The sequence below is a fragment of the Vigna unguiculata genome, chromosome 5 (genome assembly GCF_004118075.2).
Source record: "Vigna unguiculata cultivar IT97K-499-35 chromosome 5, ASM411807v1, whole genome shotgun sequence".
NCBI classification, from domain to species: Eukaryota; Viridiplantae; Streptophyta; class Magnoliopsida; order Fabales; family Fabaceae; genus Vigna; species Vigna unguiculata.
The window spans coordinates 34249308-34393486 of NC_040283.1; the positions used below are offsets into that span (position 1 = coordinate 34249308).

General features: G+C 31.3%; 5 protein-coding genes and 1 long non-coding RNA gene across 16 annotated transcripts in view; 2 read left to right on the forward strand and 4 right to left on the reverse strand.

Moving 5' to 3' along the window:
- Positions 1–13152: 13152 nt before the first annotated feature.
- Positions 13153–17883, reverse strand: LOC114182997. 4 transcript variants are annotated; one of them, XR_003604278.1, is made up of 6 exons: positions 17161–17883; positions 16581–16772; positions 16092–16263; positions 14764–14837; positions 14071–14582; positions 13153–13507 (listed from the first exon to the last, which is right to left on the reverse strand). It is a non-coding gene; the product is annotated as an uncharacterized LOC114182997 (long non-coding RNA). The 4 variants fall into 4 exon arrangements; XR_003604281.1 differs by having other exon boundaries at positions 13153–14113; positions 14278–14582; positions 17161–17881; XR_003604280.1 differs by having other exon boundaries at positions 13153–14175; positions 14278–14582; positions 17161–17881.
- Positions 17884–31959: 14076 nt separating this feature from the next.
- On the forward strand, positions 31960–34663 carry LOC114183155 (hexokinase-1-like). Of its 4 annotated transcripts, none has more exons than XM_028070066.1 (6): positions 31960–32216; positions 32379–32478; positions 32614–33077; positions 33606–33756; positions 33834–34016; positions 34356–34663. In XM_028070066.1, exons 3-6 carry the CDS (start codon positions 32887–32889, stop codon positions 34413–34415), a joined length of 585 nt encoding a protein of 194 aa, XP_027925867.1. In that variant the 5' UTR covers positions 31960–32216; positions 32379–32478; positions 32614–32886; the 3' UTR covers positions 34416–34663. The 4 variants fall into 4 exon arrangements, with proteins under 4 accessions (XP_027925867.1, XP_027925868.1, XP_027925869.1 ...); XM_028070067.1 differs by having other exon boundaries at positions 31971–32216; positions 32408–32478; XM_028070068.1 differs by lacking the exon at positions 32379–32478 and having other exon boundaries at positions 31971–32216.
- A 5385-nt stretch (positions 34664–40048) lies between these two features.
- On the forward strand, positions 40049–47358 carry LOC114185268 (protein TIC 20-IV, chloroplastic-like). 3 transcript variants are annotated; one of them, XM_028072897.1, is made up of 4 exons: positions 40049–40140; positions 41501–41601; positions 46202–46272; positions 46566–47358. In XM_028072897.1, exons 2-4 carry the CDS (start codon positions 41525–41527, stop codon positions 47222–47224), a joined length of 807 nt encoding a protein of 268 aa, XP_027928698.1. In that variant the 5' UTR covers positions 40049–40140; positions 41501–41524; the 3' UTR covers positions 47225–47358. The 3 variants fall into 3 exon arrangements, with proteins under 3 accessions (XP_027928698.1, XP_027928697.1, XP_027928699.1); XM_028072896.1 differs by having other exon boundaries at positions 40101–40187; XM_028072898.1 differs by lacking the exon at positions 40049–40140 and adding an exon at positions 40199–40642.
- Positions 47359–49727: 2369 nt separating this feature from the next.
- Positions 49728–65637, reverse strand: LOC114184253 (probable LRR receptor-like serine/threonine-protein kinase At1g53420). The gene is made up of 24 exons (XM_028071538.1): positions 65521–65637; positions 65290–65440; positions 58410–58481; positions 58238–58306; positions 57937–58008; positions 57791–57862; positions 57486–57557; positions 57311–57382; positions 57139–57210; positions 56835–56906; positions 56615–56686; positions 56023–56094; positions 54759–54824; positions 54040–54105; positions 53923–53955; positions 53764–53807; positions 53031–53419; positions 52521–52728; positions 52197–52442; positions 51811–51929; positions 51500–51710; positions 51163–51400; positions 50711–50861; positions 49728–50355 (listed from the first exon to the last, which is right to left on the reverse strand). Exons 1-24 carry the CDS (start codon positions 65618–65620, stop codon positions 49987–49989), a joined length of 3108 nt encoding a protein of 1035 aa, XP_027927339.1. The 5' UTR covers positions 65621–65637; the 3' UTR covers positions 49728–49986.
- Positions 65638–94088: 28451 nt separating this feature from the next.
- LOC114183962 (probable leucine-rich repeat receptor-like serine/threonine-protein kinase At3g14840) lies at positions 94089–103247 on the reverse strand. Its single transcript, XM_028071173.1, has 24 exons — positions 102957–103247; positions 102638–102812; positions 100592–100663; positions 100431–100502; positions 100084–100155; positions 99902–99973; positions 99717–99788; positions 99537–99608; positions 99355–99426; positions 99190–99261; positions 99021–99092; positions 98737–98808; positions 98265–98327; positions 97987–98049; positions 97873–97908; positions 97714–97754; positions 97075–97451; positions 96637–96832; positions 96393–96539; positions 96009–96127; positions 95694–95904; positions 95346–95583; positions 94870–95020; positions 94089–94666 (listed from the first exon to the last, which is right to left on the reverse strand). The coding sequence occupies exons 1-24, from the start codon at positions 103054–103056 to the stop codon at positions 94310–94312; spliced, it is 2994 nt and encodes a 997-aa protein (XP_027926974.1). The 5' UTR covers positions 103057–103247; the 3' UTR covers positions 94089–94309.
- A 26531-nt stretch (positions 103248–129778) lies between these two features.
- Positions 129779–144179, reverse strand: part of LOC114183963 (probable leucine-rich repeat receptor-like serine/threonine-protein kinase At3g14840) — a 37961-nt gene continuing 23560 nt past the window's right edge. For 2 of the 3 annotated variants that reach the window (XM_028071175.1, XM_028071174.1), the window contains 10 exons: positions 143651–143683; positions 143497–143537; positions 133184–133566; positions 132759–132954; positions 132545–132679; positions 131484–131602; positions 131188–131398; positions 130828–131065; positions 130448–130598; positions 129779–130334 (listed from right to left, as the gene is read on the reverse strand). In XM_028071175.1, the coding sequence (XP_027926976.1) occupies positions 129975–130334; positions 130448–130598; positions 130828–131065; positions 131188–131398; positions 131484–131602; positions 132545–132679; positions 132759–132954; positions 133184–133566; positions 143497–143537; positions 143651–143683 (1867 nt within the window). In that variant the 3' untranslated portion in view covers positions 129779–129974. The remainder of the gene's footprint in view (positions 130335–130447; positions 130599–130827; positions 131066–131187; positions 131399–131483; positions 131603–132544; positions 132680–132758; positions 132955–133183; positions 133567–143496; positions 143538–143650; positions 143684–144179) is intronic. The other variant, XM_028071176.1, reaches the window with a different exon arrangement.

Consider the following 144179-nt stretch of genomic DNA (forward strand, 5'->3'; position numbering starts at 1 on the left):
TTGTTTATCAAACTCTTATTTATGTAGCTAAAGTTATTTTAGGCTTTGAAGTTGTGTAAGAGAGAGCAAGATTAGTACTCTACTATAAGGTAAGGGAAGCTAATCATTTATTAGTTTTCTTAAAATATTAAGTTTTACTTTTAAGATTTAATTTGAGATATTCATAATTTTTTCTTTTTGTAAATAGGTGAGAGGTGACAAATTTATATTAGAAAAATTATGGCAAAGAGTAAAAGAATTTATTCTTTTTTTAAGAGGAAGACTTGTGATGAAGATGAAAACAAATGCATCTACGTCATCTAAAATTGAGAAATTTGATGAGAATCCAAAAATTGAAGAAAACGAAAAATAACTCTCTAAGGTTCCTAAAGTTACATAAAAAGAATTTGAAAATGCTTTAGAACGTGGCCAGGGAAAGCGTCTTCAAATAAGTAATACATATAAGGTAACTATTTTTTAATATATTATTGTTGATGATAAACTTTATGTTACTCTTTCATATATATATATATATATATATATATATATATATATATATATATATATATATATATATATATATATATATATATATATTTATTGTCATATTGTTTAAATTCTATTGCATGAGTGTTTGTTTTGAATAAAAAAATATCTAAAAAATTGAAAATTTTTAATTAAATAAAATAATTTATATATAACAAATATAATTTGGCCCCCCTAAAATTTGTGTTCAAGTTCCGCCACTGCCCTTCTAGTGGTTATAGCATAAGATGGGAGAAACAACATATTCCCCATTGCTTTTGCTATAGTAGAGGGTGAAACAACAAAAATATGGTTTTTTTTTCCTAAAAAGGAGGCATGTTACGCCTCAAGAAAATTTGTGGTTAATGTCAGACCACCACAACTCTATTAGTGCAACATTCAATAAACCCACATGAGGTTGGACTGAAGGAAATTGCGTGCATGTGTATTGCTTTTGACACATTGCACAAAATTTCATGAAAAAAGATTGAAGAATACAACCCTGAAAAAGGACCTTGTCAACATGGGTAAGTTCTTACATGTATATAATTGTATTCCTTATTATTTGATCTTCCTTATTCATCCTCATTATTAATAAGTAATTTTTTTAAAATTTAATTTGTAGCATACGCAATGGTTGAGCCACGATCCAACTATTACTACAACATAACAAGGGAAGACAATCCAGAAGCAACAACATGGATTAACCAGATTTCCAAAGAGCAGTGGATGCTTACGTGCGTATGATCAAGGCAAAAGATGGGGTCACTTAACAACAAATTTAGCATAAGCAATCAACGTTGTCCTGAAGAAGACAAGGAATTTACCTATCTCTTCCACCAACATTGAATATGTGACAAAAGTCCTACAAGATGCTGACTCAAAATCAAACACTCATAAGGTGGTTGAATTTGATTGAAATACAACAAGATTCATAGTGGAGGAGATGGTAAACTCGAGAGAAGTACTTCCTCCAGGAAAATTTACTGTTAGATTAGATGAACGGTGGTGTGATTGTTGGAAGTTCCAAAAAATCCATCTACCTGCTCTCATGTCTTAGCAGCTTGCAAGCATGCACATCGCGACTTCAACATGTACATCAGTCCCCATTATAGGCTTGATGTCGTGAGGAAAGTATATGACCATTTGTTTGGCGACTTAAGGCATGAAGAATATTTGCCACCATACTAAGGGCCACAACTTTAGCCTCATCCGGCCACAAAAAGGAGCGAAAGAGGTCAACCTAAATAACCTAGAATAAGGACTGAGATGGATATCAGGGAAGGACGACAACAACGAAAGTGTTTATACTGCAGAATAGCAGGACACACAAGAAATCATTGTCCTAACAACCTTGGACTTTAAGGATCGACATCCACCACTAATTTTATCTTGTATCTTTAATTGTATTCAATGAATTTTAGCTTTCATTGTATTAAATCATACTTTCTCATATTAAATCTTTTAAGACTTTGGCAAGTGTACCAAGTTGCGCAAGTAGTAACTGGTAAGACCGGGATATCGTTTCCCAAGAGACTCATGTATACTAAATAATTGCATAATTAATAACTAATTTTGACTAAAGAATGAATCCATATTTTGAGTTTCATGTAAGAAATTAAATTTTGCATAAATGATTAAAATTGATCTTTGGAAGTTAAAGGCACTTAGTGAATGGAAAAGATTACAAATTATATGAATTGATATTGTCGGGGTTAGAATTCACCAACTATGCTCTCATGCAACTACAATTTTACATCCTTTACATTAATATGCTAATGTCAACCCACAATTCTACTCAAATCCTAATACCTTAATGGATTGAACCTAATTTCCTTATTAAGAGTCAATCCCTTGAACTCTTAATAGGCAAATTTGCTTTATGCATTAGGGTTTAAGACAACCAATGGGTCAAGCCCCATTTCTAGATACAAGCTCCATTGAGTTTTCTTGTTCCAAATCAAGGTTTCAAAAGATATTTCCACACCCAATGAACCAAATATCATGCAATGGATGGCCAAATCAATGCAAGCATTAAGTGAAGAAACAAGAATACTAGTAATTAATGAAAGAGGCATATATATAATCAAAACATTTGCATTTACACAAGAGTTTCGTGGCTACATCTAACACCAACAAAAATGGGTTTAGCTATCCATTATCATTGAGAGCTCAAGCTTATAAATGGAAGAAATAGAAGAGAAAGGAGATACAAAGAGGAAGAAGGAATCGTTCCCACAAACCTTAGCACACCTCCAAGCTCTCCAAAATGAGTTTTCTCACGCCTCCCACGTCCAAAGATACCTTCCCTTCGAGAGTAAAAAAGAAATAGGTTAAATTTTGCCACATCAGCACAGACGTCGCTTAGTGCAACCCCTGCACCGCTCAATGCCGACCAACTTACGAGCCAAACAACGCTTAGCGCAAGCCAACTAGTGCTTAGCGTCCAAAATTGTGAATCAAATGGCGCTTAGCGATGCCCAACTGGCGCTTAGCAATGACCAACTAGCGCTTAGCGCCCAAATTTGCGAACCAAATGGCGCTTAGCACCCAAAAATGCGAGAAGAATAGTTCTTAGCGTTGGCTTTTCTGACACTTAGCGCTTGCTGCATGGCTTTGAATCTTCCAAAATGGTTTTTCTTCTTTCTTCTATGGTTGAGAGCTTCTTTGGTCTGCGGCAAAAGCTTCATATCACTGAATTTCACAAAAAAAAAATGGGGATTAGTGGTATAATTAGATCAATGTAACCCAAAATGTAATTATTCACAAAAAAAAGTAAAAGTGAGGATTAAGTGGGTTAAAAGCTCAAGAGAAGTTGATTTTGTGAACAAAAGATAAGTAAGATAATGGTAAAAATCCACATTATCATAATCATACAACACTTTTCTCCTAACATATCACATTCTTTTATTTCACCTAAACCAAACACAAATAAATTATAATTAACTTTTAATATTAATAAATAAAACTACTTTTCTATTTTAATAATAAAACACTACTTATTTCTTAACACTTAAATTCTATTTTCATAATTTTTACTACCATTCTTTACTACATTTCATAATTCTTTTTTAAATTTCAATATTTTTATTTTTATCTTCTTTCATATTCAAATTTTATTAAATATATTTATACATTTTTTTATTTCTTTAATATTTCAATTCTATTAAATAAACTTATACATATCTTTTTTATTTCTTTCATAATTAAATTCTATTGAATAAGACAATGATACTATGACCCCCATTTTTCGACTCTCATATTTTTACTAAAGGATGAGAGTCAAAATATAATTTTCCTATTGAATATACTTATGCATATCGTTTATTTCTTTCATATTTGAATTTTATTGAATATACTTATACATTTTCCATTTCTTTAATATTTCAATTCTATTAAATATATTTATACATATCATTTTTATTTCTTTTATATTTGAATTCTACTGAATAGGATAATGATACTATGACTCCCATTTTTTGACTCTCATCTTTTATTAAAGGATGAGAGTCAAAAAAATAGAAGTCAAAATATAATTTTCCGATTGAATATACTTGTATAATAATTTATTTCTTTCATATTTGAATTCTATTGAATATACTTATATATTTTTCATTTCTTTCATATTTGAATTCTACTGAATATACTTATACATTTTTCATTTATACTATTGTTTAATAAATCATGTGAATATTTTTTTCCTTTATTTGTAAAATAATATTGTATAACAAATTTTCAATCCATTATTTAATAAACTTTTTTTAATAATCTATATATTGCATATCAAATAATAAGATAATTTATTTATCTTAAAATATAATTGTAAATTGTTCAATATTTATTTGTTTCAAAAAATTACATCAATTAATGCATTGTCAATTACTACATTAACCATCACTAAATTAACTTTTATATATCTTGTATTTATTTTTTTAAACTTCTCTTATAAAAAACTCAAACTAAACAAATAAAAAAAACCAACTTTTTAATCTTTTCTTTCCTTCCATTCCAAAAAACAATGAATAACTAAAGAAATAAATAAATAAACCAAGATCAGAAATCGATTCCCAAGAAACCGAATTCCAATTTCTTTTCAGACCAACCATACCACAAACGCTGAATTCTGAACTAAACTTAATTTTTTCTTTCATTTCCCTAAAAAAACTAAAAACAAATGAAAACCCAGTTCAAAATTTGATTTTCGGAAATTGAATTCCGATTGATTTTCAAGACACCGTCAACATAAATGAAGGTCAGAATTCGAATTCGATTCGTCGAAAACTAAATTCTGACCTATTTTGTTGAAAATTGAATTCTGACCTATTTTGTTGAAAATTGAATTCTGACCTATTTTTTTAAAATCATGTTACTTTCGTATATATTATGAACAGCTATATGTGTAATTTTTTTTTTAAACCACGTTATAAGGAATTAATCGATTTGTTTTTCACTTTAGCACACTTTTCGAAAATTATTACAGAAATAGCATATTATAATTAAAAATTACGAATCTGTCACGATTTCTTTTTAAGGTCAAAATTATGAATCAAATATTTCCTCCGTCGACCTTGTGAAGGTAACTTATTACAATTCTTATATATCATTTTTTTTTTTTACTTCTCTTATAAACAAATGAAAATTAAACAAATAAAGAAACAAACTTTTTACTTTTTTTTTCTATTTTAAATACCAAAAAAGAAAAGTAAAAAAGCCAAATTAAACCAAAACTAAAAAAAAAAAATAGCAGCTTAGAATTCAATTATCAGAAAACCGAATTCCAACTGATTTGTACTCCATGATTAATTGAAATGGTATTCAGAATTCATATGTCTGGGAACCAAGTCCCCAACTTTGAAAAAAGTGTGTGTGTTATTCATATAATTAAAACACTCAAGTCCTCGACTTTGAAAAAATGTGTTATTCATATAATTAAAACCTATAGTGTGCGTAGAAGGATCCACATGTGAGTTAATTTTGATATTCCTAAATTTGGATTTAGATATTATCTTTCATATATATATATATATATATATATATATATATATATATATATATATATATATATATATATATATATATATATATATATATCATTTTTTAACTTTAGAAAAAAATTAATAAATATTGTTTGAAGTTTAATTAAGCATGATCTAAGTTTTAAACAATAATCTTATAATAAATTTTCAATCATGAAGTATGTAGTGATGAACATTGTTTATAGGTAATAATTTTAGACAATAATTTAGTCCATAATGTTTAGACAATACATTTATGTTACATAGTTTTTTTTTTAAAAATCATGTTATACATGATTTTGAACTATGACATCAACAAGAGCATCAGAGGATAGATCAAATCAAACTCATATTTAAAAAATTACAAAACAGAAATGACATAATAATAATAATAAGGGAGTTGAATATGAAAAAAATTATAGTCTAATAACCTGAGGAAGAGAATCAAATCATTGAAACTTGTGTCTTTTATCAATCCCCTAATTTACAAGTTTATTTGCACAAAGAATTTCCTTTGTAAAAAATGTGAATTATTTTAAACTCTTCATGCATTTTCACCATCTCTTTCGAAGTAGCCATGAAACAATTTAAGGAGATTGAAAAAGCTTAAATCAAAGTAGAATTACATTCTAATCACCCCTATAATAACCCCGTAATATTAGCATATAAAGCATTTTGAATACACAAATAAAAAGAGAAACTTTTAATAAATTCTACCATAAACGACCTTGACCAAGGTCTAATAATCCCATATGTATTAATTTTGATCCATCCTACAATAGACATCTTCTAAATAACTTGAAGAGTCCTAGTTTCTTTCCTATGTCTAGTTTGAATATCAAAGAACTTCAAAATTAGAAAAATTAATGGTAACAATATGCAAAGCCTTTTTAAAAGAGTTATCATATATCCTAGCATATTCCTTTATAGTTTTATGACCGACACCATATATATATATATATATATATATATATATATATATATTTATTGTTCCTACAAAAATAATAATAGATTATTGTGTGACTCAAATCTTATCTTACCCCAATATTTGAATCTCTTAGATGGTTACTCTTCGGCCTTATTCGATATGTCTTCGCATCTTGACGCTTGGTGGAACATATTGGACGTTACCTGTGAAAGGACTCCAACGATTAAGTCAGCTAAAGCTCTTAAGGTCAAATACTAATCTTTAAGGTCAAATCTTAATCTTTAGCACTAATGATTTGTGTACCTTTAATTGCTGAGGTCCACTCTTATGTATAGGCGTTAAATTATGTTGGTTTTAAGTTATGGGTTGAGTCTTGTGTTGGGCCTATGTGGGCTCATATGGCCTCCATTGGGCTCATATGGGCCCAAGCTTCAGGTTCCATGCTTGGCCCTAGAGTGCTCATTTTATTCAAAGTTAGAGTTGATGGGTACTTATGAATTTGTCGTATAGTATTTGTTTTAATTTCGACAAGTACTCAGATGACGATTTTCTTCTAAGTTAGCAGTCTAATCCGGGTACTTATGAGATAACAGCTAGTTCAGTCATTGGTTCATGACGGCCAATACATACATACATACATATATATATATATATATATATATATATATATTAAAACTAGAATAACTTCTCATTGCAACATCCATATAGATTAAATATAGATTAAGTAATTGCAACCAAACTACCATGAACTTTAATAAACAATATAAAATCAATAGGAGAACAAAAATGTGTACCACAAAAAAACTTGTTGCATCTAAGCCCAAATATACCATGTAGTATGACATTAAAAAAAAATGTAAAATGTGTTCTCTTCTTATTGCTTATATAGAGTACACAAAGAACACAGAGAAACCTCTATATTGAATCTCGTTATCAGAAGACGTTTTATTATGTAATGATTTCCAAAAGAAACCAAAGTTTTGGCATAAGGGATGAAATTTACCCAAATCAACTACCCTCGGTTAATAGAAAGAATAAAGTAATAAAGAAATTCCTAGAAACATTTTGAATCAATAGGTCATAATCATCTAAGGACTAATTAAGGATATCAAGCAATTCAGTAAAAATGAATTCTTTTAGATTTTATAGGTCAAGTATGATATGATCCTTTCTAACAAAGAGTATGATCTTTCTGAATTTGATTCTTCTATACGCACAAACAAAGACAATCAGAGAAGAACACAAAATAAGATAGAAATTATAGAGTCATAATCTAACAAATTGATAAGTCAAATGAAGATTCGTAAAAAAGATGTTAATATGATCCATTGAATTGTAAGATATTACTACTAACACAATTTGTTAGTTCCAAAAATTAATTCAAAAGTTCAATCAAGATTATCTAATATAATATCATGTCAGTCATTAATGTCCGGCCAAACAGAAGATGACTAGTACAAAACAATCTTCTTAAATATAGGTTTAAAAAATTTACCTCATCAAGAAAGCCCAAGACATAATTAAAAAAAAAAAAAAAAAAAAAAACTCCCAACCCAACCTAAGCAAATAAACCTTATTTTCAACTTGAATATTCAAAATTTGGAGACCCCTTTTAAAGTTATCAATACGAAATTGACTCCACTTAACAATAACTAAAATATTCAAAATATGTATTTTTATTCCCATCTAACAATTCATGCTAACTTTCTCTTTCTAGCACATTGCTTGAAAATACAATGCATTATTAAGATCCTCCAAAACTTGTATTACCTTGTTGAAAAAAAAAATCCCTTTTTCCTTCAAATCATAAACCTCCAACCATTAATGTATCAAATTCAAAATTTGTTACCTTTCAACAATCAAAACTTTACACCTAAGAAGATTGGGAATCAGAGGGATAGCAGAGGGTTTGACATATAGAGAAATGAAACAATTTTTAGCTTAGGGAAGCTTCAGAAATGTTTTGCAATTTGAAAATAAAATTTGAAAAGTCTGTCATGTTGTCTCAACTACGCTACAGTGTTCACACTTATTAATTTGTAAAGAGAAATGTCGAAAAACAATATATGTTGAATTCTTCGAAGAGTAAAGTGAAGGATAAGATAATAAATTAACTAAAGAAAGCTTAAATGACAAAAAAACCAAATCTCAAGCTTTTACAACGAGGGTATTAACAGAAAATGAAATTGTGAAATGATGAAAAATAAAAGACAATTGTCAAAGATTTAGATATGGGTATTTGACTAATATCTTTAGTAGTTTGGTTTTTTTAGTTTTACAAATAATTTGATTTTATAATTTTATTATGATTGTGATTTGATGCGAGAGCACGTGAAATTATAAATAGTAAAAGTAAACCAAGTAAATAGATTTTTAAGGAATATATATATATATATATATATATATATATATATATATATATATAATAAGTTTATAATATTTTTAAATTATTATGAACATTTTATGTTTATACTAACTTAATGTTTTTGGGATATTATAAGATACATTTTATTTTTTAATATTCATTGAACTATATGTTTGATTTAAACATTAATCCATTTTATATATAAGCTAGATTTTGATCATACGCACGAGTCTTTGTTTTTTATAATTATAATTATTTAATTATAAATAAGTAGTATCCTTTTAATATTGTTAGTTTAAATTAAATGAAATATATGTTGTAGATCATATATTTTGGAATGAAATAGATGTTGTAGATCATATATTTTGGATTGACCTTGGCAGTCATTTACAATATTTTTTGATTTATTTGTGATTTGATGAAAACATGACATTGATTGAAGGGTAGAATTTAAAGTATTAAGATATTTTAGTTGTTTATAATATTTAGTTAGTTATTTTTGTGTGGTGAAGGTATTTTTTATTTTTAATTTGTATTAAAAATATTAATGTAATTATATTATAATTAAATAAGTAATTTAATTATATAATTATATTTAAGTATTATAATTATAAATATAGTATTTTAAAAAATTGGTAGTAAAAAATTATAATAATTTTCTTATAAAAAATAATTAAAAAATAAATAATATTATTTTTAATATTTATTTTCTAGTATATATATATATATATATATATATATATATATATATATATATATATATATATATATATATATATATATATATATATATTGCATGATTGTGTCACATGCAATCCTCAATAAGTAAGTTAGAATAACATAAAATGCGTATAATTATTGACAAAATAAGATGTAAGAATATTATGCATTATAAATATCGTACAAAATAATAATATTTTTAATAATAAAAATAATAATGCAAAATAATAATAATAGTAACATAACTGCAATAATAATAATAATAATAATAATAATAATAATAAATATTCATTAATACTAATAATATAAACAATAATAATAATTTAAATAACAATAATGAAGAATAATAATACAACTAATAATAACTTTATTAATAATAATATTAATATTAATAATAATAATAATAATAATAATAAGTAGTGGTAATAGTAGAATTGTGTATATATATTAATAATAATAATAATCTACCTATAACTTAACTATATATAAAGAGTATTCCCTCTTTTGTGTTCATATTTCATAATTCCAATTTTACTTTTTACAGTATAATTATTTTTTAAAAATAACATTTACTGTTACCGTTTTCACTATATTTGTTTATCTTCTCTTATTCTTTTTTTCCTATTGATTAACGATTATTTTTTCCATTCATTTCACTTTATATTTAGTAAATATAAATTTATTTTGCATATCTATAACTATATATAGAGAATTCCCTCTTTTGTGTTCACATTTAATAATTCCAATTTTTCTCTTTACAATATAATTATTTGTTAAATCACTACAAAAATATTTTATTATAGTAGGGGTTTATTAGTTGAGGTTGTAATAACCTCTAGTAAATAGTAGAGATATGAGGTTTTATAAACCCTGGTTAAGTGGTAGGGTTTTTTTAAGAACCCTCGTAAAATTTGGACAAACTTTCACATTTTCCCTATTTTTTATTATTTTTAAAATTCTTAATTAGATTGACTTTCTATCTCTTTTTGGTCGTGAGTGTGTTTACCCTAGCTTCCAATTTTGATTTTGTCATTATTCTTCTTGTTCTCTTTTGTGCCTCCATTGTGTTCTCAAGTAACAAAGACCTTTTCCCACTTCCAATTTCATCTCCCTCCTTTCATCGGTCTTTCTCTTTCGATTTCATCTCTTTACTTTCGATTTCGATTTTATTTCCTTGTATCACTGCATTCGATTTCATTTCACTACGTCACTGATTTCGATTTCGTTTCCTTCTTTCAATTTTGTTTACTCTTACCCTAACTCACTTCTTATTTTGTCATCGTCAAGTAACAACACTAATCGTGCCATCACAATCAAAGTGTGATTCCTACATGTGATTCCTACTTCTATTTAGGTGCTCCTCTTTGCAACTTCATCTCAAATTTTCTGCTTTTAAATTTGTTCATCTCGACTCACATAGTTTGCCTTATTTTTCCTTTTCCATCTTTATTTGCTGAAATCGGAATTTTATAAGTCACACATAAGTTTTTGAATGGTGGTCTCTTCAAATATTAGAAACAGATTTTGCATAGTAAAATTTTGGAATTATGAATGCAAAGTTGAGTTTGAGATTCTTTGAATTATTGAACAATAATAATATGGTTGGATATGATTTATCTTGATCACAAATAACATGATTTGCTATTTATTTATTTTATTTAACAAGTTAGAAGTCTTCCATAATTTTTTATTAAATGGATTAATACCACCTTTGTTACATCTCATATGTCGTGCATTGTGTTTAAAATTTCATAGAATTTGCAAAACATATGTTTCTGGTTTAAAATTTGTAATTTATGAAAAACAAATTATTCATAAAGTTAACGGTTTACAAAGAGTAGTGTTAATCATGATCCATTCAATGACTCAAGCATCCAATTGTTCCTAAATTAAAACTACTTGTACTAGGAATTCATTTTCTATATTTTCCAGAAAAATGACACGAGTCACAAACCCACTAGTATTAGTAATGGGTGAATAGAAGTTGCATCCTAATGCTACTTGAGTGAGATGTTGGTTCAATTGACAGTTAGATTTGAAGTTGAAAAAAATTCTTGCATATCATTGTAGATTCCTTTGTTTTCCCTATATTATATGATAGTAAGAGTTATTTTGTTTTCATAGTATCCTTATATTTAGATTTTCAAAGATTTGAAATCTTGGCTCTTATATGTGTTAGGCTACAAAAAAATGCCATCCAAGATGCTATTTTTATTTCTTCTGGCATTTATGTTGTTAAAATTACTCATTTTCATGTTATTGATTCATCTTTATTTTCATGATCTTGGAATTGTTTTTTATACATGCCTATTTTTGGTTAATTGGAAGAGAAAACTATACATAGATACATTAATCATGCTAATTTTTTAAATAAATGAAATTAGAAAACAATAATTGTGCTACGACATGCATACAATAGGATAACAATGCAGATACATTAAGCTATTCACAAAGCTTACTAGTTATCTTTGATTATATTTTCTCATTACATCATTGTTTTATTTTCCTTTTTTGTGTACCCTATGTTGAATTGGAAACATTGGTATTGATGTTCTCCCCTCTTCTTCTTTTTTTCTTTTTTGGTTGAAGTCATATGCTTGATATTTTGAAAACTGTTGCTCACAACAAGGATCATCTAAACCTATAAAGTTATTATTTCTAGTTTTTCCTTTGCGTGTTTGATGTTTTTATCATAAATCTTTACAACCATATTTTCCTTTTTTTGATTTAGTTATATATTTTAAACTCTACATATTATTTTCTATTGTAAATTATTGTCCAAATCATTGTTATTTTGACATTGCTACCATTCCAGAGATGATAACATTGAGCATGCCCTATTAATGTGAATGTATTTAGAGAAATTAATCAAACTAATAAATTATATTAGTATACTTGAATTGAAGCTTTGTCTAATTGTACCTTCTACAATTAAATTGGTGATTAACAAATATGGATTACAAATGTGGTGCATTTTAGGTGATGATAAATTCTTTGCCCTGACAACACAACACAATTAGAATTTTTTTCTTTATATATATATATATATATATATATATATATATATATATATATATATATATATAAAATACAAGATGGTACAGTATGACATATATACAAATTATTGTTAAAATAAAATATAGACATATTATACATTACATGTACAAACACTACAAAAATAATTATTTTTAGTGGGGGTTATATTTGACATTTATGGAAGTTTTAACCCCCACCAATGGCTTTACCATGGGTTTGCAATTCTCCTAGAAGAACCAACGTGACTAACAGATTATCAGGGATTTTTAACAACCCCTGGAAAAGTTCAACTTACTTGGGGTTTTCAAAACCACAACTACTGTCTGGGGTTTTCAAAACCCCCGCTACTGCCTTAGATTTTTTAAAACCTTTGCTATTGCCTAGTAGGGTTTTTAAAAACATCTACTACTGCATATTTGTTTGCTTTGCATTTTCTAATAATACATAAATCTTGAAATAAAAGAAAAATTATAAAAGGCAAAAGTTTTAGATTTTTTATATTTATTTGTAAATATAATGTTTATAAAAGGAACAAAGAACAAATTCTAAAATTTTAATATCAAACAAGTTCAAAATTGTCCTGATATTTTTTTCTTTTTTCTACAATATTCTTTGCACATAGTATGCATATTGGCTCGTTGTTTTGGATAAGGCACACAATGTTATTGTACACCAAATATTTGTACACTAACCTAAATAATTGAAACCAAGTGACAAGTAGTAAAAAACATGAAAGGAAATTATACATTATAGTCATCTGTTAGTTTACATTAAGAACCAAACAAAATGTTTTAACAAATTTATGATGCAACCATCACTGATTTGAATTTGTGCTTCTAACCCTGTTAAATACTTGTATTGGTGCTTCTAACCTTGTTAAATCGAGGAACACATGGAAATCCTGCTTGGTATGGTCTATTACTTCTTCCAATGAGAATCCTTCAAACAACAACATAAAAGGCCATCATATCAAATATATTAATCCACTAGCTCTACTGCACACGAAGGAAACCAATCTTAATTTTGAAAGTAATCACTCAATATTTTTATGTCTCATTCTTTACAGCATCCAATTAGATTAAATTATTATAAATCAAATTTAAAATATTCAATAAAAGTAGATCATGATCATGCTATATGTCGTGCTTTCGTGACACCACTCTCGATACACATAACACATAATTATATCACAGAAAGATACTTTGCCAGAGTTTTCTTCGTTTCCAAAAACAGGTTGACAAGCTATCCATATTCAAGTTTCTGTTCAAAATGACTAAAGCTTAGAATTAGAAAATCTTAATTGAGAGTTCAGGCAAGACAAAATAAAAAAAAATGGTCTTGAACCATATATTCATTATGTTCAGGCAAGACGACAAAATTCCAATTCAAACCTTCTCATCATTGAATAGGAAGCTTTTATCAGTACTACTGATTATATTCAAGTATTTCTGTAGTAAAAATCAAGATGCTTTAAAGTAAATTAGCAGCTGGCGCGATCTTACCCTTATTTTGAGTATCATGCAAATGGCTGCTGAGTGAACCCTTCTGAGCATATTTATAAATAAGGAAAAATCATCATGACTAGCCGCATAGCTAATCAATTAATTCTACCTTGACAAAATTAATAAGAAATTGGACTCAAGCTCTTGAATTACTGCAAGGAATTTATTCTGAAAACTAATCTATTGCGAATAATAAGAAAGCATTACCATATTAGCATGATGAACCTTGCACAAAACTTTTATCTCTGGCATAAATTCTTTAGTTTTAGCAGCTGTAATTCTTTTAATAGCAACTTCCTTATGGTGAAGCACTTGCTTTTTTCTACAACACAACTAAAAGTGTACGACCCCAAACCTGGTCACAATGGAGAGCATACTAAACAGAACCATGTGCTTTGTGCCCAAGTAGAGCCCAAGTAGATTTGAATCAGGGAAACCATTGGTTGAGGCAAAAATCTCTTCGCATGAAAAAACTACAGGTTTATCCAAGTCCAACATGTGAGGTATTAGGGCTGCAATATCAAATTTTAATAAACTTTAATCTAAAATTGTCACGTAGAGATGAGTGTAAGAGCGTGTGTGTGTGTGTGTGTAAGTACAAAGAATCAATACAAATTTGAGGTCAATTAACATGTGCAGACTTAAAAAAAATGTGTATGTTAGAGAGTCCAATCCAATTAGCAGGGTGATTACACGATGCTTTGGTTGTTACGGTAATTTGGTGGTTGTTGGATTCACCATTAGTTTGCTTTTGGTCCACCGGTTTGCTACATCCACAAAACAAATTTGGATTACCAAAAACATAAAACTTATTATCACAGTGGAATTATAACCAACTAATCAACCTCCTTTTGTATTATTCTTCTAATCATCCAAAGGGAGAAAAACCTCTAAATGATATTCTAAACATACAAAATACAATAAAAATAATTGTGAAGCCCTTTACTGAGAGCATCTAATCGGACATCAGTTTTACTATTATTTCTTTGCACTTTTCTTTAATTTAAACAAGAAAAATCATCAACGCTTCATCATAGTATAGACCCAAAGAAGTTCAAATTAATGTTTTATATATTATAAATGCTTCCCTTTTACCATGACCATCTGAACAAGATAAAAAGAGGTTAAGATATACCATCGTTAATGTTGCCTAATGGAAAAAATGATTCTCTAATAGAGCTCTTTGGAAAAGCAGAAAAACAACTCTTAAAAAATATAACAAGTCCACCAATTGTATATTCCAATATCAATTCATGAAAGGTAAACGAGAGAAAGAGATATTTATTCTAAGATAAACCCAAATATATCTGCAGACCTGCGCAAACATGTGGTAAGGGGGAAGTGCTATCAATTTAAGATTAGATGGATTCCAAGCTGAAAGAATCATCCATCGATCATTAGTTATCTTGTTAATAACGTCCAGAAGCTACTTAAATTCTTGTTGTGAAAGTTTACAAACAAGAAAAGCAAGGCAATGGCAACCACATTGAAAGATTGTATATTGACAAAGAATAAACTATTTAGAGTTTCATTTCTGTTCAATCTGAGTTTGAATATATATATATATATATATATATATATATATATATATACATTTAATTAAATTGGTACAAAAAGAGGGATCTTTATGTTCATCATTCAATAGGTTATAATCACATCATATATCCAATCTCAAATAAGTACATTAAATACTTTCTAGGAACTTCTCCCTTACTGATTGGCTTGCCAAAAAAAATCTAGTGTACTTTTACCAACTAATACATATTTAATAGTGGAATCACTCAAATTTATTGTTATTGGGAAAGAACTCCTTTGACACCATAAAACAATAAATTTACTCATTTCCCCCTTACTCAAACAAAACAACGCGTCCCTTTCGTTTCCTCCCCTTTTTAGATAAACCAGACTCAGAAAATGCGTTTGGAATAGTTTATTAACATTTAATTGTACTTTTAAGTATTAATGTAGTAAGAGAATATAGCCACAAAATAGAAGTGAAAAACTTATATTTCAGCACTTACAGGGCTACTAGGCTCTGAATCCATAAAAACAACCTGTAAAATCTGCTCCACTGTTACTTGATCTTTCAGTTCACCAAACTGTTTAGACTGTACAATGATATGCTTCTTCATGAAGGATTAGATTGTTTTAATTCAATCCCGATCCAATAAAAGCAATGATGTCATCTTAAACCTGAATATGCAAATTTGATATCACTGTCAATCTAGCTTCAACAATGCTATATTTTGAAAACTATAGCAAAAGGTTTTAAGTATAAAAATAAACAAAAACAAAATATTATCAAAATATTAAAGTATGAAATACTAATTTCTTCTATGTAAAAAGGTCCACTCATTAGCAGACATGTTTTATATCTCAATAGCTTGTATGATTGTGTAATGAGCTAGGCACCATTAAATTAACTTATTTAGATTGCAGATTTACTATTTGTTCATTTGACATAAACCAAGAATAAAAACAAAGTAGAAAACATGAAATAAGGAACATACATATAAGGTGTATCCCCACCAAACTTCTTTTGATTAACAAATCCATATAGAAGTTTGATGTAACCTCCACCACACTCAATCTCCTTTTCAAATTTTATAGAATGTTGGAGGACCACTATTTTGTTCTTGTTGGTGAATTCAGGTATTTTAGCAGAGATGGAAAAGTGTTTGCATCACTGGATGTTTGAATACCTACAATATTCCAGAAAATTGCAACAAGTTACAAGGCAAACCAAATTCCTGTTACTATACACATTAAGAAAGAAAACAATAGAAGTTCATCAAAATGTAAAGTGTCTCAACTAATTGAAATTTTGTGGTAGTAAATTACTCTCCCTTGACTTGTACTCTACATTTTCTGCCCAAAGCAAGTAGGCTTACCTCAAGAATATGCTAAAAAACTAATCGAAACTGTGACTACTATGTAGTGCATATCTTACTTCACACCAAATTTGAAGCATGCCATGGCTCATCATTGTTATAATACCACATTACTCTAGTTCTTGCTTTCAAGTTCTTTAATTCTTTAAAAAGAAAATCAAATTCTATTGAGAAAAGCAACATATATCAGATGACATACCTACTATTATAACTTCCATAGGTTCAGCGAAGCCAATAAGTGATGCTAATTCAACCTATTATCGTTCCTTTTTCTTCCCTTATACATGAGATTGCAAATCGAAATGCAGAGAAAACTGGAGTTTGTCCTTATTAGATCCATTTACAAAAGAAATAGGTTAGAAAGGGTGAGGAATTGGCGATTTGAGGAAGATGGGAAATGGAACCTTGGCGATGTAGGTGAGGCTCTCTAGTTCCAGTTGTCCTCGCACTTGATCATGCTTCCATGGTAGAGTTCGCCACTCTTGAGCTCAATCGTCACCATGTGACCTGATGCCTCATGGAGCAATTGGTATTCCCAAACTTCTACTTATCCTCCGCCAAAACCCTACTTTCCTTCTTCTTTTTTCCTTTTCTCAAGCCAAACTAAGCAACTCTTTCGATTGGGATGATGAGTTGAACCAATTACATCGACTCTGAGTGAAACAGATCCATTGGAGGACAACATATGCGCACTACCTCCTGCATTCTCACACTCTCTCTGCTGCAAAATCAAAGAGGCAATGATCGATACGCACCAACGCAAGACTGATGAATGATGTGTTGAGCAGAAGACCTAAATGAAAAGATATTGTGGTGAGAGGGGAACGAAAATAACAAAGGGAGGGCATTTTGTGTTGAGTGTGTTCAGAAATCTAGTCTATTTGAAAACGAGTAAGGAGGGATTGTGCAAAAGAAGAAAGGAAATGAATTTTACTGTATGGTTTTCAACACTTACCAGAGGTACAATAAAAATTCTGACCATTAATAGGGTTTCTAAAATAACCCTAGACATTTACAAGAGGTTTTATAAACCTCTACTACGTGTAGTTATTATTGGAGGTTAACGTAAGCTCTAGTAATAAACTCTCGTTAAAATTAACATTTCTTGTAGTAAAAATAACAAAAATAACAACAATAAAATAATAAAAATAAAAATAGTAATAATAATAATAATATTACTATTATAAATAATAATAATAATTCAAAATAATACCAATAATAATAATAATAGCGGAATAACAATAATAATAGTAATATTAAAAATAATAATAATAAAACTAAATAATATAATAATGTAGACAATGAACTATGATCTCTACATAACAATATTAATAATAATAATAATAATAATAATAATAATAATAGATTAATAATGAAAGTGTTTAAATATATATAATTATTTATAAATGTTTATTATGATATTATTACTATTAATATAAATAATAAAATTTGATTACATTAATGTTACTGTTATATATATATATATATATATATATATATATATATATATATATATATTATAAATTGATTTTATTAATTTTATAATATTTTTATATTGAATTCTTCAAATATCGTAATTGTTTATAATTAATATTATATTTAAATCTCTTATACTCTTTTGTCTAAATTTGTTTTAAAGAAATTAGTATACTTATTATTATATTTAAATGAATAATTTATTTAAATAATTATATTTAAGTGTTATAATTATATATAATTATATATATATATATATAATATTTAAATAAATAATTTGATAATATAAAAATTAAATAATTAATTACATTATTTTTTAAAAAATTAAATAAAAATAAATTGTACAAAACTAAAATAATACACATAACTTCTATAAGTGGTAATGCAACCCATTAAATAAATTTTAATCTTGATCATTATTTTTTTTATAAAGTCATCATTCATTCTTTTGGAAAAATATAACGTGTCAATAAAAATATACAACATTAAAAACATGTATAGACTGTCAGTTAATCAAGATTACATAGAGAAAAGGAAGATCTTCCTGCAACAGTTCTTGCTTTCATACTTCTGGTTGATCTAGTCATGAAATACCCTAATTGTCATTTGATGCTTGCCTAAATATCTCTTGAACTTGATTCAGTTCCTTCTCTAATATCAAGAACACACACAAAGTATTAGATAGACTCATATCTTCTTAAGACATCCTAAAGTCCAAAGCACATTACAACTGCATTTTTCGCTGGAACAATAAGTGAATGCAGACTATAGATACCACCATCCTTCACTATACTAATGTATATATGAAAATTATAACTCATTTTGGCTATTAAATAGAAATTTACAAAGCTTAGAGTTCAGAAATAAAGATAAAATTAGGAAAACACCTTAAACTTCCAACTAGTTTCGAAGTTCTTGGCTATTGCATCCGAAAATGCAAAAACAATGTAAAAGCATTTACCATCATTTTTGTTACCTGTAAAATCGAAGCAAAAGATATGAGGACCCATAACTACAATTTCTTTGGTAAATGCTAAACAACACACTATGATATGAGTGAACAAAAGAATAAAGATTGGTTTAACTTGTTGATAAGGTGTTAGCATAAAAATTACAATTTTCATCAAGGAAAAAATAATGTGTTAGACTTCAAAGATTAGGAAATTGCTGCATATTTGTTCACACAAATTGTAACATATGTACATGAAATGTAGAAACCAAGTTTTCTAGTTTAAGATTAGTGATGCTCTCTAGACTCATAAGTTAGAAAGGGATTTCAATGTTTTTGTTTCACTCAGATATGTTTTGGAAAGTGGTGCATGGGTCATTCCAAAATTTGATGAGTTAATACTTTTTTCTTCTAAAGAATCTAAGTGAGTTTTATGAAAAATTATTAACAAACTAAGTTTATAGCTACTATTTCACCATCATATGAAGTGTTTGAATGGTCTTGGTTCAAGCGTCTTACATATGATAAAATCTTTCAAGCGTCTTACATTTTATAATTTTAAAGGTTTCAAAGAAACTCCTCTACTTCTTCCTCCAGCCACATGTTAATTCGTAGGAATCATGTATTCTTTGAAACATGTATAAGAATACTTACAAGTATGCAATATTGCTAGGTGCATGATATAATGCAATGTCAGGTGCAGGACGTATTGCAAAGCTTTAATGCAATTTGATAAATTACCAAAAGCTTATATCACCACAAGTGTAACATCCCGGTCGAATATTACTAATTTTAAATAGTATAAAATAAAAGAAATCATAAAGTCACATTTATTTAAATGTCTTTCCCAAAACACGAGAAATTAAAAACATTTATTAAACTCATCCAACTAAACCATAGTGTTCCAATAATCCATAATCTAGTTCATATTCTAGTAAAAAATGCGATTTACAAAAAATCTGAAATTAAAATGATAGTAAACTTCCATAAAAAGCTTTCCCATGCTAGCCCCTCTGTAAGACACAGGAAATTCATATAAATAATAATCAATAAAGTATAAGTAATGGTGAGTTGGAAATACCCTAAAGGAGTTCCTTGATAATGCTTAGACAAGGAATAGTGCTAGCTCAAGTAGTTGAGAGTACTTAGTTATATGGAGAGGGCTTGGGTTTGAGTCATGTGTGTGTTGTGGTATGTCTATTTAATTATGTTTTCTTTTACAAATATATTTTGAATGCGAAAGTAAGACTTAACATGGTATGTATGTGTGAATTAAATGTGAATTATATGATAGCTTGATGGTTATACTTATGTATAATGAGTGTTGGGATGTGAGTTCCAACCTTGGTTGGTGAGAGTTGCTCTTTTTAACATTTTGGTATTTTTTATATATAAAAGGAAAATATAGAAACTCTAGAGATTCTCTGGGGAAACCAGAATGGCAACTTGGGATCAGTTCAAGGCAGTAAAAACACTATTTAAATGGCCATTGATGCTTATAGTGTTAATTAATTTCGTTTAATGATTTTTTATTAATTTGAACTAGAGAATTTTGGGAAAAGGAGAGATTGAGTGGAACACAAAGGTGCGTGAGTGTGGTAGCAAGAGAGAGAGAAACAAAATTTCAAATTAAGGAGAGAAAGAGAGTGCTGGAAAAGAGTGTTAGAGTGGGAACAAGTGTTGAAGCGTAGGGGACGAGAAAGGATCATTGAGAGTGCACTAAGAGCAAGGAAACCAGGTAAGGGGAGTTGAATCTAGTTATTTATTTTTGTTACTCTTGATTTTGGTTGTTTAAAATATAAAACTAGATAAGTGTGGTTACGTTTTGTTGTTGGTTTATTTGATCTGTGAACTGCCATTATCATTGAATGCCATACCTTTTATATGCCTTGTGTGATGATGACAATATCGTGTTATACGTGATTTTTTGTTGCTTTGTGTAGTCCTTTTGGGACTCATTTTCTCGTTCTCGTTACTAGTGTAAAAACATGTAAAATTTCAAGAGAATGAGGGGTGGTTTACGTTTAGATGAATTTGTTGTGGTATGGTGCAGGGGTTTTTTTGATTTGGACTTTCATTCAAAATGTTGAATTCTCCAAAAGAAGAAAAAGGAATTGATGGATGTTGTTTTAGGGTGGGGCCGTGTGGTTTTTTTTTCTCCTTCTATTAGAAAATTCATAAAATATTCCATATGGGTCCAAGAGAGAAAACTTTGCTTTTTCTTTCCTCTTTCACGTTACTGCAATGGTTGGTGGTGAAGAATTGGCCTTTGACTTTTAATTGTTACATTTCTTAGGCTATTTAAGTGATGGCATAACCATGGGCCCACCTAGCAATTCTTTTTACTTACTTTAAGCTTTTGGTGGTTTGGTGTGTGAATCTTACGTAGGTGCATGGTATGGTTTCTTAAACCATGGGTCCCACTCCTTATTGGAGAATTGTTTATTTAGCTACGGGTCCCACTCCCTTTTAGAAGTAGTCTTCTTTGTTTTGGGACAAATCACATTACGTGATTTAGAGTGCAACCACTCCCTTTTTTGTAGTTTTTTTGGGATGGTTTTAAAAGTTGATTTGTTAATTTTATAATTATAGTTGGGTTATCTTTATATTAACACATATTTAACGTTATATTTTTGTCTCATAAATAGACATGTCAAAGTGAGCCAACCCGGCTCACACGGGTTGGCTCACCACGAGTCGGGTTGGAAATTGCTGAGCTCAACCCGGCTCACTTTCTGGTGAGTCAGAAATTTTCCAACCCGGCTCAACCCACCACGGGTTGGTGGGTTAAGTGGGTTGGCTCACTAACCCGTATAAAAATTAAAAAAAAAAAGATTTTTTTTTAAAAAAAAATCATATTTGTAATATTTTTTCTTCTCTTTTTTTATTATCTATTGCTGAATAATGCATATAAAAAAATTGGTGATTTATGAGATGGATGATATGCACCACAAACAAATATTAGTAAAAGCTTCTGCCATAAATATGCATCACTCTCACAGCATCATACCAATATCACAGAAACAGAATCATAGATATGAGACTAATAGTCTGCAAAACTCCCTTAGTAGAAACAGAATCATACATAATTACACATATAAATACAAGTTTAGAATGAATATTACAGTGGCCAATTTAGATCTTTCTACAATTTAAAAACTTGAACACATTTACAGTGGTCACTAATGTTGCACAGGAGCAGAACATATTATCAGGATAGAAGAAAACAGAGAAAGGGAAATAAAGAAACCTGAAAGTGGCTAGGCACAGGAGCAGCACGAGCAAAAGAAGCGTCGGCTCGACCACCACCGAACGGTCGGTACCAACGTCGACCACCGCCGCCAAAGAACGACCGACGACCACCACCTCTGGGCACCACCGCCACGAACACGAGTGAGAGGGAAGGGAAATGCGAGTTGGTCGAAAATGAAAATGAGAAGAGGATTAGGCTAGGGATTGCGTTTTCTCTCGACACGACCACCACCGAACGACCGCAACCAACGTCGACCACCGCCGCCAAAGAACGACCGACGACCACCACCTGTGGGCACCACCGCGACGGACACGACTGAGAGGGAAGGGAACTGCGCTGTGTGGGTTGAAATTGAAAATGAGAAGAGGACTAGGTTGGTTGGGGATTGCATTTTTCCTCAGCTCGACCACCACCGAACGGCCGCCACCCAACGTCGACCACCGCCGCCAAAGAACCACCGACAACCACCACCTATGGCACCATCGCGACAGGGAAAGGGAAAGGAATAGAGAAAGGGAATTGCGCCTGCGTGAAAATGAAATGAATTAGGGATTGTCTAAATTTTGTTCAGATTGTGAAAAATATTAATTTTAAATAATTAATTTTATTAAATTAGGTTTTTTTAAATATAGGTGGGTTGGTGGGTCAGCTCACCATAACCCGACTCGAACCCGCATAACCCGTGGGTTAAGTGAGCTCAACCCATTTTGACCCATTATCACAAAAAAAAAAATTTCCAACCCAACCCGGCTCGAACCCGTGGTGAGCCGGGTTGGCTCACGGGTTCCGGCTCACATTGACATCTCTACTCATAAATATACAATTAAGGGGATTAATATGAAATTGTGGTTTTGATGTTTAGGATTAGTGTTTAGTAAATTTTTTATGTGGTAGCATAAGAAAATTTACAAAGGCATGTTTTATTAAGTATTTGTCACATGTAGTTGGGTATTTAGGTTTTTATTTTCTTGTGATGTTTTGATAATGGAATAATTTACATATTGAATTTATGTATATATGAGAAAAGTAAAATAATATAATTGGTAGTTAGGAGTGCTACCTTTTGATAAGAAGTGAGATTCACGTAATTGGATAAGTGAATATACTTTAAATTAAAATAAGATGTATGTGATAGTCATAAATCGCTGGGTTTGGAAGTGTCTGGTGCTTGGCGGCGCTTATACCGCGGCAAGTGATAGTGTAGAGGCAGAGGTCCATTGCAAATGGATTTTCATGGATGGGTTTGATGGCTTGATCAGGGATATGCTGGATTAGTTACGAGCAGGAAGGTTCGTAACGGAGATTTGAGATGCGTGATTGATACGGGCGGGGAGTTTTGTATCTGTTGTACTCTTGTGTGGGGATACGAGTGAGGAGGTTCGTATATTTCGTGCTCACACTTGAGGCTGCTATAAGCGGGGAGGTTCATAATAGGTGTTCACGCATGTTGGACTATAAGCAGGCAGGTTCGTAAAGTTGGTCTACTGACGGAGAGGTCTGTAGAGCTGGACCACAAATGGGTAGGTTCGTGGAAGCATGATAATCCCTAAGGACCAAGGTTGTGAATGGATCTTTCTCATAAAGGTTATGAGATTGGGGTATGATGTTATAATAGAGTTAATAAACTAAAATTGGATAAGATAGATTGGGTGAGGGTTAATTCTTATTATTTCATTGATTCTATTATTTTTCTTTCTCAACTCACCCTTTATGTTTGTTTTTGGCGATGATCACGTGACTTGTCACGTGGGAGCATATATGAATCCAGGTGAGCGTGCTGATGCATAGGGATTGAGCGGGGAAGACTAGGGGATGATTTACTTTATATTTTAATTTCAGACATTGTAATAAACTTTATGAAGCTTTTCTCGACTATGAGCTTATAATAATGATGTCACATCGTAATATAACTACAATGATAAAGTTTTAAATTTTCCCGCGTTTAGGAATCTTATTTACTATCTTGAATTTCAATAAAAAATTTATTTTATCAAGTAATATCCATCTAGGGTGTTACACCCTTTCCGGGTCTATGCCTCACCAACATCACCTGGAACGTCATATGCTCCCATGTGAAAAGTCACATGATCATCGCCACACACAGAAATGGTGAGCTCATAAATAGTTAACATATAAATTAATAAAATCAAGATACACCCAACTATTTTATTCTAGATAATTCTTTACCAAGACCTTATTACCCCAAGGTTTTTAAACTTGCAAGTCACACAAATAATTGACCATGGACTCAGGATATATGATGCTTCCACGAACCTGCCCGCTGATGGTCCTACCTCTACGAACCTCCTCGCTCGTAGTCCAACTCTACGGACCTTCCCGCTCGTAGTCCAACACACATGATCTACCAGCTACGAACCTCCTCGCTCGCAACAGCTCTCAAGTGTGAGCATGGAACATACGAACCTCCCCGCTCATATCCACACACGAGAGCATCAAGATATGAACCTCCCCGCTCATATCATCATGTGTTCACCACCAGCCATGAACCTACCCGCTTATGACATAATTAGTATCTCTTAGTCCAAGTCTCACATCATAATATCAAAACAAAAATTAAGAAAAGCACACTGCACTATACAAGGTACATACTCAAGCTGGTCTTAGGGATTACAATGCTTCCACGAACCTACCCGCCCGTGGTCCAACTCTACGAACCTCCCCGCTCGTAGTCCAACTCTACGGACCTCCCCGCCCATAGTCGAACACACGTGATCCAACAGCTACGAACCTCTTCGCTTGCAACAACCCTCAAGTTTGACCACGGAACATACGAACCTCCTCGCTCGTATCCTTACACGAGAGCATCATAATATGAACCTCCCTGCTCATATTATCATGTGTTCATCATCAGTCATGAACCTACCCGCTCATCACAATATCAAGCATATCCCAAACTAGGACAAACACAATAAGCCATGCAAAACGTATCACAAACGCAAAACGTAAGCACTTAAGGAGTGCACTGCACCACTCTACAATGTACAAAAGTCCCATAAAAAAGGAAATATGTGCATCAAATAATATTAAAACAAGTTAAAGTGGATTGCTTGTTTGCATTATGAAACAAAAAGAAAAGAAATCAAAGCATGTCGTGGGTCCCTCTAATGTCCCAAGCCATGAGCAAAACCTAATTTCGAACAACACATTCATGTTATAATAAATTTCGCATTACTAAAATTCATCAATCACAGGCTTAATATCTAATAAAAAATCATCATACGAAATCACCATTACAATAGAAAATTCTGAAGCATAATATAAATATATCCTTTATTTCGTAATTAAATCCCACAAAACTTAAAAATTGGCCATTTTAAAAGATTAGACTAGTTAGCTCCCCTTACCTAGATTCCCTGCTCCAATGTGCTTTGAGGATTATTTCTTCAGCAAAGGAATTACCTTCACTTTGATCCTCTCCCGAAAAAACTCCCGCATGCTCTCTTAAAATTAATTAAAATGAGTTTAATTGTCATTCAAGAGCTATTACCATTACGTTTCCCAGCCCTTCCATCTGCTCCTCAAGGCGGCTAGGGTTTCTGACTCTTTTCATTCATGCTAAAAAGGAGTTAGGCAAAAAGAAACCTATTTTGCCTAAGTCAAGGTTCAAACACACAATTACCAAACAATTACACAAGCATTCAAGCAATTCATGTTCATACATAGGACTCACTAATGGCATACATAGGACTCGAACCCAATTCCTCTCAATACATTCAAGTATTTTCAACCACTTGAGCTAGTACTACTCCGTATCAGAATTCTTCGCATTAATTACTATAAAGATTCCTTTAATTGCGTTTAAATTAAATAAATATTTCTTTATTTATTTAATTTTCCCGAGTCTTACAACAAACACATATCATAAGAACACAACTTACTTTATTTTGTCATCCTACTTAGGAGGCATGACATGTATTACTAATATTATTAATATGTGTGAGATAAATCCCTGCAAAATTAGCTACAACATCCTTCAACAACTTATTATTAACATATTTGTCCTCTGCAAAATTCATGAATTTTGGTCTAACAATAAAATAAGCACAATTTTAATAAATTTCGTATTATTAATAAATAGAAAAAGACAATAAAAATAAATAACAAAGGGAAGATGAATTAGAGAAATTAATAATAAAGTAAACAAACATGATAGTTATGTACGTAAACCTAAATCTATTTTATCATTTGGTGCCTTAAAACGGGAAGGTATTTGCACAATTATATATAAATAGCTAAAGTTATACCAATGGAGGAAAAAGTTTGTTTTGTTGTCCTATGTGGAATAGAAAAGGCATAGTCATATTATCAGCCGTCAAAAGTTTAGCATAAGAACTCAGTGAGGTGTTTGTTAGACTTTTGTAGCAACATATGAATATACATTTTCTGATAGAAAACTACCATATTTTTGTCATCAAAAGGTAAACAGTTAGGATTGTTACTATTAAAATAAGGGATAAAAAGGGAATACATGTAAGTAATGTAGTAGTATACATATACATAATATCATTTCAAAGACAAGTGCAATATACATGCATTAAATAATAAGCATGAATGATGGGTCTCGTGCATCCTCAACAGGGAAGAAGAATCTCATAAGCTAAATATGGTGAAACATGTTTCTATAAGCATTACTAACTAAATGACATGATAATCATATAACCCCATTGCAAAAATCAAGTATGTCATACCATACAATGGATAATAACATAGATCTCGGATTACTTGTTGCATATTTTATCCTAGCTTAAGTCAAACAATCACTACATTTTTTCTAAACTTGTGATTGTAAGAGTCTCATCAACACAATCAAAGTATTTAAAAACACAATTAACTTCTCATAGATAGTTAGAAAAAATAAATTAAGCAAAACAATTAAAGGACATATTATAATATTCAACCCATAATCATGTCAACATACAAAAAAATTATTATATCATGAAGGTTATCGATCTCTAAAACTTGAAATTAAATACAAGCTTTATCCCTTGTGCTTAGACATACCTAATAATAAAAAAGTTAAACATAAAATTTTAAAGAATCTAGAAACATTTAAGACAAATAAACAAAAAATATTGAAGACAAATGTTATCTTCATTAATGCTTAGAGGCACCTAAAAAAATCTAGAAACATTTAAGACAAATAAACAAAAATGCGTACAAATCTCAACTAAAATCTTAAAGAATTGATAATCATTTCATACACACACAAAAATACATAGTATTGCCATTTTCAACTCATAATATTTGTGGGTGAAATACAAATATCTTACCTTACAATGGAACACAATTCCCACGTCTTGTTATTGCTCAAAGATCCTTAGAGAAAACAAAAGTTAAAAAAAAAAAATAATCAAGAAACATAACAATATACCCAACAACTACAAATATAACAAAAATATAAATGACTACAACAAAAGTAATTTAAAAATGCAATTAACTCTCAAATACAATTTATGACTCAAAGGCAATTAGAAAAAACAAATTTAAACGAAAAACTTAAAAAAAAAAATCATAAACACATAAGAATATCCAATATGTAATATTGATTTTCGAAATGCAAACATCTTACCCTATATTTGTTGGTGAGATACACATATCTTACCTTACAATGGAACACAAATTCCACGTCTTGTTATTGCTCAAAGGTCCCTAGAGAAAACAAAAGTTAAAAAATAATGATAATAATAATCAAGAAACATAACAATATACCCAAAAACTATAAATATGTTATGAATTAATGATTGTCCATTGATTTGATACATTTACTCATATGATTCATTACTTTTTATATAAATATTTGTATTAACTAAGTTGATTTGTTTCCTTTATGGATTACATGTTGTATCTATAAATAGGACCATTCCTATCAATAATAATATACAGAAGAGTTGCTCCCTATTCTCTCATTGTTTATTCTTCCTTCTATTATATTTTCTTCTCTCCTTTATTATTAGCTTTATTTATAGCACGTTATCAACACGATGCTCCACCCAATTGAGGACTCTGAAGACTAGTGAAAGTTTTTTCTCTCTAACGATAATGTTCTACGTGTCTCAATCCAGGCTTCTTCTAATCCTTTTTCTTCTGATAAGAATTGTTTGACTTTATCAATTCTCATATCCGTCTTATTATTTTTATTTATTATGACAGTGATTATTATTATTTGTTTATGATGATTATTACTAGTATTATTACTAATTTTAAACATGTCAAAACTTACAAATTTTGAATTTGTCATCTTGATATTACAAGGAAGAATTCCTTATATTGGATTTTAAATGTTGAAATACATTTAGATGCAATGGATCTTAGGATACCATTAAAGAAAGAAATAAAACATCTAAGAAACTAATTTGGTCATGCAACAAAAATATTGTGAAAAGAGATTTCACAAATATTATGAATTTATTTCATGCCTATATATGGCTGGATAGACAAAGCAATAAAACTTTTGATGAAAAATCATGAGATTCGCCTAATTTGCTCCATTCCTATGAAGTGAATGCAACAATAAATATTATGAATTTATTTCATGCCTTTGTATGGCTAAACAAAGCAATGAGCTTTTGATAGAAAATCATGAACCTGTCCAATTGGTTCTGCTCCATTCCCAAAAGTGAATGCAACAACATTTGATATATATTTTCATGATCGTGATCGTGATATTGATTATGGACATGGTTATAAAATAAATTTCAAAGACACATTTTGTCACCAGAAGTGGCACAATAATGTGAAAAAGGGAAAAGGAAAATGTGAAAATATTGACAAAAAGATGAAAGTATATATTATCATTACAGTGGTAAAGGCCATTTGAGTTGTACTTATTGTACACCAAAGCATCTTACAAATAATGAGAATAACATAGAAACACATTTTGCTTATGAAGATGGTGATTCTGATTATGGTCATATGGATGCTACTCATCTTGATATTATTATTTTCTTTGTTAAAGCAAATGGAAGCATTGATCACCTCATTAGTTATGAGAGTGTTAAAAAAATCTCATATTGATATTTACGTTTATATGAAAAATGAAGGTTTGCACCAGTACCAAAGGATATGTGTCTTATTAATAGTGTAATAACTTATACAATTCTCAAGAGTAATAAAATTTTCTCTTGTTTGGTAATGCGAGACATCAATGTTAGTATTATTTATAGTACTACAAATATATTTGAAGGCTCTGGAAGAGCTATTATACTTCTACTAAGAAGTTGAATAGAAACTTATTAAGTTTCAAGGATATTTGTTTAAATGGATATTATATTGAGACAAACAATGAAAAAGATATGAAATATTTTTATATCTCTACGATTGAGTTGAAAAAAAAATGTATATTGGAGAAATTATCAACATTATCTTATGGTTTGTACTACACGTATATTAGTACAATTGAAATGCATGTCATGGTAAACCAGAAGTTTACGAATCAAAATGAATGTCTTGTTTGACATGATCAGTTGGATGATTTGTACTACGCATATATTAGTACAATTAAAATGCATGTCATGGTAAACCAGAAGTTTACGAATCAAAATGAATTCCTTGTTTGGTATGATCATTTGGGTCATCTTGGATCTATTATGATGCGAAAAAAAGGTTGAAAAACTCATGCTAACACCCACTTAAGAGTCAAGAAACTTCTTCAGACCAATGAGTTCTCATGTACTATATGTTCACAAAAGTTGATAATTAGACCATCACCAGAAAAATTAAAAATGAGTCAATCTCATTTTTAGAACGAATACATGGTGATATTTGTGGTCCAATACACCTACTATGTGGAACATTTATATATTTCATGGTTTTAATTGATGCATCAACTAGATGATCACATATTTGTTTATTATCAACTCGCAATCAAGTAATTGCAAAGTTATTAGTACAATTAAGAGCTCACTTCCTAAATCATCCGATTTAGAAAACTGTTTTGATAATACTTGTGAAATTACATCTCATGTTTTTCATGAATATTGTATATCAATTGGAATTGAAGTTGAGGATCCAATAGCACATGTTGATACTCAAAATAGACTTGATAAGTCATACTAAAACGTCTAAAATTGGTTGCAAGACCATTACTTACGAGAGCTAATCTTCCAATGGATACTTAGAGATATGCAATTTTGCATGTTGCATTATTGATTTGTATCAAGCCAATAAGTTATCACAAATACTCTATTATGCAGTTGGTTTTTGGTCATTGACCTAATATTCTCATGTAAGAATTTTTTAGTGTGGTGTATATGTTTCAATTTCTCCATAAAAAAGGACTTGGCGAGTCCTTAGAGACGATTGAGAATATATGTTGGATATACCAACAAGAGACTTATTTACAATTTGACTTTTTTACTATCACTTTGATGAATAAGTTTTTCCAACATTAGGGGGAGAAAGAAAACAATTGGAAAAGAATATTGGTTGGAATGAATTATCATTATCTAATCTTGATCCTCATACAAAAGAATGTGAACTAGAAGTTCAAAGGATAATTCATTTACAAAATTAGTTAATCAATTACCAAATATTCTTATTGATAGAAAGGGTAATCAAATCATATATATACCAATTGTTAATGCTTCGAGTATATTTGATATTAATTCATAACACACCTGAAACATAGTAGGTTTGTTAGTTCTAAAGACACGTTTGAAGCGTGGTAGGCCTATTGGTTCCAACGATAAAAACTCTTGAATGAGAAAGGAAGCTAAAATGCAAGATGACCTAGCCAAAAAGGTTGAAATCCCAAAAGAATCTTTTGACATAATTAATGATTCGGTTCCAGAAGAACCTCAAGTACCTGAAATTGTTGAAAATGATGAGATCTCAATAAATTATGTCATGAATCATATAATATGGAACCAAAATTAAGTCAACATTGATGAAACTTTTACATATAATATAGCGACGAATGATATGAATGACAATGGTGATCAATAAACAATGATCATTGAAGATTGTCGACAAAGACATGATTGGCCAAAATGAAAATATGCAAATAAGCATAATTAGTTTTGCTTGTTAAACAAAAGGTTTTTGGACCTATGGTTCGCACACCTAAAGGTGTGAAACCCATCGGGTACATATGGATTTTTGCACAAAAATCAAATAAAGAATGGTGAAATTGTTAAATACAAAATACCATTGGCACTACAAAAAAATCAGTTAATAGAGGAGGTTATTTAGCAGAGGTTTGTTGGACCTCCACGAATAAATTTAATTAAGGGAGGTTTTTCTAACTTTCATTAAGTTTTAAAGGTTTATTCTGAAAACATTTTAGACTTATTTCAAAATCTCTAAAATACTTTTTTATTTCCTTCAATTTTTTTCATTCATTCCTCTTCCCTTGTTCTGAACCCTAATTTTCGATACTCCACGGCCAATGCATCAGAACTCTCCACTATTGAATTTGGCCTCACCACCGTCATTTCTCACCCTAATTCTTCCGCAACTATACCGTAGGACACGCTTCAATCCCCTCATATTTTCATTTTTTTCTTCTTGTTCCTCGAATATGTATGATGCGAAGATCTCCACAGTTCAGATGCACCTGGTGAGTTTAATGCCTTGCACACTATTTTCGTTTCTGTTGGAATCGATGATAGGGAGAACGTTTTAGTGTCCCTCTTCGGCCTCGTTTGTGTGATGCAGATTTCTAGGGTTAAGGTTTATTCTATTCTCATTCTCCCGCTTCCACATTGATTTTTGTAATTAGTTTCACGGTATGACTTTTCTGAAACGAAGCTCTCAAGTGCGAGTGGGAGTAAGAGGAGGGAAGGGAAAACTCTGGAGGTGTTATGGTTTCGAAACAATGGGTGAGAATTTGTTCGCTCCCAGTGAAACATCTTGCTCCTTTCCCTCCATTTTTTTGCTCACTCTATCTCTCACACTCTTTTACTCCAACTTGTGTGGTGATGATGATGTGTTGTGTGGGGATTATTTATATGCAGTGAGTGTAAAGATGGATGATAAAAGAAAATCAGAAATTGAGGGTGAGTGGGGGTGGCTGGTGGGGCCTAATGATGTTGTGATTTCTTATCTTTTTGGCCGTCCAATCCTTTCAATTCATAATTGGTTTGAAGGAGACTTTGTTGGAAGACTATGATCAGAGCAACAGACAAATGTAGCGTCCTTGCTGGCACGCCTCTAACCACGCACTTGATGGCCCACTGTGTCATTTTTCCGGTGAGTTGCACCTTCATGAGTTGGTGGTGCGCCGCCGAATGAGGAGCTCCGGAAAGTGGGGTCTCGCGGTGGCCATGGTGAAGGAGTTTGAGAAGCAGTGTGGGACCCCAATTGCGAAGCTGAGACAGGTGGCTGATGCCATGGACGTTGAGATGCACGCGGGTCTTGCTTCTGAAGGTGGCAGCAAGCTCAAGATGTTGATTACCTTCGTCGATAATCTCCCTTCTGGGTTTGTTCTCTTCAATCCCACAACCCCTTTTCTCAGGATTTGACTTTTTCTGCTTTGATTACACTCTGTTTTCATGGCTGTTTTTTTGCTGTTGTTGTTCATGGTGGTGATGGCTTAGTGTGTTCTTGTTTGGTTTTTCATATTGTTTGGATAAACTTCTTCTGATTTAGCTCTTGTATGTATGAGAAGAAAATAATGAGGTGACATAAATTAAGGTAAAATTATCTCTCAGACATGCTAAATTGGAGTGCTTTTGTTGCTCTGATAAGATGAAATTCTCCCTAAACATTATATAGGAGAAGAAAATAAGGTAATTCTGTGACATTATGGGAGAAATTGGTTCCATTTTTCTTTTTGTGGTGTGTGTTCTAGGCATTCTAAAGGAAATATGGTAAAAGAGGGGGTTTGAATGACTGAGCTTTTCTGTGTTTTTTGATGGATGAAAAAGAATTTTGTCATATGAATTTGTAACTCTTGAAGGTTTCTTCCTTTTCTGATTCATTCTTTACTCTGTTGCATTGTTTACAGAGATGAGAAAGGACTCTTTTATGCGTTAGACCTTGGTGGCACAAACTTCAGAACACTTCGTGTGCAATTAGGTGGGAAAGAGAAAGGTGTTGTGAACCTAGAGTCTGAAGAAGTTTCCATTCCTCCTCATTTGATGACTAGTTCCTCACATGTAAGTCTGTTAAAAATTCTGTCAGAGTAATGAGCCTAACCACTCTCTCTAATATATTAATTATCATGGGATTGCAGGAACTGTTTGATTTCATCGCTGATAAACTTGCAAAGTTTGTTAGTTCTGAGCCTGAAGAGTTTCACCCTGCCCCTGGTAAACAAAGGGAACTGGGTTTTACCTTCTCTTTTCCAGTGAGACAAACATCAATTTCATCTGGGACTCTAATAAAGTGGACCAAGGGTTTCAATATTGAGGATGCGGTAATTCTCGTTACCTTGATTTTGTTATATTCAATTCTATCTTCCTTTTATTGCTATTCTTTCTTATTGTATCTCATTTGTTCTGAGCATGACTGTGGTGCATAATCCAGATACATTCATGAGTATTCTTCTCTGTCAGCATATACACTATTGCTTTTGCGTTATAGTGTTTTAACTTTGGAATTATTATGCTGACCTTTGATGGTTTCCAAATTTATCATACAAACTCTTTTCCAATGAAGAATCCCTTCGAGTTTTCTCTGCACCTCTCTGCTACTCTTTAATTGAGCAGGCTTCTGACAGTTACTATTGTATTGATTCTGTTTGTGATGTTTGTAGGTTGGAGAAGATGTGGTGGGTGAATTAACCAAAGCCTTCGAGAAAATGGAAGTTTACTAAATCTTATTTAGCTATTATCTGGTACAAGTTTACTTTGACATATATTAGTGACAAAGCAATATTCACAAGTCATGCAGAAATTTCAGTCTTGATTTTTATTGGCTGAGATAGACTATTGATTAGGCATTGAAAATGTTGAATCACGGTTACCAAAGTTTACTGCGACGCAAGCCAGGTTACTAATTTGGTTCATTTGACTTTATTGGCCTTTCTTTAGTCATTTTTGAATGTACGTGGGATTTATGGGATCATGAGAGTTAACTGTTATTTTTTTTTTCATAATGTGAATATTTAATTATGGTGCTAAATAAAAAATGGCCAATTGGGTTTGATCTCAAGACCTTAAGGAGTAAGCAAATGCTTTACCACTTAGTTAAACACTATATGTTTTTAAAAGGAATTTAAAAAAAAAAAATATATATATATATATATATATATATATATATATGATTTTTGTGTATATTTTTTTCATGAAGTATTTTCTTTTTTAATATTTATATTGTAATTGTTAACACTTTATCAAATCATCAATAAAATTAATTTTAGTTCATTTTTGTGTACTTTTCAAATTTATATATTTTATTTATTTTTTATTATAAAAATAATTTTATTAAATTAATAAATTATAAATGCATGTGTGTAATTGTAAATAAAGGAGGTTTCAAATCTCCACAAAAAAATAGTCACCAATAGAAGAGGTTAAAACAACAACCTCCACAATATAACTTGGAAATAGAAGAGGTTAAAACCCTCTACAAAACAACCTCTACAATATAACTCGGATACCAGGGGTCGTCCAAAACCTCCGCAAATAGTTTGTGACGACTCTAATTTTGGAGGTTTAGAAAACCTCCACAAATTAATTTGCAGAGGGTGAAAACCCCCACAGATTGAAAAAATAACCTCCATTAAATAATATTTTTTTTGTAGTGTGGTTGCTCAAGGTTTTTCACAAAACCTTATATTGATTTGTGAAAAGACATATTCTCTAGTATTGGATGCAACAACATTGCAATATTTGATTACCCTAGTTGTACAACAAAGTTTGCATTTACATCTAATGGATGATGTTACAACTTATTTGTAAGGTTCTCTTGAGAATCATATTTATATGAAAAATCTCTTAAGGATTTTATTTGCCCAACAAGGCAAATTCTAAAGAGGGTTATTCAATAAAATTGAACAAGCCCTTTTATTGATTAAAGCAATCAGGATGTGTGTGACATAAACCGTCTTATTGAGTACTTATTAAAAGAAGAATATAGAAATGATCATATGTGTTCTTGTATTTATATAAAGATCCAAAAATGAATTTTCCATAATTATTGTTTATGAAAATGACATAAACATCGTTAGAACTCCTAATGAGCTTACAAAGGCAATTGATTGCTTAAAAAAAGGATTTGAGATGAAGGATCTTGAAAAGACATTTTTTTTTGAGATTACAAATTGAGTATTTAAACAAAGATGTTTTTATACATCAAGAGGCTTATATAATTAAGGTGCGTAAAATGTTCTAAATGGACAAGTCACATTCTTTATGCACTCTAATAGTTTTGAGGTCGTTAGATGTTGATAAATGCTCTTCTTAGACCTCAAGAAAATGATGAAGATCTTCTTGGTCCAGAAACACCATATCTTAGTGTCATAGAAACACTAATGTATCTTGCTAATTATACTCAATATGATATTGCATTTGCTATAAATTTGTTAAGCAATATATAGTTCTTCAACTACAAGAAGAAAATGGTTTGGAGTAAAACATATATTTCGTTACCTTAAGGGTACTATGAATATGAGCTTATTCCATCCAAATGATTCAAAATCAGACCTAATGGGTTATGTATATGCATGTTATTTTACATATTCTCACAATGTCTCAATGGTTGATCACAAACAAGATGTTTGTTCACATGTGGTAGCGCAATGGTTTCATGATGTATATGAAACAAACCATAGTAGCAACATCGTCTAATCATATAGAATATTGAGGAAAGTTGTGAATATGTTTGGTTAAGGTCTATAATTCATCATGTGCAAGAAACTTGTGGTTATCCCCGACAAAGATGGAAATCAACAACCATATATGAAGACATAGTATATTGTTCAATTGAAAGGATAATATAGATATCCAAAAATTCATTCATGTGAAAATATGGCAGGTCTATTTATAAAGGTTTTGCCAAGAAGAACTTTTAAGCAAATGATTCACAAGTTTGGACTCTGTCACCTTAATTATGTAAATTTACATGAGAGGGAGAAATAGAATATGTGATGAACAATATTGTATTAAAGAATAAAAAATGTTGTACTCTTTTTCCTTCACTAGGTTTTTTTATCTCAAAGGGTTGTTCCTAGTAAGGTTTTAACGAGGCACATTCTCCTATCATTAATAATACATAGAAGAGTTGCTCCCTATTCTCTCATTGTTTATTCTTCCTTCTATTATATTTTATTCTCTCCTTTATTATCAGCTTTATTTTATAACAAAATATAATAAAAAGATAAGTGACTACAACAAAAGTAATTTAAAAATGCAATTAACTCTCAAACACAATTTATGACTCAAAGGTAATTAGAAAAAACAAATTTAAATGAAAAACTTAAAAAAATCATAAACGCATAAGAACATCCAATATGTAATATTAGTTTCAGAAATGCAAACATCTTACCCTATCTTGTAGGCTCCCTAGCTACTTAGAGGCACATAGAAAAAAAAAGTTAAATGGTAAACATAAAGAATGAAGAAACATAACAAATTACCTAAATATTATGAATATAATAAGAGAACAACAAACTAAAATAAAATGAAAAATGTGGTCAAAGGTAGTTAGAAAAAACAATTTAAACAAAAAAAAAAAACTTAAACAACCTGTAAACATATTACAATATCCAACTCGTAATAATAGTTTTCCAAATACAAAATGTTAACCATCTTTAAGGCTTGGTATGGAATACAAACTCTATTATTTTATATTTAGTAGATTATCAATATCCCCAAGTCATTGGAGTCTAATTATATTCTTGAATAATATGAATATGATTATACCCCTAAATAATAACAACCTTGTTATATCCCTTAATAATAGGAATATTATTATGTCTTTGAATGATATGAATTTAATTAATATAATGTCACCAAAAAAGTCATAATAAAGGTAACAATAACAACAATGTAACTATTTGATTTATTTCATTAACATATATTTAAAATAAAATAAACCTATTTTAAAAAGTCTAGAATCATCCAAATGCAAAATAGTGTAAGAATAAAAAGTTATAATAAAACACATATAGTTGATAATTAGAAAAAAATAAATAGACATATTTTTTAATGAAAAACTAAAACCAAATGATTCGTAAACAAGGAAAACAATTTCTCAATCAAAAATAGTTTAATGATGCATGGTTCTTGCCACAACTTAAAACAAAATTCCAGCAAATCCCAACAAATAATGACACAGTAGCAAACATAATAAAAAATTATCTAACTTGTTTTTGGTTTTCAATATTCAACTCATACCGTAAGAACCAATAAAAAAAACTTTCATCAAACATACAACCACTAAGCATAAATAATTGAAAGGTTAAAGAAATGATGTTAAGGAACATCTAACCTATTAATTTCAATTCTTCATCTCTAAACCCTTTAAAGTTAACATTAACAAACCCTAAACTATGAAATATATACCAAAAGACCACAAAACAAAAAATAGAGAAGCCCTACCTCGAATGTAACAAACCAAAATACAAAAAACTAACATTTATTTAGCATTTCAACCATAAATCACAACTAATCCAGAAACCATAATCGAAAAGCCATCAAAGCTTTCAAGATAAACAAAAAAAAAATAACAGAAATAAACAAAATAAGAACAAAATAAACATGGAAAATGTAAAAAGTAATTTTTTTTCTGTGCAGGATCGTGACAAACTCCAATTACAATCTGACACTCTGTCAACTTGGTTAAAACTTGCATACAAGTTTCAAACTTTCATCCACAAAATCCATACCAAGCACAAACCAAAGCTTTTTTGAACGAAATATAACAAACCCCTAAGTTCAGAACAAAAACATAAAATACATGATGATTAAATAAGTAAAACTATACAAATTGAACCAACCGTGACATTACAAATCCAAAAAAAAAATAACAAATATAACCCTTGATGCTTACCTGCACAGACACAAAAGAAACTCAACCCAAACAAAAACTAAGGATTGGTAAGGATAGGTATATGTTATAACAAAGAGGAAGAAACTCAATCCAAAAATTAAAAATACATAAAATCTAAAAATACATACACTAAACCAAAAACTAAGAACAACAAGACCGAGTATATCTCTAAACAAAGTAGAAGAAGAATTAATTTGGATGTTATTATTACACACATACAAAAGAAAAAATACTTCTTTCCATTAGAAGATATGAAAACCAAATCAAGAAAACCTAACCTTTGATGAAAAAGATGTAAAGGAAGAACCTTTGATGATGAAGAAGAATAATGCTTTGGATAAAGAAGAAGAAAAAAACCTAACCTTACAAATTAAGACAAAAAAGATTACAGAGAAATGAAACATGTTTTAGCTGAAGAAGCTTCAAAAATGTTTTTGTAATTTGGAATTGAAATTTGAAAAGTCTGTCACGTCATCTCAATTATGCTTATTAATTTGTAAAGAGAAAGACCAAAAAGTAAAAAAATGTTGAATTATTTGAAGAGTAAAAGGAGGGGTAAGATGGTAAATTAACTAAAGAAAGCTTAAATGATAGCAAAATCAAATCTGAATTTTTTACAATAAGGATATTAACGAAAAATAAAATTGTGAAATGACAAAAAAAAAACTGTCAAAGATTTAAATAGGAATATTTGAATAATATCCTTAGTAATTTTATTATGACTGTGATTTGGTGCAAGGAGCACGTGAAATTATAAATAGTAAAAATAAAGGAAGTAAATAGATTTTAAGGAATATATATATATATATAACAATTTTATAATATCTTTAAATAATTATGAACTATTTATATATACTAACTTAATGTTTTTCAGATATTATGTGATACATTTTATATTTTAATTCTTAAAAGTTAAACATCATATTTTTAGTCTTTATTCATGCTTTTATTGTTTGAAGCTATAATTTGTACAATACAAGCGTCTTGGAAAAAACTTCCAAAACACATTGCCAAGCAAGTAATAATTTACCTGGAGAAACTCTAACATTGACAGAGGTTTTAATCCTAGCAATGGAAAAATAAATCTCCATTAGAACGATTTTTTTTAGTATAAAGAGTAAGAGAAATTAAAATTTGTTTTTTAAGAATTAAAGCAGCAGTATACATAATAATTAAAATAAATGATTTCTAAATATAAAGATTTTTCAATCAGACTTAAAACTTCTTATTGATTATAGATGACGAACAAAACTATCTTGTATCATGGATTTGTTTGAAATTATATTCGAATGGAGAATTTTATTTAAAAAGAAATAAAGTATATCAAAAGTTGCAATTTTTAATGAAGAGATTTTATATTTTAGTGATAGATGTTTGTATAAAGAGAATATCATAATATGATTCTTAATTTTTTTTTAATAATCAGTTTAAAAATTAATTAATGCTGAAAATATATGAAAGTGTAACTCCAAATAAAAGATCGAAGATGAGGCACATAGGTAATAACGCAATAACTAGAAGTCTAAAGCAAAAGTAAATACAATAAGGTGCTCTCTCTCTCTTCCTCCCCCTCTCTCTCTCCCTTTCCTCGTTGGTAATTTTCTCTTCTATTTGCGGTTTTCAGAATTTGTTTTTGGTGTTTTATTCATTTTTACTTAAGTTCATTTTGTGGAGATGACTCCTTTTCATTCGTTGAGTCATTTTTTCTGTTATTGATCAGAGAATGTTTATCCTTTTGCTAATATAAGAATTTTCGACTAAGTATCGGAAAATTTTCCGTTATGTTGTTAGGGTTTTTTAAATTTCTCTAGTTAGTGTTTGATTCTGGTGTATTGATATTTGTGATTGTGTACTGTTCCCAATCACAATTTTTTTTCTTTTATTGTTATTGGTAAGCCTTATTCCGCTAGGTAAGGTTCAGAAAAGTTATTAAATGTGAAGTGCATAACTTTGCGTGCATAAAGTTTTCTCCTTGACGAGGATTTTGAATGGGGTGACGATAAAAGTTGATGTCAATTGCTACCTCTGGTTCTGCAATTTCTTATATTAGTACGTTTTTAATTTTTCAATTTGATGGCTAGTTTTGTGCTGTGGTGGTAAGTGATGATTGCGATGCTCAGTCTAAATTTTTGCGTGGATGTTAGCTGAAAAGAAACCATATTAATTATCATGTGCATGCTATGATTTCTCTTCAAATTTAATATCTGGAATGGAAACATATGATAGATTTTAACAGTCTCTGTTTTTTATTGTCTCTTAAAGTATGCGGGTAGGGCTTGAAAATTTTCAGGGGTTTAGTTTAGCATGCAGCACCTGCAAAGAAAAATTTTCTGGTGTTTAGTTTTGCTTGCAGCTGTGAAAAACCATTGCCGACGGATCTGGTTATTTTCACTGAAGTGCATGTCCTACATTAGTGATTCTCTCTATGTGGTGTTGATTGCCATAAAACCCTTGCAGCCAAGCCGTCTTTGTCTATAAAATTTACATAGTTAATCAGCTGGTATTCTAGCATTCTGATGTTTACAGGGGCGTGGTTTAATTTGCTGTGACCTCTTTCTCTGCCCCTTTTCTGAATCTTGGGGTGGTGATTATATTTTGCTTTTCTTTTTCTAAGTTTTTTATTAGAGAGGTGTTTCTTTTCTGTGTTTTTTGTATTTATTTGGTTTAAATTCTGTTTTTCTGCATTTTGGGGTCATACAGTTCATGATCTAAGCTGTGTAAAAATACTTTGATTCATTATAAGTGTCAGATTCAACTTGGGATATTTTCCTGAAATGTATTTGGTGTCTAAAGTATAATTCACACATATTAAACTGAAAGATATAGCTGTTAATCTTTTGGTGTTTTTATCATGTCATGCTGCAAGCATTGGTGTATGTCTATGACTTTGTTCTCTTCATTTGATAGTCCCTGTGACAAAGAAGAGAGAAGATGGCACCTCAATTGGCATTAACCCACTCTTCTCTTCCCCGTATTCCTCCCTCTGCTACATCTCTTGGTTTAGGAAGGTATTGTATCTCACCAATTACAATTCACTACATGATTTTTACTCATCTGAGGCATATGCTGTCATTATATATTTATATTTGCATTCATCATCATTATTAATTTATGGTTGTTATTGCTCTTAACTTATAAATCATTTTCTCTCCACAATGATTTCAAGTAAGTGGAGCCTTTCCTCGTCATGTTTTGCACATGTTTTATAATTTGTATGATGAGGAAACCCATGTTTGTAATTCTGTGGTTTAAGAAGACCTATATGTCATTAGTTTGATACTTTAACGGAATATAGTATCCTTGTATGCTGAGTGATGTAACACTAGTGGTTTTCATGTAATAGACAAGCAATTGAATTGAATTTGGCGATTGACCAATCCCCATCAGTTTTTTATGTAACCTTCTTTTCATTGTCAAAAATATTAAGGGTTATTGGAAATAGGTCTTCTAACAAGGGTTGATTTAAATTTCATAAAATTAAGTCTGGAAATCATGCTTATTAATCTTTCAAGTTAATGCAATTCAGCCCTTTGGTGAGTATGTTTGCAAATTGATATTGAGTGGACATATATGGGGTGCTAATCATATCATAGTGTAGCTTTTCCTTGATAAAATGTCTATACATCTCAATATGTTTATTGTCACAATATAACCTCATAGGTTCGTGTCCCACTTTATCTTCTGGTATTCCACTATAATTGTTAACCATAGAAGTTCACGTGTCCCTTTGGCCATTGCTCGAAATTCTGCTTTAGCACTTGACCTCACTACTATATTTTATGTTTTGATCCTTAAAGTCACTAGGTTTCCACCAAGGAAGGTGCAATATCCAACAGTTGATATCCTATCCACAACAGATCCCGCATAGTGTACATTCACTTACACTATTGTTTCGTTAAATCCCTTTTCTAGGAGTTTATTTCAAATACTGAACAATTCTAGGAGCAAAGCCTTCTGTGGTTGGTTTATAAATTGGCTTACAGGACCCACAACAAAAGCAATAAGTAAATAAGTTACAAACATGGTTTTGGTACATTTCTTTGTCCACTGCAATATCCTCTGCACTTGTCAAATTTATGTTTGGGTTAATTGGAGTATTAGCTCATATGTAGGTTGTTTCCCGTTTTTCTGTAAGTAAAAAACATGCTTTTGTTGAGATATGAAGATTCCTTTTTTGGAATGAGCCACCTCAATTTCATATTTAAATCCTCTGAATGTCTTAATCTCAAATTCTGTGACAAAGCATTGACTTAACATTTGCTGCTCCCTTTTGTCATCCCCAAATACTATAATTTCTATAATTCTGGAGGTTTAGGTGCAGGTTCAAATGTTATATTTGGAAACTTGAGGCACATCTTTCTCTCTTAACATTCTCCCCCTTTAAGATGAGGTTGTGTGAAGTATCTCTCTTGTTAATTGAAGGTGAAATCTCTTGACACAATATTCTGGGTGGTAGGTAATAGCATTAATTCCCTGTTGTGTGGTTGAGTATCCTAGAAAAACTCATTTGATAGCCCTAGGATTCAATTTTCAACTTCCATTACTATGAACATGCACAAAGGATACACACCCAAATATTCTAGGTTGGAGTTTATATGTAGAATCTATGTATGGATAGGACTTCCATGGGACTCTTTGGTCCTAAGATTTTAGAGGGCAATCTATTAATGAGATAAGTGGTAGCAAGAAGGATTTCCCCAAAATTTCTTAGGAACATGATATTAAAAAGTAGAGCTCTAGTTTGTTCTAGTAGTGCCCATTTTTCCTTTCAGCAATCTCATTCTGTTGAGGTGTGTTAACACAAAAAGACTCATTCAATTTTCTCATTCCATTACTATGAACATACACAAAGGATACACACCCAAATATTCTAGGTTGGAGTTTATTTGTTGAATCTATGTATGGATAGGACTTCCATGGGACTCTTTGATCCTAATTGACACAACTCACACACCAACTTGGACAACTTGGACAAGGCAGGGACAAGCTACTGCAATTTGGCAAGACTAGGATGATCTAACTCAGCATGAAGATGTGGAGACTCCATAACTACGCCAACATGGGAAGAACGACGAAGATGATAAAGACCATGGGACTCATATCCGGTGCCAATCACCTATCTCGAACTCTGGTTCTGTAAACAAATAGATGATTGGGTAAAGGAAATAACACAATCAAGAGAACGAATTAGACGACTAATGGATAAAAAGTTAAAAGGAGATCCAGGGACATAAACAACATTATCAATGGATAGAAAAGGAAAAAAATTGGCAATCCCAACACCATGAGCTACAGTAGACCTATTAGCCATTATAACAAAAGGTAAATTATTTGGAGAGGAAAAAGAGGAAAATAAAGATTTGTTACTAGTAAGGCGCCTGAGTCTAACACCCAAGGACCAATAGATGAAGATCTAGTCAGACCAGCAAAAGATGTACCTGTGTGGGCAACAAAAGTCGTGGAACTAGACAACTTACGATCCTCACTCCATTTAAGAAATTCATTGATGATAGTAGATTTGTCAGTGGCGGAAACAGATAAAGGAGGATCCGTAGTAGATGATTGTGATGGAGGATCAGTCTAAGCAACAACAATAGATCGAGGAAGGCAGCCATTTAAGGCGTAACACCGATCAATGTTGTGGTCGAGCTGACCACAATGCTCACACTTGTGACGCCATTTTTCTGGCTTGCGTGAGCGGTTGCGATCATCACATTGAGATGCCAAAACAGAAGAATCATTGGCAAAAACAAGTGTATCATTGGAAGGTTGACATGATCAGGAGCAACATCAGTCACTTTGAGAGTAAGATGATCAAGATACCCTTGATTCTCAAGCCAAAGTTTAACGTCAGACTCCCTCGTTGTATAATTCTTGCCATCTAACTTATCAATGGGCAAGTGTCAAACATATTGGAAGTAGAAGCGACAAAAGCGAAAGAAGCAGTAGCAGATGACGCCATGGAGGAGAGAGAGAAACCCTAAAAATTGAAAATGCTCCAATGGAAACACTAAGCCCATATATGGAAAGAGGAGGCTGAGGTGAGTGCAGCGGTGTTGATCGGTGCCGGAGATGATGGTGCACGTGCTGCCACGTGCTGCAGAATCGGACGACGGCTATGACGTTTGAACAGCGTGTGTGAATCGTTAGACCTTCGAAAATGGCGAAACCAACGGTGTTAGGTCGCCTAGTCGAGACGATCAGAACAGTGTGGTCACTGGCCAAAATTGGTGCTCCAATGACAGTGATGGCGGTGGCAGCTCCTGCGGCGGTGACGTAGGGTAATGTATTTATAGTAAAGGAAACATGGGCTAAGCTCGATATACAATACATAATAATAACAAGAAACTAAAAATAGAAGATAAGATATCTAATATATCTAACAAGATCTTATGAGTGTTTGTACAACAGTCACAATAGTGGGCAATTAAGGGACATGAAGGACACTTTTTGAGGTTCAGGATTGGCTTATTTGGACCTCTCCTTGTCCTTTTGTTATTAGACTCCCATTTGCTGAGGAAAATTTCTTGTTGTTAGGGCATGAAAAATATGTGAAAAAGTATTTGGGTAGTGGGTGATATGGTCAGTGGCTCGAGAATCTAGTATTTAATAGTGATAAAAAGGAGTATCTGAAGCATTATGACCCAAAGAAAATGGAAACTTGCTAGAATATGTTAGAGAGCTCGTACATGTGGGCTGAACATTCTGCAATTCTCTAGCTGTTTGGAATCTGTCTCTATTTTCCATTCTAGAATTCATGATCTCAGCCATATAGGTGAATTATGCAGCAATATAGTCAGCAATATGAATAAAGTAACGCAGCAACAAAGGTTGCAATATGTTCAAGAGGGTGCAGTAACGAAGGCTGCATTCCTATTAATACATTGATGACAAGCACTTCGCGTATACTCATCGGAATAGTGCTTTGAACGGTGGAAAATCCTCATTCAACCTCCAATCTTCTTCGGTGTGAATCGAAGAAAATGCAGCAGAAAACTCGAAACAAGAGTAAATGTAATACACCACCACTCCTAGTGGATGCAGCTTCGTGGACCACATTAGAAAGCATGGGCCAGAATACAAGCCCCAATGAACATTACCAAATACACCACCACTCCTATTATACATTTATTTATTATTTAAGAACATAGAAAGAAAAATGGGCCTGGTCAATGGCCATGCTGAAGCCTCTTAGGGTGATATTCATCATACATTAGCCCGCTGTGTATTTTAGGAAATATATAGAGCCTATTCTAAGGACTCAAATCACTGTAATTATGGGATTGTTATCCACAATCTTAATTTTAACAGCAAGACACACCTTTAATAAATAATAAAATTACAACAACGATAAAATAATAAACTTCCTAAAATACATAGTGAGTAGCATGGTTTTGAGAGCTTCTATAAATAAAGACCTTATAATAACGGGGAATTTGAAAATCAAGTTTTTGTGTAGTAAATGTTCATGTTGGAGTGACTTTTGTCAATGTATACTTGTTTGTCTCATGCCTCAACTGATGGGTTGTTAATGTTATATGATGTTTCCACTTGCTTATCTATTTGCATTTGAAACTCACCTTTTCTTTGTTATTGGTTTTAAACCAGGAATAAAGATTCGATTATAATCAACAGGACAAATAATCAAACCATGACAGCCTTTGCAGGCAATGCTCTTCGTAAGTTAGCATCTTGTTTCCCAATTTTTTTTTTTTTTTAATTTTCTATCTAATTTTTATACTTAAAAAGTTCATTAATTTGATTTTCATAAAACAATAGATCGCAAAATATTTGCTATAAGAATAATGAAATGATGGGATATTTGAGACTTGTATGTTGATTTAGCTAATCTCTTCACAACCTTTTGCTTAATGCTTATTAGTGCTGTACTTTTCTCAATTGGTATGTATTATTTGGTACCAGTGCTCACAGATTCTTTCTAGTTGTTTAATCCCTAAATTGTTTGTATCAGGTAATTCAGCTATCCAACTCATTACTGTTTCATCTCCTCTATCTTCTGATAAAGAAGCTAGCCTCTCACTCAAACCTCCTATGTCTCAAAGAGGCAATTCTAAGTTCTGTGGACAAGCATATATATATCATTCGTCTGGTTTCCGAATCCCAGAAAATGCTGAGAAGCCAGAATGGTGGTGGAGAGCTTTATCCTGTATTCCCTACCTAATAGCATTGCAGATGTCTGCAACTGGGTTTTATCTAGAACCTATCATTCAAAAATTTCCATTCTTTCAGAGTTTGATCTTCTATATCCCAGGAGGTGTCAACCGATTACCAATCTGGTTTCCCATGTTATACTGCTATCTGGCTATTGTAGGAGTGGTGAAAAACAGGGACTTGCCTCTTATCTTCAGATTCCATGTAATGACGGGAATGCTGCTGGAACTTGCTCTACAGATAGTGTACATTGCAAGCAACTTCATGCCACTTATACACTTCCCAGGGGGCACATTGGGGTCATATTACTGGGCTGGTATTGCATTGGCATTTATTTTTATAATGATAAAGTGCATAAGGTGTGCGCTTCTGGGAACATTTGTGAGCATCCCTTTGGTTAGTGAATCAGCTTTCATTCATTCTCTATTTGGTTTAGGAGGATTACAACGGCCTTTTTAGGAGGTTGTGATCAAGAGTAAATGTAATTTCAAGGTGGTTTTGCAGTTTAATCAACGGTTCTCTATATTTCTTGTAGTTGATTTTTATTGTTGCCTTGAGTAGAAGTAAATGATAATCTTTTTTTGTTTAAGATTCTTGCTGCTTGTCTTCTTTTCCTTTCGTCTTTCCTGTCCTAGATTAAACTTGAAAGGTTGGTATATGTCTGATAGTTGGGTTATTGGCTCTTGCTTCTAGATTTTACTAGGGTTCTAGGTTCCTTTGAGTTAAAATTACTTGTTAAAACTGTTTTTTTTTTTTCAAAAATTGAATGTAAAATGTTTTGCACAATGTTAATGTGTGAAAATATCATATAAGTAGTTGATAGTTGAAAAGCAAGATTTGTTTTTTATATATCATGTTGAAAAGTAAGCTGAAAATGAAAATAAAAAAGTACAACTTGAAGAATTAGTTAAAAACTCTGAAGTCATCTTATTATATTATTAATGTTTGGCAGAATTTTTAGAGGATCATGAATTAAAATTACGTGTTAAAAGTGTTTTTATTTTTACTAAAATTGAATGTAAAATGTTTTGCCCAATGTTGATGTATGAAAATATTATAAGTAGGTGCAAAGCAAGAATTTTTTTTAACCATGTTGAAAAGTAAGCTGAAGATAAGAAAAAAAAAATACAAGTTGAAGAATTAGTTAACAACTGTGAAGTCATCTTATTGTATTATTAATGTTTCGTAGAAATTATAGAATAGAAAATAGGATTATGTTTGTATCATACTTTTATATTTATTAAATTTAATTTAATAAAACATTGTGAAATAGTTGTGATTTTTTTTCTTATGTATCTTACTATTGAATTGAATTTGATAATACATTAAAGAAGAATTTTTAGCCAGGTTTAAAACAAAATGAACTAACATTCACACTAGTAAATGTATATTTTTATTATATTGATTTGTATGCTAATTAAAATTAAAATATTTTTAGATATATAATGTTAATAATAGGATAAATAAAACCCTGTTTGAATAAGATTTGTAATTAAAAATTAGGCTTTTAGTTCTTTAATTTGTTGTTTCGGTTCATTTTGATCTCTTTATAATATTGAGTTTAATTTAGTCCTCCAATTTTTTTAAAGGTTTAATTTGATTTGCTTATTATTTTTTATTCAATTTACTTCCTTTTTTTTTTGTTAACAATCAAATTTTGTCATCTTCCATTTGAGATTAAATTAATAATTAAGTTTAATTACAATTTGTAATGCATGTTAAAATAAGTTTTTAAAATATATACATCAAATCACTCCACTTAAATGTAAAATATTTGAATATTTAGGATGACCGTAAAAAATTAAATAATTTGAGTATTTAGATAGAATTAGAGATGTCAATGAGGCAGGTAGGGCATATCCTACCCATTAGATAAATATCTGTCTCGTATCCGTACCTATATATGTGCGCGTATCGTTACGTGGATACTCACAAATTTTTTTTAATATCCACGGGTACCCGCGGGTATTTACAAAAGAAAAATTTAATATCTAATAATATATTTTAATCATAAATTCAAACAAAAATACAATCCATAATATTTATAAATTTCAAACAAAATGCAAATAATTCATTTAAATAGTGTTGAATAACAATTTAAAAAGAAATTGAAGATTTTTTAAAACCAATTGATAAAAAATAACCCATTTAATTTTAATGTGTTAATGTTTTAGTGATGTTTTTTTATTTTTTTTTAATTTAAATTAAAATATAGCAGGTACGAATATTTACGGGTACAGATACTATGATACCCGCCACGTTAATATGCGGGTATAAAAAAATACTCGTACCCGTTATCCGCGGATATCCATTTATAATATTCATTTCTTACTTGTTGCGGGTTTTATCCGCAAATATTCACGAATACGAATTTTTTTGATATTCCTAGGTGGAATGATATAAAAAACCATTTTAATATGTATATATAAGTTGTAATTAAGTTTAATTACTAATTTGATCTCAAATTGAAAAGAAAAAAATTGGATCATTTAAAAAAAATGAGGACTGAATTGAATAAAAAATAATAAAGGAACCAAATTGAACTTTTTAGAAACATTGGAGGACTAAATTAAATCCAAAAATGGTAAAAGGTCCAAAATGAATCAAAATAACAAATTAGAAGACTAAATCACTAATTAAGCTTTTAAATCTTTTTATGTAAAAAAGAAAAAAAGAAGAAGAAAATTTACAAATAATAAAAAGGTGAAAGCACTTAAATTGTAAAAGCTAGACTAAGATAACGTTAAAAAACGAAACTATTACAAGATACTAAAGTTTATTAATTCTACTCTCTACATAATATCATCTTGCTTATTTCAATATTTATAGATACTATTTTTCTATCACATAAATTTGTAGATACTAAATGAGCTTAAAAAGAACATATATGTAAAAGTTAGAAAAGATAATCTATAAATATAAGAATCAAAAAGTAAATTTTGTTTAACTACAAAAAAACAAATGAATATAGTTAAACTTATCATGAAACACAGCACAATATCTATAATACATCAAGTCATACATCACTTCGGAATTGCATGGGGTTTTGTTAACCAAGATTGTGTCTACTTTTTCTTTAATCCTGCACTCAATCTAGTGTGTTCTGACTAGTAATGTTGGTTTTACCATGTCTTAAATCATTTGTTTTTGAACTATGATATGACCAACCATCTCAGCAAATCAAGCAAATGGATGCAATTCACATACTCTCTCAGTTTGTTTTAAGCATCAAGCTGAGTCAAATTAAGGTCTGTAGATGTTGAAGAAGAATCAGTCCATGGAACACCTTTTAAGCTCAAACTTCTTGTGTCACTTGTCTTATTTTCATCCATTTGACTGTAAAACTCTCTCATTACCTCCAGCTTCATCGCATCCATCACTTCACTACACTGTGAATCAAACTCTGGGACCATTGTTCTGCCTTCAAGCATGCTTAGCACTGAAGACATACAGGGTCTGTAGCTTGAATTAACATGGGTGCAATGGAGAGCCACTTTGACAATCAACCTTACCTCATCTTCATTGAAATCTAAATTTAACTTTGGATCAACTAGCTCTATTATGTTACCTCTCTCATTCAACAAACGTGCCTGAAGAAAAACAGAAAAAACGTTTTGATTTGAGAGTGTTATATTGTTGAAACACAACCTATGCTGAGTAGCAAGTATGTAACACTGTTTTAAGTGTGAAGATTCTGAATCACAGGATTTGGCCACTTTGATTGCATCTAGAATTTCACAAAAGATTATAATAGTGTCATTTGAATGACTTGAATTAGTAACATTTTAGTAAAATCATAGAAAGGTGAAATGCATGCAATATTTTTCTGCTAGAGTTGCACAACACGAAAATTGAATCATAGATTAACACACCACAGAAAGGTATATTTTTTTATGAATATTCAGAAAGATATCAACAATGGAGAATGTTGACAAAAGAAGTTACCCAATCCAGAAGATAGAAAGCTTCCCCTTTTGACTGCCGAATAGTGTTTCTCTTTCCACTTACAATTTCCGAGATAACAACTCCAAAACTAAAAATATCTGCTTTTTCAGTTAGATAACCATGCATTGCATACTCAGGAGCCATGTATCCCCTGCACAATTGAAATACGAATTCAAGCAACCTTTCTAGATTGGCTTTCATAAGGATTTTAAGTCTACAATCACCTTTGAAAAAATATCTAGATAAAAAGTTTGAGCCTAATGAACTTACACTATCAGTGTAAATTTTTTTATACTGTTAACCGATTAGAAATCATACTAAGTTCTAATGTAATGATCATCAAAGTCAACAAACTTGTCATGGTGATTTATGATTGAATGGCAGTGTAAAACCACTTTATACTAACAGTTAATATCCCATTTTTCTAAAAAAAATATAATATACTAACTCACCAAGTCCCTGCAATTCTGGTGCTTATGTGTGTATTTTCCCCCACACGAAGTCTAGCCAAACCAAAATCAGATATCTTCGGGTTTAGGTCTTCATCAAGCAACACATTAGAGGTCTTTAAGTCTCTATGAACAACTTTCAGTGTTGATTCTTCATGCAGGAAAGCTAAACCTCTAGCAATGCCAATACAAATTTTTTTTCTTGTTGCCCAATTCAATTTTAAATGGCTATCTTCTGAGTCTTTTGAGAGTGACAAAAATCAGACAGCAAATCATTTAGACGTGAATACTTTTTAAGATTGAAAGAACCAAACAAGAGCATATCAGAGCAAAGACTTACCAAATAAAGCACGTGCTAGGCTATTGTTTTCCATATATTCATACACTAACAACAATTGATCACCCTCAGCACAACAACCATAAAGTTTAACAAGATTAGGATGTTGCAGAGCAGAGATCATGCCAATCTCATTTATAAACTCTCGGGTTCCTTGGTCTGATTTAGAAGAAAGTTGCTTAACTGCTATTGGTTTTCCGTTTGGCAGAATGCCCTGAATCATGGTATACATTTTTGTGGAATTTCAACACAGATTTGGTCATTAATATCCATAAATAAAAATAAAATTACACAAAATTATATAATTGGAATACCTTATAAACAGGACCGAAGCCTCCTTCTCCAATCTTATTGCAAATATCAAAGTTCTTTGTTGCAACTTTGATTTCATGCAAGGTAAATACACCAGTTTGCAGTTCTATGTCCCTGAGATCTGCCAGTAAAAGAAAAAAAATACATATTAAGCTTTTGGAAGAAAAGACTAAGAAAATGAGGAAACATGTGGATATCATTGTTTTGATTAGATTGTCCATTCATTGTTCTTTATTTTTATTATTTAGAATTAGCAAGATAAGCAACTAGAATGAATGGTTAAATCTCGAATAAAAAATCAATGTGGTGCTTGATGATTCTCAAATGGTTCAAGTAAATATTTGAAGAATGGAAATCATGATAGCAAATGTAGTTACTTTGTGATTACCTTGCATCAATAAATGTTCATTTCCACCAAAATGACGTACGAAGCTTGAGTTTGTCCTTAACCCCTCCAGCAAAGAATGCCAACAAGAATCAGGATGACAACAACCACTAATGAAACCACTCCAACAAAGTACGCAAACTGTAACCAAGATGACAACAATCACCAATGCAACTGCAATTACAGCAATAACTCCTGCAGACATGCCACCTTCTGAGTCTTCTTTTGTTTTGGATCCACCTGTGGAATCTGTTTGGTTATTAGATACATAGAGCCATATGAATCAGATAATACCATAAAGGTGACCATATAAAAAATAACACTTACGTGAAAACCCACCATACGTGACAGAAATGGCAGATATAAGAGGACCATGTACTGATTTATATGGAATAGAGGTTGTCCCTTTGCCTCCCCAGTAGAAGCGGATCTCCAGGTCATTATCACTCACACGAGCAAGAAATTCTTTTATGAGTTCCTTTCCAACTCCTTCTGCTTCATTTGCAATGTTAAAATCTTTCAACACTCGCGTTCCCTATAACGTTTCAAATACAAGCCTAAATGAGTTTTGTTAATGAATTCTATTCAAAATTATTGTGGCAACTGATTCTGCTTATGAAGTCAATGAACTGATTGCACTAATGCTCTTCTGTTTGGTTAAACATATATAAAGATTTTTAGGAGAGAAAAATAAGAAGAAAGAATGAAATGAGTTTCTCCATAAGCTAAAATTAATTTATGCATAAACTAATTTTGTAAATGTTCTCATATAACTTCTCTAAACTTTTAAATGATGATCCTAACCAAACTAGTGACTATTTGGTTAAAATGCAGTACCTGAATGTATACATCAAATACACGCCTCCCTAAGTCCCTGAATGTGCTATTATCAGTGAACATTATCTCAGCAAAGTGAAGCTTTACTGTGTAAACTCCATTTGCTAAACAAAATCCATAATAAGTCAATGACATAGGAGAAACACGTGCATTCTTATATAATTCAGCATTAGTCATGTAAAGCCTAGTTTCATTTTTTGTGGTATAGGGTAGAAGCTGTCCTTGATGAGTATTATTATTGTCCATGAAGAGACCTGTGTTGCTCAATGCCCAATTGTTTCCACTTTGTCTATATACTGCTGGTCCAGCAGGATATATATCTTCATCATATGTTATACCTCCAATAGTAGTCTGGTTTCCACCACAATTTATATGTAGAGATTTAACTTCTGGAACAAGAAAAAGAGGGTCAATCATCAAAACCATTACAAAATAGTCAAGCACAAAATGAAAGTGATAAGGAAGGAAATTCATTCAAATTATAATATTTCATCACACTACTTTTATCTTTTCTTTTTCTGCTTTCCCTGGACATGAACATTACATTAACTTTATAGCCCCAGGGTGCCCTTTTCTTTTCTGTTGTTGATGGTGAAGAAGGTAAGGAATCAAATAGAATATAAGGAATCCATACAAGAAAGATAACTTATGTTGTTCCAGACGTTGGCAAAAGAGAATTACAATTTGAGTAAGACAATTTAGTTTACGGAAGTTACACATTTTGTTAACTTACTTTCAGTACAGGTTCTACTGCTGCTGTTACAAGACACTGGTCCTCTGAGGGGGCACAAAGTGGATAAAAATCACAACATAAATTACACAAGAGAAATAAAAAGTCAAAGAGCCTATATCTACATGTTATAAAAGTTAGCACATGAGATATAAAACTCACAAATTATTCCTTGAAAAGCTTGCAAACAAGTTCCTATGACATAGAAAGAGATGGTTAACACTCAGAAAACAAAAGAGCACAGAAAATAAAAGAGAACATCAATATAAATTTTCATACACATTTTGCTGGTAGCATGTTTTAGGCTCTTGGTTTCCAAAACTGAAGTTGTTATATGAAAGATCTCTGCACAATTTGAACAGGGTAATTCAGAAGCATAGAAGATGAAACAATCTCATTAGGTCAATAAAATTATTTTTGATATCAAATACTTCTTGCTTTGCTTTCCGAAGGAAATTTTCAACTTGAATGCTAGACCAAAAAAGTCATAAAATGATTTACAAGAGTAAATCATAAGTTTATTTTTGCTAACTATATAGAAATATTAATTATTTTTTGGAAATAATGCTAAATGAAACATTACACTAACATTTGATGATGAAACGAGAAATGATAAGCTACGATAACAATGATGTTTTGAAATATCGGTTAAACAAATCCATAATAGGAGATAAACATTGTGGAGGTCTTGGAAACTCAGATGGTAGAAGAGGTGATTCTGAAACTAAATTCCTGAGCATAACTTATTTGATTATCCTTGTTGATTTTCATGATTACATGGACATCTAAAATATTATTTATTGAATATAGCAGGATACTCTACTACGTCTTTCTAAATGCAGAATAATATACACAGATTAAATGTCTGTACGAGATACAAAATGTAAAAAGTAAATTTAAAGTTCCAAGTAAAAATATATGAAGTCTTGTCACTTGGCTTTGAGAAAAAGAAGGTAAGTGAATGTAAAAATATGTGTAATGTTCAAATTAGAACTCACAAACTTCTGTTATTGTCCATTGTCCACTCAGGCACCGATCCAGTGAAGAAGTTTCCTGTTAAATATCTAAAGAAAAATATTTTATCAATACTTAGAGTAAAATAAGATACAAGAACCAAAGCTGGGAGCACATCAGTTGCTGATCAAAAGATAAATAAGCTAGTCATCTGTACTGTAATGATTCCCGACCATGCATTCTTTTTCTTTCCTAAGTAGAATATGAATTTGAATTATTCCTCCCCCTAACATAACTTATTCTAGCACAATTGCACTCATTTTAATTTAGTTAGAGATGTTCACTCTAAAGATTTATGACATTAATTCACATTTGAAACCATGTATAACCTAAAACTTATTTTGTGCTTGGAGAGACACTATCATATGAATAGATCAGAACTTTTAAGAAGCTTAAAAACTTCGATGTGTATGCTCATTTCACATGATAAAAAAAAGTAACTTGTATTTATGAACCATATTTGTTTTTGTCACCTTTTCGTTTTCTCAATTATTGCTTAGGGATTAGTCCAATTCTTTTACATTAAGCCACTACTACCGCATAAATCTTTTACAAGCTCATTTTTATTAAGATTCCTGTCTAAAAAGGGTGATTCAACTAAAGAATGTTGTGTTTGAAAAAAGTTAAACATCAAATTTGAATCTTTAAAATGAGGAAGGATTAGAAAATAGAGTGATCAACAGAAAATAGATCGGATCCTCGTTTACTAATCTTCTGTTAACAACATACATGTATTCACAGATAATTTTCTCATTACTAGTTTTTGCAATTTATTTTCTAAATTGCAATGCGAACTTTATAAAGGATCCTCATCTAATAAAATACAGTATGATAAGAACCTGCTACATAGTCTTATCCATCTTCCAAAGGGTTCCCAAATGATTCATAGAAATGCCCCATTTTATCAGAGACTTTCCTTGGTTTACCTACACTTCCAAGATATCAATTTTACATGTGTCTGAGTTGAGCTTTCCCTTCAAGCACTCACTAGTTAATGAACAACTAATACTAAAAGGCAACCTAAATTTGTTATACAAATAGACATATGAAGATATGATAAAGAGGAAAAATGAGGGTATAATACTGAAACCAAATGATCATTTGATTATCTATAAATTGAAAGTAGCTTCTGCAAAGTATGCAGCAAAAGTACAATATCTAAATATCATCTTACTTTATTCAGCAACCAAAAGAATATATCTATTCCTGTTTTGGACTAAAATTAATAGGAAATGTAAAAATTCTTACATGTTGGCTGCTGCACTGAATTGTTGAAGGCTTCCTGGCACTTGTCCATTTAATTTGTTATAGCTTAGGTCTCTGAAAGAGAAATTTTATCCAGAGTATGTCAAAAAAAGTGCTGAGAATAAACATCAAAATATGTATTTTCTACATGTGAGGACCACAAGAAGCATGCTATGTTATATCCATCAGAGAGAATAAAATGCAGAGCCATGCAATTTGACACTGTTCAACATGCAGAAGACCTGAAACAAAAACATTTGTTGGATCTGTTTGGAGAATCCAAATGCACTGATTTGAGAGAAAAATAAGAATTTAAATAATATCAGTCCTCCACTTAGAATTAGTTTATGCACAAACTAATTTGAAAAAAATTATCAACTTTTTAAAAATCTGATTTTTACTCAAATTAATTAATTTTAGAGTAAAAAAAACTAATTTCATTTTTTATTTTTCTCTTCAGAAATTATTTGTGAAGAAGTTAACTCTAAACAAACCCAAGATTCTTATTAGTTGGTTTAGACTTTTCAAATTGTAAGGATCTTAGAAAATGATAAAAATCAACATATCTTTGGGAATAAAGTGAATTGGAACTCACAACATTTTCAATTTCGGCAGGTCTGCAAAATACTGAGGAAATGTGTCATTGATATTGCAACTCCTTAATATCCTGTCAAACAAGCAAATATATGAATTCTGCAACAAAAAGTTTCGATATCTCATTCTTTAGATTTAGTCGTTATCAAATCAGTACCTACAGTGAGGCTCTGACTTCAAGAAAAAAAATTAGAATAAAACAATTATAGTAATTCACTCACAAAATACTCAGATTTTTCATATTTTCAAGTGGTGGAAAAGTTGAATCAGGTCCATTCAAGTCACTAATCCTCCTGCATTATCATATTTAAAGGATGAAAAAACAACGGTTAGAGAGAAATTTAGTAAACTTGTGTACGGATTTTCCACCATTAGAAAATGTTGTCTGGTGTTAGTAGTAGAGGCCAAAAAAGAAAATTTTATGCATATGTAAAAACTTCACCCAAAAATTTTCTTAAATAGAGACTATAAAACTTACAAAAGTTAAATAAATAGTCTAACTTGATAGCAGAAGTTCATGCTTACAAGTCGTTTAAGTGTGGGAGTGAAATTCCAGGAGAAAAAATTGGTCCTTTCAAACCAGAGCCTTGCATATATCTTCAAAATTAGAATACATTTTTATTATATTTAAGGATCAACAGTTGAAATGAAATCAAACTTCAATAACAAAAAAAGAGAAAAAGAAAATGTTTTGTACAGTTTGCTAAGACTTGTCCAATTTCGAAGCCAATCAGGTATGTTGCCAGATAACTGGTTGTCACTAATTCGGCTGCCACATGTGAGAACAATCATGCGAAGTTACTGTCAGTTCCAAACCAAAATTTATAACACTATTCAAAGTAACTACACAAAAATTTAAAGAAGAACCATACAAATCCGTCATTGCAGTAAGTACCGAAAGATTTGCTGGCAATGGACCAGTGAAGTTATTGGAACTTAGACGCCTGTAGTAACAATAAATCACCAGCATTGATATGTTTCATTATCATAAACTTAACAGCTATTATACACAAAACTCAGGTGAAACACTTTTTATGTCAAACACAAATATGTCAACATTAGAGGAAAAAATCCACTTTCATTGTCCTCCTGACATAGTCACATAGTCTTTTCGATGACTAAACAGCAAAATTGAATGAAATGAAACAGCAGTGTGAACTAAAAATGTAGGGCTTACAGTTCTTGAATGAGGACAAGATTTCCGAGTTCTAAAGGAAGATTTCCAGATAATTGATTGAAGTCAAGGATCCTGTGCATTTGAAATTATGTTACATTGAAATGTTATACACAGAAACTCAATCAATGAGGAAAGTAAAAACTCACAAGCGTGTAAGATTGGTGAGGTTTCCCAGCTCTTTTGGGATTGGACCAGTTAGTCTGTTTCCAAGAAGTGAACTACAGAAAAACACAAAGTAGATTCATGTAACATGAAACATAGTAACTCAGGAATGAAACTCATGAATTTCAATAATGTTCGAGATAAAAATGTTAAAGGGTGTATTGCTAAATTATATAGTCTTTCTCACACACAAGCTACACAACACCATATAAAACAATACCCTCATGTAACAATCATATGCTGAAGACATAATGAAATAATTCATAAGTGGGAAGAGAAGCACACATTTTTTGAAGGTTGGAGGAGCCCCATTCTCTAGGGATTGAACCACTAATGTAGTTACTACTGAGTTCACTGTACCAAAGTGAGGTAAAAATAAAAGAAAGCAACGAATCAGATTCACAGTGAAACATTAGCATGCACACTACTTCACACTATTCTTCAGAGTATTAAATACATTTCTTGGAGATAAGGTAATTTGTTCAGTTGTGGGGGGAGAACACCTTGAAGACTCTGTGATTTCAGAGCTCTGTCACAAAAAAAAAAATGAAAAATAGTTAGAAGTGTGCATATACATACATATTATACACATGAATTTGATGAAAAACAGAGTATTTAAATATATCTAACTACAGGCGATGGAACAAAAGAAATCCCCAAATAATAATTTGTGCATGCAAATATTTCTTTTTCTCCTTCTCAGTTTTAATATGATTAATATATGTTAAAGAATTTTATCAAATAGTTTTGATGGAATCTCTACACCAATATTATTTTTTCCATTCATAAAATCTGAAACATTATCTTTTACCTATTTTTATGGTGAATTTGATGTAGTTCTCATGTTTTTCTGTTCGTTTTCTTTTTCTTTGATTTTAAATGATAAATTTTTTTATTGTGAATTTGATGTTGTTTTTATGATTTTTTCTTTTTTTTAATAAAATTTTCATGATGTCTAACGTATCTGAAAAATTATTTAAGAAATTCCTGTTCTATTTGAACCAAACACCGAGAAATAACTATTATTCATGCTTTTTGAAACTGAATTAATAATTATTGTCGAAAAAGAGAATAAAAAGGTACTCATGTATGTCATTTTCACGTCTAAACCGTATTTTCAAAAAGTTATGATTTTTTAAATAATTTTTATTATCTTATTAATCTTTATGTTGCCATTTAGATAATAAAATTTAGGGTTAAATATTTTTTTTGTCTATTTACTTTCAGTAAATTTTGAAATTAGTTAATTTTAAAATTTTGGATCAATTTAGTTATCTTTCGAAATACGTGGATTTAATCATTTTAATCAAATTTTGTTAAGTTTATTTGACATTTCAAACACGTTTTATAATAGTATTTGACTTAACATTAAAGCAAAAATGTGTCAAACAAGATACAATTTTGAAATGTGTACAAAACATCAAATAAACCTAATAAAATTTGATTAAAAGTACTAAATTCACGTATTTCGAAAGATGAAAGACTAAATTGGTCTAAAATTTTGAAATAAACTAATTCCAAAATTTACTTAAAGTTAAAAGACCAAAAACATATTTAACCCATAATATGTTTCATATTCATATTGTTGTATATATGTTTCATATTCATATTGTTGTATTCCATAATATTATTATTTTTTATTTCTTACTAATTTAAGTATTTATACCTATATATTGATAGATGATTCGTTTTGAACATTTTTTTAAATTTTTTTTAAAGTAACCATTATTTAAGTTAAAATAATTATATTTTTACTTTTATCATTTCAACCGTTAATTTAAATTAAATTATTTTATAAATTAAAATAATTATTTTACTATTTTATTTTTTAATAAATATTTTTTTTAAATTCAAACAATTATTTATAGTAAAAAAATATTTAATAATAAAAACTTATATAAACTATTTTATAATTAAACAATTTTTTGTTAGAACAAAAGTAGAGTGGACACACATGCAAATAACGCATTTGTTTTCACTGGTAGATATTGAATAAGGTGACAAATTTGGATTAATACTAATTTTTTAATTTATTATTTAAATGATATAATATTGTAACCTAAATAAATAATACGTACAACATAAATTTTAAATATTAATTAAATTAAATGATTTAATACAAAAACATATATAATACTTCTTTTAATTCTTAATTAATTATTTAGATTTAATTTTATATATATATATATATATATATATATATATATATATATATATATATATATATATATATATATATATATATAAACTAGGTAGGATTTTTTTTATCCCTGTATTTTGACATTTTTTCATATAGTCCCAATATTTTGAAAAATATTAATTTGATCCAAATTTTATTTAAAATGATAATGTGATTGTTTCAAATAAAAAGAATTAAGTTAGCTCATTTTACCTCCCTTATTCATCTTATTCATAAGTGAACGATTATTTGATATTCAAATATCACTCTTACCTAGAGTTCATTCCTATGAAAAACCCAATTCAAAAGTTCCATCATTTCCAATAACTCATTCAAAAAGATCATTCCTTTGGTCCAATTCCTAGCGCGGTTTTTGTGAGTGTAAGGCCCATTAAATTTCTTATTATTATTATACCCTAAATTCAAAGGGCTACCCCAACTCAGTTGGGCCTAAGGTTGACCCATAAGAAGCTAAAGACCCTAATCTGTCATAACGCTTTCATTCCACTCACTTTGCAGAAACAATTCTCCTATCCCCTCTAGAGTAGCCGCAACCCTCTACTAGGGTTTGATCCCCAACCTCCGTCAAGTCCGCTCAAGCTTATTCGTGCCCGCGTAAGTTATTCTCCAACTCATACCACTTTTCCCTTAGTATATTTTTGTGTTTTTCCAGCCTTCTAAGCCTATTCCTAGAGCTGTTGTGTCTGTGGTTGGTGTCGAGGTCTTATACTAGCTTATTCTAGGTAAGGGAAGGTAGGGCTTACTCATGTATTTTGATTTTTCCTATTGTTCTGTTGTTGTTTTATGAGTCTATGGCTGGTGTGATGTTGTGAATGCATGGAATGTTAGTATGTTGGTTTGGATTGGTATGTGTGACTGTTGCAGGGAAATAGTGGCGAGATCTGATAATCTCGCCCAAGCGAGCTTGCCTCGCCTAGGCGAGATGAGTAGAGACTCACACAGACCTTTTCACGCGAGTGGTCGCTCAGGCAACCGGCTCAGTTTTGAGCGAGCGAGCGTCTCGCTCAAGAGAGAGGAGTCTTGCCTAAGCGAGAATGTGCAAAGGTCATTATTTCTGCGAGTCGAGCTCTCGCCTAGGTGAAGGGAGCTCGCCTGAGCGAGAGACCCTCTTGCTTGAGCGAGACCCTTCAGCCTGAGCAAAGAGCTGGGCGAGAGTGCGTTCTGGTTTGGTGTTTTCCCTGTTCTTGGGTGTTTGGCTTGTATTTGATTGGATTATTATATAATGACATGAGGGGAATAAATATTCATGAGTGGGAGGGTGTATGAGTTGTGAATGACGAACTTGAATAATTCTTGGCATGTAATGAACATGAAATGGTTGGTTATGAAAGTGGCATGGTAATGAGATGAGTTAAAATTCTATCTTTATGGATGGAGTATGAGGAGTTGGTATGGGTTTGACCTGGAATATAAAAGAGGTTGGTTATAAAGGTCGACGTAAGATGTATATGCATGATAAATATATTACTTGGTTGTTTGAATATGACTGGTATGTGGTAAGTACGTAATTCCTTGAGATCTCTAGGTGAGATCTCAGAGTCGTGCTTCAGTGGTCGGGACGTAATTCCATGACCCCTGTTAGTGGGAGTTCATGGTGGTGCCCCATCTATATAATTTGGTAAGGATTCAAGGTAAGGTTGCATCCTGACGCTCTAAGGAGTCAGTTAGTCTCACTTTGAGCAGACTGACTCTTGTGGTGAGAGTAGCATGAGGCCTGAAACTCATTAAGGGCTAACCTTGTGTGTGAGGGATTAAAACATTGTAACACTTGTAACACTTAGCTCAAGGGTGAGCAGAGATATCTACCACAAGTGCAAGCATCCGCTGAATCCGACTAAATTATACGTATCCGGATGAGTCGAGTCGAGTCTTAGTGTATTGATTTGAAGGTCATAACATGCTTGGATGATGTATGTATGTTTGATTGAGAAAGTATATCTGATTGCATGATAAAACCACTTTTGGCGTTAGTTTACCCTTCTGTTTGTTTGTTGTATGATTTATATGTGTGATTCTCTCTTTTGCGATGATCATCAACTTGTTGATGTGAGCAGATGCGAGGAACGCCCGTGGTCAACAGGGAGGTGATGGTTCCGCTGCTTAGCCATCTAGGCTGGATTTTACTGCTTTGGGCTTTCTTTTTGGGGTTATGGCCCATGTACTAGTCTATCTTTTAATTTTCTATTTTGATTACCGATGAACTTTGTATCTGGTTTAGTTTTGGCATCGTGATGTGTCTTGGATAATTGTAAGGAGTTAAGCTTAAACTCTTGGACTGTTGTGCTATATTATTTTAGTGTGACGCTTCCTTTAATTATGTTGATTAATTAAATGGGGTGTTACAGTGAGTGACTTCTCAAAGCTTTATGAATACAACCACAAGTATATGGTCGAACCTCTAGTATGATTTTTGTTTTTATAAAAGCACATCTCTCACACTCATAAGGATGTAAATTTATGGTCAATAGACACAAATGTGGTCAAACTTCTAGTCACATCTTTGTTGTTGAATCTTTTGTGCAATTTTTTATTGTGAGCCTGTTTAGCACCCATATAAACACAATCTCAACCTTACAATTAAATTCTCTTGTATAATTTTTTATGAGTGTGTCTTTCACACATATATGGACATAACCACAACCTTTTAGTTAAATTTGTTGTACAATTTTTTTTTTATTTTAGAATTTTTTGGAGTCAAAATTGTAAAAATGGGTCGATTGATTTTTTTTTTTGTAAAATAGAATCAAGTCGTCACAGGTGTGGACGACATTACAAGCAAACTCGTCTTCTATCGTGTCGGTTTCTTTTTTTTTTGTTAAAAAAGCAAAGTTGTTAGGAGTCAAGTCAGTGTATGGAAAAAGTAAAGTCGTCAGGACTCATGACGACTTTACTTTTTTAAATAAATTATATTAAAAACAACTGAGGTGAAGTCGTCATGAGTCTTAACAATTTTACTTTTTCCATATGCTGAAACTGACTTGACTTCTAACGACTTTGTTTTAAAAAAAAAAACGAAATGATACAAGACGATTTCAACTGAAATATCGTCCATACTCATGATGACTTGACCCTATTTTACAAAAAAAAAAAATCAATCGACCAATTTTTACAATTTTGATGGACTCTCAAATAAAAAAAATCGTGTGTCTCCTACACATATAGAGACACTTCATAACCCTTGATCAAATCTTTGAAGCTACTTTTTGTGTATATGAGTGTGCCTTTCACACCTTTATAGACACAATCACATTGTTGTGGTTAAACCTATAATGCATTTTCTCTACGATACCTCCTCACTCACATGGGTGCAAGCATGCTCAAGCGCGCGATTTCAAAAGCAAGAAGAATTGGACAAAAGTTGGTATAAGAATATTACCATACAAGTCCTTAATCTCTTCCTCATTAAATTTTATAATACAACATATTTATATCGTTTCATATTTTGGTGTTTGTCTATATTTGTCCCACGAAATACTTATAAATGGTGAAATAGAAAACTTATACTCGTACACAAGATAAAATATTGTTAACTAACTTCATATTGACTAGGATAAGCACAATTTGAGTTTAAAAAATATTAAAATAATTCATTTTGGTACATTATAGAATGTAAATGTATATGTCTTGAGTTTATATTTTTTATTTAGAAAACAATGCAAGACTTGCACACCATTTTATCAAGGTCGACTTGTGTCTAACAAACATCTTATAAAATTCACAATTAAAATATTATTTATTATAACTTAATATTATTATAATTATCACAAACAAATGATTATAAAGTAATATAAAATAATAAAACATTATAATTACTACAAAAAAAAATGTCTCATTAACAAATAATTTTAAAGATCAAAAGTTGTTGATCACTATCGTGACCAATTTAGATACCAATTTACAAAATAAAAAAGTATTGGTTACTAACATAATCACTATGATCAATAAAAAATTATAATTGATCTCTACATTAGTTTCTAAAATTTAGCAATCAAAGTTTTAACTACCAAAGTAAATTGGTTAAACATGATCTATCGAGATTTTTATTACCAAAAGGATTGATTCTTAAATTAGTCTCTAATTAGTGGTCAATTTAATGATCAATTATAACTTTTTATTCATAATAGTGACAATTTTAGTAATCAATAATTTTTTTTATTTTATAAATTGGTCAACTAACATCTTTTTGTTACTAAAATTAGTTGTTAATTAATAAGACATTTTTCTTGTAATAAAAAAATAATTTTTAATTTAATATCATTAAACACAACATGTAAATAAAAAATATATTTGATATCATATTTCTTAAATGTTATCACATTGTCATATTTAATAATTTTTGGTGGTCTTAATATACAAGTTATTTTCATTGAATTTTTTTTTTTAAACTAAGAGTTTTATACAATGTCTCACATGAATGAATTTTATAAGAAGCTGATAAGAAACACTTACAAAAATAATATCTTAAATATATAAAATAAAACCTTTGCATATATCCTTCATTGAAAACAATCTAAAACAGGAGTGAACATTCTAAAAAATTCCACATCAGTTCCAAATAATTAATAGACACATTCGTATGTTAATCTACTAAAATGTCTTTGAAACGAAAAATTTTAATTTCTTTAAAAGCATAAAAACTCTCTTCCATGGTGTGTGATTAGATGACAAAAATACTTATCTACTCGAAGATTCACAAATAAAAGCCAAGATAAATGGTACTCGTAGATAAATGATACTCGCGAGTAAAATATATTTTAATATTTATTTATAAATCAGTGAGATGTGAGTGAATATTACATTATTTATATTTATAGATATTTATTATCCATAAAAAATTAAAATTAAAATTTAATTCATATTTAATTAAATTATATTTAATTAAAAGTAAAATAAAATATATATTTTATTTTATATTTTTTAATTTTATTTTAACAATTTATAAAATATATTTTTTTTAAATATTTGTCAATATCTACGTATATCTCTGTAAATTTAAAAATTCGACCAATATTTTTTAAATGGATATCAATAAGGAAAAGACTGGGCAGCATAAATTTTTTGAAGATATGATAAATGCAAACTAACTTAAGATCGAAAAACTCTGAAAATTAAAGACAGGGAAGAGAATGGGACATACATTTTCTGAATATGGCAGGAGCTGCGATTGGTTATTTTGCAATTGCAAAGAATCATATTACTTTCTGTCTGGTTGTTCCAGTGGCATGGATTTACATTGAAGTCCCAATCCTTCTTTCCAAGTGTTTTAGCTATATCTTTCAGCACCCACACTATAACATAAACACATAAATTGAAGTTCTATAACCAATGTGACCACAAGAAGAGATACATTTGCATGCATTTTTGGTACCTTCATTCTCTGACAGTGTGTCTCCAAAAGCAAGCCATGTGAAGCAAAATGGAAGGAGCGAAAGGATGAGGAAGAAGTGTGAGGAAGTGATGGTTGGCATTGTAATGGAAAGTTCAAAGTGAAGAGAAGAATGATGAGGAATTGGACATTAAAGGAGGAAGGCGTGAAGAAGGGTTCAGGGAAGACTTTCAAGTCTCTGCAACGTCTCAATTAAGATCACCAAACACAGACTCAGTCAACCTTCCCATTGTTATTTCCAGCTAAGTCTTTCATTTTGTTCAACGTTTGATCCTTCTATATTCTTCAATTTCACACACTTAAATCAGAGTACAAAATAAATAAGGAGGCACAATAAGTTATCAAATTTGATGATATATATGATTATAGAAATACATTTATACAAGGAAAAATAATATGAACTCCATCTTTATTTTCCAACGGGGTTTAGTATGTATTATTAATTTTTTTTATAAAAATGACCTAATTAACTCACGTCAAAAAGAAAGAATGAAAGTTAAAAAATAAAAATCATAGTATTATTGTTTTTATACAAACCATTTATGTTTGATAATGTGTGTAAGATTCTTCTAATTTATATTTGTGTGTGAAATCAATTTGTGCAGGTTCAGATTTTCTTACCAGATTTTTTTTTGTTATTCCATGTTGATCATTGTTGATACTTTAAAAAAAATTTAATATATTTTAAAACATCAAAATTATTCATAAGTGTATTTAGAAGGTATAATAACGAAACAATACATAAAAACCAGCAAAAAAATCCAGATTCCAGTATATTTAATTTTAAATATTTTGTCTTACAAGCTTTCGATGTGTGCTTGATAATTTTCTTTTATAGTCAAAATGGATTTGATTTTGATTTGATTAGGAATTACAGGGGTTTATTCTCTATTCATTAATATTGTTTCCGAAGTACAAACATATATCCATCTCTATCTTAAATAATTGATGATTATGAAATTTTGTGTCATATCTCAGTTTAAATATTTATTTATTAAGTAATTTGTTTTTTTTAATAAGTAACACTAAAAAAATTATAATGATATGATACCAATAAAATTAACAAATTAAGGTATTTTTTAGATATAAATTTTACAATTTTAAGAAATTCACATAAATTAAAGTTAAATTCATCTCATTTTGAATGGGTTTATATGTAAATATTGTTTTTGATAAGTCACTTCAAATTTATTAAATTTGAATTTCTGAACAAAGAAGTTCAAATAAAACCAAATGAAAAAAAAAATATATATATATATATATTTAAATATTGAACAGTTATTTCTAATTTATATTGACGAAGATTTTTCTTTATTGATGTCGTCTTACAATTAGTTAAACTAAAATTAATATAGACAAATTTTATGACATTGATAATTGGTTTGTTTTTGTAGACTTTTTAATTGATGTGAGTCGAAAAGTTTTCTAATCCACATGGGCAAAAATCATGGCTGAAAATTTTCAGTCAACATCTGAAAAAAAGAATTCTATCAAACTATTGAAAAAAAAAAAAAAAGAAAATGTGTGTTGAGATCTAACAAAACAATTATTGTAGACATTGATAAAAAGTAATTATGATAGTTATGAATAGAAAATTTTTAGTTCACATCCATTAAAAATTATTTAATGTTGACAAAAAATATCTTAATTAAAATATTGAGCAAGAAATAATAATAATCTATAACAATAAAAATATTCTAATGATTTAAATAAAAAATAAATTTTATTAGCATCTATAAAAGAAACCCTAGGTGAAAAGTAGTAATTCAAAGATGTCTCTTAAATCTCCCAACCAAACTCAATCTTAAAAAACAAAAAAAACAAAAAAAAAAAAAAACACATAAATTTTGAAATATAAAGAATTCCAAATTCTTATTATTTAGACCAGCAGAATCACAGGTGTGATAGCACCTTGTGCCTGCATTTTTTAAATTTAAAAAAAAAAAAGATTAGAAATAATAATCATTACTTGAATTTTAGCATAGGACTTATAAATATGAAAAAACAAAAAAGAGAACAAAAAATAAAGTTCATGACGATTTAAAAAAAATATTAACGGTTACTATTAAAAATTAGTTAACAATATAGTATGAAGGATAAAATTAAAATTATAAAATATATAGACAAAAGAGAAAATTATTTTTATATAGATATAAATTAAATTTAAAATATTTTAATATTAAGTAATTTATGTTTTGTTTGAAATATCTTTTTGTGCTTCATGATTTGGGCCTATATCAGTTTGGACCCTTTATATAGCGGCCAAGTTAAAAGCGTGAGGGGTGCAAGTTATGATGCATAAATACGATATCGGATACGACACATAATTGATACGTCGTAAGTTTATTTTTTAAATAATAGAATACGATACGTGATAGATACGTGATATATGAATAATAAAAAATATACAATAATTCTTACAAACGTAATAAATATATGATTGTTAATGTGTAAATCCAAATTTTCTAATTAGAGACCAATTGTTTTGGTAGTCAAAACTTTGTAGTTAATGTTAGTGATCAATTTAAAAACCAATTCATCATTGAAACTATTTTAGTTATCAATTTAGAGACCAATTATAATTTTTTGAAACTATTTTAGTTGTCAATTTGGTCACTACATAGTAACTAATTATTTTTGTTACTAAAATTGGTCACTGTTCAAAGATTTTATTGTAATGTACTACTACTTTATAAATTAGAGATTTCATTGATAAGTATCGTTAAAGTATCCTAAAGTATCGGACATGATACGTGTCGGATACAGATACATGACCCAAATTGAAGTATCGGTGCATCATAGGGTGCAAGAGATGGTAAAGTATTAAATAGAGAAGGTAATTAATTTTTTTACTTATCTACCAATCAAAGTTAAAAGGCCATTTGATAATTTTTTTCTTTTTAATTTGGGAGTGCTGAAAAAATGCTTGGTGTGATGTTGTTGTTTAATCTCTTTTCTTCGATCAATAAATATGTTTTCTTTTTTCCTTCTTCTGTTTTGTTCGATATATCTCACATATAAATAAATTATTTTTAAAATTGTCAACCAAATTCTATAACATGATAGTTGTTTTGATAAGTCTAATAATTTTACACTTGTCAAAAATAATTTAAATATACTTACTTTTCAACTCCAAGAAATTATAACGAAATTCAAAATTTAACAACAGTATCTCGAAATGATTAACGCTAATGACATTTTGCAAAGTAACTTGAGATAATGAAGACATGACACAGGCCTTATGCCTTGTTCACTCACACTACTATGCAACTAATTGTTTAAAAGAGAGTTTAAAATGAGAAAAATGAAGGGCAGTTTCACCAGTACCCCGACTAATTTGTCAACCTAATTAATCATAATGAATTTGATTAAATATGAGTGCATTGTTAATACTGCTAATATCTAATTCTATAAATAATTTACTTTAGTTTGTCAATTTCAAATTATTGTGAAACATATTAACTTTTAGTTAACAATAACAATTAAATTAAATGATATTTCTATGTAAAATTAAAGATTAATGTAATATTTTAAACAAATAATAATCCTCATATTATTAACACTAAAATAAAAATTCAGCCGTATTTTGTTCAATTATTTGAGTCTACTCATTGTGTAGCAAGGAGTAATAATATGAGTTTGGCTTGACGGGTTAATCTACAAATCCACTAATAAAACGTGGAGTAAGCTAAGATATTGAGTCATCTGGCCAGCAAAAATTGGATCCGCATAATCTGTACTGGCTAGAGGCGGGGCATGATAGGTGGACCTATGGCTGCATAAAAAAAAAAAAAAAGACTTGCATTTGTATGTTGGTTACTTTGACTTGTGCATAAACATTTTAATTTTTTGTACGAGTGAAAAAAATAAATGTTATATATTCATGAATGTGCTAAAATTTGAAGAATTTATTGTACATGTCAAGATACGAATATAAATATGATAAAAATATTGGATTATCCATCTATCATTCAACTCTTTGAAATTTTTGCTTAATTTTTAAAATTTATTAAAAATTTTCAATTTATTAAACATAAAAAAATTTTATCATAAAAAATTAAAAACAAAATGGACCAACCCGTACGTTAAAGTTTATGCGGAACAGACCAAATTGTAAAGCTCATATTTTTAGAACAGGAAGCGTCAATCCAACTCACAATTTACATGAATACAATAAAAACCTAAACGGACTGGACCCACATGCGACCCCTACGTTTATCACGATAAACAATTACGCAGCCTGGCTTTAAAAATGTCAAGACCAGTTATTCTTTGTGGACCCCTTCATTATTTGTTTTATCCAAAAGAGATTCCTTTTACTTTTTGCGTTTTTCAAAAGAAGAAGAAAGGTTTAATTAATCTTAAGGTACCCAGTTTTGTACTAGTGTGTTAAATTGGTATCTATTTTTAAAAAAGTGTCAATTGCATATCAATTTTTGAAAATTACTTCAATTAGATCCCTTTCAGACAGAGTTGACTAACGCCGTTAGTTAACGTGCCACGTGTCAATCTGTGGTTTTTTTATTTTTTAAAAAAAAAATTAATTTTTTTTTAATTTTTTAATTTTTTTTAATTTTTTTAAAACATTTAAAATGCCACGTGTCACTATCAGATGTCATTGTGATGATTTCGATTTAGTTTCCATTTATGTTTTTTCGTTTCAATTTAGTACCTACTTATATGTATTTGATTCAATTTTGACCTAATAATTTTTAATAATTAAAATATTTTTTAATAAAATTAAAAGTAATTAAGTATAAAAGTTTTAAAAAAATTAAGTATTTGATATTTATATTAAAATTTAGTGGTAAAAGTCATTTTATTAAGTCATTTTTAATAATAAAAAAATATCATAACATTCATACAAATAATAAATTTGGTCTGAAATTGAGAGAAACATTATAAATATTAGTACTTAATTTTGTAAAAATATTTAGACTTAATTATTTTTAATCTTACAAAAAATGGATTACAAAAATATTTTAATTATTAAAAAAAATTGGGACAAAATTGAATCAGATACACATACTTAGGTACTAAATTGAAACAAAAAGACATATGTGGGGACTAAATCGAAATCAACACAATGACATCTAATAGTGACATTGACACGTGGCATTACAATGTCACGTGGCACTGACAATGCCACGTGTCACACACAGGGACTTGACACGTGGCATTTTTAATTTTTAAAAAAAAAATTAATTTTTTTTTTAAAAAAAATCAAAAAAACCACAGATTGACACGTGGCACGTTGACTAACGACGTTAGTCAACTCTGTCTGAAAGGGACCTAATTGAAGCAATTTTCAAAAGTTGGGATGCAATTGACACTTTTTTAAAAGCGGGTACCAATTTGACACACTAGTACCAAACCGAGTACATTACGATTAATTAAACCAAGAAGAAACTAAGGCCAATCACTTATAAAAGACATGGAAATTGGTCAACAGATTTAAAATGCAATAATGTGAAATATCCATTTTTCCCCTTTGATTTTGGACAAGGAAATTTTCCAAAACAAAAAAAAAAAAACAGAAAGGGTTGAAAATAGCGAAAAACAGCCTTATATTATTTGTTTTTTTCTCTCTTAGGTTTCTCCTCCTTAAAAATTGAAAGTCATAACTCAACTACGAATTTGTAAAGGCTATTACTGTTTGTCAAATGGAACGCTGGATTCCCATGAAAATTAACGAGAGTCCAGAAGAGTGTAACCAAGCAACAGAATTTCTCTTTAATAATAAAAAGCACTGATGATATTTTTCATCTTATAATTCTAATTAAAATTGAGAATATTATAATTTCGAGCATTAAATTATTTTATATAGGGTCCCGGCGACTTAGTCAAGACAATAAAGAGAGGGACGTGTGTGAAACTTTTAATTGTGTTATAATATTCATTTCTTTTTTTGTTTTTAGAATGTAAGGAAAGGAAACAAATGCAAATAAAATAAAAGAAAAAGAAAAGTTACAATCTTAAGAAGTATTTTTTGTTTGTTACTTCATATATATTAGAAACCAAGAGAAAAAAAACAACAACAACTAAAGTAGAGTAACTAAATTTACTGTTAATTATTTTGGATGATATATTATTATTTTTTTATTCAATAGTTTCATATCGAGACTAAAAATAAATTAAATACACATTTTTTTCTTTAATAGTCTAAGATGATTTTTAGAGAACTGTGACGGAGTTATAAATGAACACCAAGAATCCTTTGATGCGATAATTATCCTAATAATATTATTTTAATGGATTTGAAGTCAGAACATTTACCTAGTTTGTGTAGAATGAAAATAAATTTACAAAGAGAAACATTTGTTTTCTAAGAGAATTGAAAAAGTGGTTTCAAAGATAAACCTCGTAGATCTTGACTGGAGACTTGTTTTGGGATGCACAAGAGTCTCACATCGTTTAGGAGTTTCAAATCAAGCGTAAGTTAAATACATCTTCCTTATTTAAATTTCTAAATATCTCTTTAAGAACAAAATCATGATGAAACTTCAAGTTTCAAAGCAAGCAATACCTCAAATGGAATAATTGATCCTAACAAATGTAGTCATCACAACTCTAAGGGTGTGTTCCTTTGGGGTAATGGATTTGAGGAAGAGTATGAAGATGGATTTGTGTGGATTCGAATAGATGAATTTGTGTGTTTTTTTTAGTGGATTTAGAGAGTAAAGTGAGTGGATTTGGAGATAAGTTTTATGAGAGTTAGTGAAAGATTTGATTGATGTGATAGATAAAATAAATTGTAAAAATAAATAGAAATAGAAATTTACCAAAGTACCCTTGATGGAAAAATAGAATGATTTTGTAATTTGATGTTATAAAAATAATTACAAATAATTAATACGAATTAAAAAAATATTAAAATTATATGAAATTTTAAAATAAAAAATTTAAATTCTTATGAATGTAAAAAAATTTATACAATTAAATTTTTATAAAAATTTATATAATTAAATTTTAAACAAAGTTTTACAAAAAAAGTTAAAAAAAAAATAACACACACACGACACCGGTTACATAATCGGTGTCACTCTCCTCTTTGCACACCGATTAGGTAACTGATGCCACACACACAATGCACCGTACTGGTTATGTAACCCGTGCATATACCCTTGAATGCACCACCATTCTTCCGCGAATGCACCACCATTCTTCCGCCACATGTACGAGCTTCGTCCCCTACCACACCTCACCACCTCCTTCATCTTCGTCCGCCACCACAGCCCACCACCTCCTTCATCTTCCTCCCCCACCACACCCTAGCACTTCCTTCATCTTCGTCCCCGACGACCCATCACAGTGTCATTTCGCTGCACTCAAAAGCCCACGCTACTTTCTTTCCACCAGTGCATTCAATTCACACACACTCCACTACTGTTTCCCAAATTTTAGAAGTAAAACCAGCACTCACCTTCGAATGATTTACACACCACGGTGGGAATGTCCAACTCCAAAGCATCCACGAATGAGGGGCAATTTCGTAATGTTATACGAAATATACGCAAATTACCTCAGTTTTGGGTGGATGGATTAAACCCTCTATCCCCCAAATTTGCGCTCTTATTTCATTGCATATCGCAAGAAAGGAACAAGCTCTATGCATGAAATTTGTGCTCGCAAATTCACTTAAATAGTGCAATTGCATGAAACGAACATTGCGTAAAGTACTTAAACCTATGTAGATTAGTTCTTCTGATAATAAAAGTAAGGTTACATTAGTGGCAAATTTTACTGATATTTCTAGGAAAGCCAAAATAATTCATTCAATATATATATATATATATATATATATATATATATATATATATATATTATCATAGTTGCTAATGAGTCCATGACTCTTCATAAGGATGAAGAAGTTCTTCCTAGGAGAATTACTAGAAGCATGACTAGGAGGGAGACCTCATCCTTATTCATTTCCTTTTCTTTACTTAATATTTCTTTGATGTTTAGACTCATGTTTTGTTTGTGTTTGTAGGTTTGCTTTTGGAACCTCCATGGTTTGATGGAGATACCCTTTTGGGGGTAGACATCTACCCCAAAATTTATGAAAAATGTAACATTTTAATTAATGAAAATGTAACATTTTAAAAATGTTACTAAATCTTTTTAGTAACATTTTTTTTATAGAAAAGTAACATTATAAAAATGTTATTACATATCTTTAGTAATATTTTTTTTTAAATAGAGACATTTTCAATTTGTTACTAAACAATTTTAGTGATATTTTTTTTTATAAAGGCAACATTATAAAACTGTTACTATAACTATTTTGTAACATTTCAACAAATGTAACCAAAAAACACATAATTAATATTAAAATATTGCACACCAACATTTACATTGCATGCTTCTTTATTGTAATGTTGTCATCCAAAAAGAAAGCCACAAAATCAACTATTTTATTTTAATAACACAGTAGAAAAATCAACTATATTATGCAATATTGAAGATGACACAACCTAGATGGTAATGGCGTCAAAAGTGCTACATGGGTTTGAAGGGAATCCATGAGGTTGACACAAGAGTCTTAACACAGGAAGTTCTTGGCCGAAAATAAAATTCAAAATAGGCTTATGATATCAATGTAACAAAGAAATCAAGAAAATGATATTTAGTAGGCGTCCAGCACATGAAGTGACATGAATAACGCTATTTAGTGACAACAGTATGAGGATCATCCAACAATCAATACCATAAAACCATGTTAGCAGATACTCCTTTTGATTGTTAAGGGAATGGGAGATTTCACAGAATCCTCTGTCTTAGACTTTACCACCAAATACATCACATATATATAAACTATCCCATATTACATCTTCCTGAGATTCATAGAATACAAAATTACAAATTCTTAGTCAAGACATAGGCATGTACTTTTTCATAGGGCTGAGTAAATTGTTATTCTCTCAATTGTAAAATGAGTGGTGTAATTGGACCAAGAAACCTCTTTAGGTGAAATAATTAAGAATGAAAGTTAATAATTCAACAAAAATATGTACTAAAGAGTGAGAAAATAAAATTAACTCTATCTGGATACATAGGAAGAAAGGAAGGAAGGATCCAAAACTCTAGGGGCATTGGGTTACTTGCACACCAATCAAATACACCAAGTATCTTCAAAAGTAATAAGACCCATTTGTATTAGTACATACATTCTAGCTTTGTTAGTTTGTGTATTTATATTTATGTAAAAAATAAGACTATCGAAAGTCAAGTTTTCCCCCATGAAGGTTTATGTGTTACACCACCATGATCTTGAATCCACTTACTTGCCCTAGCATAAGCATGTCATGACCTCCATTTTTGCATAACATCATATTAAATTTGGACAGGGAAATTGTGACCCTTATAGCAAACAAGATTGGCACTAAGTGTGATGCTCCATAACCAAACTGCATAAAAATTTAAGACATACAATGTTTAGAATTAAAACTTTAATATAAAAGAAAAAATAAATAGAATGTGACACAAAAATGAGATCAGGTAGTATACTTGTTGAGTTTGTTGAGGATGAAAGGATAAAATCTCTCACGGGACTAGATCAGGTAGTGTATATTGTCCCAATCCCTTGCCCAAACATTTGATTATTTAGAGATGTGTCATTCTCACCCTTGCCCAAACAACTATCAATTGTTTATTCACATATGAATTTGTTAGCATTAATCTAAAACATGCATAAAATTTAACATCGGAAAGAGATATTACATAGAACCAAGAAATATAATAAAGACTGAACCAACACTATATGTAATTATATTAAATGACAACAACTGATAAACAAGGACTTTATCATTTATGAAATATATTTATTAGAATATTAAGAACCCATAAAAAATATTATATACCATTATATTCATAATTCTCCATTTAGATTCTCTCCATCATTTGTAAAAGAATGTTGCTCAATTCCCCTTCCTACATAAACATAGCAAGAATCATGAAAGGAACCTTTGGATTGGTAATATATGGATTAAAAAATATAATTACGTTGGGTTTTGTCATTTGAGGAGGGAATTATGGATATATTATGGTTTCAAAGTTTGACATCAACATTTTTCAAAGAATAAATGCAAATGAGTAACAACACGGGGATTGTCAAAGAATGGAAACTTTAACATGAATCTCTGGTGTACATAAAAGGTAAGTAATAATACTTGTTAGTCAAGCACAAGAGTTGGTGAATTAGCACCAAGCTCGCTAGTCAACTTTCTTTTCAAGCCCTCAATTTTTGTAAACAAAATAACCCTAAAATAAGTAAATAATAAGCATAATTAGAAGCTTCTATTTTCAAAGTATCAAGTTCATAAAATAGAAGCGAGAAGTTACCATTCTCTCCTGGTTTGAGACAACCACTTGGGAGTTCGTAATACGTTTCCACGTGGAGCAGGTCCCTATTCAACATCTCATCAAACAGTTCATGTGCAACAATAGTGTGGTTGTCGTTCGATGTACATGTTGGCCTTCAACAATGGCCACTCGTACTCCTTCAACTAGAGCTAAACTCAAACTCAGTTGTATTTATATTAAGATTGGAACCTAAACTATCGAAAAAGTAAAACCCTAAATCAATCACTTACCTCGTTCACAAAATCGCACAATTTTCATTCAAATTCACTAGCTTGACATTTGTCACAGTAGAGAGGGGTCGAGACAAAGAGGGTGAGTTAGACAAACCTCAGCCGACGTTGATCAAGATAGAGATGAACCTCAGATGAAGGAAGAACTGCACGAACCTCAGACGAAGGACGCCTTAGTGAACTGCACGAACCTTAGATGAACGATTTGTTGCCGACGAACCCCAGCCACATTATTATCGTTGAGACGAACTTCAGTGATGAAGGATTGCTGCCGTTGGAACGAACTTCAGAGATAAAGGATTGATGACGTTGGGACGTGAGCGTTTCTGGTCAGTCGAACAATATGAAGACGAACAAGACCAAGTTAAACCCCAATTTAGTTTGAGTGTTAAACTATTAAATGAAAGCAATTATATTTTAATGAAAAAATTGTATTATAATGACTTACATACGAAATTATTTTGTAAGTAACATTTTTTAATATAATTTTTATATTGTATTATAAATAATATTAATAATATGATTTTTAAAAGTTTTATTTTTTAATGTTTAATAACATTTATTAAAAATTAATATAATAAATTATTTTTATTAATAATAATATTTATTGAAAAATATCATTATATAATTATTAATATAAATTAATAATTTATAATAATTTTAATTTAAAATATAAGTTAATATAATTTATAATAATATTTATATGAAAAACGTTATTATAATTAATAAGATTGATATTTAGTAACATTTGTAATAATTATGATAAAGAAATGTTACTAAAAATTGTGTAAGGATCTACAGTGACATCTTAAAAATATGTTACATTATTCCTCGTAATATATTTTATAGTAACATTTTTAAGAAAATATAACTATAGTATACATGTAGTAACATTTTCTATAGATGTAACTAAGCAAATGTTACTGTAGCTATTAAATCTTGTAGTGGGTGAAAGACATAATGTCACGTCCTTTAAACTTGATTAATTTAAACATTATTATTATATCATAGTTAAATTTTCATAAAACATAGATGTAGTTTTAAGAACTTAATTATATATATGTCTATATATTATAACATTAAAACCTCGTATATTTTACAATACTTTCTTTTTCCTATATTTTACATCATATATTTTACTCTTTCTTTTTTTCTCTTCTATTGCTACTTCTTCTTCTATCCATAAAAAATTTCACTCTCTCGATACTAATGGTAACTTCTCCTTCCCTTTTATAGTATTGTGTTTCCAAAACCAAGTACAAAGGCATTAATTACACCTTATCTCCTTTGTACGTGGAGATAAGGTCATTCATTATCCTGTTATTTTTTTCATAGTATATAATATATATATATATATATATATATATATATATATATATATACATATATATATATATATAGTATATATATATAGTATATATATACATATATATATATATGTATATGTATATATATATATATATGTATATATATACCGGAGACTAGAGGTAAGTTTTTGGAAAGGTGACAAAATCTTGATGGCTTTGATAAACCTTGATGAGATACTTTTGAGGGTTGAAACACATAAAAAGATTCACCTATAAAAGATTCTGTGACGCTCAAATATACGATCATTAGAGTAAGATAGGATGAGCATGAGACTGTATTTTTCCTAAGGAATACTAGATATATTTACAAGGTTTATGGGCCTTGAGATCCATTAGATAAAATTGGTAATGTAGTATCAAATAATATTAACAAAATAATGACTTACCTAAATTCTATAATAATAATAATAATAATAATAGTTGAACATTCATTTATAATTTTAACTAACATATTTTTGTTATTATTTTGTTATTTTATTTTTAAATAAAATTATTACTATTATTATTATTATTTTTAATAATAATAACTACTTTTTAAATAATTCATTAATTATTATTATTATTTTATCTATATATATATATATATATATATATATAATATAATTCTAATACATTGTGTATCAAAGGTATTGCATTGTAAATTTTTTGGATGCTACACATGCCTTAATATAAGGAGTACCTTTTACATCCTTTGTTTGAAAAATACATACTTTTGTGGATAAAAGGAGCACTTGGGCTTGACCTAACCTATAGAAGGGCACGTAAAGGAGTGGAAGGAGGCTTGGTTAACCTTCTAGAGGGTCAATGAGTGTGGCATCACCCTTGAGGAGCAAGGTGTTGCCTAGGTCAACCTAGGTAGCCCTAATTTTCATGTGACTCTAGCTTTTAGATTTCATCTTTGTGTATTTGCTAAGAGTTCTTCCAAAGCCTATATAAGGAGATATCTCCACCATTTGTAAATGATTGAACATTTTGGAATATTATAGTCAATTTGATTTAGCCATCGTGTGAACGAGGAGAATACTCTTTGAGTGTTCTTGCGCTTCCTAGTCTCATCTTGAACCAAGGTTTAAATGACAGGATTGGACCATCCCTTAAGTGACATGTCACATTTCCTCCTTCTTCCTCTCCCTTTCTTTCCATCTTTTGTTTTTATCACTTCAAGCCTTTGTGTTCTTATGTTTATTCCTTTTGTTACCTTATGCCCATGTTCTTATTTTTTTCATTTCATTCTCTTAATAGAATCATATTCTTCTCCTCTTAGCTCTTAAAAATACACATTTACATAACCTCTTGATTATCTTAAAATTCAATGAGAATCATCATTTTGACTTTCTTGAACAACATTAACTCAAATGTCTTCCACTCTTAAAAATGTAAGATGGACTGTCACCGGTTATTAATAAAAAAATAAGAGAAAAAAAATAATATAATATAACTATAACTATAAAATAAATAATAAATATATCTAAAATATTACTGTCCGTTTCTTCAAATTTTTTAACTCATCAATAATTGAATTGGAACTAAAATTTTTAGCCATTTTTTGAATGTAAAATTTATCTTGCATTTTATTTTGCAACCTTGTTTTTATAATCTTCATTACTAAAATCTCTTTTTAAAAAAAGTTTTGAAACTGTATTTGATATTGACCCATTTTAAATAAACTTTTCTACTAATTGAATATTCTATATTTTGAGGATGTATTTATAAATCAAGTTCCAAAAAATTATATGAATTTTCTCACCTCTAATCTTTTGAATCTTAGAAAGGGGAGACATAATTACTAAAAAGACAATATATGATAATTAAGCTACCACTAAAAAGTAGTTATATAAAAGTACATAATAGTCAACTTTTATTTTATGTTCGTAAAAAGAATTATTTTAAAAAAGGTTCATGAGATAAAAAAAATACTATATTATGAAACTAATACTTTATATTAAGTGGGATAGGAGACATATATTTTTTTTCCTAGAAAATAAAATGAAAAAAGTGAGAATAATAGTAAAAGTAGTGAATTTATTTTTAAGTTTTATTTTTTTTGGAAACAAAAGAGAACACATAATAATAATAAGAAAGAAAATACTTAACTTAAAAGAATGAGAGAAAAATATATCTTAATATTTTTTTTTACTTTTCATTATATTTAATTTTATGTTTTACAATTTATTAACATTTAATTACAGATTTTATAAAAAAATTAAAAATTTACCTAATTTCTTTTCAATAAATTCCTAAGCTGTGACGTTCCTTTTCAAATACCTGATTTTTAATTTTTATTTAAGAGATAATCATGTTATACATAAAATTTAATGAAACAAAAATATAATCTTAAAGATGTATTTATACATATTTGTATATATTACAATTTTTACATCACATTTTTACATACTATATTTTTACATCTTAGATCTTTCTAATACTTGGAGAGGATAAAAAATATTATTTATTTACTATTTCTTCTTTATCTAATCATACTTTTACTAATATTTATATAGTTGCTGAAGATAAGAATTTATATGGATAGTTGGTGGCATGTAAAAAGAGATCACTATTGGTCCCTCCAAAATGAGTCAGGCATTTGGGACGATCACAAATGTATGTGTTGAGAAACCTCTCACTTTAAATGTTAAATAATTATTAACAACATTAGTTTGTCAGGTTGTTCTAGGAGAAATGAGGGTAATGTTGTCAAGGGGCTTGAAACACTTGATATGTCCATATTTAATGTGAGATTTTTAAATTCTGTTTTTCATACACAAATAATAAGACAAGGAAGTATGCAAAATATCATATAAAATTATAATATATCAAAATATACAACACTCTTTAAAATTCACATATTCCATTTTATCATATTTTATAAATATTTGAATAGTTTTGTAGTAACTAGTAGAAATAAATGAGTTTCACCATGACCAATAGTAGTGACAAATCTTGATCGAAAAGTTTGAAGGATCAAAATAATATACTTAAATTTTATATATTTAATTATTATTACTAATATAACAAAAGTATATATAATTTAGTATTAAAATCCTTGTATGTTTTTCCTTAAAATATCATAATTTTGAAATTTTATTTGATATGACTCTCATTTTAAATAAGTTTTTCTAATTTCATCTCTTTCCTTGGATATTATCATATTTGAAAATGTTTTCTTATAATAAGTTCCAAATAATTAATGTAAAACCTTTTGCCTATAATTCAAATGAATTAATATGAAATTTCCCGCTTATAATTCTCTTAATCTTAAAAAATGTTATCTAATTCAATAATTGAATTATTAGAATCATGCTTGAAAATAGGTAAAAAAGTAAATTTGTATTATTTTCATCTTTAAGGGTATCTTCTCTTTTATCATTTAAAAAAATGAATCTATTATTTTATTTTTCAACAATATACCTATTTTAAAAAAATCATGACTAAAAAATAATTTATCAAAATCTAATTAAAAATTGAGATATGTAATTACTAAAAAAATATGATAATCAAGTCACATCTAAGAAATGGTTATGAAAAAACATATAGTGCATAACTTTTTTTTTTGTTAAATTACTTTTTTGGTCCCTCTATTTGTCAAGTAATATCAGTTTGGTCTTTAAGTTTTTTGTTGTCTCAATTTGGTCTTCTTTTTCTTAAAAATAATTCAATTTAGTCATTACCGTTAGTTTGACCGGTGTTAAAGTTAACAACACATGTCAATTTCTATTTTTTTTTAATTTTTTAATTTTTTAATTTTTTACACGTGTCACTTCACAATAGTGCCATGTGTTAAAATGACTCAATTTTGTTCCTATATTTGTTTTTAGTTTCAATTTAGTTCAATTTTTTGTAAAAATGAAGTAATAGTGTCCATCCTTAAATTGACACTCAATTTACTTTTTTATAAATCTTATGGTGATATTCTTACAAAAACTAACGTTTTTATTAAATATTTATATAAATATTTTAAATGAACTTTAAATTCTATACAAAACATTAGACTTTGGTTTTGTTTTGAACTTGAAATTTAGTTCCAAAACTTATGTGTGACAAGTTATTTGATTTTTAATCTTCACTAAGTTTAGTTTGTATAATATGATACACTTGATGCCTTTATATATGATGACAAAATTGTTAATTTTTGAAATTAAGTTTGGGGTTTATAATATTTTCGTACACATTTCAGGATTATATTTGAGTTGTTTATACTATTTGACACATTTTTGCTCTTTAATGTTAAGTCAAATACTACTATGAAACGCGCTTGAAATGCCAAATAAACTTAACAAAATTTGATTAAAAGGATTAAATTCACGTATTTCGAAGAATAAAGGACTAAATTAATCTAAAATTTCAAAATAGACTAATTACAAAATTTATTAAAAACTAAAAGACCAAAAATATATTTAACCTGTAAATAAATAAAATAACAAAATAAAATGATAAATGTTTCATTCACGTAGCTCACTGATAGTAGATAAATTACTTCCTCTTTCTCTTTATTTTCTTTTTGTCTCTCTTTCTTCTTCTCTTACCACTCTTTTGTAGAAATATTTCACTACCTCAACCCTCCTACAACAATATATATATATATATATATATATATATATATATTATTCTTCAAGCATTAATTACCTTCTTATCTCTTTGTACGATTAAATAAGATATATATATTATCCAACTTTTTAACAACTTGGTCATAGAACTCGGTCACACAGAGCTTAGACACACAAAACTCGTTCACGCATAACTTGGTCACATAAAACTCGATCAGACAAAGCTTGGCCACATAAAGCTCAACCCTTAGGATTTTAATCATGTGTTAAGAAGAGAACACAACCACATACTAAAATCAATTTTAACAAGTTAATATATTCAAATTACTTTAATCAAGTCTACTTCTAAATATCGCTTTCCATATATTTCTTTAAAATTCACTATTAAGAAATACAATTTTACATCATATTCGAGTATTGCTCTTGTCTATTGGGTAAGGATAACCTTATAAGATAACTAATTATTTGGTTTTTCTTAAATAACTACTTTTATTAATGTAATATCAAAAAGTAATATTTACATTTATAAATTGTTAAGAGATTAATTAAATATTTTTAATGTAAATAAATGTCATATTTTATCTTTAAATTAGTCAAAAATTTGAAGTCATCCATCCTTTAAAATCAAATATAGTTAGAGTCAGTTAACAAAAAGTCAATTTAATTCATCCATTAATAATATTTTAATGTATGGTATTTGGATAATTAATCCATCTATACAAATAATATTTGTTTACAATAATTTTTTTTTAAACTTCTAAGATAAATTTCAAAAATATATATTTCTGAAAATTTTTCAGAAAGCTTTTATGAAATATTTAATAATGAAAAAATCGGTTTGATTAATCTATTAAGTACTAATAGAAAAATTATTAAATTTTAAGAGAGGAAGAAGTGAATTACTGATAAGTAAGTGAACTAATAGATGAGTGTTTTTTTCCTAAGTTATATCTATGCTTGAAAAGAATACTGTAACTTATTTATACAGTTATCAAATATAGTTTTTGATATCTATCTTTGTCTTTATACGTAATTTTATATGAAATGTTTGAAATCAGGAATGATAAATGAAAATGTCTTTAAGAGTATGATATTAATTCATTTTAATTTAGACTAAAATTTATATTGATTAAATATGAATATGAATATGAATAATATTTTATTTTTAAATTAAATATTGAAATGAAAATAAATATGTGTATATTTATTTCATGTTTTTCTAATATCCATTTCAATACTTTTTTTTAATTATGAAAATATCCGTCTTTTATTAGGTAACTTACAAAATTTAATTCTCTTTAAACCTTAGTTTTGCAACTTCTTTTTCGTGTTTCTATGCAATTCTTTTTTATTCCCACTTAAAACTGTTCCAAAAAAAGTTCACTAGAATACCCAATGTACATTTTCTTTAATCACAATTTTTTTCTTTATGTGATTTTGTTTAGGGTGTACTGTACTTCAGAAAAAAAGAAAAAAAAACCTTACCTTAGCATAGCTTTGTTTACTCTGCAAAATTTTGTTTTTCTTCCCTGTTTATTGTGCACTCGCTTTAGTGGTTCTTTTCGGTTTTTTTGCCTATATCCTTTTCCTGATTTTACATTCGTTCACGCCACCATTTATAGAGCTCAAGAAAATGATTACCTTAGTTAGATTTTATTTGGTTGTTTGTTTTATTCTATTACTTTGTTATAGATTTATCTCCAAAGATTCTTTTCTGATTGTTACAAGAGAGGGATACGCCCTTCTCAAGTGTAGATTTATCCCATACTTTTTTATTAATATTAATATTATTATTATTTTTAATAATATATATATATATATATATATATATTTAAATCAATAAAATATTTATGTAATTTATAAATAATATAAATTAAATTTGCATTTGTACAAAATTTTAGATATTACGTACGACAACAATAACATATGGAGCAATTTGGTCTTTTAACCAATCCTATAAAAGTTCACATAAAAAAAATATAATGTTATTTCTTCTTGTACCCATTTTTTCTTTCTTCATCCTAAATTCTGAAATCCCACATGGTAAACCTTGTGTATGCCTTAACACGCAGTCACAACATCCACTATCAAATTCCACATGTTTAACATGATCAAACTCATGCAATCACAACATTCACAGTCAAATTCCACATGTTTAACAAGATCAAACTCTTCTACAATTTGAAGCATGACATATTTAGACATATTTCCCACCGGTCTTTTATAGATATTCAACTTAAAAGTGTGACTCATGACATGTAGAATTTGCTCACATGATGTTTTTATCTCATTATGTTGTAGTATAATAACCTTGCATACTGCATCCCAACATGAGCACAAGTTCCCCATACTATTTTGCGGTACTTGCTTTAGATTCCAATGGACAAACTCAACCCTGTACACAAAAAAAAAAACTACAAAAGACTCATAACAATACCAACCATTACAAATATATCACTACCACCCATGCACTAGTGCAGAATTCCCATTTTACCTCGCCTTATATGCCTCGGTTGGCCAGGAACCGAAGCATATAATGGCGCGGTGGCATTTTTGCAATTAGAGCCAAGTTTTAGGCCTCGGTTCTCTAAATACCTGGAGCCAAAGAGGGGTATAGGCCCCGGTTCGCTCAAAACCGGTGCCAAAGAGGGGTATAGGCCACGGTCCAGTAGGACCCGAAGCCAAAAAGTGGTTGGAAATCAGGGTATAGGCCTCGGTCCAAGGAGATCCGGTGCCAAAAGGGGATTAATGGCTTCGGTTCCTCTAACAACCGAAGCCATAGGGTTTATTTAGGGTTTGAAATTCCTGAACCCTTCTTCCTCCCCGCGCCAGCGCCTCCATAGGGTTCTTCTCTCTGTCGCTCTCTCTCGCGCGGTCTCTCTCTCTCTCTCGCTTTCTTTCGTCACCGACAACGGCGTCAACCGCATCTCCAGCAACAACGACGACCGCATCGCCTTCGCCCTCGACCTCTCCCTCCTCCTCCGCGACCTCCGCAGCACCGTCGCCATCGCCTCCGAGTACTCCACCTCCTCCTCCACCGCCACAACCTTCTGCAATCCTGCGTCAGCATCTTGAACCCTCTCAACGTTCGGGAAACCGGAGTTTTGCTGCAGCGGCGCGTTTGATTCACTGGCAGCGTGCCTATTCTTCTCCAAGGTACTACTACTATTTCACACTCCTCTCACAATCGAAAAAAAGTTTAAAAAGCGAGTTATGAAAAATGAAATTTGGGATTTTGCAGTTTGAAGTCTTTGATGGAATCGGGGCCAGGATCATCAGTGGAACAGGCAGCAGTAGCTACTACTTCATGGATAGCGAATTTGGCTACAGGGGACTCCACCATAACCACACCATTTTCACCTTCCAACTCTGCATTTTTTCTTTCTGTCACTTTCATTCTTTAAGGGACACACACGCAATCTTCTGGCACTGGTGCCGTCGCGGTTAGGTGACATTGATGATTCTGGTGCAGAAGCTGTGCGATAGAAATCCTGTGGTGGGTAAAATATTTATCACTTATGGCCTCGGTCGTAACTGACCCGAGGCAGAAAACGGTGTATATGGCACCGGTTTCAAAACAACCGAGACCAAAATGTGTACCTTTTGGCCTCGCCCCAATATGCTTCGGTTCCAGACCCGAGGCAAAATGTGAAAAATAACCGAGGCAGAAAGCCTTTATTGCACTGGTGATGAAAGAAATTAAACATACCGATTTAGCGTTGTGTTGCATAAATGCATAACTTGATCAATCCAACACTTCACATGCTTTTCCTTCTAGGGAAGATCCACATATTATTGAAATACTCAAAGAATAAAGGCCATGAACTACAAAATTCTTGAAAGTGAGAAACACAATAATCAAATGACTTATAGTCTGCATAATCCATTATAGTGCCCCATACATCCACCACAACATCCCATGCCTCACCAGACCCCATTAACATCTTGCACTTTTGATTTGACATTTTTATTTATGTGGAATCGACAAAGAAGATGACAAGCTTCAAGAAATACAGTGCAAAACCAGGTCTCTATCATTAACAATCACTTTTGGCAATGCATCATATATAAAAAATAACCCTTATAGTCTTTCAAGAGCTTAGATGAAGTTTTTCTCTCTTTCACTTAATAGCAACATTGATGTTGCACTGAAATTCAACCTCGTTGATGTCACACCTACATTATGAAGCAACAACAAACTAGATTTGTTGGTCTTGTAGGTGTTGTCTATGTGTTGCAATAAATTTTAATAATTAGAAAATATAAAAATATGGTTAAATATTTTAAGTAAAAGATAAAATAGTTATAATTTAATAGATTTATTTTATTTAAAATATGTTATTAGATATTGTTTGATATTAGTTAATATTCTTTGATATTATTGTATTGTTACAAACTAAAAGATATATTGCGATATTGTTAGATATTATGAGATATTCAGATATAATTGTGATATATTATTTTTAGATAATAATAATGTGAATAAAATCTTGTATTTTCCTTAACTATATTAGGCTTATAAATATATGAGAAGATAAAGTTTAAGAGAAGAGTTTTAATAGAAATGAGGACAAGTCAAAGAAGAAGGGAGAAAGCTTTAAAGGTTGAGTTTTTATGGGGAAGAAGGAAGAAGTGAAAAGTAAGAGGTAGTGAGACCTTACATTCTTGTGTCCTTGTTTCTTGTTTTATTGTGTTCGCAAGTTTATGTGTGGTAACTCAGTGAAAGGTGGTGAAGGGTAACTTTGCATAGTTGTATCGGAGGTGAAGCCGAGGTTCTCAAAGGAAGTAATGGAAAGTGACATCTGTGTACTTCGTTGGGGTTCTCGAGGGGAGTAATGGAAATTGACACTTGTGTACTTCGTCGAGGCTCAAGGGGAATAATGAGAAGTGACACCATTGGTAAGTTGTGTGTTAGAGTTAAAACTTAGTTTCCTAAGGCTGAGATGCTAGTGGTTGTATTATTATATGAGACAATAGGTTTTATGTGTATTTGTATGATGTTTTATTTTTCTTTTTTAGTTTATGATTTCTATTGAAAAGTATTTTCAAACTCATAATGTGGTGAAAACTATTGTTATTTTTTCCGTTAGCTCACACATTCTATTGGTGGTTTCCACCTCTGATGATCATTTTTATACGGGAATAGATGCGGAGGAAGATGCGGAGGAAGATGGAGAGTGGTCAATGTTAGGAGATGTTTGGGGCAAAGTTTTAGTCTTATATTTATGGGGTAAAAATTGGGGTGTTACATTGTCCATCAATAAAACAATGTTAAGTGCATTGAAGAACTTAATTGCATAGCCAAAATAGGTCGCTTACAACATCCACTACTACGAAAAGGAATTTTTACATTGATTATACAAGACATATTACATCGGTTATAAAATTGATGTAGAGTTTGCCAATATAATAAGTTGTATAATATTACATCGGTTATCACAACCGATTTTGTATTTAGTTAAAAATCTAAAAAAGTTCAAAGTGCATATTACATGGGTTATAAGAAATAACCAATGTAATATATTGTGGTTTTTAAAAAAATCGCTCACGTGATCGTAATTATACATCCCAGACTTCAACTATTTTGTGTCAAAACAAAAGACAAAGTCAAACAATTGGTATAAAATTCATAATCCTACTTTCTTACTTGATAAAGTTAATCTAGTAGTAGTGTTTCTAAATTAAAAGAAACTTGAGAATAAACACATTTGTAGATGGTGTATAGATTTATATACATAATTTAATAGGGATAAAATTTTAAGTTGTTCTAACAAAAAGGTTTATACCGTTTACCACATATAAAAATACAAAGAAGTCAGCTTTCCAAAGTTGGCTTGATCTGTGTGAATCTTTAAGCTCTATCAACGCCCATATCAACAATTATCTTTTGCTTTATCTCCCAAACATTCCTATAATTTCAAACAAAGTTAGCATAAAATTCTTAAGGGTCACAAGATCACAATTCCCATAATTGTGAACTAGAATCATCTACATCAATGTTATACATGATTAAGAAAACAAAAATATATTAAAATGAAGAATATTAAAATTTAACTTAACCATCCATAAATGATAAATTTATGGTTTTGTTCCATTTAGATACTTATAGTGTGGAAAGTCACCACGAGAGCGACGATCAACAACCGAAGCTTCTTTTTCAACTTCTTCCCTACACATGGGTCATGGTAGCAACACTAGATCAGATGTGAAAACTAGTAGCTACAAAGAGATAGACAAACAAAAAATGAAGATTGCAAAGAGTAATACAAATGAAAAGCCATTCAATAGGGAAAAAAGGTTAACCTAATTTGAAAGAAATAAAAATTAAAATATATTTTAAATACTTATTAAATCAGTCCTAAATTCAACTTGATGTAATAATGTTTGGGATTAAAAAAAACTCAAAATACAAATTTAATCATGCATTACATCGTTTCACTACATAACTGATGTAAAATATCATTTCATAATAATGAAAATACCACCTCGTCATATTTTACATTGTTTCCATAAAAAGTGATGTAATAATATCTTATTGTGAAAAGTCATTTTTGTACCAATGATTTGAAGACTCTATGCATCTACTCTGGTGAACATATTTGCCATGCTCCAACAACATCATTAGTTGTTAGATTTTAGCTCTGCATCCTCTCAAAGATCTTTTATAAGCATACATTGCATTATACAATTGTTTTATTGTGGTGACATTATTGTTTTCCTTGAGGGTAAGCAAGATGTTTGGAGGCTTCATTAGACACATACTTTGTCAACAAGTACAAAATGCTCATGCAACTTCAATCTTTTAGCATATGGGTGATCAACTAAAGTATTCAACAACTCATGATTGCGCATATCACATATTACCTTCAATTGCTAACCCTCTCCTTTCCCAATTGTTTCGGCTTGCAACTTAAACGAACAATTACATTTCCTTGTCCTAATTATACTTGGTTGCAAATCATGTTTGTATTTTTTATACTTACCACCCATTTCACATCCTAATAAAACATGTATTCCTTTTAGATTGTTTGTTTGTTTTGTTAGATCTAAGAATGACAACCACAAAACCGAGACCGAAAGCAATACCTCAAACTCGCACCAAGTCTTCAATTTTTCTTTATGTTTTCCTTCGGCACACAAAACATCAAAGAGTAATGAAGAAGCTAAAATGCAGTAAGTGAGGTCAAGAGGGGAGGGACGAACGCACTGCTAAAAGCAAGGACAAGAATACCATTTATTTTTCTCTTTATTTTAATCACTTTTTCATATGGGCAAATGTGGGATTCCAAAATTTAAAGGGTGTAGAAAAAAAAAGGAGTGCAGGAAGGGTGTGGAACAAATGGTACATTGCTATTTGGTAGAGGGGACTTCTCCCTACACCTCCAATACTTTCTTCAGTACCTCCAACAAATTTCAAAATTTCCAAATTACCCTCTATTAAATCTGTTAAAATATAAGTAAATTTCTCTCTCCTATTTCTCACTCTTATTTATTGCACAGTCACACTCCCAATTCTTACCCTAATTGCCTCCTCACATCCGTAACATTTCTCTTCTCTTCTCTTCTTTCCCATTTTCCCATTTTCCCACCTCCGCAATTGGTTCCTGTTCTCCCTCCCTGCCTCTAGGGATGGCAACGGGGCGGGGCAGGGACGGGTTTCGCTATCCCATACCCATCCCCGCATAAAAAATTCATCCCCATCCCCATACCCAAACCCAACGGGTATCAAACTTTTGTCCCATCCCCATCCCTAACGGGTAACGGGTATAATCTCGTACCCATACCCGTACCCGTGTTCTAACTATTTCAATATTAATTTTTATAAAAGAAAAAAAAATTACGGTAAAGAAAACATAATATTATCAAATATTCAATATTAGGAGGATGATTATTTCTTCCATATCAAATACTTTGAAATAAATTATAATTGTCTACATTTTAGATTAGAATACCAAATAAAATTTCATGAGAACCAAAACATTTATTAAATTTGCGAACTACAACATTGATGAAACTCAGTTAATAAAATTAAAAAATATTTCAAAAAATATAAAAGGAAAACAAATATTCAAATTAAAATATATTTTAAATGTTTGTTTACTTCAATCTTTTAAATTCTAATGAATCTCTTTTTTATAGACTAATAAAAGTTATAATACATCACTTGATCAAAATGACACAAAGAACAAATAATAAACATAATAATAAAATTTTGACATAGATTTTGTATCTTTTGAACTTCAATATATGTTGGATAGTGACAAATAAATATTCATAGCAATTACATTAAATTTTTATATTGTAGTAAATAAAATTTATTTATACAATTAAAGTGAAAAAAATTACAGTATGATTAATAATGAGTTATAAAATAACAAATAATTAGATAGAATATATCGAAATATTATTTTACATGATGAAAATAAACAATAAATAAAAATATTAAAAAACTAACAAATGTGTGTTTTAGAAATAATTTGAGAGACTATTGAAAGAAATTGCACAAAGGAAATCAAATGTATAATTAAGGTATGATAAGATGAAAAATACCTTAGAGAACTAATTATTAAATTATGTTTGAAGTGGTTAAAATTAAATAGAAATATCATTAGTGACCAAAAAATTTGTCATTAAATTACAAATAAATTAGTAATTAAATTGGTCACTAAATCAAGTACCGATTCGATCATTGAATCAGTCACTAATTTAATCACTGATTCAGACAATAAATCAATTACTACCACCAATGACGAAAAATAGTTACTGATATGGGTTAATGACTAAATCAATCACTATTTCATGTTTTTCTTGTAGTGAATTATTATATACTATTCCTAAATATCATTATATATATATATATATATATATATATATATATATATATATATATATATATATATATATATATATATAACTTTAACCACTTCAAACATAATTTAAAGTGAAAAAATTACAGTATGATTAATAATGAATTATAAAATAAAAAATAATTAGATAGAATATATCAAAATATTTTTTTACATGATGAAAATAAACAATAAATAAAAATATTAAAAAACTAACAAATGTGTGTTTTAAAAATAATTTGAGAGACTATTGAAAGAAATCGCACAAAGGAAATCAAATGTATAATTAAAGTATGATAAGATGAAAAATATCTTAGAGAACTAAGAAAACTTTTCAAATATCAATATATATACTCAATAGTTGAAAAATAACGAATTATTATTTTAATGAAACAAAAGAGTTCTTCAGATTAAACAAAAATTAATAATAATAATAAGTAAATAATTTTTGTTATATTACCTTAAATTGAGGGTATAAACATTCTCATGTGAAAGAAAAATATATAATAAATAAAAATATTAAAAAATAATAGAAATATTCAAATGTGAGACATCATTTTTTTTAATTAACATACATCATTTTAATATAATTGCATAAAGGTTATCATAAGATAAAAAATATATTAGAGATGCAAATGAGTTTCATCACAAACCAAATAATTAAAAGAAATAAAAAATAGAATATATATATATATATATATATATATATATATATATATATATATATATATATGGTTACTTCATTAATTGTGAATATTTTAATAATTTAAACGAGAATGGAGATATGACGGGGACAGATATTATGGCGGGGATATGTACATCCCCATACCCATCCCCATACCCAACTAAGAAAGTCGGGGATTCCCCATACCCATACCCATATCCAGTCAATGCGGGGATTTCTCGTCAAAACGGGGACGGGTTTGGACAATACCCGCGGGAACAGATTTATTTGCCATCTCTACCTGCCTCTCCTCTTTTTCACTTTCTCAAATCCGCAATTAATTTTCTCTTCTCCCTCCCCACCTCTCTTCTTTCTCAGAAATTTGTTTTAACAAAAATCTAATATTTTTTTAGTTAATTTTTTAAATTCTTATTAATATATTTATCAAATAATTAGAATAAATAAATAAATAAATAATAAAATAATTATTGGAAAAACTAAAAAGAAAGAGAAGAAATTAAAAGAAAAAATGAAACAAAAAATACACCATCTAAAAATAAATAAATATTTATTAAGAAAATAAAATTACGAAAGTGAACATCCGTAACCACTTTAGTGACCAAATAAAAAAAATTATAAATAAATTAAAAACTGAGTTAAGAAAACAAAATTTTTAATAATAACAAAGAAATATATAAGTAGCGTATAAAAAATGTAAAACAAAATAATATCATCACTGTTTAATTAAATAACAATATTCTTAAAAAAAATATATAATTCAAGTCGGATGTCAAATAATATTTCTGAACTTTGTAATATTATACATGTCGACATTTGATTTATAGTTTTGGGTTATGGATATTGATATCTAGAATTTTTATTTATTTTATTTTTTTATTACGGATGTCGACATTCAGTATGAAGTTGCGGATGTCGACATCAGAAATTCTTTTTTGTATAAGTTTTTCTTATTATGGATGTCGATATCCGGTATGCTGTTTCATGTTGTGGATATTGACATTCGAAAAACTTTTTTTTTATTAATTTTATGTGATGCGATGTTGACATCAGATATATTGAGATATATTGCAGATGTCAACATCCGATAATGATTTTATGTAATTTCTTTTTTGTCTTTTTTTTAATCTTATGGAAATGTATCAGAAAATAATGTTTATTTGGATAATGTTTTCATAGAATAGTTGAACACGTCAACACATATCATCTTTCACCGCCATATATATATCGACAAAGGCTAGGGGACTGGTGTACCGCACCTAGCCGGTCCAACCAAATAATAATAATAAACGATCACCATATATACGCGGAACAAATAAAGTAACCAGCCTAAGTCGACCTAAGCCTAACCGGCCTAAGCCACTAAAAGAGTAACCAGCCTAAGCCTACAGAAGAATAATAGCGGCCTAAGCCGCTAAAAGAGTAGCCGGTCTAGACCGGCTACTCTGAAAAACTTAACGAAATCAAAGCACTTTTAAGATTCATGAAACCCACAATAATCAAACTAAGGGCCTGGGCTAAGGCCCAGGCCCACCTACAGCCCAAACAAGGGCTCAGCCCATGATGTGGCCAGACATAATTAATAATTTATAAATATGCATGGACCACACGAATTAAAGGTACGCATTCATTACTTTCCTAATCCTCATATTTGACTTTCTTAGAGATTTCACTGACTTGAGCTTCGGAGTCCCTTATGCAGATAACCCCTCTCGGGTCTAAAAACATGTATCAACCGGGAAGAAGTCTACTGAGGAGATGGCGGATCAGGATAAGATAATAATACTTGTGTTTGACATATCTTGTTTGTCTTCTGCAGGAACACTTACTTTGGTAGATAAAGACTTAATGATCATAATTGCAAGATTTAGAAGTATTGAAGTAAAGGCATCGGTAGATTCTTCACTCTTATGGCAGCTTCTTCCTGCGCTTCCATAAATTTCAACTTGCGCATCTTAAAGTTGTTAAAATACCCATTTGTTCTTATCTTTTTCCCTCCATCTTTTTTCTCCTCCACCGATACACCCATCTCTTCTTTTCTTCTTCATCCATAGGTACCTCCTTTTTTTCCTCCAATGACGCACCACTCTTCTCTCACTACACCCCTTTCCTCCACTCTTCACCTTCTCTCTCCTAAAAATGTATTATATATTATGCAATTTGAAATATGTTTTTTTATTTATTTTGTATTCTGAATTGGTGTAATCTATAGTATATATTTTCATTTTGTATTTTGAATTATATAAATACAAAAGAAAAAAAATTCTGAATTACACAATTTGATATTTTGGATTATGTATTCTATAACTAGTGTATAATGTCGAACTCAAAATAAAACCCCTAAAAGGTAAAATTAGAATTTTCAAAAAATGAATACGAATGCTTGATGAAATCATGGAGGTACAGTACGACCACTATTTTTCTTAAATTGGTTGTTTGTATCAAAGTAACAACAACGTCTATAGAATTTAAAATACAAGACAAATGAAAAATTATTGTTCAATATAATGAGATTATTATTGGTGAAATCGGGTTGATATGATTTTGAGAAGGAAAACGCATTATTGTATAACTCTATCTATAAATGGCTCCAAACACTTCAATGCCATCAAAGAACTTACACTTACAAATGAAAACATGTTACAATCAAGAGGGAAGACTTAACCCCAATGGAAATCAAGAGAGAAATAAAATGTTTATATTACAACAAAATTATTTATACAAATTTGGTTGAAGGTCTCTAACCTCTCTTCTGCAAGTAAGAAGAATCCACATTTACAGGATAAAGATCTGCTGCAGAAGTGGATGATGAAGTCCATGGCTCATCCGTTGAGATACTCAATTCTTGGTAGTATTGCCTCATTTTCTCCATCTTCTTCTCTTCCACATCATTTGCCTCTGAAAACACTTCCTCAACAACAGTTCTTCCTTCTAGCATGCTTACCACTGAAGACATGCTTGGCCTAAGCTGTGTAGTAACATTGGTGCATAAGAGAGCCACCCTTATCAACACTAACACCTCCTCTTTGTTGAAGTTTGTTCCCAATCTTCTATCAACTAGGTCCATTAGATCACCTTTCTCTTTCAACAGATTTGCCTGCAAAATACAATATTAGTTTGATTCCAAAGTGAGTCAAAAGAAGGGTATGGTTAATACCTCACTTTTTTTATATTTGATCATTGTTAGATTGAAGCATGCTACACTAAACTCAACAATGTTATTCTAAGTTAAATCTTACTATAGCAGCTGGTTAATATTGTCAAAGACAGTTGAAATGAACACAACTTGAGAATACTTACCCATTCAAGAATGGAGAATGATTGTTCTTTTGGACGGTGAATGGTGTTGCTCCTTCCATTTATGATTTCCAACACAACAATTCCAAAACTATAGACGTCTGCTTTATCAGTCAAATAACCATGCATGGCATATTCTGGAGCCATATATCCACTGCACAATAAAAAAGATGTCAGATACGTAAACTTGAGAAACCTGCATAATCTTCATGAATTGCTTTTACTACAACAAAAACAACCTAATTCTATTCCTACCAGGTGAACTAGCTAGTTACATGGATCATGTTATGTTAGATTGTATTTGAGACTAAACTTTTCATATAATCAGCTTGTTCATACATCATTTTTCCATCTCATATTTGAAAATTTGAATTTGATTAAATCATCTCCAACCCCTGTAGTTTTGTTTCTTTAGACTCCAATCCTATGCATATAAAATATACCCTATAAGAACCTACACAAAAGATTTAGGAACTTACTATGTTCCAGCTATTCGGGTGCTAATATGAGTATTTTCTTCCTCATCAAGTTTGGCCAAACCAAAGTCTGATATCTTTGGGTTGAGATCTTTATCAAGCAACACATTAGTGGTTTTGATGTCTCTATGGACAACCTTCAATCTTGATTCTTCATGGAGGTAAGCCAAACCTCTAGCAATACCAATACAAATCTTGTATCTTGTTGTCCAATCCAATCTTATTTGGTGTTCTTCAGGTCCTTCATTGGTAAAATGATAGAAATCAGACCACAGTACAATGTTGTCATAGGCATAAGTTAAACTATATCACTAAAACAACAACCAAAGTTTACTGTGTAGGAAGAATTACCAAATAAAGCACGAGCAAGGCTATTGTTTTCCATATATTCATATACCAATAGTAGTTGATCACCCTCCACACAGCATCCATAAAGTTTAACAAGACAAGGATGTTGCAAAGCAGAAATCATGCCTATCTCTGTTATAAACTCACGATTTCCTTGCTTTGATTTAGAAGAAAGTTGCTTCACTGCTACAAGTGTTCCATCTGATAGACATCCCTGCATTTTACCATGAATGATAGAGTTATTGCAATGTAAAAAAACATTCCAAAATAAATGTTAAATTATATAATATACACAATATTTTATATAATGCAAAATACCTTGTACACAGGACCAAATCCTCCTTCTCCAATCTTATTTGCAACATCAAAGTTGTTTGTTGCTGCTTTGATATCTCTTAAACTAAACAAACCAGTTCGCAGGTCTAAACTCCTTATCTCTGTTAATTGAGGTAGAAGAAACATCAGAGACCTTTTATAATGACAAATTTTCATGTTTACACTCTGTTCAGTGCAAGCCTGCTACTTTGTACTTAGCAAGAAAGCCACTAGTCTTAATGGTCCAATAATAAGATACACTAATCAAGGCACATACTCAAACTTACAGAACATGGAAAAATTTCAGTTTTTTCACATCTATAAATCTGTGCTTTAGAAAAATGTTTGACTGATAATCATGACAATAAAAGGAGTTTCTTTGCTTACCTTTTTCTAAAGAACTTTTCTTTCCTAGACATCCTTTCCACCAAAGAATACCAAGTACAAGAATGATAACTATTGCTACTGCAACCACAATTCCAGCCACAGCTCCTGCAGATATGCTACTTCCATTTTCTGAGGGTGGTGTAAAGTCTGTTTGATTATTATACAAGAGACATCTAGATTAGATGATAATATCAAGACCACATTTTATGATAATAATAAACATATATAGCAAATAACAACTCACTAGGTTCAACTGATATAGCTGATATAAGAGGACCATATACTGATCTAAATGGGAGACTAGTTGTTCCTTTTCCAGCCCAATACAAACGTATCTCCAAAGTATTACCACTCACAACTGCAGTGAAGTGTTTTATGATTGCTTTGCCAATCCCTCCTGCTTCTTCTACAATATTGAAGTCCTTCTGCACCAGCTCTTCCTGCAACATTTAATTCAAATCTTAATGGTTCATGATGAACACAAAGCATTAAATATTTCAATCTTCTTACTGGTTAAAATATTGTAGCAAGTAGTAATTGGTTTGATTAATGAAGTTTCCATAGAGACTATAAAGTGGAAAATATACACTTATTAAGATATTAATGCAGAACATAAAATCTAGAACAGGAAAGATCTTTATGAAAAAGGTAAAAGAAGTGTTAGCCATATACATATCTATACCTGAATATAGATGTCAAATACTCGTCTTCCTAAACTGTTAAATGTTGAATCATTGATAAACATGATTTCTGCAAAATGTAGATTGACTGTGTAGTTTCCATTTCCCAAGCAAAATCCATAGTAAGTTAGAGACGTGGGAGAAACTCGTGCATCCATGTAGAGATCAGCGTTGTCCACTGAAATAGCTGACTTATTTTGCCAGATAGAGTAGTCGCCAGCATCATTATCCATAAAGTTACCAGTAGTGATAAATGCCCAACTTTTTGATCCACTTCGGTGAAATCTAGCTGGCCCTCCATTATCTAAATCATCATCATATGTGCTTTTGCCTTCTGTTATCATCTTTCCACCACAGTTTATATGAAGGGAGTATGAGTCTAGAACAAACATGACAAGGTCAGCAATGATGAAATTAAGAAAAGAAGGTATTCAAACAGTTTCTAATAACAATACTTGCAAATGGCTCCAAAGAAAACCTAAATCTGTTGTTTGTAGTATCATAAAATGTTAAGTGGTTTCACATTGCTAACTTTTCGAGTTCCAAAACAATAATTTGTACATAAGCATGGTAGTTTTGGTTTCCTTTACTTCATAAAAGGATTCAAAATTTTTGTAAAAGGTTTCTTTGAAGAAACTTACTTTTTTGACAGACATTGTTTCCCAGGCAAGCAACTGTTCCTCTGAGAAAATGATTGAATGGGTGAAATGCATTAGCTTAATCTCATCACGGTCAATGTAAGATTCCTATAAAAATAACATGCAAAAACTATTTACTTATAACAAAAATGGTAAACTTACGAGTCATTGTGCGTTTTGGAGCTAGAAAACAAGTTCCTGTGACATATAACAGAAGACTATGAGTTAGATTCTTAAATTTGCAAACAAAAATGCACATAACTACAAGATTCTTACACATTTCCATTTTGACATGTAGGATTCCCTTGGCTTGTCGTGAAGTTGTTGTATGAAATATCTCTGCATACATGTTATAAATTTTGAATCAGACTTTTGATATTATTATACCAACCAAAAGAAATATGTGGAATCTTCTAAAGAAACCTAAGAATATTAAAACCATTAATCCAATAAACAAGATGCACAATCAAAGTACAAGGCAATAAGAGTTCCAAAAAGATTAATTTACTACGAATAGCTGAACTATTATATGTAGCATTTGAAAGAGAACTTACACATTGTCAGCTTTCTCTGTCCATGCAGGTACTTGTCCATTGAGAAGATTTCCAGTTAAATATCTACGTTACAAAAATATGAAGGGATTAATATACACAACCTAATATTTGTTGATGATCCAACATTAAGTAAAATAAGCTAGGCATCCTTAATTACACCCATTTACCTGTGTTCTTGTTCTCTGTAAAGTATACTCTGAATTAAACTTAAAATTTACTTCAATGTCGTCCAATTAAATTTAAGAGATTTATTCTTTTTTGTATTGAATAACTTAACTCATGATTGGTGTTGAGTTGATCATCAAGTTGAATGATTCAAATAAACCATCACCTCTCAATAGCAAAATCATATCTTGAAATAAACAATTTTATTATTTTTTGGTGTTTGTAAGGTAACGATAATACTAATAATATTTACTTAGTAAAAAATATTAACATGATAAAACAAAATGAGTTAAAGCTGAGGTATTACATGTAATCAACTTTTCTCAGGGCTTCATAGTCGCTCGGAATTGGTCCAGTCAATTTGTTAAAGCTGAGGTCTCTGAAAAGGAAACACAATAAGAATGAGTTTGAAAGCAGTAGAAGAAAATGGTCACAGAAAAGATTTCTGCAACTTAATAGGTTAGAGGGAAACATACGATCAAAGGAGTGTAATTCTGAAATAAAAAGGATATACAAGTTGCAAAACAAACTAAACAATATCAGATGTAAACAGTAATTGCAAGCAAACAAAGTGGAAAAACATGTGCTTACAAGTTTTTCAAGGTTGTCATTGTCGCGAGATATGTTGGTAGTGTTCCATTGATGTTGCAATTCCTCAAAATCCTGGGAAACAACAAATGGATAGCATTATGTTATTAGAATCTCTTGCTTGACTTTTTTCGAATTTTATTCCATGAAGGAGTTAAAGATTTAAACTCACAAATATTTTAACGTCATGTTATTAAGTTGTGGAAAAGATGATTGTTCAGATCCATTCAGATCACTAATTCTCCTGCATTTCACATCAGAAAAAGAGTTAAGTAAACACAGTTAAAACTATCACTGATTTTGAAACTTTGCTCACTATAAATAAATTCATGCATACAAGTCAGTTAAGTTTTTCAGAAGTGAGATTGCAGAAGGAATAGGCCCATCGAAACCACTCCCTTGAATCACTCTGTCAAAGCAAAGTAATCATTAATAACTTCAGAAAATAAAACAAACTGATTCAATCAATAAACATAATTAAAGCATACTAATAAAATAGAAATGAAGGAGTGTTCATACAGTTTTTGGAGACTTGTCCAACTTTGAATAAAATCAGGTATCTTCCCAGAAAACTGATTGTCCCCAATTCGACTGCATAATGAAAGGGATCAAAAAATGAGAAAGGGTTACATTAAGTTCAAAAACAATTTTTTAAATTAGTCATCATCATTGAATAGTACAATAAAGATTTAAGCTTACATATCCTGCAATGTAGTGAGCTTGGCCAATGTTTCAGGTAACTCTCCAGTAAAATTGTTAGAGGAAAGTAACCTGCAAATAATTGATAAGAACAAACAAGAACAAATTATGAATTTAAGCCATGGAAATCAAACTAGATTTCTAACATTGACCTTTGTAAATGACAAATAAATTGAAGTGCTCACAGTCTTTGAATTTGGGGTAGATTTCCAAGCTCAGGAGGAAGTTCTCCAGATAGTTGATTGGCCTCCAAGACCCTGCACATCTCAAGATAAAGTTCAGTTCCATTATATGAATTTTTAAATTTATTTAATAATAATTTCATGTGTATGAAATGAAAATTTTTTCTTTGATAAGAGGAACTCACAAACTTTGAAGAGTGGATATGTTTGCTATCTCTTTTGGTATTGAACCCGTTAATCGATTTCCAAGGAGGGAACTGTTATGATCAAGAAACATGTTGCCATTATAGATTCTTGTTGCAATGTATAGATAACAAATACCTAGTTTCACAAAAGATGTAACCTAATATGGAACAAAACATAGGTATAATTCACTAACTGCTATTGATATTTCTGTCTGGTTATCAGCATTTAAAAAGTCTCGGTGTTAGATTTATGTTGATGTTATATACAATATATTACCATCATGTGAGGGTCATGTATTATATACATTGATGATTTTAAACTCTAAAAGATGACAGGAAAATCATACATGTTGTTGAGAAGTTTGGTGGTGCCCCATTCTTTGGGAATTGTACCGTTCACGTAATTGCGACTAATGTCACTGCAACAAAGAATGTGTTATCATGCAAAACAATTCATAGATGTTGGTAAAAAACAAATTTAATTTGAGTAAAGTTAAGAATTACTTACAATTCTAGTAGGAAAGGCAATCTGAACAGATCTTTGGGGAGAGTTCCTGGGAGATTTTGTGCTTTCAAAATTCTACACATTTATTTATCAACGAAATGGTTAATCTTCTTAATCTTATCTCCATTATTCTATCTTTAATTCATTCCATTTTTTAAATCAAATATTTCTTTGTAACACTTCAAAATTTAAATTTTTAAACATAAATCTAAAATATAATTAAATATATATTTATAAATATTAATAGTACAGTGCATAAACTAAAATAACAGTGAAGTTTATCTCAAAACCCTAGTCAGAACTGCTTAGATAGCAATAATGATTACATTTTCAATCACAATTCAAACATCTAATCTTAATTTTTTTAATTGTGTTTAAGATTAAATCTGCTGTTTTAATAGAAATTTCTATAATTGGATTAACTGAACTTCAACTGAGATTATTCATAAAATCAGATTTTAAATCCTGATAGAAGCTAAACATTTTAGTCAAACTTCTTCACCAAAAAGATCTTGTATGTTAAGTTTCAAATATAACTGTTTGCTCGTGCACATTGAATAATATGATCTTTATGATAAAAAAGGAAACTAAGAAACGTTAAGACTTAGCTTTCAGTGTTTCAAAAGCTATGATAATAGAGAAATACAACTTGGTAGCACCCTCACATGTGACAGACAAGTTGCAAAAAATACAAACAACATGTTGCAGAATGAAGGTGGTGGGTTTAAAAAAGTCAAAGGTGAAAAATCAATGAGTCATTTACTTTTTGTCATGAAGCAGGACATTATATACTGCAGAATAATTGAGCACCTCAAAGTTGACTGAACCCATAAATGTGGACCTTTATTTTGTTTACACTACATTTATAGCACACGGTGTTACAGTCTTTGATCTTTTGGCTAGTTTAGAGATCACTTCAAACTACAGCATTTAACTGAGTTAATTTTTTTTTTCATCCTAGATTTTTCTTCTGATATTTTTAGTTAATCTTTTTGCACAAACCTTTTCCACATAAGTATTATATCTGTCAAAAACATGATTGATTATCTATCCCAATCTAAAAATCACAATTTTTATCTACATACCCTATTTTTATAATAAATTTTGTTCTTTTTTAAATTACAAGATTCTATAATTTTCCTCTCTAATTATATCTTTAATTTTGTTGATATAAAAAGAAAAAATTTAATTATAATAATAACATTCAGAAGATGTAATTATATATATATATATATATATATATACATATTTTTTTTAATATAATTTTAAGTGAATCATTTATTATAGCTTTCAATTATCTTATTATGTGTAATTACAGTATCTATTTTTATGATTAATTTTTTTTCACCACATTAATTAAATAAAATATGTAATTAAAAAAGCTATGTTATCTTCAAATTTAAAGTCTAAAAGTTAATGAACATTTTTTGTCTAAATATTAAAAACAATGATAAGGATAGGAAAGATGGGAAAAGATAAGGAAGAGAAAAAATATTAAAATGAAAACAACTTCTTTAACTTTTCTGGAAATCAGTGAATGATTGAAGCATTGAATGAAGGTAGGGTGTCTTTATCTTTTGAGTTATGATATGTTAACAAAGTATTTTTGACAAAAGTTTTGACAAACTTTCTTATTTAAGTAAAAAAATATTATTTATTATTTTATTTTAATTAAAAAATAAAAAATTAATCAACTTTAATTCTGTTTTTAGAAACTTTGTTAACTTTGTGAAAATTTTGTTTGTCAAATGATAATTTTCCTTATCTTTTTAAGGGTTGTGGTAGGTTGAGATCCATTTTATCTTATAAAACTAATTTACCATTGTTTTTATTAATTTTGATCAAATAATTTAATTAAATATCTTAATGTAACATTTTATTATCAAACAAAGTTGTAAGTGAGAAAAAGTAAGTGTTAAAAGATCTTTTTCTGGTTCTAGAAAGTAATGTGATGAACAACACATGCTTAACCAAACTTCTTGATCATAATTACCCTATCATAACCTTGAATACTAAGAAGAACACAGAGAATATGAGTAAGAAATTTACATGTTGGTGACATGACAAACGGTGTCATTGTTATAAGAGCAATTGCATCTTAATTCATTTTCACTCCCTTTTACTTGTACTGCAGATGTCCAATTTCGTTCTCCACTGCATGGATCAACGTTGAAATCCCAGTTCTTCTTCCCAAGTGTCTTACCTATATCTTTCAGAGCTTCCACTGTCATAACAAAATCATAATTAACCCATTTATCATTTCTCATCTGATACCAATTTCTTATATGAAACCATGTCCATTACTATGAACTTCACACAGATAAACTAAAAGATTCACTATGAGGAGTGGTTCTTACTAAACACATACCTTCATCTTGGGGAAGAGTGGCTCCAGAAGCTAAGGAGGCAAAGCAGAACACAGCAAGTAGCAGAAGGAATAAGAAGAAACGAGGGTAACTCACCCTCATGGTTACTCTTTCTGATTTGATGCCTTAGAGTTTTTGAGAAGGGATTCAGGAACATATATGAGGAGTGTATATAATAACGTGATAACAGTGGAGGAGAAAGATATCGAGAAACAGGAACGCAGACCAAGACTTGAACTGGTTTGGTGAGAAATTGAATGAGACAATCTCACACGTTGTTAAAAATATTAAGGGTGTTGTATATTAAAAATAGTGACTAAACTGTGTCTGTGCTGATAAAGACAAAGTCAACTCCTCAGTGGTGGTTCATTTGTGTAATTTAATGAATATAATGTTATCAAATAGCAATGATTTTAGTTTCAGATATTATTATAAGAGGAGATAAACATTACTGAAAAATATACAAGAATCGAAGACCACTGAACACTGTTCTTTTATAGACAAATCTCAGAGTAGTTGTTGACAGCATGAAACAGTTGGCTTTGTCAACCTTTCGTACAATTTTCCAAATTCTAAATGAAAAAGAGGGCATCGGATTTGTCAGTTTATGCAGAAAACACGGTTGTGAATTAATGTATGCTATCAAGAGGTGACACAAGTTGTTTTATCCATAAGTTTAATATTTTCATTATAATTTTACTTATATATATATATATATATATATATATTAGTCAATCTATCACGAATAATTCCTTCTGTAATTTTAAAATTCTTAATGTAAATTGATTGATCTGTTTCTGACAGTTTGAATGAATGCGATATAAGTATTTTCATTGAAAGCTAAAACAAGTAGTGATATAAAATCTTTCTGGTTTAAAGAGTTGGAACGAGTTACAATGTGCGATGCATAATTGAGCTTTGGCAAGTTCATTGGTTTTGGTTTTCCCTAGTTTTGATTTTTCTTTGGCTGCTAACCTACAATGTATGGGTCCCTCTTATTTTTCTCCTCCTTTTTTTTTTCTTTCTTAAAGTAGTTTCAATGTCCTTATTTTCTTATCGGATATGGCACATGAAACTTCTTTCACTAGTTGTTACTAATAAATTCCTCAATCATATCAAATACAGAAGTTATGAGGAATAAACCTATTACAGCGTCATTGCAATGTTTAAATCTTGTTATTCATGTTTCATTAACTCACTTCTATATACCAATAAAAATAATTTATATTTCAAGAATGTAATTGTTATAAATTAATGATTGTTGATTGATTTGATACATTTACTTATATGATATGATTGATACTCATATGATTCATTACTCTTTATGTAAATATTTGTATTGACTAAGTTGATTTGTTTCCTTTATGGATTACATGTATATATATAAATATGACTATTCCGATAGATAATAATACACAAATGAGTTGCTCCCGATTCTCTCATTCTCTATTCTCTATTCTCTACTATTTCCTTCTCTTCTCTATTATCTATTATTCTCTCTATTATCCACTTTATTTCATAACACGTTATCACCATGCTTCAACCAATTGAGGATTAGTGGAAGATTTGTCTCTCTAACTATAATGTTTTGCGTGTCTCAATCTAGACTCTTTCTAATCATTTCTCAATTTATAATTTTACCTTATATTCTTCTTCTTGTGATAAGAATTGTTTGACTTCATCAATTTTCATCACTGTCTTATTATTTTTATTTTTATTATGACAGTGATTATTATTATTATTATTTTGATGATGATTATTATTAATATTATTATTTTATTACTAGTTCTAAACACGCGAAACATTACAAATTTTGGATTTGTGACCCTTGATATTACAAGGAAAAATTCCTTATATTGGATTTTAAATGTTGAAATACATTTAGATGCAATGGATATTGGGATACCATTAAATAAAAAAATAAAACATCTAAACAACTAATTTGCTCATGCAACAAAAACATTGTGAAAAGAGATTTCACAAATATTATGAATTTATTTCATGCCTATGTATGGCTGGCTGGACAAAGGAATAAAGCTTTTGATGAAAAATCATGAGATCCGCTTAAACTGCTTCATTCCCAGAAGTGAATGTAGCAATTAATATTATGAATTTATTTCATGCCTTTGTATGGCTGAACAAAGTAATGGGCTTTTGATAGAAACTCATGAAACCTATCCAATTGGTTCTACTCCATTCCCAATAGTGAATGCAACAACATTTGATTTATATTTTCATGATCGTGATCGTAATATTGATTATGGACATGGTTATAAATGAAATTTCAAAGACACATTTTGTCACCAGAAGTGGCACAATAATGTGAAAAAGGGAAAAGGAAAATGTGAAAATATTGACAAAAAAAGATGAAAGTATATATTATCATTACGGTGGTAAAGGCCATTTGAGTTGTAGCATCTTACAAATAATGAGAAGAACATAGAAACACATTTTGGTTATGAAGATGGTGATTCTAATTATGGTCATATGGATGTTACTCATCTTGATACTATTATTTTCTTTGCTAAATCAAATGGAAGCATTGATCACCTCATTGGTTATGAGAGTGTTAAAAAAAAATTCATACTGATATTTACGTTTATATGAAGAACGAATGTTGACACCAGTACCAAAGGTTTTGTCTTATTGATAATGCAACAACTTATACAATTCTCAAGAGTAATAAATTTTTCTCTTGTTTGATAGTGCGAGACATCAATGTTAATATTATTTATGGTACTACAAATATATTTGAAGGCTTTAGAAGAGCTATTATACTTCTACCAAGAAGTTGAATAGAAACTTATTAAGTTTCATGGATATTTGTCTAAATGAATATTATATTGAGACAAACAATGAAAAAGATATGAAATATTTTTATATCTCTACGATTGAGTTGAAAAAAAATGTATATTAGAGAAATTATCAACATTCTTTTATGGTTTGTACTACACGTATATTAGTACAGTTGAAATGCATGTCATGGTAAACCAGAAGTTTACGAATCAAAATGAATGCCTTGTTTTACATGATCAGTTGGATGATTTGTACTACACATATATTAGTACAATTAAAATGCATGAAGCATGGTAGGCTTGTTAATTCCAAAGACATGTTTGAAGCGTGGTAGGCCTATTGGTTCCAAAGATAAAAAAACTCTTGAATGAGAAAGGGAGCTAAAATGAAAAATGACCTAATTGAAAAGGTTGAAATCTCAAAAGATTCATTTGACTTAATTAATGGTTCGGTTCCAAAAGAACCTCAGATACCTGAAATTGTTGAAAATGATGAGATCTCAATAAATTATATCATGAATCATATAATATGGAACCAAAATGAAGTTAACATTGACAAAACTTTTACTTATAACATAGCGATGAATGCTATGAATGACAATAAAGATCAATAAGCAATGATCATTGAAGATTGTCAACAAAGAAAAGATTGGCCAAAATGAAAATATGCAAATAAGCATAATTATATTTGTTTGCTAAACGAAAGGTTTTTGGACATATAGTTCGCACACCTGAAGTTATGAAACTCGTTGGGTACGTATGGATTTTTGCGCAAAAATCAAATTAAGAATGATGAAATTGTTAGATACAAAGCACAATTGGTTGCTCAAGGTTGTTCACAAAACCTTGTATTGATTTGTGAAAAAAACATATCCACTAGTATTGGATGCAAAAAATATTGCAATATTCGATTATCCTAGTTGTACAACAAGGTTTGCATTTACATCTAATGGATGATATTACAACTTATTTGTACGGTTCTTTTGAGAATCATATTTATATGAAAATCCCTGGAGGATTTTATTTGCCCAACAAGACAAATTCTAAAGAGGGTTATTCAATAAAATTGAACATGCTCTTTTATTGATTAAAGCAATCAGGACGTTTGTGGCATAATTGTCTTATAGAGTACTTATTATAAGAAGGCTATAGAAATGATCCTATTTGTTCTTGTATTTATATGAAAAGATCCAAAAATTAATTTGCCATAATTATTGTTTATGTAGATGACATAAACATCATTGGAACTCTTAATGAGCTCACAAAGGCAGTTGATTACTCAAAGAAATAATTTGAGATGAATGATCTTTGAAGGGCAAAGTCTTATTTGAAATTAGAAGTTGAGTATTTAAATAAAGATGTTTTTATACGTTAAGAGACTTATATAATTAAGGTGCTTAAAATGTTCTAAATGGACAAGTCATGTCCATTATGCACTCCAATAGTTGTGAGGTCGTTAGATGTTGATAAAGACTCTTTTTAGACCTCAAGAAGATGATGAAGATCTTCTTGGTCTAGAAGCACCATATCTTAGTGTCATAGAAACACTAATGTATCTTGCTAATTATACTCGATCTAATATTGCATTTGCTGTAAATTTGTTATGCAAGATATAGTTCTTCAACTACAAGAAGAAAATGGTTTGGAGTAAAACATATACTTCGTTACTTTAAGGATACTACGAATATGAGCTTATTCCATCCAAATGATTCAGATTTAGACCAATGGGTTATGTATATGCATGTTATTTTACATATTCTCACAATGTCACAATGGTTGATCATAAACAAGATGTTTGTTCACATGAGGTAGCACAATGATTTCATGAAGGTATATGAAACAAACCATAGTAGCAACATCGTCTAATCATACATAATTATGAGGAAAGTTGTGAATATGTTTGGTTAAGGTCTATAATTCAACATGTGCAAGAAACTTGTGACTATCCCCGACAAAGATGGAATCAACAACCATATATGAAGACAATAGTGCATTGTTCAATTGAAAGGATGATATAGATATCCAAAAATTCATTCACGTGAAAATATGGCATGTCTATTTATGAAGTTTTTTCCAAGAAAAACTTGTGAGCAAATGATTTAGAAGTTCGGACTCTGTCACCTTAATGATGTAAGTTTACATGAGGGGGAAAAATAGAATATGTGATGAACTATATTGTATTAAAGGATACAGAATATTGTACTCTTTTTTCTTCACTAGTTTTTTTTTTATCCCAAAGGGTTTGTCCATTGATTTGATATATTTACTCATATGATTGATACTCATATGATTCATTACTCTTTATGTAAATATTTATATTAACTAAGTTGATTTGTTTCCTTTATGGATTACACGTTGTATATATAAATATGACTCTTGCGATCAATAATAATACACAGATGAGTTGCTCCCTATTCTCTCATTCTTTATTCTCTATTGTTTCCTTCTCTTCTCTATTATCTATTATTCTCTTTGTTATCCACTTTATTTCATAATAGTAATTTAAATTTTAAGTGTTAATTCTTGGATAAACAAGTTCATGTAAAACATTAAGGCGAGCAATTACTTTATTTCATTCATTCGAGTATGTTATAGGAATGAATGTGGACAATTACTTATTTCATATAAAAAATATTTTTTTCATTTACTTGCTTGGTGTGAACGTCGGGCGGAATACATGTTGACTTTTTAGATGATATGTACTCGAACTATACCAATGGACCGGTTCAGTAGAATAGTTAAATCTAAGGTTAATCATTTTAATCTGATTATCAAGTAATTAGATCATCTAAACCAAAGTCTAACTAGGTAAGACCCATGAATCATAGTATAAAAGACACATTTTACGAAGTATATTGATTATATATTTATTAACATTTATTCTTTGAATCTTGGATTGACTTTAGCATCAAAGTGTCTTTTGTAGACACCTCTGATAATTGATGTTATCATGTTTTTATTTTATTTATTTTTATATCTTATTTTTATTTTATTTTTGGATTTTATTAAATATTTCATGTTTTATTAAATAAAAGTGGAAACGATAAATGTGTGGATTATATTATGCAAATACAGGGAAATCTCAGAGATTTGGAAAGATTATCAATAAAATGAGTGGAATATTGACTAGTCAAAGATTATCAACAATATCAAATATAAAAGATTAAAAGATATATATAAAGAATTATCTCTTATAATTTATTCAAGTACCAAATCAAATCTAAATTTTAAGCCCAGTCTAATTACGAAAGTCTATAAATTGAGAGTTTGACGTAGGTAAAAAACATACACTTGGAGAGAAAGAAGCTTGATATCTCTACACTTGAAGTTAGAAGGGAATTTTGAAGGTTGGAGGCATTTAATTTCAACATCAGTCTTGTATTCAGTATGTCTAGGAGTAGTTAACTCCCTCATTAACGGAGGTTGAGTGTAATGTATTCTTAATTCTCTATGAATTCCACAAATCAATATAATTCTTTTTCATCACTCTTGTGTTTTATTCTTGCTTTAATTGCATGATAAATATTGATTGCATATTTGTGGGTATCTAATCATTGGACACGATATTAGAACCTAGAATAGACAACTAATTGATTGTGCATCCAGATGTAACATCCCTCATGATATTACGAATTTTAAATAATAAGTAAAGAAATATTACGCCAGCTTCATTTATTAAAGCATCATTCCCAAAAACACGGGAAATTTAAAACTATTTATTACATAATAAAGATAGCTCTAAATTCAAATGTCTCAAAATTCAATAAAATACCAAAGCAGTCTCATAACAGTTTTACAACTTTATTCAAAACCATAAATGATAAAAACTCCATAAACTTGTTTTTCCATGAGTTTCCCCCCGCTCCGATGCTAAGCCTCACCGGATCCACTTGCAACATCATCTGCTCCTGTGTACCGCGTACACGATTATCGCCAAACACAAGCATATAGGGTGAGCTAATAGAAATAACATATATACAATATAATTATATATACAACATAATCACACCAAGGGAGTTTCATCTTTGATTTCATAACACATGGCCACAACCATGTTAACCATGATCTACGTCTTCTAGGGAGTACCTCAAGGTATCTTGCTGCCATACCTATGGACCACAACCGATAGAGCATGTGCGGGAAACCATGCTACGGATCACACACCGTAACGCCAGGTGAAGTTCCCAAATATGAACATAGTTCGCAACGTCCCAAGACTACCAAACTCGTCAACTAACTACTAAGGAGGGCAATCTATCTGGACCTATCCGTATTGACCACAACCAATACACTCACACTGACAACACTCGCCAACCCAAGCTCAACTCAAGAGTTCTTCGTCTTCATCCACCATCCTGAGCTCAACTTGAGGGATGCATTCCGAGCCACAACTTAAGGAATGCCACATGCTTAACCCCTATCTCGAGCTCAACTCAAGGGATACGTTCCAAGCCACAACTCAATGAACACCAACAAGCCGACCTTTAAGATGTCATAGAAGCCTTATAGATTACACACACAATGCCAGCAACCCGGTGCTGCTGAGCAAAAATCGCCTGGCACAGGTCATGTAGCACCAGACACTGCCACTTCCAAACTGCCTGGCGAGGGACACGTACTGCCTAGCACGTAGCGCCTCAGAACCACCAACACTTGCAGACACCGCCTAGCGGGACCTCCCTCGCCGCCATGTGCACGTGTTCCAGGAACCCACTATTATGCTCACTATCTCCTGGCAGTCCAACCCCTATCGCCAAGCACTATACTAGTATCTCGAGTTGTACTAGTTTAGACCTTTCATACTTGACTTCAATCCTCCTTGATTCTTCCATGGTCCATTACATGGTTACCGATCCTACTAGTTTCAATCTAGATTTCCGAACTTGCTTTTCTTATACCTTACTATCACAATTAACTCAATGCCAAATTCACTCTCTGCATCATTCACACCCTTCCAAATTAACTAAAGAACAACCATGTACTCCACTTTAGGCCAAAGACACAATCCCACCTGAACTTACTACCATTTCTCATTGCTGCCTTAACCCAAAGCATTTACACTTATCATTTAATAATAGAACTCTAAGTAATTCCTCCAAAACAGCACCACAATATTTTCCCTCCTTTAATATTAAACATGCTCTATGTTCATCTAATTATCAATTAGTCTAAAATACTTTAAGTCAACCCTCAACTTGGCTAATTATGCTTATAGGAACCTATACCACTACTGGGATAATCTATACCTTAGCCACAATCTCATTATAGTTAATTCTTTCAGCATCACTAACCCATTCCAATTCTCCCTAGTTTAACCCATACATCAATCACCCTAGGTCTCTGTTCAATCATGTTTCCTAATACTAACTTAGTATTACTTTAGTTTCCAAATACCCCAACACCTCCTATGCACCTTCTAGCCAGTACGTACCACCAGGCGGTGCATAGCATTCTGGGAATTTCCCAGAATTTTCTAGCACCCTCGAAGCCCCAACAACTCCCAACCTCACGTCTTTGTGGTTTTCATCTGATTCTCGCTCGAAATCACTTAACATCATAAGGATTCACAATCCACTTACACTATTGACATTTTCCAGTACAATTAACCTACCAATTTTCCTTAGGACAACAATCCCAATTTTTCCAACCCTAAGAGCATCCCTCCACTGTTCCATTAAATTACGCTCTCCATGACGTGTAATCAAATGCCATTTGACATTAAAACATCCTTTAACAAATAAACTTAGTTTTCCCTTCGATCAGAATCAACCCAGATCACACGGAACATCAAAATCGAAACAAAAAGGCTTGGGTCGCCTGGCGGGTGTTCGTCACCGCCAGGCAGTTCAACAAAACCTAGAAAGAACTAGGTGCAGGCTTGCGTCGCCTTGCGGTACAGGGTTTCACCGCCAGGCGGTTCCTCAAAGAAAGCCAGAAAACACGTGAAATCACAAGCGTCGCCTGACGGCAATGCATAGCCCGCCAAGCAGTTTCTGGAAAATTCTAGAAACTACGAAATTGATCAATGCAGAAGGGTTCATGCATAATTACAATAAATTAATCATACAATTCATGCTTAAACCTCAAAATAAGCACATAAAACTCCCATAACCTGGTTTCCTTAGCTTATTTGGAATTGTTGTGAGTTCCCCCTTGATCACCAATGATCTTCCTTTGACTCTCTCAATGCATGGTTCATTATGGACTGTTTTTCAGCCTCCCTTGTTTGCCCATTCAACTAGGGTTTTCTCTAACTTTTCACATTCATGCCAAATATGAAATTGGCAAAAAGAAATCTTAATTTGGTCTCTCTAAGGTTCGAACTCATACCATACCAATGTCAAATCAATGCACAACCATTTAACCAATTCATGTTTCATGATGACTAATATAATTTTATGATTATATTATCACTCACATGATCAAGCATATTATCAAAAATAATAACAAATCAAAAACCACACAATTGGCATATATAGGACTTGAACCCAAGTCCTCTCACATAATTAGGTACTCTCAACCACTTGAGCAAGTACTTTTCCACATCATACAAGTCAGAATTAAATGCCATAAAGGCTCCTACTATCCGCATTTATTAATTAATTATTTATTTATTTAATTAAATTCCATGGGTCTTACACTAGACATAGAGTACATCAGTGGTCATTAATAACATCAGAATTTTGATCATTAATGCAAACTCTTAATAAGGAAAGGTCTAAGACATTAAGGTTCTTATTAAAGTTTACATTTTCTACTAGGACATTAAGGCTTGTTACGTAAGGTGTGAATGCTAGAGTAGGAGTTAGAAGAATATTGTTTGGTGTTTTTGCTTTGAATTGGATCATGAAACCCAATCCCAATGAAGCTTTTATCTGAAATTTTTCTCAATCAAGTTCTTTATTTTCATTATGCCAATTCCTTTTAGTCTTTACAATTTACTTCTAAATTTATTTTTATTTTTTTAGATGAACCTAAAATGATTTGTTATTGTCATCATTTATCAGTAACTAACCACTTAATTTAAACCATATTAGACCATGGAGGATACGATATCAGGACTTGTACACTGTATTACTTGTGCGATGTGATACACTTGCCAACATGTAACAACCTCCGCCCTGTCTGTGATATTGGAGATGAGTACCCCATGAGATCGAGTTCGTGAACCCTCTAAAGCTTTTTAAGAGACTTTATAGAGCATACTTTGACCTCATAAGAACAATTGGCATCCACCGTGAGGCTGACATATATTTTGTAAAGAGGAAACTTCAAAGATTTGAAGATTTAAAGGCAAGAAATATGCATGGTGCATACTAGAAGTAGCATAGTAGAAGCAAAAGGAATCATACCCTCTACCGATCTGGCCACTATACTGGAAGCACATACAAATATGTAGCAAAAGTTCGCTGACTATAGAAAACAAATGCTTAAGAGATGAAGGCCTTAAGAGAAGAAAACGTAAGGTTGTAAAGGAGAATCGAGACTGAAAAGCACGCCAAGGGAAAGGGAGTTGATGATACTGTGCATGTAGGGCCGAGAACCCTGTTTAGAGGAATGCCCACTAATGAAACATAGTAAGAAAGCGAGTGCAACCCAACCCCAAGGAGCAAGGGTGTGACCAACAATTCCTCAGCGTCAAGGAGCAGTCACAAACATCCCTTCACTGATAACACCACTGAAACACCCTCCTTAAGCAATTGAAGGCTTTTATAGTCTGTTATGACGATATCTCTGGTTTGGATGAATATGTGGTCGTATACACTAACCAAATCAGCCTTTACTCAACTGATCGTTCTGTGTAAGGCATCAACCTGCCACCACTTTCCATTGATTTCTTTTGATACATTGACCTTGTCATTCACGAATCATTTTGAGATAGACCGTCAACATGATGTTACTTCCCTCTCCCTCCTCAACATAAGGTAAAAGCAAGCCTTTATTGACAAATTTGGCAAAGCTGCCCTCAAGGTGAAGAATTGGAACCTTAAATCATATTTCATTATATGGTAGGGTCATTTAATGATGAACTATACATGACCCCCGCCCCCAATATGAATGAGCTGAGACAATAGGCTGCCAAGTTCATGTGAGTAGAGGACATAAGGAAGTACAAGGCTAATGTCAAAACTGATATTGCCTCGTTAGAAAAGAAAGAATTCAACAAAGCACCTATTCCTAGAAGTAATGTTCGACCACGAGAACGTGAACATGTGCAATATATGAACTATGCACCCCTCAATGCTCCCAAATCACGCATTAGATTAGGCTTTGCAAGCCGGCCTCATCCTACTACCACGAAATTTCCAAAGCCCTCCTAATGTTGATATGATCAAGTATTGCAAATATCATCATAATAATGACCACACGACTGACTAATGCAAGACCTTCAAAGACAAAGTAGAAAAACTAATTAGGGTTGGGCACCTCTGACGATTTGTTAAGCGAGAAGATGAAGGAGCACCAAAACATGGGTACCTCAAATATGATAATAAGAAATACAAAAGGAGGGACGAGGACAAATACTAAAGAAGAGAGAGACCACCACGACAAGATGACATGCAACAAGATCGCCAAGATAACATACCGTCGAGGGGTGATTAGTACCATATCTGGAAGATTCACTAGAGGAGGCTCCTCATCCTCGACAAGGAAGAAGCACTTAAGAGTCGTGTAGTCAATACACATGATGTCACGAGGAAATAGAAAGAGAATTCCCCCAATTACCTTTACTAACTCCAACTTCTAATGAGTCAACCCAGATCCGGATGACCCCATGGTCATTACAGGAGAGATGGAGAATTTCATAGTGAAAATGGTATTGGTCGACCAAGGTAGTCCAATAGATATACTCGAATAAAAAAACGTACAAAAAGCTCCAGCTACTAGAAGATGCTATGATCCCTTACGTGAACCAGTATAAGGCTTCTCTTAAGAGAGAGTATCGACTAGGGTGTATATCGACCTTCACACCACTTTTGGAGAAGAAAGTATAATAAAGACCACTCCTCATCCGGTATCTAGTAATTGATGCACACACGTCTTATAATGTTTTGCTGGGCCATTGTTAAATTTGTTGGGGGCCGTAGTGTTCACTTCTCACCTTGTCATGAAGGTCCCGCGAGTCTCAAGGGACATAATCACAATGCATGAAGACCAAAAGGCAATAAAGGAATGATATATACTCAGCCTGAAGTTGCCTTTCCCTCCCCTAAAAGCCAACAATATTGAAAAGGTTCGAGTAAGTGGCACAGTCATAGGTGGAAAGGATCTTGACCCATGGGTAAACAATGATGCACGTATGGAAGTTGTTGGAGAAACTATGACCTTTCCTTTACCAGAAGAAAGACGAAACTTGAAGATTGGGTCCATTGTTGACAAAGAAAGAGAAAAGGTCATTGGACAAACCTTAACCATTGACGCTGACCTATTTGCATGGACGACAACCGATATTCCAAAAATCGAGCCAAGGATAGCATCACATCATCTATTTGTTTTCAAATGAGCCAAGCTGGCCTTTCAAAAAAAGAGGAAGTTATGAGAAGAAAGAAGACAAACGGCCAGGTTGAGGCTGGCAAATTGCTATAGGTCAGATTTGTGAAGGAAGCAAGGAACATAACATTGCTCGCCAATGTCGTGTTGGTTAAAAATGCGAGTGGAAAATGGCGCATGTACGTAGATTGCACGGACCTCGACAAGGCATGTCCCAACACTAGTGCAGTAAGGGCTTTTTGCCCCGGTTGTTTTTCTCATTTTGCCTCGGGTCTGGAACCGAGGCATATTGGGACGAGGCCTAAAGACACCCCTTTTGGCCTCGGTCGTTACCCGAAGCCATAAAATTCCTTTTATGCCTCGGTTCTAAATGAACCGGAGCCATAGTGTTCTGTAACCTCGCCAGCGAAAAGCAGCAGCCACCACCATCTTCTTCCACCGTGACCGCGAGTTCCGGCACCGCAACAACAGCTAGCGTTCCGCAATAGCAACAGCATTGTCTGGACCTGCAACCACCAAGGCAGCACCTGCAACGTTCACCATCAACACAGATCCACTGCCTGCACGCGAGCCAGATTCGAACCATCATCAACGCTCCGCATATCTGGCAGATCTGAAACTGCGACCAACGCCTCCATTGCAGCAACGAGAGCAAGATGCATTCTTCGCAACGCTCCAACACTGATATGCACCATTAACGCTCACGCAAAGCTTCATTGCGCCGCGACACACAACCTGCAACAGCAGCGTCAACGAGCCATGGAACCTGCACTAGCCACCGCAGCTCCACCATCTCCGTCGCACAGCCACATCACAGGAGAAGAAGAAGCACAGGCAGCAGCGCATCCAACCATCACCACTGCGCCTGGAACAACCATGCCAGAGGGAGAAGAGAAAGGGTACTGTTGCAGAGAGGGGCGCGGGGAAGAAGAAGAGAAAGGGGGCTCGCGAATTTGGTGCCCTAATTAAACCATATGGCCTCGGTTATTAATTGAACTGAGGCATATAGCCCTATTTGGCACCGATTCAGACCCACCCGAGGCCAAAGAGGTAACGACTAGTGGGTTTTTGGCTTCGGGTCTGTGTAACCGAAGCATATGAGCCTCCTTTGGCACCGGTTTTTGGCGAACCGAAGCATATACATCTCTTTTGCTTCGGGTTAAGCTGAACCGAGGCATAAAAGTTGTCTGAAATTGCAAAAATGCCACCGCGCCATTATATGCTTCGGTTCCTGGACAACCGAGGCATATAAGGCAAGGTAAAAATCAATTTCTGCACTAGTGCAAGGACACATACCAGCTACCAAACATTGACCGATTAGTAGATTGTGCAGTCAGTATTCAGGATACAATCAAATCCCCATGATTGAGGATGACAAGGTGAAAACCACTTTCATTGGGGAAGATTCCAACTAATTCTTTGAGATCATGCCTTTTGGCCTAAAAAATGCAAAAGTAACATACCAGAATCAATGGACATGGCATTTATCCACTTAATTGGAAATAACGTAGAAGTATATGTTGATGATATGGTTGTTAAGTCCCGACCCTAGCCCAACATTTTCAAGACTGGTGCAATGTCTTTTAGCTTTGAGATCGTATGATATGCAGTCAAACCTAGAAAAATGTATTTGGGGTAGATGGCTACAAATTTTGTAGATTCATGTTAACACATAGGGGTATTGAGGCTAAACTGAAAAACTGTCAAGTAGTAATTGAGATGAGAAGTCATAAGAATGTGAAAGAGGTACAATGGCTAATTGGGAGACTAATGACAATATCACGATTTTTTCCAAGGCAAGCAAACAAAACCAAGCCCATGATCAAATTGTTGAAGAAGTCAGACGCTCTATTTCACAGGTCGGTATTGGACGTTATAAGATGTAGAAACCAGGTACCAAATGGTTGAAAAAGTTGCATTATCATCCGTGACTACAACAAAACGATTCAAACCTTACTTTCAAAGCATTCAATTATAACAAATTAGACTATCCCATAGTTAAATCCTGCAAAAGCCAAACCTGGAAGGCCGAACGTCTTCCTGTTTCGTCGAACTATCAAAATTCAGTATCTAGTACAAACCACGAGGGCCGATAAAAGCGCAATGCTTGGCTAATTTTGCCATTGATATGCAAGGAAACCATTGTGTAGAAAAAAAGTGGTGGACCTTGTACGTTGATTGGTTCTTGAATCCAAAGGGTGTAGGGGCCGCTATAATCTTGGAAGGACCGAATGACGTAGTCATAGAGAAGTCCCTCGACTTTAGTTTTAAAGCATTAAATAATCACACTGAGTACGAGGTCATCATAGTTGGCCTCACCTTATCCAGATTAATTGTAAGCCACTTAACAGGAGAATATCAAGTGAAGGACACTTTGTTGTTGCAATACTATCATATAGTTCGTTATATGATAGATAGCTTTTTAGAAGTTAAACTTGATCATGTCCTGAGAAGTGGTGATGTACGGGCCGATATCTTATCCAAGCTGGCAAACACCAAAGCCAAAAGGAAGATATAAGTCATTGCTGTAGCAGGTGTTAGTGTCACCTTCCACTGATAAACCAGATAGTTGCATGAAGGTCATAATAGAAGGCACCTGGAAGGAGCTGTTCATTCATTACATTAAAAATAACATACCAGAAAGACATGAGAAAGGATGGGTACGAAAGGCAGCATGCTATACATTGCTAAATGGAGAACATTTCAAAGGGGCTATAGTCAGTCCTTGTTAAGATGTATCACCTCCATTCAGGTCGCCTACGTTATATAAGAGATAAATTGAAGAATCAATAGATATCATTCTAGTGCAAAGACTATTGCGGCTTGGATACTTCTAGATAGATAGTTTTGGACGATAATGGAAGAGGATTGCGCTGAGTACACAAGGAGTTGTGTCCCATGTCAAAAGCAAGGTATATCATCCATAATAATCAAGAGCAGGCGCATCACATGTTTGCTTAAAATGGGGGATGGATATCATAAGACCTTTTGCACCAGGAAAAGGTTAGGTCATAAGACCCTAGCCACTATCATAGCTCAGCCAATACAACGATTCTTATGGAAGAACATTGCTTGTCAGTATAGAATCCCCAATACCATTATTATTGACAATGGGAGGCAATGCATTGATAAGGGTCTGGTTGACTTCTACAAAGGTCTTAGAATCAAGCGTAAGACAGGCTCAATCGAGCACCCTTGGTCCAATGGGCAAGCAGAGATTGTCAACAAGGTCATTTTAGTTGAACTGGAGAAAAGATTAGACAAAACTAAGGGTAAATGGAAAATAACTATTAAAAGTTCTGTGGGCATACAGATGCGCTCCCGAATCCTCTATGAAAGAAATCCTTTCAACCTAGTATATGGCACTAATGCCATGATACCAGTGGAAATCAGAGAGACGACCTTATGACGAGCGCACTACAGTGAAGAGCTTAACGAATACTGCCTCAATACTAATCTAAACCTGTTAGTTGAAAGAAGAGAAAAAGCTCGCATACAGGAGAAGACAACTATGCAAAGGGCATATAGGAAATACAACTCCAAGTTACACCCAATATCATTTCACAAGGTAAACATAGTCTGGCGAACCCATCCCCAAAACTTGGAATGTATCTCACTTTAAGTTTCATTTTAGTTAAATGTTTCTTTCAATTCAGCGACTTGTAACATTGTAAACTTGGTGTACTATTTCCTTATCTGGTCTCTTTCACTAAGGAGGGTTTTGGCCGGCCAGAAAGGTTTCAACGAGGCACCAAAATCTTCAATAAAGAAAGGGTTACCATAAATTCTATTACTTTTTACTCTCATTTCACATTAAGTTTCCAGCCACTAATCTAAGTAGTACTAGTCGAACCAACGATATAATTTCTAGTCACTAATCTTAGTGGTACTGGTCGAACTCATGATGCAATTCCAAACTACTAATCTAAGTCGTATTGGTCGAACCAATGACGTAGTTCCCAACCACTAATTTAAGTTGTACTTGTCGAGCCCACGGTATAGTTACCAGCCACTAATCTATAAATGATACTGATCAAACCTACAATATAGTTCCTAGCCATTAATCTAAGTGGTACTGGTCGAACCCACGATATAGTTCCCTGCCACTAATCTAAGTGGTACTAGTCGAGCCGGTTACTTAAGCAAGCAAACAAGAAAAACAACAAGATGAAAAACACAAGTCTTAACGTCAAAAGAGTAACCTTCCATTAAGGTTAACATATCCATACGAAAGGGCCTTAATATATTTGATTGAGATACAAAAAGGGTTGTACTACAAACTAAAATATAAACGTTAGCTAACACTACTATTTTGCAACATCCTCAGCATTTTCCATTTCCTCATCAATAGTCTAACTGGTAGTTACGAAAGGATTGATCCTAATTGTCCCTTCATTAGCATGTTCATCTTCAACATTCTTTGTCACACACTTAGCATCCTTAGTGGCCACTATCTCCTTAACATCAAGCATGCGACCATCATATATATCCAGATTCACACTAAAACGAGCATTAGTAATCGACACCTCTTTGTATAGAAATGTAGTTTGCCTTAGCGCCTTTTGGAAACCATTTAATATTTTTAGATATAACATATTGTCGAAGAGTGGCGATCTCGGCTTCGACCTCCCCTAGAGCCATCAACTTTGAATTAGCGGCTTCCTCAATTTTCTCCTTCTCTCTTTTCCCCTCCTTCAGCTTCTTTTCGGAATCCAATCAAAGCACCTTCTAACCTTTGAATTTCTTAACCTCCTCCTAAAGAAATTTCTTCTCGGCGACCTATTCGGCTTGGTCAGCATCCACTTTCTTCTTCAAAATGGCAAGCTCCTCCACAACCTTCTTCTTGCCCTTGTTAGCCAGCTTCTTTTGTAGCAAATTAGCTACCCGTTGGCTCATTACCATGGACCGTGCTTGGAATTCAGGTAAAGCTTGCATGGCAATACTTGGCACCATCGCATCAATAAGTTCTAACTCTTGCTCAGTTCGGTTGAGGTCTATGCTTTTTCTTATACAAATTGAGGTCACCAAGCTCTGAGGCATAGAATAGGAACCCGATATTCCACCCTTAGCCAAAAATCTAATTTTCTTTCTAGCCCTACATTTCCCCTTGTTTAGAATGGGAAACCCTCTTGACAACATTCTCAAACTGATGAGTATCCACCACATCTAGAGTTAGGTTGGGAACATTGTACTACACCTCCTTCTGGGCAACTTCGGCCATTTTCCTACTCGGTTTGACGAATTCATCCTCATCTGCACTCACCTTGGAAAATGTTGAGCCATGTAACCTACAAAAATATAAAATTTTCAAATTAGCCAAATTACATAAATCATAGAAAAAGATAAACTCATTGTGTATATCATTAGCCAGCTTAGGAGAAAGATAGCAATGCACTATCTTCTGTGTTGGGATATTCTTGGGAAGATGTTCCAACATTACCACTATCTGTCTACTCTTTATAGATAGCAAACTCTTAGAGATTTCTTTGTACCTATGCAAATTTTTTGTCCAATAAAATGAAAATTTTAGTTTACAAACATCACAAAAAAAATGCGACCTTCCAGCTGAGGTCATAACTACCTTGAAGAACCCGTCCTTAAGCCTCTTGAAGGATTGATGGTACTCATATTAAAGGCACAAGTTCGACCTCCCTATCAAAGACAACCACTTAACTAGATCTTTTGGATGAGTAATGTAAAAATAAAGAAATATTTCAAGGGCGGGAGACAAATACAAAGCTTTTCAAACAAGTCAGAAAGCTTGTAAACCACCTTAACTGTTTAGACGAAGCTAAGTAGGAGCAACGTTCAATAGAAAACGAACATCCATGGTGAAATAGTTGAATGGAAGTCGAACATGCAATTGAACAAAAAATGCCATATATACATAGAAAAAATCATCATCATCCCCTTTGCGACCATGACATGCCCTATCTATGCTGCTAACTCTCTTAAGAGACATTATATTGGGACTCACTCCTAGTCAAAAACATAAATACTGTTAAGCCAAGATGTCAGCAGCCATGACCACCTGAACTTGGAGGTTGCTAGTTGAACCTTCTCATGAACCCGATCATACTAAGTCCTCCTATGAAGGGAATTCTCAGCATGTACTTTGGGAGGATCCTCCCTACACTCTTTGGTAACATCCATGGTCACCCTCAGCGATCTAGATAAAGAATCGTTCGATAACCACAAAGACCAGCTATTACCCGCCCTCTAGTAGCACTCACATTGGAAACACTAAACGACATACCTTAAAGTATTGGACCCTTTGTGTTTCTGATACGAAGTTTGTAGAAAGAGAGAGAGAAAGAAAGAAAGAGAAAGAAAGATCAACAATAGAAGAAAACTCAAAGAACTATGTAAAGAATGTGACAAAATAAAACACTACTTATAGAATGGACCGTAACATTTCACCTTCCCAACCCATCCCATACCAACAATTATGTGCCTTCAACAAAAAATCCAATCATCATACTCTTCAACCCCTAAAGGCCACCTCGATTCTAACAAACCTCTAACAATAACCTGCTCACGTCCCATCAATCAAGGCTCTACACATACCCAAATATCTCAAACCTCTTTGTCACTTTAGCTCCTCGAGGCTAGAGGACTACTATACTTATAGGACCATACGACCAAAGATATAAGTGTTCTTTGCGAAAGCTCTAATGACTGAGAAGTCAATGTTCGAGTATGTGTGACCACTGGCTGACTATGTGTGACCATTATCCGACTATGTGTGATCGCTTTCTCAATGTCTTCAACATTAGACATGTTAAGACTAGAGGGCTGGTATCTCGTACATGACCAAGATACCCTATAAGGTGTGCGACCTGATTGAGTACATGTCATCCTTCTAGGACTACATGTACTCGAACTACACCAATAGACTGGTTCAGCATAATATCACTCATAATAGCTAAATCCAAGGTTAATCATCTTAATATGATTATCAAGTAATTAGGTCATTTCAGGCAAAGCCCAATTAGGTAAGGCCTATGAACCATAGTATAAAAGGCACAATTTACGAAGTACATTGATTACGTATTCATTGACATTTATTCTCTGATATCTTGAACTGACTTTGTCTTCAAAGTGTCTTTTGCAGGTACCTACCCCTTGTATGTGATGTTGTAGGACGAGTATTGTTTGAGACTGAGTTCGTGAACCCTCTGAAGCTTTTTAGGAGACTTTGCAAAGTATAATTTGACCTCGTAACAACACTTGGTATTCATGTGAATATATTTGAATATTTTTTAAACTTATGAATTGTTTCTTTTAAAATCTTAAATAAAATTATTTGTAAACCAGTCTTTTGAAATATAAAACTATATAAAAGTAATAATTTTAAAGTACAATTCAAATAAAGTTGTAATATAAAAGTATTAAAACCAATAAACTTTGTCCTTCTAAAAAATAAATTTAAATGATTTAAACAAAAACTTTGAGTAACTTCTCAGTCAACTTGTTCATTTCCTCTCCAAAATTGAGTTTACTAGTAAATTGAATGAAATTCAAGAGGGATGACACTAGTTGATCAAGTAGTTAGAGACAAGAAAACAAATGTAATGGCCACATAATCTTATTGATGACAAATAATACAAGAAAAAGTTTTATTACCTACAAGTTGTAGGTAATGCACAAAATTGATAGATAGAAGTCAATTACCTATAAATTTTAGAAATCTATAGGTAAATTCATATGTAATTATCCATATATGTAATTATGTACAAGCAAATCTATACATAATTACATGTAATTTACCTACAGATATATTCGTATGTAACGTTTTAATAAGCTTTAATGGAATTTCTCTTTTTTCAAATACTTATACAATCCTAGACATATTGGAAAAGTCATCATAAACTTGAAAATAATTATTGCAATGACATAAATATATGGAATTTATTATATTATCATAAATGTTATTAAAGCAAATAATGCAATTGATAATGTGCATATCTTAGTTCAACAATGTGAGAAATCTAAACATTATATAATCCGAAGTCACTCCTAGATTAAATAAAAAAGTATTCTTTCAACAACCTAATTGGGTAACCCTTTGAGTATTCTTTATACAAGCCACTCCTAAATCAAGTATTCTTTCCCAAGCCATTTCTAGCTCAAACAAGTATTCTTTCAACAAGTCACTCTAGGCTTAACACATGATTCTTTTAACTCTTAACCACTCTTGATTGACCCCGTTCAAGTATTCTTTCTACAAATCACTTCTAGTTTAGGCAAGTATTCTTTGACAAGTCACTTTTGGCTTAAACATGAGTATTCTTTGAACAACATTCACTCATGGCTAATAATTGAGTATTGTTAACCAATAACCGCTCTTGGCTAATGTGTAGAGGATGAGGTTTTTTTTTACTTAAATAACATTTTTGCATGCTAGGTGAAGATGATAATTTATTGACTCGTGTGTGATTTAATCATTCTTCATTCTTGCTTGTTAAGTTGAACACTAATAGTGTTCTTTCTTGAAGCATTAGATTGGTCATAATTTTTAATGGATTTTTTGTACTATAAAAGAGACAACCACCTATCAAATTGGTCGACAATCAAAGTATTACATAGTTAAATGAAATTATTAGTGTTGTGATTGTGGGAAGTTTCAAGCTTGTCGACTACCTTGTCCTAATGTCATCGTCCATTGTGTTAGTGTAAATAGCTTTAGAAAGGAGGGGGTTGAATAGAGCCTACTCTCTTTTAGCATTTAGTAATTTGAAATAAATAACATTAAACATATCAAGCATTAAGAAGAATTTTTATATTGGTTCATCCCAAATTCTTTGGCTACGTCCAATTTTCTTTCAAACACACTACTTAAGAAGTCCGACTAATCAATTTAAATGATTACAACAACTACAATGTCTGCAAACACCACAAGTATCAAACTCTCCGATTTACACGAGTATAGTCTCTCTAGACCCAAGTTTAACATCTTGAGGAATCCTTCTTGATATTCCAAAGAGATTATGAACCCTCAAGTAAAATGAGAAAACACTCTCAAAGAAGTAAAGGACAATTTAAACTCACATGTAAACTTACAATGTGAAGAATATTACAAGCACACAATCCAATTTCTAATTTTTCACTCAGTAGAATTGACAATGATTCACTTTGTTTCTCTTGTTTGTAAATATTTATGTTATTTTTCGTAGTCGTGACAATGATGCACTTTGCTTCTACCTTTCTTTAAGATTAATGTAATCACAATGTATTGTGACATGGTCTAATCAATTCAAGAGCATGCTCAAACAGTACGAACACACATTAGACTAAATAAAATATTGAGCAATTTTATAATAAATGATTTGATAAACACTTGGATTCATCTGGTTACCATAGTGTTTTATTACCTTGAATAATGGTTTTAACATGACTTCCAAAATCGTATTGCTTCGTCAGTTAAATTCTATTTCGTTTGATAAAAATCACTAGACTTTAGCTGCAATCATATACAGTAAAACACTTCCTTGTCAAAAACTCATAATTCCTTCTGTTGTCAGTATATTTAAACATTGTATCATGTAGCATTTGATTATATTTATTTTGTTATCATCAAAACTACTTTGTCTAGTGAGATTTTATTTTATCTGGTGTCAACAGATCATCACTTATTAATTTACAACTAATGACATTTGTTCACCAAGTATACAAGCTATCAAACATTTAAAAAACTTATAAAATTCAATTACGATTAGTTGAAAATAAAAATTACTAATCTACCTATATGACCATATTTAACTTCGACCCTCACATGGAAGGTAAAGAGTCAAGAAGATCGACTTATAATCATATCCATAACAAAATAAATTAATCACTTCAAAATAAGTAAAAAAATATATTCATATTCTTTTAGTGAACATCATAATCAAGATATTATTGATATAAATAATAAAATATTATATTTTATAATATTTGTTTGGTTAGCTTATTAGAATTCTTTTACACAATCAAGAGTTTATAAATATTAATAGATAATAAAAAAATGTATTTAAAACATTCATTATTTTATAACTTCAATAAAATAACATAAAAAATTACTAACATGACATATGACATGTCGTGTGTAACGTCCTATTTAATAGATAAATCTAATTAAATAAAACATCTCATAATTTATAATATCAAAAGGGCACAAGACTTAAAGTATAAGGATTTTACAGTCATCCAAATATACCAAAAAGAAAACTAAGGCACACCATGATGCCATTAACAAACAGAATATAATAGTTTGACAATTGACCAAAATACATAGGCAACAGTGCCTACAGAGGGTACTTGAAAGAATGAGATCCAACCATAGCCTGACTACACTGCAGAGTTTTCATCACCTTGGTGACCACTAGGGATTTTCACATCTGCTCACATCAATAAATTGATGATCATTGCAAAAAGGAAAAACCAAACCCAAAACACACAAGCAAACATAAAGGGTAAGCTAGAGTACAAATCATTTTAACATGTTATGGCATACATATACTTAAAACAAATCATAAACATGCAACAAGATAGACAAACAATCATGTGATAGCAAAAAAGCAAGACTCTAAGACTCAATTATTCTGATACATATAATCGGTCGGCTTCACTAGATGCTTGCACTTGTGGTGGCCTCTACTACTCTATAGAGCCATTGTCAATGGGTTTTACCCTACCACACACAAGGTTAGCCTTCAAACATCTAAGGTCATTATTCTACCAAAGACTAGGGCCTCTTGCTACTCTCACCCTTTGAGTTAGTCCGCTCTACGTGAGACTAACTAACTCTTTAGAGTTTTAAGATGCAATCCTTACTTGAATCCTTACCTAATTATATACACTATGGCACCACCATGAAACCGTACTAAGAGGTTCATGGAATTATGTCCATCACATGAGGCACCACCAAGAGATTCATGGAATTACGTCTAACTAGTACCATAACCATGTCTCATCAACCAACCATAGATTTATCATGCATAACAAACTCATACAAATGTCCAACCAACCGCCCCATTATGTTTCATGATTCATTCATACCAATCTCATCAATTCAAATCCCAATATATCATATAGAGCATACATGCCATCATACTTGAACTGTTTAAAGTACAAATCATCCAATCATGTGAAACACACACAAATACAATAAACTCTGTAAATCTCGCTCAGGCTAAAGAGCTCTCGCTCAAGCGAGAGGAACTCCTCGCTCAAGCTACTAGCTCACGCTTGGGTGAAACTACTAACAAAGGGCACGTCGAGGTCTCGCTCAACCTAGCCCATCTCGTTCAAGCGAGACTACTCTCGCTCATGCGAGTGGCCTTTGCTTGGGCGAGCTTTCAAAACAGAGAAGGGGTGAGCTACTTCTGTTCTCACTCAGGCGAGAGCTCCTCGCTTAAGCGAAAGCTTTTGTTTTGGGCGACCACCCAGCTCGCCTGGGCGAGTTCAACAGAATCCACCAGCTCTCACTCTTGCAGAACCAGATTTGAATCACATCAATAGCACAAGCAATGTATTTTCACACAACACACAACATGAATCAAGCATCCATGACATAAAATAGACCAAGCATGCAAAAATAACTTAAAACAGTGAAACCCTTCCCTTACCATAACAGAGGCTAGTAGACAACGATAAACACCCAACAGTGAGCACCACAGCTCTGGGAATAGCTTTGTGAGCTATAAATACTAACACCAGGACCAAGAACATGTTACTACGATGAACCTAGTTGGAACACAAAAGTAAAGCTAGAGAAGAGAAGATGTGGGGAGAGGACCAACTTACATGGAATAGAAATGGAGTTCAACTAGCACGATGAAGAATGAGGCCAAACCCTAGCAGAGCTCTGAAAAGAGAGAAGAGTGTGTGAGGAGAAAGGGGTTGTCTTGCGAAATGGGGACAGAAGGAGAGGTTTAGGTCTGGAAAAGGGTTTTGGGCACCCTATGGGCTGGCCTTGGGTCCAATAGAATAGGTTAGGCCCTTAAACGTTTAGGGTGGAAAATAAGTGGGCCTTACATCGTGTGAATGTGATGAGCTAATCCATGAGACAATTTAATGTACTTAATAATGGCATCATTCAATCTTCTTCAACTTTACTTTTCACAGCCAAGTAGATGAATATTGAACTATCATTATTTCTTCTTTGATGCAATAAAAAAAGTCCACTCTTTATTAACATTATAAAACAAACAAATATTTAAAATTATTGAAAAAGTCAATCTTTATAAAACCATAACAAAATAACATAAAAAAAGAAAAAAAATACAAAAGTAGTACTTTTTGTAAGATCCTCTTACTTTTCAGCCCAATACTCAAGGGCTGCCCCAAAATCTAATGGGCCTAAGGGCTGGCCCATTGGGCACCCCAAAGCCCCAAAACCAGCTAACAATTCCTTTCCTTTCACATTTCAGAAAAACAACCTCACCCTTTCTTAGATTTTTCCAGCCATTTGCTCTGCTAGGGTTTGGTCCACGTAAGTTTGCACTAGCACATTTCACTCCACGTAAGTCGTCCCTTAACTCATACCTTTTCTCCTTCGGTTGGTTTTCGTAGTTCCTAGTGGGGGTTCAAAGTAGTGACCTCATTTCCTTTCAGTGTCACTATCTGCAGCTCTTAAAACTACTCTCGAAGCTGCTGTGTTCATGGGGTTAAGCGTCCAGGTCCCTTGCTTGCTTATTTACAAGTAAGGAAAGCTAGGGTTACTTAGTTTAAATCGATTATGTACCATTTTTGGGCCTATTTCGTGTTTCTGATGTATGTATGGTGTGTGTGATGTTTTGAATGAAATTTTTGTTTTGCCCTGATGGAATATTATTGTTGCCCTGCATGAACAGTGGAGGATTCTGGTTTTCTCGCCCAAGTGAGTGTATCTTGCCTAGGCGAGATCTGCAGCAACTCATCCATGTTGGTTGCACGAGCTGTCGCTCAGGCGACAGACTCCTGTTTTGAGCGAGAGTCTATCTCGCTCAGGCGAAGAGGTCTCGCCTAAGCAAGAGAACGCGTAAACCACTATTCCCCTCTGCTTGAGCCCTTGCCTAGGCGAATAGAGCTCGCCTGAGCGAGAGACCCTCTCTCCTGAGCGAGGCATTTCAGCTTGAGCGAGGAGTTGGACGAGGGTGCTTTGCTATTTTGTTGCTTCTCTGTTCCTGGATGGTTGGCACTTGTTTTATTTGAATTGTTATGTTAAAAGCATGAGAAGAATGATTATGCATGAATGATATGATTCATGGGTTGTGAATGATAGGTTTGGTATGATCTTGGCATGTGACTTGAACGAGATGGTTGGTTATCAAAGTGGCATGGTTATGGCATGATAAAAGACTTGATGTGATTATTAGAAATCTGATTTGTATGTGGTTAGGACGTAATTCCATGAGCCTATAGGTGAGACTTCATGGTGGTGCATCAGTTGGTCGGGGCATAATTCCATAACCCCTATTAGTAGGAGTTCATGGTGGTGCCCCATCTATATAATTTAATAAGGATTCAAGGTAAGATTGCATCCTGACACTCTAAGGAGTCAGTTAGTCTCACATATAGCGGACTAACTCTTGTGGTGAAAGTAGCAGGAGGCTTGAAACCCATTAAGGGTTAACCTTGTGTGTGTGGGTTGAGATATTGTAACACTTAGCTCGGGGGAGAGCAGGAAAATCCACCACAAGTGCAAGCATCTGCTGAATCCAACTAATTATATGTATCTGGATGAGTCGTGTCTCGAGTCTTAGTGTATTTATTCGAAGGTCAGAACATGCTTGGACAATGTATGTATAATTGACTGTGAAAGTGTATTTGATTGTATGATAAATCTCTTTTTGGCTCCAGCGTACCCCTTTGCTTGTTTGATTGTTATGTGTGTGGTTTTCTCTTTTTGTGATGATCATCAACTTGTTGATGTGAGCAGAGGTGAGAAACACCCTGGTCATCAGGGTGATGGAGGTTCTGATGCGTAGCTTAACTAGGCTGGATTCTACTATTTGGGCTTTCTTTAGGGCTATGGCCCATGTATTGGCTTACCTTTTAAAATCTCTTATGATTACTGTTGAACCTTGTATCTTGTCTTGTTTTGGCATCATAATGTGCCTTGTATATTGTAAGGAGTAGTGTTTATACTCCAGGACTGCGCTACTATATTATTCTGTGTGACGCCTCTTTAATTAGGGTTATTAATTAAATGGGGTGTTACACTTTCTATATACAACTTTCATAATTTATTAAGAGAAAGTACTAATTACATAAACGGTTAAAAAAATAAATGGAAAAAAAGTCATGTTTTCTATGCACAAACTTCAATAACATAATTAAAAAAAAAACCATTGATTTCATATGCATAGTCATCAATTACTAAACTAACAAGAAAATGATTTCCATACACTACTTGAATAAGACGATAAACTAAATTGTACAAAATAATGCAAAATACAACTTTGAAATGAAAAAAAAATTGTTCAACATGATGGCTTCCTTACAATAAAATAATTAAACTCATGATTATAAAACACTTACTCATTCTTAAAATAAATTTTAAACATTTCCTAATAATGCTCCATACAAAAATATTATTATTAAAAGTATTTATGTTGTAGCCACAAATTAAAATTATTTGAGTTAAAATGAACAGAAGCTAGATAGTAGAATGATAACTGGTTTTATTAGGAAAAGACATTACAATATGAAAATGTTTTGTTGATGTTGCAAATTTAGAGACTGTCATGACGTGGTAGGAATTTTTCTTTAGAGATGATTTCTCTTGTCCAAAAAAGATGAATCAAGATGTGTGGGATAGAGATCTGACGCAGATGTAGATGAAGCAGTCCATGGCACTTCTATATGTAGCTGATTGTAAAATGTTCTCATTGCATCCATCTTTTTCTCATCCAATAGCTCACTTGCTTCTGTAACCACTTCCTCAGCAACACTTTTTCCTTCCAATATGCTTACTACTGATGACATTGTTGGCCTCAGTGTTGTAGTCACTTGAGTGCATAATAGAGCCACTTTTATCATCACCAATACCTCTTCTTTGTTAAAGTCTGAACCCAATCTTCTATCCACTAGCTCCATTAGATCACATTTCTCTTTCAACATATGTGCCTGTAAAACAAAATAGTATAAAGACGAATTTCATTCCAAATAAATCAAACTTCAAAAGAACCAACTAGTGAAACATATTTTTTCTACCCAATGAAGAACTTGAGAGTACTTACCCAATCAAGAATTGAGAACGATTCTTCTTTTTGTCGATGAATGGTATTGTTCCTTCCATTTATAATTTCCAAGACAACAATTCCAAAACTATAGACATCTGCTTTATCAGTCAAATAACCATGCATGGCATATTCTGGAGCCATATATCCACTATATAATACAAATGAAAATTTTTATTAGTTGCATGACATAATAATCCTTTCTCTTTCTTTCAAGTCCCTTATCTCAATAAGATTTTCGGTCGGTAATTTAAGAAAGAAATATATTTGATTAGTCACATCATCAATAAATCCTTTTTACTTTTCGTTTCTTAAAAGTACAATGATATACACAAAAATTATTTTTCTATGAAAGTAATAAAGAAGACATAGGAGCTTACTATGTCCCAGCTATTCGAGTGCTAATATGAGTATTTTCTTCCTCGTCAAGTTTGGCCAAACCAAAGTCTGATATCTTTGGGTTGAGATCTTTATCAAGCAATACATTAGTGGCCTTAATGTCCCTGTGAACAACCTTCAATCTTGATTCTTCATGGAGGTAAGCTAAACCTCTAGCAATACCAACACAAATCTTGTATCTTGTTGGCCAATCCAATTTTATCTGGAGTTCTTCTGGGCCTTCATTTGTGAGAATGATATAAAATGGACAAAAGTACCATCCATATATAGTCATATTCATAAGTTAATATATGAAATAAATGATAATAAGTAAAATTTGATGATATAATAAGGAGATTTACCAAATAAAGCACGAGCAAGGTTATTGTTTTCCATATACTCATATACCAACAATAGGTGATTTCCCTCTACACAACATCCATATAATTTAACAAGATAAGGATGTTGCAAAGCTGAAATCATTCCTATCTCATTTAAGAACTCTCGATTCCCTTGTCTTGATTTAGAAGAGAGTAGTTTTACTGCTATTAGTGTCCCATCAGATAGACATCCCTAAATTTTCAAGGATAATGTTATATGTTATGAATGTTGTGAAATAATTCTAAAACATCAATATGCAAGATTATATACAAATTACCTTGTACACAGGACCAAATCCTCCTTCTCCAATCTTATTCTCCTCATCAAAGTTGTTTGTTGCCAATTTTATTTGTCTTAAAGTGAATACACTTGTTCGTAATTCTAAACCTTTTAACTCTGTTAATTAAAGAGAAAGAAATATCAGAGACCTCTTATGCTAAAACTAATTCATGTTTACATTACATATAATCTACGTTGCAACTTTGTGATTTATAAGATAATTAGTTGTCTTAAATTACCAATACAATATACCTTAAGAAGAAAATATATAACAATTTTTTCAACATTATTAATTTTGCACTTTTACACATGAAAAATGTACATGTTTCGAGGCAAAAAAGCAATATACTTTGAGAAATTTGTCTGTGTGAGTCCACTCAAGTACATGTAGTTAACTATATTTGTAAATATGGATAATTTTGTAAGAAATTAAACATAAAACAATGGTAGTTGATCTTTATATAAGTTTTGATATTATGTCATCACATTTGTTTCTTTTATTTTATTTCCTTTATGTACTTTTACATTTGCTTTCATTCATGTAAAATTATAAGTATATATAGTTAATGATACCATAAGATTATTGAAATGTTTAATGACAATCAACATTATCTTACATCTATTTAATGATATATAATGGTGTTATTAACCATTGCACATGGTTAACTTAGTCCCCTGTTGCAGTACATAATAATTGAATGTTATAATTAAATATTATCTTATATGTTTTAAGAGTTTGACGAAGTTATCGAATAGTGATTAATTTTGTCTCATAATGTAGACTATCATGTATGATTTCTAAATGTGGTTAACCTTGTCTCGAAATAATTATATTAGTGAATGTGTATCAAATATTGAGATGCAAACATATCTTATTAGGTTATGAAAATGTTTGGTGATAAAAAAAAACTTTTAAAACAAAGGTAATAATGTTTAATAGGTGATTAACCATGAGGTGAACATTGACTATACAATTTATAGATTAAAGTTAATGAATTGTCTTATTTCAACAAAATGTTTCCAAATACTGACAACAGAATTAATTTCTTTATAGTTTACCTCTTTCTAAGGAGCTTTTCTTTCTTAAGCAGCATTTCCACCAAAGTATACCAACCAAAAGGATGATAATAACTACCAATGCAACCACAATTCCAACCACAATGCCTACTGATATGCTACTTCCAGGTGGATTGTCTGCATGATAATTATACAAGATCTTAGATGATAATATTAAGATGACACAACATGGAACTCACAAAGAGTAACAACCTACCTGAGTTCACAGTTATAGCTGATATAAGAGGACCATATACTGATCCAAATGGGAGTGCAATTGTCCCTTTTCCAGCCCAATTCAAGCGTATATTCAAGGTATTATTACTCACAACAGTAGTAAATTTTTTTATGATTGGCTTACCATTACCTCCTGCTTCTTCTGCAATATTGAAGCTTTCTTTCACTAGTTTTCCCTACAACATTTTAGTTAAAAAATATGAATGCTTCATGATGATTACAAGCCTTAAATATTTCAAATCTTGTTGAAAATATTGTAGCAAATGGCTATTGATTGTCTAAAGAAATTTGATATTTTGTGTATAAAAACAATCCAACGTGTTCTCAATGTAGCCTATGTTGAACCTTCCATTTTATATGTGAAAAAACCCAATGATAAAGGTTAAAATAATGATAACCATATACCTGAATGTAGATGTCAAATACTCGTCTTCCTAAGTTGTTAAACGTTTGATCATCAGTGAACACAATTTCAGCAAAATGCAAAAATATTGTATAGTTTCCATTTTGCAAGCAAAATCCATAATAAGTCAATGAAATGGGAGAAGCTCGTGCAGTCGTGTACATGTCAACATTCTTCGTAGAAAGCCCATATGTTTTTGAGACTAGATACTTTCCTGCATGATAATTATTATTATTCATAAAGTTACCAGTAGTGCTAACTGCCCAATTTCTCCCTCTATTCCAAAGAAATCTAGTTGCATCTCCATCATCTACATCATCATCATATGTGTTTCCATTGACTGTTACCGCATTTCCACCACAATTTATACGAAGATTGTATAACACTACATGACGAACAAAAAGAATAATATTAATTTATATAAAGCATAACAAGAAATCTAGATGATTAAATTATATTCCTTCAAATATTAATTTTATTATCTATTTTTATCCAACAAGGAACTCATTCTAACTCAAATATATGTATAGCAAGTTAAAGAAAAGTGATAACAATTTATAACAAAATCCAAATTTATATGAAGAACATTACGACTTTAGGTTAGAAAAATGGAAACTTTGTTTACCTCTTTGGATGTTTTAGAGTTCATACAAAAATATATGAAGATTTAATCACTAGAACTGCGCAATAGGCCTTCAAATATAGAAAATTACAAATCTTGGAATTCTTGAAATGATTCAAAGAGGAGTCTTACTAGTTTGTTTCCAAGGATCATAAGATCAAAAATAGCCAAAGAAGTATGGAATAATCTTCAAAAAGATTTAAGAGGGTGTTTGAAGGTAAGAGTAGTCAAGCTTCAATCTTTTAGCAAAGATTGAGAATGAAAAATATGAAAGAAAAAAATCAAAATGAATACTAAAATAGATTGTTTTAATTGATGAACCAAATGAAGTCTCGCAAAGATACAATCAATGATTAAAGATTTGATCAAAGGAAAAACTTGTTACCTAATGTTGAAAAGTTAGTTGGAAACACATTTCAATCAAAACACAAGGTACCATCTCAAAAGTACAAATCACAAATATTGATTAGTCTTCTATAGGTGACATATTTGGAAGATTAAAATATAAAGAATCAAACAAAAGGACTATGTTGGATGACCTCAAGTTTTTGTGATTGAAGGCCAAGAAGAAAAGTCTTACAATACAAAAAAGAAGTTTTATTGGTTTCAACAAGTTCCAAGAACATAGTACAATAACACTGGCAGCTATTTCATAATGATTATATGTCAAATAATGAGGTATGGAATACTTAAATTTTACTAGAAAAAAGTTTAAAGTTGATTGAATATTTTAGAATAGAAATGAAGGATAGATATGAGATAAACGATCTAGACATGTTGCATAGTTTTCTTGGATTAGAATTTCTTCAAGAAAATGGGCTCTTTATTTGTAAAAAAAATATTTTGAAAAAATATCTAGAATTTTTGGGATGTTTAAGTAAAATAAAACTAATCAACCATTGGCTGTGAATGAAAATTTGAAGAAATAAAATTAAGGGAAGTTGATGTTATAAACTATAAAAGCATGTTTGTTAATTTATTTTATCACACTAATTCAGGGTTCAATATTGTGTTTGTAACATGTTTAGGGTCTCAAGATATGTTCAAGACACCTTGAACTATGTGTTAATGGGATTTTGTAGTAGTGACTGAGCATCATGAATATGGGTGATGTGAAAAACCCTCATAATATTTTTTTTCACTTAACTTGACTTTTACTATGTGTTTGGATGAAGGATCTCAACAAATCCAAGAAATTGAAATACCTAGTAATTGAATTCTCTTCATTTCTTAAGTAATTAGTTTGGATGAAGTAATTAAATATGTCAAATTTAAATTTTCTTGTTTGGATAAACCAATTTCATTTTTAGAAGAAGAGAATACTTGAAGATTTTGGTGAAAAATAAGAGCTTGTAGTTATTCATTGTGATAACTAATTGATCATTATTATGAGCAAAATCCAATATACCGTGGAAGAAAAACAAATCACATAGACATAAAGGTAATTATTTGAGAAGCAATAAAATAAAGGATAGGTGATATCAATGTTTTGCATATCGAATGATGAATCTATCAAGAGAAGTTTTGGAAGGTCACAAATAATACATTATACAGGAAAATGCTGAATAATGTATTGTTATAAATGTGTTGAATACTTATTAAAAATCTATTAAAAGGATATCGTTTTATCATTATAAGTCTTTATATGTGTAATTGTTTGATTATTGTTATAATTCTATAACTTGTTTTCAATACTTAAGATGCTTTTGAATTTAACCTCTAAAGTACCACTGAAAATTTATTCAAAATTTATTTTATATTTTTTCTTCAACTATCCATTTTCATTTATTGAAAATAAATGTCAAATGAGTACAACAAGTTAAAGAATAATATGTTTTTGATATTTTATATTCCAAGACATACATAATATTGTTTTATTTTTTGACAAATGTTAATTGTTAGTGGATGGAGTTGAACCCACAACCTCTCTCACCTTCCCTTCCAAATCCTTCAAACCAATCTTATGGATTTAGAGAACATAGATTGCAAAAGAATTCAAAAAATCATTTATAAGTTGATGCATGCTAGGCGTATATGAAACATTTCAAGCAACTTGTTAAAATAATTAGATATCATATTTTATTTTTAAATATCATAGATATTATATAATTAGTTATTTATTTTCCTTTTCTATTCACTTTGTTAGTGTATATACTATTGTATATAGTTTTCTCTTTTTCGTAAGATACACATTTAATTTAATGAATTATTTTATATCTTTATGTCCTTAACATGGTATTAATAGTGATTTTTTTCTGAATTTATCCTTATATTTGTTATATCCCATGGATACCATGATGAATCCAATCTTTTTTACATTCACTTTTTTGATATTCTTCGAAATGAATTAGGCATACTTGATTTGGCATGCACAACCTAAAAATATGCATCAAAATTGAAAATTCTACATGAAATAATCGATCACCTAATCTATTATCTCTATGTTTATGTGTTTTGAGATCTGGCACTAACGTAATTAATTAAATTTTCCTGATACAAAATGTCATGTGAAAATTAAGTTTTTTTTTTTTCTGAATCAAGTCTTTTTGGTAAAGTGATTGGGTCAATCCCTAATTTTTTCAAAATTCACAATCTTTTCAAAACCCTAATCTTGGTATAATAACATCAATTAACTATTTCAATTTTCCTCGTGCCATTAACCTTTGTTACTTCTTTGTTCCTGTTCATCCTTCCCACAACTTTTAATCTTTTTGTTTCTCTTTGTGCACCACCAAATGATGTCTTCTTCATCATGCCCTAAATGAGTCAAACGCATGGCAACCAAGCAAACTTTTTGCTCTACTAACATTGGCGGTTTAATTAGTGATTACGAGCGACAAACAAACTATTTTTGCAACTGAAGGATTCGAAACCTAGTCAACCCAAAGTACATAGATATGAACTTCTTCCGCAGTACTGGTTTTTTCTTCCAAGAGCAGTTTGCCTATCAAGTTATGGAACAGTTCCGCAAATACGAGGTACATACTATCCCGACCTCGTCAAGGTTTTCTATGCGAATGCACGAATAGAAAATGGAATCATCATATCGAGAATGAAAGGGGTCGGTATTACTTTAGATGATTTAGTACGGTCGTATGTAGCAGGATTCAAGTTAAGGGGAGAAAAACCTCATGTTAGAGCTCCAAATGTAAGCAAACTCACTATCTACAAGTCTTTACAACGACACTCTGAAAAGTTTAAAAAGTGCTCCACTTACAAAGTTGGTGGGCGGTATGAAACACAACGACCATGTGCTTGCATTCATCATCGGATGGATCTTAGCTCTTAGGGCAAGCAACCATGTCCAACTAACCCTTGAAGACATTTATTTGATGTTTACCCTGAATGCAAGAATCTAGACCAACTAGGTAGAGCTCATTGATAATGTAGTTTTTACCATTATCTTGGCTATCTTTTGCTAACAAAATCAACTTTTCTTGAGATTTTAACCCACTTAATCCTCATTTTTACTTTACTTTTATGAATAAATACAATATGGGTTACAGATCTAATTATACCATTAATCCCCATTTTTGTGTCCAATTTAATGATAGGAAGCTTTTATCTCAAGCCAAAGAGTTGGTAACCAGATAAGAAAGAAGAGAAAAAGCCAAATTTGAAGATATGAACTTAGCATTTCAAGGTTGAGCCCCATTCCTCTTGCATTTTCCAGCGCTCAGTGCCAGAAATCAAAATTTAGCGCCATTCTTCTCGCATTTTTCAGAGCTAAGCGCCAGAATCAGCGCTGAGAGATAGTTGATTCGCATTTCTATACGCTCAGTGCCAGCGCTCAGCCCCATTCGGTTCACATTTTTTGGCGTTGAGCGCTAGAAGCCAGCGCTAATTAGTTCGCATTTTTTGGACGTTGAGCGGTGCGGGGACAGCGTTGAGTGGCAGTTGTGCTGATGTGGTAAAATCAAACCCATTTCTTCTGGATTCTTGAGGGGAAATCATCTTTGGCAGTGGAAGGCACGAAGAAATTCATTTTAGAGAGCTTGGATGATAAAGAATCTTCAAGTGAGACAAATTTGAGGACAAATTCTCTTCAAGAAGGAGGGAATGATAGAGGACTATCCCAAGATTCCATACAAGAAGAACTTTAAGATGAACCTTTACAATTTAAAGGACCTATGACAAGGGCAAGGAGCAAGAGATTGAAAAATCAAAACTATTCAAGGCTTTTGATGCTACAAGTAATCTGAAATTCAAAGACAATGAAGATCACGGCTTGAAGCACATTTGAAGTATAGTTTTTAGGAAAATTATTTTATGTTTTTAGACTGTGGGTTTCTTCTTAGAAATTAGTTATGTTCTATGTTTTTTGGCTTTGGGCTTTCTTTTATAAATTAGTTTATGTTCTTATGTTTTGGGCTTGGGCCTTCTTGTAGGGTTTTTAGGTTTTCTTAAACATATGTGCCTATATATAGAGGTACCAAAAATAATGTAAACACTTTTAGTCATATCTTGAATTTGATTTCATTAAAAAGAGAATTCTCTTTGTTCTTGGCTTAGGCCTCTAGTTCTTATCAAAGATTAATATCTTTGTGGCGAATCTTCACATGACTTATCAATCTGCTAGATTATGGCATCCTCTATCTCTATCTTATTCTGCGTTCTTCTCTAATTTATTCGTGTTGGGCCTCTTGAGGATTCAAATTCAAAAACAATCATACTCTTTCCTGGATAGGATCGTATCATTGGAGGTGTGACAAGGCTTGTGGGAACGACTCCATCTTCCTTTTTGTATCTCCCTTGTCTTCCATTTCTTCCATTTCTTCCATTTGTAAGCTTGAGCTCTCCATGACAATAGAGAGCTAAACCCATTTTTGTTGGGGTTAGATGTAGCCACAAAACTCTTGTGTAAATGCAAATGTTTTTGATTATATATGCATCTTTCATTAATTGCTAGTCTTCTTGTTTCTTCACTTAATGCTTGCATTGATTTGACCATCCATTGCATGATATTTGGTTCATTGGGTGAGGAAATATCTTTTGAAACCTTGAATTGGAACAAGAAAACCCAATGAAGATTGTATCTAGGAATGGGACTTGACCCATTGGTTGTCTTAAACCCTAGTGCATAATGCAGATTTGTTTATTAAGAGTTCAAGGGATTGACTCTTAATAAGGAAATTTAGGCTCATTCCACTAAGGAATTAGGGTTTGAGTATATATGTGGGTTGACAGTAGCATATTGATGTAGAGAATGTAAAACTGTAGTTGCATGAGAGCATTGTTGGTGAATTCTAACCTCGACAATATCAATTCATATCATTTCTAATATTTTCCATTCACTAAGTGCCTTAAACTTCCAAAGTTCAATTTTAATCATTTATGCAAAATTACTTTCTTACATGAAACTCAAAATTATGGTTTCATTCTTTAGTTTAAATTAGTCATTAATTGCACAATTATTTTAGTATACATGAGTCTCTTAGGAAATGATATCTCAGTCTTACCGGTTACTACTTGCACAACCTGGTACACTTGCTGGAGTCCTAACACTCACCAGTGATACAATCTTGAAAGCCATTAGACTACCTTTATACCCACTGCCATATGGTTTATTTCTGTCTAAGGTCTTTGAATATTACAAATTGGATTTCACAAAAGAAGCTTGCATGGATCTTAACCACAACAACATCATTGAAGTCATTGCCCTTCACCATATAGGGATATTTCTTTTTGACAAAGTGTGGCCCTTAAAAGATGACCCTCATGAGGTTCTGGAGGACATTCCACCACTCTCCACTGATGTTTCAACAACAAAGCCCATGTTTGGTGTCAAGCCAAAGAATCCTTTTAAGCACGGTATGATGTAGTACCTGGCTGCTCTCACAAATTTTATCAAGAAGCTGGATGTCAAGGTCACCAAACTGTTGCAACATCAGAATATTGATGAGGATGACGGGGAGTTCATCTTGATAATGATACTGAAGGAAACGAAAATACGAATGCAAAGCATGCCTATGAGGAAGAAGAATATGAATATGTCGCTGCCACGACTGATGATAAGGAGGGATCTACATAAGATGAAATGTATGGTTGATTAGAGTTTTAATCTTGTTTTCCTTCTTCTTTTGCTTTCATTTTGGCTTAATTTGTTGTTAATATGAACATTGCCTGATCTAATTCTAATAGCTTATGTAGGGTATCTCTTTAGTCTGTATGATGTATGAGTTGATTGTTGCATACATGTTTTGTATTTTGTATGTCCTTGGAATGCTACATCTTTGTCTAAACAAATATTTATGGTATTGGTACTGAATATGTCTCATCGGTCTGCATAGTTTTCACTTTTATTCCCTTATTTTGCTAATATCCAAAAGGGGGGAGAAGTGTGTGTGTGTGTGTGTGTGTGTGTGTGCGCGCTGTTTTGTGTGTTCTACTATGTGTATAATGTTAAGTTGTTATGCGTTTTGCATGGTCTTTGATTTCTCTACAAAGTTGTTTCGGCCATCATTAAAAACAGATGAGATTTTCGCCCCTAGGGCATTGGACTAGGAGTGTTGTCTGTATGTTTCTGTTTGTATGGCCAAGTTGTGATTTTGATGGTTTCCAGAAATAGGAAAATGAACCATGCCATGCATATCTTCCTATGTTTAGAATAGAAATCAAGGTAAATTAGAATTAGGCCAAAGTAGAACAAATACATAATCACCTTAACATGTGTATAGTATATTATGAATCAATATGGTACAAAAGGTAGCTAAAAACTAAATAATTAATCAGTTAGGTTAATAATTTAATTGATTAGAAACCTAATCAATTACAAAATTAATATAATCAATTAAAATTCTCAACACATGCTTTTAAACATGAAAACTAGTATTATGTCATTACGTGGTTGAGCAATTGAATTATGGAAAAGATTTAGAGAAAGCACTCTTGGAGCACATTGAAGGGAATAGTTGAAGTTCATTAAGATCTCTCAAGATTGGAATCAATTACATGGATTTTGGCTTGGCAAGATGAAGGAAGATCAAAATTGAACAAATGTATTCAATATGATTACTGATTTGTGAATTTGTATTCTGTTCTTTATTGAAACTCATTGTGAAAGTCATTGTGTTTGACGCAAGTGTGTGTATAGCCATGCTTAAGTGTTTTTCTTGTCTTAGAGTTAAGATTTTCCAAGTGTTTTTGTAAATCTTTGCATGGTCAAAAAGGCTCTTTAGTTGTGGTTTGCTAGGAGAAATTGGATGTAGATTCTAATGAATAGAATTAGTATAAATCTCTTGTGTGAGTGTTCTATCTTTCCTGTCCTTATTTTAGTCATGGTATAAACAATCCAACACCTTAAGCATTCAAGCACATTGTTGTAATTGTTTTAACAAGCTATTCTTTTGAAAATGGTTTGAAAAGATTAAATTGATCAAAATTTGCTAAAACCAATTCAACCCCCCTCCCCCCTCTCTTTGTTTGAGAAGAATTGGCCTAACTATTCTAACACTCCCAAGATTCAAGGTACTACCCTTGTGCATCCCTTAATTTTAAGGAGGGGTTAGGTTTTTTTAATCATGTTTAAGGGACTTAACTCTTGATTTACCAAGTTAGCTATATTTTATTGTCTTTCCCCTCCCATAGGTTAAGCTCCTCTATTATAACTATGACCTTCCTCCATTTGTAAAAACACACCTTGAGATTGAATAAAGTTATCTTTGAGAGATTTTGAGAGTTATAAAGAGTTTTCTTCTCTTGTTTCAGTTTGTATCTTGAGAATTTTTGTCAAGTATTCTTCTTACATATTTTATCTTGATCCACTTTTAGTTTCCTTTTTGTACTTGTTTTTATTATTCTCTTCATTATATTAAAAATCACATGTTATAACCAAGCCTATCTTTGCTTTTAAAACTATTACTATTTTCATGGAGTTTTGCTTTTCCAACACCTCTTGAGTTGATCTCCAACATTTTAAGGTTTACACCATTGAGATAAGTGTATAAATAATGGTTCTACAAGTTCTCCTCAATATTATTGTAACATAACTTTATACAATCTAAAAATGATTACTCTTTATTCACTCATGGTTCCAATTGGTCATTGTGTTGGTCTATGTAGATGACATCATCCTAGTAGGCCTTGATTCGTCTTGAATTAACAACTTACAATTGAAATATGGTTCCTTGTTGAAACTAAAGATCCTTGGTTTTCTCCAATACCTTTTAGGCTTGAAAATTACCAAATTCAACAAGGGTGTCTCTTTGGATTTGAGAAAGTATACTTTATCTTTGTTTGGTTAGAAAACCAACTACATTACATATGAATTCCAATTTAAACTTAACATCAACAATGGTGACCTTATTGAAAATCACTTTGCATATACAAGATTAATTGGAAGTCTGATGTATTTGACCGTTTCCATACCTGACATTACCTTTCCAATTCACAAGCTCATATAATACATATATGGAGAATTTAGTAAAAACATATTAAACTAAAGCTCATCACCTTTTATAGTAGTTGAAGTCCATTTTAGACCAATGTCTTTTTCTAGCCAACAACATTTTTTGTCTTTTAGCATACTATTATGCATATTGGGACAACTATGCATATTGGGACAACTATTTAGATGCAAGATATTAACCACAGAGTTTTGATGTATTTTCCTTGGTAATTCTCTCATTTCTTGGAAATTTTGTAAAACAAGTTAATGTAAGCATTCAATAGAAACAAAATATTTGTTTTATCTTCGGTGGCTAGTGAAGTATGACTATAATGGTTATTGAAACATTTTAATGTTTCAAATTGACACAACAATGCTCTTCTACTATAACAAATTTGTCATACACAACAATGCTCTTCCACTTACATTGACACAACAATGTCCAAACATATAAATGTTCGTCAATTTGTTTAAAAGAAACTCTTAACTATCATTCATGTTAGAATCGATTACTAAATAACTAATATATTCATTGAGGCCATTATTATTATTGTCGCATTTTATTAGGAAGTTGGGTATTATCAACATTTATTCTCCAACTTGAGGAGATATTAGAGAAAAATATAATTGGATATAATAGATATTATATATAACCAATAATTTTGTTTTCCTTTTTGTTCAATTTGATGGTTATTATTATATATTGTAAGGATTAGAGAGTGCTCGAGAGTAGGAATAAACAATTGTAAGAGGAACATAATTATTTTATTGAAAGCTGGAGTTAAAAATAGAAAACTAATTAATTGAGTATACGTATATGTTGTTTATATTCTTCTAGATGATATATAAATTATAAATTTATTTTGAATTTTTTTTATTGAGGAGCATTATAAACATAATGTATATAAATTATCTACCGTATGGGACATTTAGCATAGCTATTAAGTAATTCCAAAGTGTATATATGTATAACTTTCTCTTTTTGGTAAATGATACATTTAATTTAATGAACTAGTTTATATCTTTTTCTCCTTAATACTTCTAGATGGTTAACAACAATAAAAGTATTATCCTAGTTATTTCATGCCATCAAAAAATTGAAATTCTTACTATATTATTTTTTAAAACTTATTTATTAACAAAATAAGATAAATGAGGTATCAATATGGAAAGAGAAAAAACTAAGATAAATTTCAATCTACACATGTTGCTATGCATTTTTAGGAATACTTTCAAAATATACTTAAGAAAACGTAAAATTAAAATGTAAAAGCACTCAGTTGAAAATTCTCCACAAGAAAACTTACTTTTGGAACATGTATGACCTTCCAAACAAGCATCTTCTCCTCTAAGACAATGATGAAGGGAAATAATGCCATTAACATATTTCGATTAAGATCAATTTAATATAAATCGCACAAGGGAAATGAAAAATTATAATGTAGAAAAATGCTAACTTACAAGCCATTCGTGATGGAATTAGCAAATAAGTTCCTATACATAAAGAGAAGATTATGATTCACGTCCTTATATTTGCAAACATAAATTCTCACAACTCCATGGATTCTTCAATTTTTTTACCAAATGGGTGTGATTTTACACATAAATAACGAAAATGGAAAATGGACAGTTTTCAAAAATATTAAAGATTTTTTGTAAGTCATGCATGGGACAAACGACTTCATTAACAGAAGTGGGGTCCTATACAAAAAAAAATACTTTAAAATGGCCTAACTGAAAAAAGAAGATGAAACGAAGTCGATAGATTTGTTCATGACTTTTCTCAAATTAAATCTACTGAAGTCATAAATACCCATGAAAGTTGTGCATTCTTCATATAGTTTTTGTTTTTTAAATTAGAAATCATGATCCATATATGCGACTTTAGTTAAAAGAGCATCTTAAATAAAATGAAGTCATTATGTAACGACTACACTATTGGACAAAACCGCACAGAATTAATTTTTAACGTCTTTAATACCAATTAACA

Coding starts and splice junctions, on each gene's coding strand:
- LOC114183155 (XM_028070066.1), top strand. CDS start 32,887: ATGAGGAGCTCCGGAAAGTGGGGTCTCGCGGTGGCCATGGTGAAGGAG. Junction 33,078..33,605: donor GTCGATAATCTCCCTTCTGG/GTTTGTTCTCTT, acceptor CATTGTTTACAG/AGATGAGAAAGGACTCTTTT. Junction 34,017..34,355: donor GTTTCAATATTGAGGATGCG/GTAATTCTCGTT, acceptor TGATGTTTGTAG/GTTGGAGAAGATGTGGTGGG.
- LOC114185268 (XM_028072897.1), top strand. CDS start 41,525: ATGGCACCTCAATTGGCATTAACCCACTCTTCTCTTCCCCGTATTCCT. Junction 41,602..46,201: donor ACATCTCTTGGTTTAGGAAG/GTATTGTATCTC, acceptor GTTTTAAACCAG/GAATAAAGATTCGATTATAA. Junction 46,273..46,565: donor CTTTGCAGGCAATGCTCTTC/GTAAGTTAGCAT, acceptor TGTTTGTATCAG/GTAATTCAGCTATCCAACTC.
- LOC114184253 (XM_028071538.1), bottom strand. CDS start 65,620: ATGCCAACCATCACTTCCTCACACTTCTTCCTCATCCTTTCGCTCCTT. Junction 57,383..57,485: donor CTTACTGCAATGACGGATTT/GTATGGTTCTTC, acceptor CACATGTGGCAG/CCGAATTAGTGACAACCAGT. Junction 53,956..54,039: donor ACATGCTACCAGCAAAATGT/GTATGAAAATTT, acceptor TCTATGTCATAG/GAACTTGTTTGCAAGCTTTT.
- LOC114183962 (XM_028071173.1), bottom strand. CDS start 103,056: ATGAGGGTGAGTTACCCTCGTTTCTTCTTATTCCTTCTGCTACTTGCT. Junction 100,156..100,430: donor ACCAAACTTCTCAACAACAT/GTATGATTTTCC, acceptor TGATCATAACAG/TTCCCTCCTTGGAAATCGAT. Junction 97,909..97,986: donor ACATGTCAAAATGGAAATGT/GTAAGAATCTTG, acceptor TATATGTCACAG/GAACTTGTTTTCTAGCTCCA.